Here is a 144,179-nt window from a genome sequence, read left to right as displayed (position 1 = left end):
CATTCAAGGTGCAGTAATGAGAGCACTGCCGCTTTCTAGTTCATCAGAAGCGGATCGTGATGGATATTTGGTTCCCAGTAACACTTGAGGACAAAGGTGTAGGTCAACACTTTTTCAAAATTTGTTTACTAGTTGCCTAACTAACATTAACTTATTATTATTATTTATTTATCATGGACCAGGACCCCATTGTGTTGGGTGCTGTACAAACACAGAACAAAAAGACAGTCCCTGCCCCAAGGGACTTAGAATCCAGGTATAAGGCATGAGACAACAGATGGATATAGGGCTTGCCTACATGTACCTTTAAGGTACCTTTTAGTTTGCACTAGCAGGATCTACATGGGATAGTTACAGTGGGACACTTTAGTGCCCACAGCAATTCACACTGTGGGGCCGTGCATCTTTTTAATTAGAGGGAGTGCTTTGCCCATCCCAGTCCACATGCAGGCTGTATGTGTCTGTGCTAGCACTGGGCCTCAGAGAAAGAGGGGGATAAGCATGTGCATGAACACATATCACCTGCAACTCCTATTCCTCCAGGACCCAGAGACAGCCAATCATTGATCAATGCTAGCTGGGGAAAGGACATGGCCAGGCCATCCAAAGAATGCAGTATTTCAGGTAGATCTCCCCTCTTCTGGCAGTACCCCCAGGGAAGGCACCAGTGAAGGTGAATTCCTTCTCCCCTCTTGCAAAGGGAATTGCAATTTGCACCCCTTGCACTGATGGGGTTGTGCTGAGGCCAGTTAGTCCATTCAAGTTTAGGAAGTTGATGATTAAGCAAGTCAACAATTATAGTGTTGTTCAGGCAACCTGAAGAGGTGGATATGTTTTCCTATTGAAGGTGAAGTGCTACAGGTAAAAGTAAGAGTATACATTTACCCAGAATAGCTTTGCCTTGTATAATCATTATCCTCCATAAGTTGTGCATTATAGGACTTGCATGCTGGTCCTACCCTGGGAGTTAGGTATCTTGCTTTAATCCAAGAGAAGGGCAGTCACCAGCTGACTCTAGGGCCCAGGGGATTGGAGACTCAGTTATTCTTATATTTATGTTAGAGCTATGCCCAGTGGCTTCAATCAGAAGTAGCATCTCATTTTATGAGGTACTATACAAACCTATGTTCGCAATTAGGGTGGTCAATCCAGCCTTCTTTTTTAAAACTGAATTTAAAAATCCCAGCCTCCCTTTAGCCAATGCTGGAGGGAGCAGGAGCCAGTTGGGTTGAAACAAAGCCAATTGTGGGAGCAAAATCCAGTTGCAAGGGGATAGAGGATACTATTAACACTAGACAGTTTGGTCTCTGGATTGGGTGCACTGCTCTCTTGTGCTTGGATGCAGTTTGGGGCTTCCACTCAGGAGCATCTGCTACTGGGGCCATTAGCAAAGAGATAAGGAGCGTGCATTGTATTGATTGTGATGCTAGTGCTGAAAGCTAACATCGCAATTGTATTATACAACAGAGGCACCTATAGATTGATGAGGGCTCTGAAAAACTGAAGATGACATTCCTTTCATAGTTGGTATTTTGAACTGTCTGTTGCATATGATGCAACAGCAAGTCACTTGTGAAGTGGAAAAGACAGGACCACAGAGCTGTGTGTGCCTGTTAAACCCATTTTCAACACAACAATAGCGTCCCCATTTAAATTCAATAATGCAGTCTTCAGGACAATGTTATCTCTGGATTGCAGGGATCTGTGCGGTTGCAGTTTAGGCTGTGCGAGGAATTTTAGCAGAGAAGTTTATTGTGGAAAGGCTGTCAATTTGCCAATTAATAAAGTTGTCAAAGACAATAGGCAAAGAAAGCTAAATGGGGAATACAGAACTTTTGGTTGGAGTTAATAGCTCTTGTGATAGCAATATCAGGAGAGTAGTTTTGCAGCTGAGAAATCCTACAAGATGAATTCAGCGCAAAAAGCCTTGGGGACTGATGAAGCGTAAAATCAGACAAGGTGCAGTTTGTGGGAAAGAAAGTTGAGGAATTGGGGCTAGTAGAACTGTGTGTACTTCATGTTGGAATAGCATGATGTGTTCTGCTGTCGCCTAATACCTTTAAGTTCAGTTTAAAATAGATATAGCTACAGCTGACTGGCTGAATAATATTAAACAGAACAGGTTTGCCCTTTAGCTCTCACCGAGCCCAGCATACTTAATGACACTAAGTCTAAACAGAAAAGTGATTTCCAGATCAAAAGAAAAGTTGAACTATAAATGGCCATAATCACTTAATACAAGCCAAGCCAAATCCCCAGGGGGCCTGTCATCCCTTCTACTTCCATGAGTGCAGTGAGGCAAGAAGGAAGGATTGTTGTGTGACTAAGGTGCTGGCCTGAGGCTTAGGGGTTCTAGGTTTACTTCCTGGCTTGGCAATAAATTTCTTCAGTAAGTCTGTGCCTCGATTCCCAATCTGTAAAATGGGGAGAACAATGCCACTGTGAAGTGCTGAGACTTTACAGTGAAGGAGGCCATGGCTAGACAGAGAGAAGAATCACAGGCCCAGATCTACAAAGGCACTAAGGCATTGCAATGCTGAGTGTTGCAGCATTGTGATGGGGTGTGCACCCCACAGAAGGCCTGAAGGAGTTAAGGAGCCAGGTGGGCCAATTAACTGCCTAGGCTGCACCTTGAGGAGGACACAGGAATCAAGGACTAATTAGAGATGAGGCTCAGCTGCATGGGGACAGGAGGAGCCTGTATAAAGCCCAGTAGCTGAAAATGGTAGGGGGCTGGAGAGAGAAAGTGCATTCCCTCTCAGGTGCAAGCAAGCAGCCAGCCAGCCGATATAGAAGTAAGATTTGGGACTATGCTTGTTATAGGATCCCTGGGCTGGAACCCAGGGTAGAGGATGGGGCTGGTTTCCTCTATCAGCCACTGGAAGGATGCCTGAGACATTGGGTCTTGGGAGATTTTAATACCTTGGAAGGGGAGGACCAAGCCATGAAGCAGGAGCAATTGAGTCCCAAGTGAGTGAGGCAGGGAGAGTGATGGAGTGAGCAATTGCAGGAGGGAGTCAGATTAGCAGAGCTAATCCCCAGACATGGCCAGAAGGAGGTGCTCTGATGGTGAATAGAGCACCCTGTAACAGGCACTTACAGAATCACAGGAACAACACTGTAGTCCACAAAAGCCTGAGTTAGGCACTGAGGCTCACTATACAATGAATAGGGGGAAATAGGCACCAAAGGATGCAATCCACAAAAGCCATCAGGCAAGGTGGGGAGCCTTCTAAGATAGCCAATGGGAGATGCTGATTACAGGGATGTGTGCTAAGTGCTCCTGGAGATAGAGACCTTCCTCTGCCTGACTCTCCACAAACAGCTGGAGGAGATGGTGATGTTCACCTTTTCACCTAGGGGCTGGAGCATTCACCCAGGATGTGGGAGGCCTTGGATCAATTCCCCTCTCTGCCAGAGGGGAGAGAGGATTTGAACAGGGATCTCTTACTGCTTAGATCGGGGTGGACAAACTTTTTGGCTCAAGGGCCACATCTGGTTATGGAAATTGTATGGCGGGCCATGAATGCTCACTAAATTGGGGGTTGGGGTGTAGGAGGGCGTGAGGGCTTGGGCTCTGGGGTGGGGTTGGGGGTGTAGGAGGGTGCTCCAGGCTGGGACTGAGGGATTAGGAGGGGGATCAGGGCTGGGGCAGGGGGTTAGGGAGCGGAAGGGGGTCATGGGGAGGCTCTGGGGGTGCTTACCACAAGCAGCTCCCAGAAATAGAGGCATGTCCCTCCTCTGACTCCTATGCGGAGGTGCGGTCAGGTGGCTCTGCGTGCTGCCCTGTCTGCAGGCACCACCCCTGCAGCTCCCATTGGCTGCAATTCCCAGCCAATGGGAGTTGTGGGGGCAGCGCTTGGGGCAGGGGCAGGGTGCAGGAACTCTAGGGCCAGCTTAAAACATCTGGAGGGCCAGATGTGGCCCCCGGGCCATCGTTTGCCCATCCCGGCTTAGACAGATTCTCTAAAACCATGGACTATGACTGGGGGGACTGGGTGGATCCCCCACTTGGCCGGCATATGGGGACCTTCCCCCCCCCCACACCACCCCTAAGACCTCCAGTGTGTACTTCAGGAGGAGAGGGCAGCCTTATTGCCCACCTCCTGGACTTTCCTTAAGCAGGCCCTGTGGGACAGTGCTCCCCACCTAGCCCTAACCCCTGGCCTTCCAGACCTTGTCATCAGGCCCTTGACTTGCAAGCTCCCCTGGCTGCCCCCTCCACATACCCCAAGCCAGCTGCATGATCTGCAGCCAGTCCATTTCCGAACCATGCCCAGAAAACAGCTGTACACACTCGTGTGCCACACCTTTCATTTCCTCACCCTCTTGTCTTGCCCCAACACCAATCAGTGGGATCTCTTATCTGTGGAGGGTGAGGAACCCCGGTGGGCCAGTCTGTATTCCACCCTAGTCCCATGGACCCTGGAGATATTAGTTGGTGGCTCCTTCATGGAACCATGAGCACAGGCATGTACCTGGCACTGTTCACTCCCCTTCCTGACACCTGCCCCTTCTGCAGGGTGAGGGAGACTCTTTTCTAGTTCTTTCAGAGCCTTCTTCTTAGATTCTGGCTTCATTTCCCCCCATATCTCCTGATTTATGCACATCCCATCCGTGGCCCCATGAAGTCATGAGACCTCCTCATCAGCCTCCTCCTGGTGTTGGCCAATGTGGCCATCCTCCATACCAGGAGGAGATTGCTGGATGGGGAGATGCTCTGTGACTGTAAGACCTATTTCTGTTCCTCCCTTTGATCATACATCCATGCAGAGTTCCTCTGGGCTGGATCCACTAGCTGTCTACCTAGACACTTTCAAGGAGCAGTGGGCACTGTCCGGGGTTCTCTGCTCAGTGTTGTCCTCTGGTTCCCTACTTCGACCCTCTAACTCTCACTCCTGTCCTTGTTTTATCATTAGTTGTTCCCCCGGAATTGCTTGGGATCTGGGTCTGGTAACTCCTCCCTTTAGGCTGAGGGGAGTGGCCTTTAGCTGTGGGCGGATGCATTCCCAATAGGTATATTCTCTAACCACTGAGTTATGGGATATTCTGATGTGGGGCACCCTTAAGCCCTTCTGTTAAAGCTATTCCACTGTGGATAAATAATACAAGGGTGACTGTAACAGGGGGACTGAACCTCTGGACTACAGTGTCATTCACTCACTCCCATTCTCTCCCAATGACTTTCTAAGTATTTATACCTAGTGGAACAGTCATTGGGTCAGTTATTGGCACATCCCAGCAGAGTGCTCTAACCACTGGGCTAAAAGTTATAAGGTAGGTGGCACCACCACCACCTCCTTCTCTGTTGGCAGCTGGATTTTGAATGGGACCTAATCCAGTCAGCAGCCTCTGAGTACATCTACTGGATCAGGCCCCCCCATGTAATTTATGTGGACAAACATCTATCTGTCTCCTTGGTTTGTGAATTGCTCTGGGGCTTGGGAAGGAAATGGGCATTTGGAAGTCTTGAGTGAGGCAGCAGTGTACATGACCAGAGGCAGAAATCTAGGTGCTGAGGGAAATTTTAGCCTGAAAACTTAAGAGCCAAGCAAGTTTAGATGGCCACTGGGTTCAGCAAGAGATTTGTGGATTGCCGGGGAGTCAAAACTGAGCCTGAATCCTGGACTTAGGTAGCGAAGTATTTTTGTGGATCTGGGTCTAGATGCGTAGAACTGGAGTAGGGCACAAATGGGAAAGGCTAGGTCTGTAGCATTGTTCTCCTGACCCTGAGGGAAGCCCTGGGAGCATGTCTGGAAGGGTGAGGATGGCTTCTGTCCATGGAATCATCCCTCCCTTCAAATCCACATGCATTTGCTGAGTAAGATAATGCTGGATCCTTTAATGGACAAAATAACTCTGGAGAAGCCATGCTGGCATTACAAGGAGGCTGGCAGTGCACAAGTAAGAGGACTCTCATAAGTGTCCTGAGACTGTTACAGCTTTGATTTGGTAAGTAAAATCTCTGGGCACATCAATAGTAGAAAGTAAAAGATAAGAGATATCAAAGCTATTGTAGTTCACTGAGACTCAGTCAGACCATGATTACTATCATCAGGGCCAGGTTATACTAATTAAACTGAAATTGGGGTGCTCCCCTCCAAACATTAGTTGTTAGCCAGCCTAAGTGAAATAGGTGTGTTTTGGGGGAGCTTTGATTCACCATTGCCAACCCCAACTGTTCAAAAATCACCAGTCAGGCCACAAGCAACTGAGATTTAAAATTAAATAAATATTGGAGGTATTATTTACCTTTTGGTTTTTGAGCCTGTAGGGTACACTTGGGTAACCTTTCCCATGCGAGGACTAGAAATTACTTTAATTAAAGCTGAGACTGAGAGCTGGGGCTTTAAGAAAAATACTAAATATTGTGGCTGGCAATAAAATTATGAGAGTTGGCAACAGTGTTTATTGTATCTGACTACAACTCCCGCAGCTATATGAATTCACCAGGAATCTCTTAAAACACTTTATTTTCAAGGACATTATTTTACTTAGTTTATTTAAAAAGAGTTCTAAGAAATTGTTCATATAAATTCAGACTTGAAATTATTCTGAAAAACAAATTGTGACATTCATAGGCAGACATTCATATGCAGACGTTCATATGCTGATCAAGCCGAAAAAGGCTACACATGAGGTATTGTTGTTGCTGTGCAATTCTGATTATTAGATTATATCTCTTGGCATTGTCGTCCTATTTTAGTGAGTACACAGCAATTTGAAGGAGTGGATTTTTATCCCTCTTAACGCACAAAGTCCTTTTAAATGGTGTAAATTGATCACTTTCAAGATAGCTTATGCATCAGATTAAATGTGTGTCGCATTACTTTATCTTTAGAATTCAGTGCAGTTGTTAATGCATCAAGCATGAAAAGCCATCAAGCTCCCATTTCTGGTTCCTTTCAGACAGCACAAGTGGGTAATCTTTGTAAAAATATTTACCAGTGACATGTACTCTTATTTCCTGTATACAGACCTATTATTGTGCAGTGCTATGCTACCATTGTAAATTACAGTTACATCCTCATTCCCTCCTCCCCTCACAGCTATGTTCAGAGTTCTGTGTTGAAGGCCATGTTCAGCTGCCAAGGATTGGCTTAAACTTCTAGTGACAAATTATGGCAAATTAATTAAAAATATAATCACATAGCTCAAGTGCCCCAAGCTAATATTTAGTTTCTATCTGTTCACTTAGAATAGCATAGTTTGTAAGTAACTTTCTTTTCATTATGAAAATCCCAGAGCAGGTGATAGATCTTTTTTCAAATTCTTGATAAGAGATGCATGTTGCTATGACTCTTTCATGCTTTCTGTGGCATCGTGTAGGCCTTAATTGCATTCAATTACAACAGTTAATTGCATAAAAGAGGAAGGAATGAAACATAGCTTGCATTATGTAATTTTCTAATAAAGTTAGAGAGGGGAGAATCTAATATCCATCCACTCAAATGACTTAATATCCTTTGCCTCATCCTTCTTGTTTCAGCAAAGTGCTTTGGTATGCAGGGATCTTCTAGGCTGGCCATACAAGAGCAACCAGCTGTCACCTTGTGGAGCACATCTGCTTTACAATACAATATACTATCATCATGGAGGTAGTAAGACTTTGTCTGCCCATCCAGTCTAATAAAACTCAGGTTCAGTTCAGCAGGTTCAAAAGCACCTCTTTGGGAATATTCACCCATTCCTTAAATAATAAGAGTGTCCCAGATTTACTGTGGTATTCAATGTCCCCACCCATTATACAGTCTCTTTGGGAGTACCCCTATTATTTGCCAGGCTTAGCTTTTCTACAAGGGCGTGCCCTGTGGCTTTGCAACTCCAAGACTGAGCCTTTGGCTTCAGCACGCCTCACCCACTTCTCACCCTGACTCTACAGCAAGTCCAAATGAGTTGGACACCTGTTGGAGACTTTTCCCTTTCAAGAAGCAGTGCGGCCAGTAATCCTCTGCAGCAACACAGGGCAATCTTTTCAAAACAAGCCACCATTTATGAGTCAACTAGAATCCAATATTTAAGAGTCCAGGTTAGAACAATAGCCAGAAAACTGAAGTCAGAGTCCGTGGTAACAGAATTATCCACTTTCCTAGAGCCCCTTGGGATTTAACTATCTCCCTGCAGCTCTGTCAGAACCTGAGAGTACGTCTATCCTGCAGCTCCAGCTCAGAAAGACACACTCATACCAGTGCACTCAAAATAGCTGAGTGAATGTTGTGGCACCAGCAGAGGCTTGGGCTAGCCACCCAAGCCTAGTCCCTAACCACTGGGTCCAAGCTCAGGTGACTAGCCTGTTCCACCCCACTGCTGAACATCAACACATTTTTACCACATTGACACTAGCCTGTCTACTTGGGCAGGAGAGGCTTACCCTGTGTGTCTCTGTCCTGGCCTGCATCAAACTTAAAACTCAGCATGTTCACATCTGCTCTCTTTGTCCCAAGTTGCAATCCTGCTGTGTCCTCATGTTCTCCATTCTTGGGTGCCAATTGCTGGGGTTTCCATTGACTCTCCAGAGCCCTCCATTCATCTGTGCCCATTGCAATCCATTCTAGACAGGTCCAGGTGGAATACAGCCAGGCTTTGCATCTCTGTCCTCAGGGAGCAATTAACCCCTTCTCACCCAGTGGGTAGCAATATAAATTGAATGGGTAAACGGAGTCACACATGCATTAAAAATATTGCAAAACTTACCATAATGGGCAGTAGAGATAGCAATATATTTTGCATTGCAGTGTGTTTGATAGAAAATAGCCTTTTCAATTAGACAATTTTTTGCAAAAAGTTTTGCGTTTTCATAAAAAAAATGCTTTTTTCAAGTTTTGGAAATCAAATTATGTGGTGTGTTTTTGTTGTTGTTTTGTTCTGTTTAAAGACAAAAAACTTTTTAAAGTTTTAAACCACAATAACTTAGCATTTGGGTACTGAAAACCAACAGATTTTTGGTTTTCATGTTTTTAACTAAAACCTAAAACATTCTTTCAATTTTAACAAATATGAAAAAAAATTCTTAATTTCAGGAGAGGTTGGAGAAAAATATTAATGGACAAACAGTTTGGACAAGACATTGAACCAAACCATTCAGTGAGCATCTGGGATTATTTGTTAATTTCTATTTTGTTTCTATGCTGCCTGTGATCCAAAGGATTGTTTCTTTTAAAGGATTGCCTTTTTTTTTTTCAATCCTACAAACAACAGGCTCATGTTGCTAGTTTAATTTAAAGATTTATGTCCACTAGCATCATAGTATCTTAATGTCACCCAAACATAAATGTATTTATCCTCACAACCCCTCTGGGAAATAGAGAAGTATTATGCTAGTATTATATGTTAACTGAGGCACAGAATCGTAGAATCATAGAAGATTATGGTTGGAAGAGATCTCAGGAGGTCATAGAGTCCAACCCCCTGCTCAAAGCAGGACCAACACCAACTTAATCCTCCCAGCCAGGACTTCGTCAAGCCAGGCCTTAACCTCTAAGGATGGAGATTCCACTACCTCCCTAGGTAACCCATTCCAGTGCTTCACCACCCTCCTAGTGAAATAGTGTTTCCTAATATCCAGCCTAGACCTCCCCCACTGCAAAGGTCAACCATTGCTCCTTGTTCTGTCATCTGCCACCACTGAGAACAGCTGAGCTCCATCCTCTTTGGAACCCCCCTTCAGGTAGTTGAAGGCTGCTATCAAATCCCCTCTCACTCTTCTCTTCTGCAAACTAAATAAGCCCAGTTCCCTCAGCCTCTCCTTGTAAGTCATGGGCCCCCTGATCATTTTTGTTGCCCTCCACTGGACTCTCTCCAATTTTTCCACATCCTTTCTGTAGTGGGGCACAAAACTGGACACAATACTCCAGATGTGGCCTCCCCAGTGCCGAATAGAGGGGCATAATCACTTCCCTCAATCTGCTGGCAATGCTCCTACTAATGCAGCCCAATATGCTGTTAGCCTTCTTGGCAACAAGGACCCATTGCTGACTCATATCCAGCTTCTCATCCACTGTAATCCCCAGGTACTTTTCTGCAAAACTGCTGCTTAGCCACTTGGTCCCCAGCCTGTAGCAGTGCATGGGATTATTTTGTCCTAAGTGCAGGACTCTGCACTTGTCCTTGTTGAATCTCATCAGATTTCTTTTGGCCCAATCCTCCAATTTGTCTAGGTCACTTTGGACCCTATCCCTACCCTCCAATGTATCTACTTCTCCCCACAGCTTAGTGTCATCTGTGAAGTTGCTGAGGGTGCAATCCATCCCATCATCCAGATCATTAATAAAGATATTGAACAAAACCGGCCCCAGGACCAGCCCCTGGGGTACTCTGCTTGATACCGGTTGCCAACTAGATTTCGAGCCGTTGATCACTACCTGTTGAGCCTGACAATCTAGCCACCTTATAGTCTGTTCATCCAATCCATACTCTTTTAACTTGTTGGCAAAAATACTGTGGGAGACCATATCAAAAGCTTTGCTAAAGTCAAGATATAGCATGTCCACTGCTTTCCCCATATCCACAGAGCCAGTTATCTCATCATAGAAGGCTATCAGGTTGGTCAGGAATGACTTGCCCTTGGTGAATCCATTCTGACAGTTCCTGATCGCCTTCCTCTCCTCCAAGTGCTTCAAAATGGTTTCCTTGAGGACCTGCTCCATGATTTTTCCAGGGACTGAGGTGAGGCTAACCAGGTTCCCCAGGTTCTCCTTCTTCCCTTTTTGCACTATATTTGCATTTTTCCAATTGTCTAGGACCTCCCCGGATCACCACAAGTTTTCAAAGATAATGACCAATGGATCTGCAATCACATCAGCCAATTCACTCAGCACCCTTGGATGCATTAGATCTGAACCCATGGACTTGTGCATGTCCAGCTTTTCTAAATAGTCCTTAACCTGTTCTTTCATCACTGAGGGCTGCTCAACTCCTCCCCACACAGTGATGCCCAGGACAGCAGTGTGGGGGCTGACCTTGTCTGTGAAGACTGAGGCAAAAAAAGCATTGAGTACTTCAGCTTTTTCCACATCTGTCACTAGGTTGACTCCCCATTCATTAAGGGTCCTACACTTTCCCTGACCTTTCTTGTTACACTTCACATCCCTTGCTAGCTGCAACTCCAGTTGTGTTTTGGCCTTCCTGATTACACCCCTGCATGCTCAAGCAATATTTTATACTCCTCCCTAGTCATCTGTCCAAGTTTCCACTTCTTGTAAGCTTCCTTTTGTATTTAAGCTCACCGAATATTTCACTGTCATATTTGCTACTCTTTCTGCACATCGGGATGGTTTGTTCCTGTGCTCTCAATAAGACTTCTTTAAAATACAGCCAGTTTTTCTGGACTCCATCAGTTCCCTAAGGGAGTCAAAGTCTGCTTTTCTGAAGCCCAGGGTATTTTGCTACTCTCCTTTCTTCCTTTTGTGAGGATCCTGAACTCAACCATCTTATGATCACTGCTGGCCAGGTTGCCACCCACTTCTACTTCCCCAACCAATTCTTCCCTGTTTGTAAGCAGCAGGTCAAGAGGAGAACGGCCCCTGGTTGGTTCCGCCAGTAGTTGCACCAGGAAGTTGTCCCCAACACTCTCCAAAAACTTCCTGGATTGTCTGTGCACTGCTGTACTGCCATCCCAGCAGATGTCACGGTGATTGAAGTCCCCCATTAGAACCAGGGCTTGTGTTCTGGAAACTTCAGTTAATTGTCCGAAAAAAGCCTCGTCTACCTCATCCTCCTGTTCTGGTGATCCACAGCACACGCCCACCATGACATCACCCTTGTTGTTCTCACTTCTAAACTTAACCCAAAGACTCTCAACAGGCTTTTCTCCAGTTTCAGAGAGACTAAATAATTTGCCAAAGGTCTCACAGGAAGCCAAGAACTGACCCTAGATCTTCTGTGTTCCAGGCCAGTGCCTTGAGCACAATCCCAACCTTCCTCCATAAGACCAGCTTTTAAGTCCCTGTGGACATACCTATTCCAGGGTATATTTCCAGATCTATTTTCCCAGTTGGGGACGTGGGGGATGTGCTTCTTAACTCAGTTCCTTTCATTAGTTATCAACTGTCAAGTCCTTGAGAGAACCTCAGATGCTGCTATGAAACTCCAAAAATAGTACTGTGATTACTCCATACCTTTTCTATCCTGCTTTGAAAATGTACCCCACAATGACCAAATATTTCAAGATACATAAAACCAGCCAACATCATTAAATCATTAAATTGCTAAGAAGAACAGGAACTGGAAATTCCCATGGACCACACATGAGCCTTTCGGGAATATTTGTATTAGCATGGTAGGCTACCTCTTGCAAAGATACTAGACTTCCCTTTAAGTGAGTTGGAGACAGGCCATCTCTTTGGTGTAATCAGTTATATTTTTTAAGGGGTGACTGACTTTTAGAGTCTTTTCTTAAATCTACATTTTAAATCTTACCTCGTGCCTACTCTTTAGTTGTAGTCTCCATCTGTGCCGATCACTGCAACTGTGGTCTTTGTTCATTACCAACAGTCATGGCAAGAGGAAATTAAAAATGTAAATGCTTCCAATTTAATACTAATTATTGTTGTAGAAAGGTGGAAGATTTGACATGCATGGCAACATTTTTGCTGCACAATTACTTTGTTGCTACAGTACATATATAGTCATAATTCTGTGGTTACCATACATGAGAAATACTGACAGCTATGCAAGTGCACAAGTGAATCAAAGCATAGCTTACAGGCTGCATCCCTTTTGCTAACCGTGATTGGCCAGATGTTCACAATGGGATTGCTCATGTTACATTAAATGCAAGGCATTGGCTTCATTTCCATGACAGCAGCAAAACACAGGCAGAAAATATATCAGCACTTTGCTTTCAGGTGTCCTGTGCAACTGTTTCTTTTTCATGTGATAAGTCACCTGCCTTTTCTTCAAGGACATGTTGAAAGATGGAATAATGGACCCAGTATATCTCTGATGTAATACCATTGAATTCAGAGGCATGATACCAAGGATACTTGCTCCAGTTTGTTTTGAGAGAAGCAAAGTTGTCACAAAGTGACAAGTGTTTTGTACATTAGACTTTAAGATACCCTGTAGTAGAGCCAAAGTTCTCAATCTGTGTTCATGAGGACTTTCTCTCACAAATGAGCTTTGTATCTCAGTGGCTGCATGATTCTACAATGTGGTGTTTCTATGGGAAATGTTCAGGGTTTTTTATAACTCAACATTAACATTCACAGAAAAATTCATATAAAATCCACATAACTGACTGATCGTTAGCTAAGGCAAAGCTTTCCTGCGGTTTCCTCCATGGACTTGATTTCTTTTATTTGGGAGGGAGAGTGGATGGACAATGGGCTGACCTGAGTTCTGTTTCCGGTTCTGTCACTGACCTGCTGGAGGGTTTCAGACAAATTTTTGGTGTGACAATTTCTCCTTCTGTAAAATAGGAGTAGTGAGACTTGCCTCCTTTGTAAAGCATGTTGAGAACTATGAATGAAAAGTACCAAAAAACCTAGATATTTATTTCAAGTTTTAGAATATAGGTGTGTTTGTTTGTTTTGTTTTGTTTTGTTTTTAAAGGCACATGTCTTTTGCTGCTTCTCCTCCTCCACTTTGTGTGTGAAACATCTGGAGTGCTTAAAAACATGAATTTTACTCAAATTCTGCCCCATCTGCTGAAGAGTTCTGGGAACACCTGCACAAAGGCTATAAATACTTATAGAAACTGGGCTCTCCCATTTTCCTTTTGCCATTCAGTAAGCCAGATGGCTTTCATTTGTGTAAGGTTATGGTGTTTGTTTCTGGAGTGGGGTGAAGAAACAAGCCCAGACCTTGGATTGCCTATAGGATTTCTGTTTCCACCAGTTAAATGTGACAATTGCTGCAAAAACCAATGGACTGCAATAGTTCTTGCAGTCTGCCCCATACTTACATGTGCTGATGTACAAACTACAAAAATCAAGCTAACAAAATCAAGTAACCAACAGTTACCATACCAGACTATCTAAAGGAGCATGGTTACCTCCTACTCTCAAAATGGGGCAATACTTCAGTATCTGGATACCAGTGTTTGGTAAATGTGGACTCAGGTAATCACTGTAGGCTAGTCACCTGGGCTGCAGCTATGTGTTGATTGGGCCGCAAGCGCCCGCAGGTTGAGAACCACTGATCTAGTCTGTTGTAAAAGTGACTACCAGAAAGGAGTGCAGCTATCATTCCAGAGATTTAAAAGCACAAGAACATGGAAAAAAGAACAAACTATTGAAGAGGAGGAAAAAAGGCTAGGTACATTGCTTTTCTTTTCTGTCTCTTGTGTGTTTTTTGTTTTGTTTTTTTTTAATCAGCAAATCTCCTTTAGAGCATAAAGCAATGGACTAGTGTTGCTTGTTGAGATCCCATGAAAATGAAGTCCCAAGATTAATTGCAGTATGTTTTTAATTAACTTTAAAAATGATTGCAAAACAAAATTTTCAAAAATTCTGCTTCCACAGAACTGTGCATGCAATCCCTATATCTGGGCTTGCATGTCAGACATGTGCATCTGTCTACCTAACTTGCATTCACAGGTATAGGTTTTCTATGGGCAAATAAGTTTACAAACAATGAAGGGTTTTTTTTGGGGTGGGGATAGATGGAGTTGCAGGCTTTGGAGGTCTTTTATGACTATTGACTGAAGTAGTTTAATACTGTGAATATTCAGACTTAATTTTCAAAATTATACATGCATTATCACAACTATCCCTTTTTCCACTTCCACACTGTACATGAGAATTAGGTTCAGAGTTATTGGTTCACTTCAAAAAATATGACCATATACAGTGCAGAGTTGTTCAGTTAGAACTAACTGAAATGCCATTTACAATGGCCAAAGATGGACATTATCTTTGTAAATATAGGAGTAAAATTATTCATCCAATCTGCCCAGAGGATCTCACTGTTGATATTCTCTTAAATGCATAGATCTTAATGGAAGTTTTTCATGTGTACACTGGGGACAGAAGAATATCAGAATCAATGTCCACCATGTATATGAGAGGATAAGTTTGCCTAAAGCCTGTACTTTTAATATGACATAAGCCAATTAACAATGCATGTATCCAACCAAGAAGCAAAGAGTTTAGCAATTTGTCTAATAAATAATATGGATATATAAATGCTTTTAATAAATTAAGCAAAGATTAGCTTATTTTTAGAAAGTACTTTCGTAGAAGTTAATGATATTCTGTCTAACAGTTGACTCTCTTGGTGTAAATCTACATGGTGGGAAACAGAATATTAATTATGAATTAACCTTTCACATAATGAGTAAATACAGATCAGAGACCTAGGTCACTAAATTAGAATTTTTTAAATTCTGCTGTTCAGTAACTTAATAAACTATCTGTTTCTATAGGATAGGGACTTGATATGATAGAGAAGAATATGGAATGATAGGAATAGACTGACTAGCCATTTTTAAATATACAAGATCAGATCCCATAAGGGCTACTTTAATCAACATATTTAGTTTATGCTCTCAAATTTAAGCCTGTTCCTCCTGCTTAAAGAAATGCAACACTTTGTAAAACAGAGTTGGAGCCCTTTTTCAGGTCCAAGAAAGAAAACATGACAAGAACACTGTTTTTGTATTGTCTGAAATCTGTAGCTGTTTGCTGGTAGAGTTTTGGGTTCACATAATAGTGGTCACAAGCAGCCCCTCGAAACTGTCAAGAAATCTCACCAGGGAGCCAAAAACCTATGAGCTAGTCCTGACCAAACTAGCCAGATCCTTTTACTCATATACCCACCCTGTTGCTTGCCCTCATCACTTCCGTGTTCACCACTTGTGACTGTCACAGCCACTGTCCACAAGTTCATTGCTGTGGAGCAAGGAGGAGTGACAAAACACTCGCTTTCCTAGTTGCATCCTGGGAGGAAAATGGGCTAGATATAGTAGAGGTAGCTTCTCCCCAGGGTTTGATTTCATTCTTTACTAGACCAAAGAAAACACAGCCTGGACAAGGCGGGATCTCTTCTCCAGTCCTGGCACAAGAGCTAGGAAGCCATGGCTGTCTCTGAAACTTTCATTCTACTGCCGAGTTAAACTGTGAAATTCCCACGATGAGCTATTTTAGAGCAGCAGTACCTTTGCTGTAGGGGAAAAAAAAAAAAAACACTTGCTCCTCTGAACAAACGTTCTTGCCCCAGGCCTGTGGATAAATAGAACTGCTAAAGCTAGTCAGAAGGATACTGGATTTTTATCTGCAATATCTATAGGTGGTGATCACCAAATGACCATCAAAGGGTTGGAGATGCCACTCTGAATGCCTTCTTCAGCCTCTTTGAATCTTAGCCCACTAACACAACAGATAGGGAGCATTTCTGCTGTTTTGGCCATATGCAGTAGAGAAGGATGCACCACTTTACTGGACTGTATAGTCAGTGATGTAAAAACAAGCAGGAACCTTTAACGGGGGCGGGGGGAAAGCAGGCAGTTTATCTGGATGGTTTCAACTTCATTTATGGCTGTAATATTGTAGAAAGCCTCAAGACAGTTGAAAAGACCCCGGATATGAACTGTAGGATGAATACATGTATTGTAAAACTTGATTTTTACCTGTCCAAATGTAACATCTGAAGTTTTGAAAGCTCCCACCATTAAAATCTCAGAGGAATATTAAGACAGAGTCATGACACAAATTGATATTTATTACATTCAAGGAGGGATCTCTTTGGCGATAATAGTTTAGCCAATTCACAAATAAACAAAGTCAAGAGTGCCTTGTAAATATTACTACCATGACTTCTAAGGTGCTTTGGTTTTAATATTGTATGCCACATGCTACATTCTCAATATTTATTTTTCTTGTTCTGATACATGCAAATCTATATTTCCAGAGTATGAGAATTCAAAAACTGGATATTTGATTTAAATTGCTGCAGAGAAAGTAGACCCAAAGTAAGGTCTTGTAGAGAAAGTAAGGCCTTGGCTACACTGGCAATTCACAGCGCTGCTCTTGCTGCGCTCAGGGGTGTGAAAAAACACCCCCCTCCCCTGAGCACAGTGTAATCAGCGCCTGCAGTGCTGCACACTCGCTTGCAGCGCTGCAAGCTATTCCCCTCAGAGAGGTGGAGTACTTGCAGTGCTGTGAGAGAGCTCTCACAGCGCTGGCGGCGCGACTACACTCGCGCTTCACAGTGCTGCCAAGGCAGCGCTGTGAATCCGCGAGTGTAGCCAAGGCCTAAGTTCAGCCAAGGCCTAAGTGTAGCCAAGGCCTAAGCTGTGGGAAAACACAGCTACAGTTGTACATTACATGTTAAAGCAATCTGTGTTCCCCTATGTAAGTGCATCATGTTGCTGAAGAGAAGAAACATGTAGACACAATGCTAGTGAGGGAAAGAGATCTTAACTGTGGTGCAGATTCACTGTTGTAACTCAATTGATCTCTTAGTGCAATTATGGCTGTTTAATTCAAACTGAAGTGGCATTTGGCGCATGCTTTCTCTCTCTAATCACCGGGTCTATAACAGTATGAAATGGTCTACAGACAAGGGAAGCAGTTGGCTACACCCAAAAGCCTGTCAAAAATGTTCCAGCTGGAGGAGACCTAGGAAAAAAGGGAGGATGCAGGCTTCCAAGAGCTGGCTGACCTGTTAGCCTTCAAAAAATGTCTGAGAGAACTTTGACAGTGCTTAGATAATGAACTCAGCATACCAGCTGCCTGTCATGCTGACCAATATTGTACCATTGTTTCCTTGTGCTTCCCCATTTCTCTGTATTCCCCTCTTGTCTGTTACTTAAATTGTAAGATTTCTGGGGCAGAGACTATTGTTCTGTCCTGTATTTGAAAAGCATCTACCACAATAGGGTCCTGATCCTTAACTGGGGCTACTGGGCACTACTGACATATAAACAATGCTTGAGGAATATTATGCCTAAGGAAAGTGGCTCCCGAAAGCCTGAGAATTATCACCTGATTGGTAGAGAGAAAGAGAGCTAGCACAATAAAAACAGCAGAGAGGATGTTTGTGGCTCAGGTGGCCACCAGGCTTTCAATGTCACAACCAGGCCACGAGTGGTCATGCATAATGGCTACAGGCAGGAACTGGAGTCAAGGGTTGGAGTCATGAACCTAGAGTCAAGCCAGGTCTGGAGCTGGGGAGGAATAAGGCAGGCACAAGAGTAATCACAGCTACAGGCATAAACATTCACCAGCCAATGACCTGCTGATTTCCTTCAGCCAATCAGGTGGTCCAGCCAACCAGGTGGTCCTACTACAACCCAACTGAGCTCATTAATCGGCCTGGAGGCTGGGCTGACTAATCTTCAGACTCAGCTGAAGAAGCTCAATCCTGCTATTCTATCCCACTTGACCCCCTGGATCTGAGCTTACGTAGCTATCCCAAGTCTCTGCTGGAGCCTCAGTGTCCACACTGATATTTTTAGCCTGCTAGCTTAAGCCAAGCTAGTGTGAGTCTGTCTACCTGAGTTGGGAGGCTTGCTCCCAGCTGCAATGTAGATATGCCCTAGAATGCTTCAGGTGCTCTCTGAATATCAAAAGGCATAGTGTGAAAAACAATGTAATACATGTTGGGGTTGGGAAAAGCAGCTTTCTCCTCCCATACTTGAATTCTTATCTGCAGCCAGGATGTTGGAGTACTGTATTCTGATAATCACATAAGTAAATCGTTGCTTTTCAGTTAATATTAGTGTGCTATAAATAAAAATATTTATAGCTCCTATGCTCTAGAGATTTGGAGTTTCACACCAAGTAAACTTTCAGTTCTCCACTCCAGTATATACACAATCTACAGGCATACATGTTGAAGGTCTGTGCTCGATGGTCGCTGTCCTGGAGGGGAAGGACCCAGGCATTCGGCAACCTGCCCAGTTGTCCAAGCAGCCCTATTTAGGGGTGGCCTGTTTGCCCCAATTTGGGGAAGGCCCCTGAAAAGGTGGGCTAAAACAGCTCCCTTCCAACTTCTTTTTTCCTGGCTGTAAACTAATCATTACTTGTTGGAATGTTCACACTGTATTGAACTGAAAGATCATGAACTTTGAAAAACAGTCATAACTGACAGAGAACTACATCAAATGGGTGTCGATGTTGCAGCCCTCCATGAGATGACTTTCAGAAACTGGATCACTAGATGAAGTAAACCACTAGTTTACTTTTGCTGGCCTGGGAAACCTGAAAATGAACCAGGCGCTGGACCAAACACCAACACTTGAAGATGTAGAGAAAGCTATCAAAGAGATTGTGCCTGGGAAAGCAGCAGGTAAATTAAATATCCTAAAGACAGGGGGAAAAGAGTTGGCAAGTGACATCCACACGCTTCTCTGCACCTGATGGGAAGAAAGCCAGGATCTGATAGACTTAAACATAATTACTTTATACAAAAATAAAGGGGACAGAGCAGACTGCAACAACTACCGAGGGATATCTCTGCTCAGCATGGTTGGCAAGGTGCTGGCAAAGTGCTTGCAAGGTTCCTGCTGAAAGGACTCCAAGTCCTTGCTGAGAGAATTTATTCTGAGAGCCAGTGTGGGTTCAGAGCTGGATACTACATTATTGATGACCTTCATAATGTGCTTATTGCAAGAAAAAAGCCATGAACAACAGGCACCTCTCTATGTAGCATTCATTGACCTACAAAAGGTTTTTGATACAGTTAGCAGGAATGGCATATACAAGATCATGTCAAAAATTGGCTGTCCACAAAAAGTGCTCTCCCTATTTAAGGAGTTCCATGAAGGAATAAAGGCAACTATCTGGTATGAAAATGAAATATCATCTGAGTTTAGCATTGACACTGGTATGAAGCAAGGCTATATCTTGCTGGGGGGAGGGATAGCTCAGTGGTTTGAGCATTGGCCTGCTAAACCCAGGGTTGTGAGTTCAATCCTTGAGGGGGCCACTTGGGAATCTGGGGCAAAATCAGTACTTGGTCCTGCTAGTGAAGGCAGGGGGCTGGACTTGATGACCTTTCAAGGTCCCTTCCAGTTCTAGGAGATGGGATATCTCCATTATTTATTTATTTAAGCACCTACTAGCTTTGGCATCTTCTTAAGTATGCTTTTGGAAACTATCAATCTGGCGTATTAACTGAATCGAGGACAGACGGCAGCTTGTTCAACATCAGCCAATTTCAAGCAAAAGGCATGTCACCAGCTCACTATTCGGGATCTGCTCTTTACATGATACTGCATTTGTCTCTAACCTGATAAATTGCAGATCAGGATGAATAAGTTTCCCTGATCCATGTATTAAGTTTGGCATGATAATTAGTATCAAGAAAACAGGTGTCAAGTCACAGGGCACCAACATCCCACCTGAAATCTACGTCAACGAAGCACTGGACAATATGGATTGCTTCTGCTATCTTGGCTCAATTCTAACCAGTCCACTTAGCCTTGTTAAAGAACTTGATATGAGAATTGCCAAAGCCTCTGTCACTTTTGGTAAACTTACATCACATTTCTGGAACAAGATGCTAACCCTGAACACAAAGGTGTCAATTTTTCAGGCTTGTGTCCTAAGTACCCTCTTTTATGGCTGTGAAAGATGGGTCAGTACAAGATGGGTTAGTACTCCAAGTAGGAGCGGAGATTGAACAACTTCCACTTTGGCTGTCTCCGAAAAAACCTTGGAGTCACTTGGCACTAACAGCTCACTAACAACAAGGTTCTTCAGAGAACCAGCCTTACAGTCTATGCAGACTATGTTGGATACTCACAAGCTTTGCTGGCTAGGGCACATGGAGTGTATGTGTAACACCAACAGACACCGGTTGTCGGCAGGCAGGATCAAACCGGGGACTTCTGGAGCTTAGTGCATGAGTCTCTACTGCATGAACTAAAAGCCAACTGGCTGTTAGCTAAGGCTGTAGAGCAGACTAATTTGATCTCTCTCTCTATGTTGTCTTAGTGCCACTAGATGGGACACAACATCACACCTAGAAGGTGTGTGGGTTACATATGCATCGAGATCGTCTGCCAAAGGCTGTGCTCTATGGCCAACTTAAGAACTGTCTGCAACACAGAGGAAGGCCAGAGCTCTGATACAGCAACAAGGTCAAGCAAGGTCTCAAGAAATTCAGCCTTCGTACTGACAACTGGGAGAACCCTGCCCACAATTGCTCAGTCTGGAGAAGCCCGGTCAAGGTTGGTGCAGTCATTGTAAGTATGCTTCAACCTCCATCTGGCGAGTGGACCTGTAGCCACTGTGGAAAGGTCTGCCACTCGCACATCAGGGTCTTCTCCCATACTGCTGTCAATCACCATTGACAGACTGACTTTGCTGTGTTTCTTTTATCTGTCAACATGTTGGATGGCCATATTAGCTAGTGATGGGTGTTGGGGGGGAAGCATTGAATTAGTCTGGTTCTACCTGCAAGCTGCAAGTAGGCTGAAGTATCCATTGTAATAGATTGGTAGACCTTATTGCCAGAAGAAAGGAAATTTCCAGGTAAATACAGATAGGAAAATGTATTGTGCTCTATGAATGGCTTTCCCGGGTTGATAAGCCTGAATAAAACATCTGTTCTTTCAGGATGTTTTTTGGCAGACTGGAGAAGAGCTGGTAGTATAATACCACTTGGCCTCTGATTTGGCTGGTGGACCAGAAGAGCTTGAAGTGAAAACCTGTTGAGTGAGACTAGTTCTATGTGACTGTAGTTAGGGTACAGTAACTTGCTGTGATGCATTGTGGCTCATTGTAATGGGTGTATATTTAATTAAAACATTGAAATTTCATTTTCCTATTTAGGTTGTGTTAAAGAGGCAGCTGTTGCTGTCAAAGGTGTGCTCTGATGATGTGCTATTGTAATTACATCTGTACAGCAGCTACAGTGTGCTCAGTATACCTAATATCTAAAATTAGAACAAAAATAGCCTTCTTTTTATGCCTTGTATGGAAATATATTGAGTTTGTGGAATCACAATGGGAAAACATGAAGTTACCATCTCACTGGCTGGCTTGCAGTGTGAACACAGATTATGCCATGTATAGTGCTGTAGATGCAGCCAAGATGGAAAACATCTTCTAGTCTAATCCCTTTCTGATAAATACCCAGGTCTTTCCCAATCTGCTAAATCAAAGGTGATGGGAGCTGGAAAATGTGCACACACAGAGTGGCATTTTCCAGACGCCCCTGTCAAGAGTAGGTGCTACAGGTGTTGACCAAAAACATAAGAAAGATCTCAGAGTTTTTAAGATGACGAGTGAGGGAAGAGAGGAAAATAATAAAATAAATGCTTTTTTTAACATCTGCATTTTTGTTAGTCAACATGTACTATATGTATAATATCCTGTCACCTAGCTAGCATTAATTTACATGCACATTAGCAGATTTCCAGGATAAATTCAATATACTGTACTTCTGTTCTTTTCACCCAGCTCTTCTCAACTTTTTCCCCCTACAGAATTTTGTTTGAAAGCACTTCTTCAAGACAGAGTGGGTCATTTTAGGTAAACTTATTAAAAGAGTGAAACACCAGCATGTTTCCTTGTGGGAGTCCTCATTTCTGAGAACACTTTACACATTGTAATTCCCAAGCCAAGGAGACAACACTTTGATGGAGGGAAGGAGATGTCACCAACTGCTGAAACTCTAACGGCCCACCCCGAAGGCCAATCTTTGATATCTGCTTTTATTTTTCCTCTATGCTGAAAAAGGGAACGATAAAAAATGGAAACATTATAAATAAAACTAAGAATAGGAATTCTACCACTGTGTCTAGGGATTATAGTCAATTTATCACACTGACATTAGAACCACTGCACGCAGCTGTGAAAGTACACTGCAACTGCAACTGTTGTTGATGGGAGAACTCCCATTGTATTTTGGGAGAACTCCATTGCCCTTCCAAGAACTTCCTTTAAACAAGATGATGTGATTATTTTAGAGAAAAACTCTAATAAAACAGCCAATTCTCTCTCCAGTACTTTCATTGAAGAGGGAGAAAAATTGAATACGGCTGATGACATAGAATGGAAAGATGAAATACACAACTCAAACAAGACTCCCTGAAATAGTTACATACTAAGAAATCCATAACCAATGGTGCAGGTGCCTGAGCTCTAACTTTTTTCAGCTGCCTTCTTGATGAAGGATAATATTTTCTTTGTTAATCTATTAGTAGATACTGAACTTCAGCAAAGTTCTTGTAAAAGGGTGGCTTGCATGTAGGCTGGAGCTCCTGGGGCTAAGCCAGCCCTGATTACAGCAGCATTGAATCACGTAGTCCCAGGATTAAAGAGGAAGCCCAGGAAACTGCAGCTATGGTTGTAGATATTGCAGGGAGCAAGAAGACTCCTGCAGGGCCTGAAAAGCCAGGGGGAGACAGAGCTCTCCAGGCAAGGGGTCCTGGAGGGATGCTGCCCAAACAGGAGAGAGACTGGAAAGGCCTGTGGAGAAGGCCAAACGCCCAGCAGAAGGTACAGGGAAGCACAGACCCTCAGGATGGAGGAGCTGTGCCCAGCTAAAACCGGGATAATGATTAAGAACTTGTTTTATTTTCAAAGACTGTTTTTGACTACAGGGCAAGTGGCACTGAACCAGGGTTGGGGCCTGGAGCGTCTGGGTGAACCTAGTGGATTAAATAAATGGAACCCCTTGTGGGGATTGTTTCAATTGACTTCTTAAAGGGCCCTGAAGATTTGTGCGGGAGGGGATGCTATGGAACAACCTCTAGTCACAAGAGGGAGTGTGGGTGGTGGCCACACTGTGCTACTGTTTTCTACCCTGCAGTAATTTGTTAATCCAATACACTTTTATGTCAAACGTGGTAGCTCTTGTGAGGTTTTTTATTTTTACATTAATTGTATCCGTGATTATAAAACTTGTTTTTTCAGCACTATCTTAAAGTCCGGCTCAAATAAGAAGTGTGTTTGCATAAAACATTTACATAAGTACCTCAAAATCTGATAACTGAACAGTAATGGACCAGGATAGGACAAATACCAAAAAACTATTTGCTGCCTTTCAGGCACTTCATGCCAAACTAGAAAGTAGTTTAAAGTGTAAAAATGGCTTCTACCAGTCACTGCAGGTGTACCAGAATGGTGGAAAGCTCAGCAGTGCAACTTGATGAACCAGCAGGTTCTCTCCTCAACATCCTCTGGAACAGCTTTTTAAAGCCAAGCTCATTTGGCCCTGCTGATCGGAAACCAAAACTGGTGACAAAACTTTGAACTTCTATAATGCCTAGAAGCAAAGAATCTCACACGCTTCACAAATGTTTAATGAATTAAACCTAATACCTCTTTGAAGTGGAGAACTCTTATCCTCTTAAAGATGATGAAACCTTATCTGCACTAGAACTATGGCCATGAAGCTTACATCACTAGGGCGAGGAGGACTCTGGAGACATGGTGGAGGCAATATGGGTAAGAAAAAGGAAATGTAATTTATTTATGGCAGTGGCCCAATCAGACTGCATCCCTAGTCAGCTCCCTTGTTGTAGGGGTCTGCAACAGGTGTCCTCGGTCATTCCTGGATCCAAGTAGCAGGGGTAAAGGTTGTAAATAGAAACTGAGATAAAGGATCTAATAATAAAATGGTAGTTCATCACTCACCCACATGTAAGTGCAGCACACAGGTCAGGCAGCAACAAGCAGAGTGAAGAAAGAAAAGAAGGGAGGGACCGCTGGCCAGAAGAAATGGGGAGCTTATACATGCACATGTCACAGTCACCACCTAAAAAGTAAGAAAAAGTAAAGAGCAAAACTTTCTCCTAGGGAGTAGCTAACTCTTTTGCTCCGTACTCTGCTCTGGGGAAGGGCTTTGCTGTAGAAGCCCCAGAAATGGACCCAACCAGTGAAGTTCAGCTACTGTGGGATTTGGATTCTTATTTCCAGTGTAGGCCCCTCTCTAGCAGTGCTGCTTCCAGTTACCACTTCTGTTTCTTTCTCTACCTCCCGTCTTTCTCTGACAGGCAATATGAGAGAACTTGGCCTGCTCTAGTGATACTACAATGGTGTGACAGATTACTATCCATTATGAGGTGGAGAATAGTTACTAGGGCAACAAGATTTGCTCTAATTCTACTATAAATGGCAGCTGTCTATTACTAGATAAATTACCTCACATTTCTAATGCCCTCTTGATAATTGGTTGGAGTATTTTGTCAAGAAGTCCTGTAGCATGGTGTTGCTAGGCAGTGCTCAATTGGTGATTGACCTTCAGTATTCTTATTCTCCAACAACATTTAAAGACTACTTGTTATGAGTTTCATATTGAACTGGCACCATTGTACCACTCATCTATTGGCTATAACTATGCAATGGTACATGAATAAAAATCCCTGAAATGTAAGTTAAGCAACAATGTATGGTGGTGGGTCACATGGACCTGAAATTGGAGCATTGACTCTCATTCAGAAAAATGAAAAAAATCAAAATATACTTAATTGAATTTAATTTCTATTTGAAATTTGCCTGTTTATGTATCCAATGATCATGTTACCTCTTTCGGCCACAGCATTGCATTTGGAGCTCATATTCAGCTGATTATTGAGCATGACCCCCTAAGGTTTGGTTTTTATCAGCCATTGCTTCCCATGATAGAATATCCCATCCTGCAAGTATCCTGTATCCTTTGTTTCTAGATGTATGACTTAGTATTTGGACATATGGAAACATCTATTGCTTGTACCTAGTTTACTGAGCAATCCAGATCACTCTGTATTATTTACCATCAGCCTCAATTTTTGTGTCATCTGTAAACTTGATCAGTGATTTTCTTCCAAATTATCGATAAAAATGTTAAGTAGTGTTGGACCAAGAACTGATCTGTGTGCAATGCCACTAAAAACACAGCTGCTTGATGAAGATTCCCTACTTAGTATTACATTTTGAGACAAATCTGTTAGCCAGTTTTTAATCGATTTGTGTGTGTGTGTGTGTGTGTGTGTGTGTGTGTGTGTGTGTGTGTGTGTGTGTGTGTGTGTGTGTGTGTGTGTGTGTGATGTTGGTTTTGTATCATTCTAGTTCCTAATGAAAATGTGGTGCAGTACTGTCTTACACAAGTCTAAGTATATTACATAAACAAACTTGTAATCTCATCAAAAAATGTCTAACTTGATAAGATCTATTTTTCATAAATATATGTTGAGTGGCATTAATTACACTACTCTTCCTTAATTCTTTATTAATCAAAGTCTCATATCAGCCATTCAATTATTTTGCCTGGCATCAATTTCAGGCTGACAGGCCTAGAATTATCTGGGTCAAGCTGTTTATCCTCTTAAAATATTTTCATATTAGCTCTCTTCCAGTCCTCTGGAACTTCTTCAGTGTTCCAATACTTATTCAAAATCAACACTAATGGTCCTGAGTGCTCTTTGGCCATCACATTTAAAACTCTTGGGTGCAAGTTATCCGAACCTCCTGACTTAAGAATATCTACCTTCAGAAGTTGCTGTTTAACGTTTTCCTGGGTTACTGTTGGAATGGAAAGTATTTTATCTCATGATATCCTCTCCCTTTTTCCCAAATAAAGAACAAATGTATTTATTGAACACTTCTGCCTTTTCTGCATTATTGACAGTTATACCATTTCTTTCTAGTAATGGATCAATCTCATTGTTAGGACTCATTTTGTTCCGTATATACTATTTTAAAATCTCCTTACTGGCCTTAATTCTGCTGTCCATAGATTTCTCCTTGTGTGCTTTTGCTATCTTTATCAATTTTTGTACAGTTGTTAGTTTCCAATTTATATTTGTAAGTATCAACTTCCCCTTTTTCCCACTTTCCATTTGCTATCCTTGATTTATTATTTTATAGCTGCTTTCACTTCCCCTCTCTGCAAGGCAGTTTTTTTTGAACCAGTGTAGCTGTCTTTCTCAATTGTGGAATTGTGACTTTTGAACATATAGTAAAAGGTTCTTAAGCATTTCCAAATTGCTCACTTTGTCATGTTAAAATTCTCTTCCCCCAGCTTTGGCTCAAAGCTCAGCTGTGTGAAACTGACCCTCTTTAAAAAAGAACAGGAGTACTTGTGGCACCTTAGAGACTAACAAATTTATCATCCGAAGAAGTGGGCTGTAGTCCACGAAAGCTTATGCTCTAATAAATTTGTTAGTCTCTAAGGTGCCACAAGTACTCCTGTTCTTCTTTTTGCGGATACAGACTAACACGGCTGTTACTCTGAAACTTGACCCTCTTTAAAAGCACTATATATATTACTAGTTTGGACTTGATTACATTTGTTGTATGCATACAAAATAATAATCATGGCCACTTGTACTAAAGCAACCACAAAATTTTAGTTCTGTATACAATTTCTTTTGAGATCCACATCAAATTCTCCCAGGTTAACACTTTTTGAGTTAGAAAATTGTCATCTCTATCTTTAGAAATTCCAAGCACATTTTAGTATTGCAGCATAACACCTCCAACATGTATTACTCAGACTGATAACGTAGCTTTTTTCCCTACATGTTATAGATAGTTGCCTAAGGAGCTGGTCATCCTATCTGCTAGTGTCATTTAATGGTCTGTAACAGACACCAACTTTTACTCCATCTTTTGCTTTATCTGTTAGAATATTGACCTAGAAGCATTCAAGATCATGTTACTGTTATTTGTCAGAAGCTCAGAAGCAGGTTGTCATTTTTGACATATAGTGTTAGTTCCCCTTCCTTTTTGCCTACCCAATCCTTCCTAAATAGGTTGTAACCATTTATTAGATTTTTTTTTTAACATTCCAGTCATACAAACCTTTTCTCCAGGTTTCAGTAAAACCAACTAGTTTGAATTTTTGCTCACATGTAGAACAGGAAAAATATTTGACATCTTGAAAAGTTTTGTGAGATGTGAAGATTGTTTCTGTCCAGCTCTTCTCCTGGGTAATTTAGCCAGTCCGACCCAGAGAAACTTTGTTGTTCTTCTACTGAGATGGAGCATTCCAAACTGTACAGCTCCCTCTCCAGAGACAGTGGACCACTTTTTCACAAAACCACCTACCTTACACTAGCAGTTCACATCCAGAATTTTCTGCCTTCTGTCCTTGCTTGCAGGGCAGGAACAATCTCTAACAAAAGATCACTTGGACATATTTCTCCCTCATCCTGCTGAGTTCCCTGAAATTGTCTGTAAGTTGTGAGATGTCATATGATGTAGTGTCATTAGTATGTACCTCACCAGTGTATCCTTGGCTATCCAGTCCTACAGTTACATCTTGTACCTTCATTTCAGAAAGACAGAATGCAGATCTATCGTCCATCTGTCCCTTGCAGAAAGTTCTTTCTGTTCTTCTTAGTATAGAATCTGTGGCAGTGATTGTCCTCCTTAGATTGCTGGAGATCCTTTTGTGGGCACACTTGATTGTCTTGTAGGTTGGGCTGAGCAGCCATCCACAGGTATGTCCCATACAGTTCTCCATTCCATTTGACCAGCTGGCTCTTCAGAGATTTGTCTGCAGTTTCCATGCTGAGGACCTGGTATCTATTGGAAACTTCTAGCTGTGTGAATTCTTCCTAATCCTCTACTCTCTGGGTCATAACCAGCCCATGCTCATCTGCTTCTCTTCATGTAGAATGCCACCTCAACCTCTTGCTTCTGAACAAACAATCCTTGTCTGGTTTCCATTCACTCTGTTTCCTTTGTCTCTAGTTCCTTTATTTCTTGAATTGGGGTTGGAAATTCTTCCCAAATCTGGTTGTTCAAAAACTCTTCAGCCTCTCTGATGTTCGGTAGTATAAGTACTTGTCCTTCCAAATCACAAATCTTTTCTTCCAGCACAATTACTGACTTGAACTTCAGAAAGAAGAAGTCTCAGGCAGGAAAGAAAACATGGCACATTGGGTGCAGGTCATAATTGCTATTCCATTGCTGGCCATCGGGGTATCGACTATAGATCTGAGAACCTCAGACCCTCTCTTCTTTTCCCTCCCTCTGAAACTCTCCTGGTGGTTGCTCTTGTTGGTGGGTCCAAGGCCTTGGTCCTTCAGATAACAGATTCATGAGTGGTAGCTTCAGTCTCTGACTGTTCAGGTTGATTTCTAGTAGGGGGTGTCAAAAAAGAGCAGCAGGATTCTACCGAGGGCACCTGAAAATCATTGAAGAACACAGAAGCTGTAGCACATCACTTAGTGGCACTCCCCAGTGACCTTGTCATAAGATGTATATGAGTAACCTCCCAACAGCTGAGCAGGGTTATAGTGCAGCAGTAGTGCCACTTAAAACTGTGTGGCTTCGAGCCATCAACACCAGTTAGAGGAATTTGCCTTGGTACTTAATGTTCTAAATTAAATCAACAGGGCAGGGTCTGTAACTCACAGTGGAATTTGTCTCATTAATGTTAATTTTTTGTATTGCCACAGCGCCCCAAAGCCCAAGCAAGGAGTGGGGGTCCCATGTCCAAACACATTGTTCACATATTATCTCTTCACCAAAGCTATCTGTGCTTAAACAAGGGCTTTCTTCCACACAGCCCTCCTATTTGAAGTGGCAGCTGTACTTAGAGCATTGTCCTGTGAGGTGTTTATAATCCCCATTTCCCCTTGGCTTAAGCGAAGTTCAGTGATGCAGAGCCCCCCTCATTTCATGTCAGGAAAGGAACAATCATGTATTGTTATAAGATATGCAAGGCTATTTCTTGCCTTATTCACAGGAAAGACTGTCGCTTTCTGAATGATCATCATTACTATTCTCGGCACCACCCTGAAGTATTCCCTGGAAGTCTCCCCTCCAGCTACTGGCAAAGTAGGACCCTACTTAGCTTGTGAGATCACACAAGTGGTATGCATAACACTGAAATAAACACAAGGGGACCTGATTCACCACTACCTTAACCTAAAAAGAAGAACAGGAGTACTTGTGGCACCTTAGAGACTAACAGATTTATTAGAGCATAAGCTTTCGTGGACTACAGCCCACTTCTGTAGTCCATGAAAGCTTATGCTCTAATAAATCGGTTAGTCTCTAAGGTGCCACAAGTACTCCTGTTCTTCTTTTTGTGGATACAGACTAACACGGCTGCTACTCTGAAACCTACCTTAACCTAGTTTTACACGTGTGTAATTCCATTGAGTCAGTTTGCCAAATCCAATAAACCCTGGTAATCAATCAAAACCTTCATTGTTATTTTTTCTTTAAAAATGAAGACATTAAGTGGAAACACCACATTAATGCGACACTATGGTTAAAGTTTTAAATGCACAAATAGTTCAGGTAGTTCAAGGTTAATGTTCTCCCAAGAACTACTTTTGGCTACATTCACCTATATATTAAGGCATAAAAGTTATCACATACAGCAATAGAAAGTACTTTACTAGGTACATGCAGAGGAGTAGAAATATTGTTACCATGGCTTCCATAATTCTGAATTTCCTGATTTTCGTGCATATAAAATCTTGACAACGTAGATTAAAAGAGAAAAAACTTTTAATATACAGTATATATGAGAGAATTTTATTTTATTTTTTAATCTGCACTTTATCAAGCTCAGTAAATTAATATGTGCTCACATTTTCCCTAGCTATAACCACGAAATTGAATATGGTTCTTTAAATCAGTCTTGGCTCAGATTTGTTTTACATGATTATTTCATGAAACAGCTTTTTTTAGTAATTGCTTTTCCCTTAAACATCTACGCCAAGGAAAAACTGGATTGTCAAAAACTAACTGATTTAACAATTTCTTAGTCTCCTACATTACTTCACATATCTCTCAAATCCCCAATGTTCAAAAAATAGATGTTTTGAAGCAGCCTCTTTGAATCACTCAACTTTACATTAGTGTGCTCAGTAACTACTTCTCTAGATAAATGAATCTAAAGGAAAATGCTCCAATGCTAATAAAATATCTGCCGGTAGCTTATTAGCCACAGCAATTTTTGCTTTCTGTACATGTCTAATAAAGTAGAAAATAAATGCTTTCATGAATGACAGCTAAAGGTCCATTTCACAGCTCTGTGATACACCGATGGAAGCTCACTTAGGAAGAGTATCTTTTCTTCTCCACCCTATGGGTCATTTAACACCATGAATGTGCATTTTATATTATTTAAGAGACCCAGGCACAAAACTACCATGGACATCAACAGGAGTTCTGTATGCCACCGGCCAAATGACTTTAACAATTACTAGTGTGCTGCTAAGGGAGTGATTAACCCCAAACAGGCTAGTGTGTGTCTGTATAACTAGAGTGTGTTATTAGAATTTCCTGAGGAGTCACGTGAATGAGACCACTCACAAGAATTAGGACTACTTTGCAGGAACAGGAATGAGCCAAGATTGGGCTCAAGTGAGTTTAAGTTTATTAGAAGCATAATTTATTAGAGCATAAGCTTTCGTGGGCTACAGCCCACTTCATCAGATGCATAAAATGGAACATATAGTAAGAAAATATGTATACACATACAGAGAACATGAAAAGGTGGAAGTTGCCATACCAACTCTAAGAGGCTAATTAATTAAGATGAGCTATTATCAGCAGGAGAAAAGAATAACAACAATGCTTAAAACGATGTTTAAAACTAAACAGCAATATGATCTGTCAAAATGATAAAAAAGTAAAAAAGGAATTCTGCCAGGCCTGAGTATATCCTGGCCTTGTAAAGACAGCTCCATCCCTAAAGAACTTACAGGCTAAATAGACAAGACAGACTGCCCCCATTTCACAGATAGAAGAACTGAGGCACAGATCCTCAAAGCTATTAAGTTCCTAAAACTGCCATCAAATGACATTTCTACTGCTCTGATCCTTCAGTGAACACTGTAAAAATGCAGAGGTCCACCAATGCAGAGCTCATTTTAGGATCAGGGCCAAAATGAAGTAGCCCGCTGTCATAGATGATGGGCCAACTGTAACTCTGACCCATCTTTATATCTCTGAAAGTACCCCCTCTAGGTCCCAGGCCTGTAGCTGTCACCTGGCTCCAGGCAGTATCATATAATTCACCCACTCTCAGACCAAGCTCTGGGTTGTAGTCCCTGGTACTAACTGAATACTTCAGCAGGTCTGATTTAAGCTCAGAGCTTGCAGTTCTGCTCCTCCAGGAGCAATGACATGGTTAATACTGTAACCAATCATACTTTGTTTTTAGAAGGCTCATTTATTATTTAGAACAAAAGCATTTCAGAGAAAGCAGATCTTAAGAGGTGTTGACTATCTTCCACCTGGGGGCCCTAGTAGGACCATCTCCTGATAGACTCTTCTGCAGTTCCCCTCTCTCTGTCAGCTTGTCTCCCTGTCAGAGTTCACTGACAACAACCTGGACATTCTCTGCTTATTCACACCCTCCCTCCCCCTTTGTAGGGATCAAGACACTTTTTAAACTGTTTATATCCCTTTTGATCTCTAGCCTATCAGCCTGGAAAAACAATTGTCACTTTACCTTGAGCCTGGAAGGATACCATTGTCTTTCAAGTGTGTCCTTGGGTGTTTTTTATCTGGGAAGCCACTGTGTCACTTTCCCAGTACAGACCCTATTGAATTTGAGCATTATAATAAACCTTTTACTATCCCCAATATAAGTTAGATCAATACAGGAAATTCTAATAACCCACTCTAATTATACAGGTTTCAGTAACTTTACCCAGGTCACATACAATGTTCACAAAATGGTTACATCTCAGTATTCACATTGTTACATAATCAGAGGATGTCTGTGGTGTTGAAGGAGAGGTAGCATCCCTTTTTTATATGGGTGTGAAACACGGACAGTTTACTGCAGACATATTAAGCAACTTGAAAAATTTCACATGTGACCAACAGCCATACATGTCTGTCATACCCACACCACCTGAAATCCATCTCACCACTGACTTATGTTTCTTTGGCCAAGTCACTTAAATTATCTGTATTCTCATTTGTAAAATGGGACTGATTATTCTGACCTCATAGGGGTAGCATTTGGACTGTCAATTTAAAAATTCCTGAATTTAAAAAAAATAGCTCAAAGTAATTTCAAGTACTTCCCTTGCCCTTGATTCCCCTAGCTGATTTCTATTTAAAACCATATTTCCAAATATTAAAAATTGTTTTAAAGACCCACACAAGCATCAGGGGAAACTAAGAAACTGATAATACAGGGTAAATTATGCAGTAAAAAGTTATTGTTTTTGTCTCTAATATTTCACCTACAGTAATCTTAACAGTTACCTATAGCAATAGTAGATAAAAGAACTTCTGACAGAAGTCCATTGTGAGGGTTTTGTTTATTTATAGTGATGGTGTCCCTCAAAGCAGAGCTAGATAAATTCATGGAGGATAGGTCCATCAATGGCTATTAGCCAGGATGGGCAGGAATGGTGTCCCTAGCCTCTGTTTGCCAGAAGCTAGGAATGAGTGACAGGGGATGGATCACTTGATGATTGCCTGTTCTGTTCATTCCCTCTGGGGCAACCTGGCACTGGCCTTTGTCAGAAGACAGGATACTGGGCTAGATGGACCTTTGGTCTGACCTAGTAGGGCCATTCTTATGTTCATTGTCTATGGTATGCCTAGATGTAAAGCATACATACATGCCAAGTATTACAGATGAGATGGGGACGGGCAGATTCTCTTCTAAGTTATATACCAGGGTGACTACACTGTGCTAAATAAGGAGAAATTGTCCTCAACAGATAAAAGTAGAAATCCATCTATCTAGATAGATATTTATATGGCCCTCATCACCATAGAATCAGAGCACTGCACAATCACAAAAGGATTAAGAAAAGTATTATCCCCATTTTACAGATGGGGAACTGAGGTACAATGTCAGTTAAGTGATTTGTCCAAAGTCACATGGGAAGCTTGTGGCTATGGTAGGAACTGAATGCAGGTTCCCCATATCCCAGTCCAGTGACTTAGCCACCAGATACTCTTCCTTCTAGAAGCAGTCTTTATACTGAAACATTTTGAGATAATCATTTATTGGAATTAATGAAACATCACTAAAAATAATTTAAAATGAAAACGTCAGTGAGACTGGGAGAAATTTCTTTCCCATTCGATTGTTGGTCTAGTTTAGTATTTAGTGAAAAATTATAACCAGCATTTTTTTCCTGGTAGAAATTGTTTTGACTGATGGCACAGTTACAGCAGGCATGAGTAGAGTACCACAGATTTTGTTTTTATACAGCTCCTTTCATACTTAAAATAGTCCCAAATTGATGAGTCTCAGCAATTGCTGGGTATGGTGACTGTAAAGGGCAATCTGGTAGTCGTTATCAATTACATTAATCTATGATTCAAGAAAGCACTGGTTTCCTACTTTATGGGACACACAAATAAAATCTTCTCGGGTAAGAGTTCATGTCAGATATTTTATTAGCAATATAGAATTTGCACTAAGATTAATCTAGCCACAACAGAAGTTATTATGTACATTAATAAGATCAGTGATTCTAAGCTGCAGTAAGAAACCTTATTTGTTTTTTTTTTAAACTGTGGATATTACTTAATGTTACCTTATATACAGAACCATGAACAGAAGAATTAGAGATGGGCCTATACCACCTCCATAGTGCACTTTTGATATTATATATGTCAGGGCCATTGGACATGATTAGATGAATGGAGCCAATCAGTAAACAACCTGCAAGCCACACAACAGAACATCACTTAGAGTGACCAGACAGCAAATGTGAAAAATCGGGACAGAGGGTGGGGGGTAATAGGAGCCTATATAAGAAAAAGACCCCAAAATTGGGACTGTCCCTATAAAATCGGAACATCTGGTCACCCTAAGTCATCACTGAATAAATGGGAAAAGGTCAGGACAAGTGCAAACCATTTTAATTAACAATAATATAATTTACCTCTGTAAATTCACCCTTATTTCAAGTCTGAATTTACAGAGGTAAATTACTGCTGCATCTACCCTGCAGGTACCAAATAGGATGTATTAGTCTGTTAAACTGCAAGACTACAGTTTTCCTCTGAGCTTTCTCTTACAAGGTAACAAACCTTGTGGAAAGGAGGAAAGTGGTAGATGTGGTATATCTTGACTTTAGTAAGGCTTTTGATACAGTCTTGCATGACCTTCTCATAAACAAACTAGGAAAATATAGCCTGGATGGAGCTACTAGTAGGTGGGTGCATAACTGGTTGGAAAAATGTTTCCAGCGAGTAATTATCAGTGGTTCACAATCAAGCTGGAAGGGCATATCGCATGGGATCCTGCAGAGATCAGTCCTGACCCTGGTTGTGTTCAGTACCTTCATAAATGATTTAGATAATAGCATAAAGAGTACACTTATATAGTTTGTGGATGATACCAAGCTGAGGGGAGGGGGGGGTTGCAAGTGCTTTGGAGGATAGGATTATAATTTAAAATGATCTGGAGAAACTGGAGAAATGTTCTCAAGTAAATAGGATGAAATTCAATGACAAATGCAAAGTACACCACTTAGGAAGGAACTACTACTGCACGCATACAAAATGGAAAATGACTGCCTAAGAAGGAGTATTGCGGAAAGGGATATGGGGGTTATTGGGTATCACAAGCTAAATATGAGTCAACAGTGTAATAGTGTTGCAAAAAAGGTAAACATCATTCTGGGATGGATCAGCAGGAGTGTTGTAAACAAAACATGAGAACCACAAGTTCCTCTGTAGTTGGCAGGATTTGAACCTGCAGAAGGAGACCTTAATGGATTTTTAGTCTAGCACCTTAACCACTCAGTCCCAACTACATGACTTCAAATATCATTCTTCCAGTCTACTCCTCACTGATAAGGCCTCATCTGGCGTATTGTGTCCAATTCTCGGTGCTACATTTCAGACATAATGTGGCCAAATTGGAGAAAATCCTGACGAGAGCAACAAAAATGATTAAAGGTCTAAAAATATGATGAAAGATTGGGAAAAAAATGGGTTTGTTTAGTCTGGACAAGAGAAATCTGAGAGAAAACATGGTAACAGTTTTCAGGTACATGAAAGGTTGATACAAGGAGGAGGGTGAAAATTTGTTCTTTTTCATCTCTGAGGATAGGGCAAGAAGCAAGAGGCTTAAATTGCAGCAAGGTAGGTTTAGGTTGGACATTAGAAAAAATTCCTAGCTGCCAGGGTAGTCAAGCACTGGAACAAAGTGCCTAGGGAGGCTGTGGAATCTCCGTCATTGGCTTATACACTCTGAGGTTTGGGGTCCCCAATTTGTTAATAATCGGACGGCTCCCTGGTGCGGGATCCGCGTGTTTTGGTGCTGTCCAGCCAGGAGAACGGGTTCATTGGGTGGAATCTGGGTGATTGATTGCTGCCAAAATGTAGCAAACCCGGACAGGCTCCAGCGGCTGGATGCGGCTGCTGTGCAGCGCTGCACGGGGAGGGGAGGTTGGGTTTCTGGGACAGCACAAGCGGCTGCCCGGTGCGGTGCTCCATTGAGGTGGCTGAATAGGGGGGAGCTGAGCCCTGCCTGGCTCCGGGGTAGCGCTGTGGGTGGGTTGGGGAGGCAGAAGCGGGCCCCGCTGTTGTTCAATCTGACGGCATGAAGTGGGCGCTCGGGCTCCGCAATGGGCTGGAGCCGCCGCGCTCCGCCGCTCAGCGACTCCCTTCCGCGGCGGAACCAAAGTGCCTCAGGCGCTGGGGCAGCCCGGACGGCTGGGGAACGGGATCGGCAGCGCACTGCTCTGCGGCGCTTCCTGTTCCGGCGCCGGGCTGAGGTTTCCCCGCTACTGCGGAGAACCCGGCCATCCCCTTCCCATCCCCCCGCAGAGCCAGGGGCCACCGCCCGGGTCCAGTGCGCCGCTGCCGGGCTCCCCCTGCACAGCATGTTGCCCTACACGGTGAACATCAGGCTGTCGTCCCGGACCCTCACCGGAGCCCTGAGCGCGCAGAACAAGGGGGCGGTGGACTGGTGAGTGCGGGGCGGGGCAGGGGAGCCCTCGCCTGCTGGGGGGCGTGAAGCACCCAGGATCGGGGCGTGAGAGAGAGAGTGAAGGCCCCTGGGTGGGAATGGAGGGCGGGGGGGCCCTGGCGGACCTGGTGGGTGGGTGGCGGCTTATGGTTTAGAAGTGGTTGCTGAATCAATAGGCAAGGAGGCCTTGGAGCCCCAGAGGAGGAAGGGGAGGGTGGTGGGGAAGTGAGGCTCTTCTGCCCTTACTTGGAGGAGGAAGCCCTGCCCTACTGGTGCAGGGGGAGAGGCCTTTCAGGGAGAGGCTGGGCACTAGAGAGTTACAGGACCAAAGTCTTTGGAGTGGGGAGCGAACTATGCCCTCCCTCCTCCTCCAGCCTCTCAGAGACAGCTGTCAACGAGAGACTGCGCCTCACCCACTTTCTCTGTGACTGGGAAGGTTGTTACTCACTTTTCTAAGAGTACAGCATAGGCAGCCTCAAACACTGAAAACAGGAGTTTTAAATATGTTTTAAAAAATCAGGTGTTCTCTTATTTGCCTTCTGATTTATGTTTAGGTTTCTGAGACTTTGCTTGGTATAGGGTACACTGAAGTCATGTTTTCAGTTTCTTTCCACAACTGGAAGGTCTAGGAAAAAATAAAGTTGAGATTCCCACGTAATCACTTGTCTGCAGAAGCTGAAACATTAAATCAGACACCAAATATCGTGGGGCTTGCTATATAATTGTGAAAATTGTCAGCACTGAGTTTGGAGGATCTGATCAGTTTCACTTCCTCAAATGAAAAGTTATCATAAACATGCTCCTGACAAATTCAGTTACGTTAAATTTCTGTGCATCGATGACTGTTTCTGTTTTTGTCTGTTAAATGTTTATATTGGTGTAGGGTCAAAAGGAGTGGTTCTCAACCTTTTTTGGCCCAGGACCCATTTGTAAATGTTTATGGTCTGTTGTGACCCAGTAAATAATCTGGGGGTGGAGGTTCTGGGGTAGTTTTCATTGGATTCTACCCAGCACTCATTTATTTATTTTAGCAGAGGCAGCACCTGAGCTGCGGGACTGGGTAGGCTTGGCTCTCTGCAGCCTCCTCTATTGGTGTGACAAGCCACATATGGTACAAACATAAATGGTAGAAACCGTCTGCAATCTGTTGTAGATATGATACATCTATCTATCTATGATATGTCAGATAAAAAGCAATATTATATATATACATAAAATGTGTGTGTATTTATGTTCAATGCCCTGTATGCCCTCCAACTAATCCAAACAACTGCTCTGTCAGCGAGGTTAAAATTATGCCTGTTTTGCAGCTGCTGAAACTGAACAGACTGCCTGATTTTCAGTCCCATGCTTAAATAACTGAACCAACCCTCTGTCTGAGGACTTGTGCTTCCAGATCTGTCAAGTCAAGACAGCACCTTCCCCTCCACTGATTCCCTTGATATTTTCTCAGAGCAGTGGACATTATCTGGGGTTCTGTGCTTGGTTTCCTTTTGGATTCCTTGCTTTGACTCTTTGACTCCAATCCTATTCTTGTTTGTCCCCAACCATTTAACTGAACCCCATTTTTTTTTTGGTCCTCCTCTGTGGCAATGTCAATCTCTTCTTTGAGGTCAAATAGATTGAAACTTTTGACTACTATTAAACTCACTTAAAATATGCCCCTTTTCTTCTTCAGTTCTCCCCTTCTCTGCAAAAACCAACCAACCAACCCACCCATCTCCCAACAATGTGAATTATCTCATATCTTATAAAAGAACATGCCATTTACTGATGCAGGTGGTTTAAACTATGTAAGATTTTAGTTTTCCCTTTTAGCATTTAAACAGCCTCTGACATAAATTAGCCTTGCATTGAAAAATTGCTCCCTGTAGAGTGCTGGAATTGAGTTTTCTATGTTTTCAGGTTTTATTTTGTTGGGTAGATATTACTATTTTTTTTGTTTCCAGTAGCATGCACACAACATGCTTGATGTTGTACAAACAAGTGGCACACTTCTTGCCCCCAAATGATTTTAATTTTAAAAATGATCAAACAGAGAGGCAGAGTGTAGGGGAGAGGGAGATGACAAACAGTTAACATTGGCCCTCTCTTCATAATAAATGCAATGTTTTAATGATATAATATAGAAGCAATCACAAATAAATCAACCATGCTGCTGTAGTTGCAGTTCAGCTTTATTTTATTAATTATTATGCACAATATCAGTTTTGTTGATAATCCAGCTACAGAAACTCTAATGAAGTATAGATCATTGCTAATCCAGTTTGACTTTACAGCTAAAAAATCTCATGAAATCCAAGTACACCTACTGATGGTCTGGACATTTATTCCTTTCCCTGTTTGATAGTAACATTGCTATTTTTCCAGGGGCTGGCAAGGTTTGATTGCATACGGGTGTCAGTCCCTGGTGCTAGTTATTGATTCCAACACTGCCCAGACTGTACAAGTTTTGGAAAGACACAAAACTACTGTTGTCAAGGTGAGTTTATCTGTTTCAGATTGTTTCGTGTGATTCTTTTGTGTGTGTTGTTTTTTCTAAATTTCAGTGTAAAGAACTACCATTTTATCTAATTTGACTTTCACATCAAATCTGATATATGACATTAATCTTTAAGGAATAAAATGACCTCTCTGATGGCCAAGATCCAATCATTTGTTGAAATTGAACAGGCATCTATGGTATCATTATATTTTCAGATGTATGGAGAAACATCTGTATGTGTGTTAACGATATAGATATGGCCAAAACAGAAACGCTGCTTAAAAAAACAATTATTATACTCCTAATACACATTGAAGTCCTGCTTTGCTTTTGGCTTAACTGATCTTTCCTTATTAGAAAAAGGCCAATGTTGTAAACAAGAGGTATGCATGGCAACATGCAGTTCTACTAACTTTACAATCCATAAAAATATTTTTGCTGTTTTCCTATTATTTTTGAATCTTAGAAATATTTTTATGGCTTAATGTAATAGCAGTAATGACTCACTGGGAAGGCTTTTCCTGATAGTTAGATAGCTGAGTTCAAAATCATGGCACATGCCAAAGAGACGCAGCCTCCTTGCAGATCAAGCACCACCCGATTGTTTTTGAGCTAAGTCTGGCTCAGTGTTCAGTCTGCGTCTGTCATTGGTGTTCTTATAGTGCTACTTTTGGCGACGATGTGATAGCTGGTTGTGCAGCAGCATTCCTTAGTTAACGCACTAACTGGCTGAGTTAAGTGCCCTCAATTTCATTTTGCAACATTTATCTTCTAGGAAATACTGCTTGTGCGTATTTGATTCCTTAGTATTTTCTTGTTGGATTCCTATTTTTCTGAGAAAATGAAACTGTGCTGACGTTCTTAAGTCATCAGTTCATCATGATTATCAATAATTATGACAACCGTAAAAAGATGAAAAATTCTGAGCTCTTTTTAGCGATAATCTGCCTATCTATGGATTCTCTAGTATTGGGGAAGGGATGAAGCATGTTTTCTGTGGAGATTCCTCAGCTCAGAACTCCATCAAATAGTTTGTCAGGGTTTGACCTTGCCAACCTTCAGAGCATGGTACAAGCTATTCAGATTTGCTTCTAAATCAGGACAAGAATCCCTATAGTCACATTTTAATGATTGAATTTAGTCTCCAGATTTGGAGTCATAACATGCCAGAGAGCAACTGAATTTTCTACATAATTTTAGATCTATCATTTTTCAGATACTGCCAGGCTGTATCTCTGACTTGCCTATTGATTAATATAGAGAGATTTTTGTTTCTACTGATAAGAGTATTTTTCAAATGTAAACATCTGGAACAGCTATATAAGTTGTGTGCCATGTCGTATCTCCATATACGACAACACGTTTCTATGCCACAAACATTTTGATTAAAGCCTTTCTGTTTTATTACATGCGTGGAGATTGTCAAAGTAATATGTGGCCAAAATTTGAACAATAAATTATATTATCCTAGATAGTGGATGGAGCAATAAGTGATATGGACACATGCAAGAGGTTGGCAAATAACCATACAAATAGTCAGTCAGCATCATAACTGTTCTAAATTGAACATAATATTTAGGTATTACTTCTATTGGTTAGAGATGGTCCTGCAGTTGGTCACAAAATGAAAATGAAGACTGAAGAGAAAGGAAACACAATTATACCTACACCTCTACCCCGATATAACGCGACCCGATATAACACGAATTTGGATATAATGCGGTAAAGCAGTGCTCCAGGGGGGTGGGGCTGCGCACTCCGGTGGATCAAAGCAAGTTCGATATAACGCGGTTTCACCTATAACACGGTAAGATTTTTTGGCTCCCGAGGACAGCGTTATATCGAGGTAGAGGTGTATTGGCCAATCCACATGGATATTTTGGGGACCTGTATATTATGAAGTATATTAAAACACTTTTCAATGCCTTTACTCTCTTAAGGCAAGATACTGTAAAAGAAAATGTATCAAATCATTCTTTACAGCATGTTTGAAAATTATATACTCTGTCATTACAATGAATGACACCCACTCTGTACGAGCAGATTGTCGTCTTAGCCTCCTCCACCCCGACGTGCTGGGCTGTCCTCAGAACTGGTCATGAGATATAGGTAAATACCAGTACCTAAAATAGGGTCCAAACAGCAAATTAAACACACAGTGGAACAGGACAGCATCAATATTAATAGCTTAGTTTAAAAGTTGCACATAGGTTAGTTAATAAATTATAACAGATTCAACTCTGTTGCCTTATAATGATAGCATTGTAACTGCATCAGGATAGCTATATTTTCCAGCTAATTTTGTGACGCTATACTATTTCAACAGTCAGCTAAATGTTAAGGTCCCTACAGTCTTTATATAATTTATTAGATCATTTTTCAAAACCACCGTCTCATTTATTAACTGGAGCAGACCCAGGAAAATGACTAATTTATGAGGAAAGAGAGTGGAATTCTTTTCTTTTCTGCTTTAAAGATCAGTAGACATCATATAAGAAATTATTATACTGGCCAAGATCTTTCCACACTCCTCTAGATGTAATCATAAATAATTTTCTTTAGTTCCTGAGCTTAATATTTAAGAAGTCTGCTTACCACATTCCTTTTAAAAAGAACTATTACAGTTGCAAGTGACATAAGAAACATAGTCTGAGTCCATTATTACAAAGAAAATAACATGGACAGGTTCCATTTACAAGGAATTTTCACCTAAAAAACTTGTTTACATTATGTTACTGGACTGCATACCTCAGCAGTTAACACTGTTAAAAGCCAAGAAATAAGCAATTAAGTATTTCAACACACTGTCTGCAATCTATTAAACATATCCTCTTTTTAACCTTAAAAACCTTATATCTTTTGCACACATTTCTACCTTCATGTTGAACTATAAATGGTTATTCTGAAAGTCCAGCCATGTTTACTTTATATATTTACTCCCTTTGTCCTAATGAATAATATAGATTTTCTGTGGCTTTAATAATATTATCTATATTATATCTGGATTTAGGGTATTTTTTTATTGGTGTGTAATGTCATATTGCAAATAGTGATTGCCAGATGTTTGTCTGTAATATGACAGTTGTGTATGGGTGACAGTTCTGAAGTTCATGTGGCTTTTTTATATAGTAATTACAGGTTTGAAATCTACATTTGTGTATGCATTCACATATTATATTATTGGTCACACTCAAGCTTGCCCTTTAGTTGTTAAGGTGAGGGTGATATGTGTGGGCTGTGGATGGTGGAAAGAAGTAACTGATGTTGCAAAGATCTTTCACCTCCCTTTCCCCGTTCAGCTCAGTGTTCTGGCAGAACTGACAAAAGGCGAGCAGGGATGTAGGGGCAAAGTTACAGGGAATGATTGAGGAAGTGGTAAGAGGGTTTTGGTTTGAGGTACACAGGGATGTGGCTGGGAACTTGCGGTGGTGGAGCCTAAGGTCTGCTGTTTTGATGCACCCCAGGAGTTGAAGCCAGAATGCTAAGGAGCCCTTGATGTTCCAATGCCTTTGTGCAAAGCACTGGACTCGCTCACACATACATTTTCTTCTTGGCCATCCAGACACCTCATGACTGCTTAAACTAGGTTAGGAGAGTGATTTGTGTGTATAGCGTGGCGGTTCTTTGGGTGAAAAGAGAGGTTCTAGATGACTGTAGCATAGTTGAAGAAGCAGCACCTGATATATTTTTTTGAATAAAGTGTATGTAGGAACTGAAGAGAAACAGTCAAACAAAAGTTACATCACATGAAGGCAGACAACTAAATACTGACAAATTTTAAAAGTGCTTGTATACAAATTCAAGAAGTCTAAATACAAACATGGGCGAACTTGAGTTCCTGGTATTAAATGTGGATATTGATACAATAGGCATCCCAGAAACTTGCTGGAATGATGATAATCAATGGGACATGGTAATACCAGGGTACAAAATATGTAGGAATGATAAAATATGTCACACTGGTTGAGAAGTGAAACTATATGTAAAAGCAAACATAATCCCACGTAGTAAAAATTTTAAGTGACTCAAACAGTACCATAAAATCTCGATGGATAGAAATTGCATTCTTGAATGATAAGAGTATAGCAGTAGTAGTATACCATCAGCCACCTGACCAGGATGGTGACAGTGATTGTGAAATGTTCAGGGATGTTAGAGAGGCTACATAAACAGAAAATGCAATAATAAGGGGGGATTATGACTGTCCCCATACTGACTGGGTACATGTCACCTCAGGACAGGATGCAGAGATAAAATTTCTAGACATCATTAATGACTGCTTCTTGGAGCAGCTAGTCCTGGAACCCACAAGGGGAGAGGCAATTCTTGATTTTGTCCTAAGTGGGGCACAGGATCTGGTTCAAAAGTTAAATATAGCTGAACTACTTGGTAATAGTGACCACAGTGTAATTAAATTTAACATCCTTGTAATGGGAAAATACTAAAGAAACCCACCACAGTAGCATTTACTTCAGAAAGGGGAACTACACAAAAATGAGGAAGCTAGTTACACAGAAATTAAAAGGATCAGTCATGAGAGTGAAATGCCTGCAAGGTGCTTGAAAACTTAAAAAAACCCACCATAGTAGAGGCTCAAACTAAGGGCAGGTCTACACTATGGATCTAAATCGACCTAAGTTATGCAGCTCCAGCTACGTACCTTAGGTTGACTTACTGCGGTGTCTACACTGCGCTGGGTCGACGTGAGAAACTCTCCTGTTTGACTTACCTTATGCTTTTCATTCCGGTGGAGTACCAGAGCTGATGGGAGAGCGATCGGCGGTCGATTTAGCGGGTCTTCACTAGATCTGTTAAATCAATCCCTGGTCGATCGATCACCACATGTTGATCCCCCGGTAAGAGGAGACAAGCCCTAAATGTAAACCCTCATATAAAAACCAAACAAACAGTAAGAGGGCCAAAAGAAAATGCCACCATGGCTAAACAACAGAGTAAAATAGGTGATTAGGCGAAAAAGACATTGTTTCAAAATTGGAAGTCAAATCCTAGTGAGGAAAATAGAAAGCAGCATAAAGTCTGGCAAGTCAAGTGTAAAAGTATAATTAGGCAGTCAAAAAAAAAAAAAAATTGAAGAGCAACTAGCAAAAGAAACACAAACTAACAGCAATTTTTTTAAAGTACATCAGAAGCAGGGAGCCTGCCCGTCACAGGGCCACTGAACAAACGAGGTGCTAAAGGAGCACTCAAGGAAGACAAGACTGTTGTGGAGAAGCTAAATGAATTCTTTGCTTTGGTCTTCACTGCAAAGTATGTGAGAGAGATTCTCAAACCTGAGCCATTCTTTTTAGGTGACAAATCTGAGGAACTGTCCTAGATGGAGGTGTCACTAGAGGAGGTTTTGGACCAAATTGATAAACAGTAATAACTTAACAGGACCAGCTGCTATTCACCCAAGTGTTCTCAAATATGAAATTGCACAGCTACTAACTGTGCTATGTAATCTATCAATTAAATCAGCCTCTGTACTAGATGACTGGAGGATCGCTAAAGTGGTGCCGATTTTTATTAAGAAGGCTCCTGAGGTTATCGTGGCAATTACAGGCTGGTAATACATTTAGGATAAACTTAAATAATTAAACTGGCAACTGCTGTGCAAGTTTAAGTCTCTATTTATTAAACTGTAGTCATTTCACGTGCATGTCACTAACTGTTGCATAATCTTCTGGTGTCTGTGTTTCATATAGTTTGTATCCCATTTAGTGGTGTCAAACTAAAAACTATTTAATACTTGTCTTTATTATACATAACTATCTATTTTAACTGGTTTCATTCATACCTTCAGGTTAAATGGGCTAAAGAAAACTACCATCACAATATTGGTTCTCCCTATTCTTTGCGCTTAGCTTCTGCTGATGCTACTGGAAAGATAATTGTTTGGGATGTGGCAACGGGAACAGTTCGCTGTGAAATACAGGAGCATACAAAACCAATCCAAGGTAAGGAAGGTGTATGCTGTTTTTATAAATAAGTTGTATTGTAAGAGGCAGTATTATCTACTAGTTATATTGGAGGCCAGGACTCATAAATTCTGTTCACAGGCCTGCCATTGACTTACTCTCTGACCTTGGGTACATCACTCTGAGTGCCCGTTTACCCACCTTTAACATAGGCATAATGGTTATCCCCCAGCAGAGCTGCTATGGGGTTTGTTTAATGCCTATAAAATGTTCTGAGATCTTCTGATGAAAAGTGCTATTAGTTAAAAAGTATTTTATTATTGATAAATGTTCACACAAAACACTAAATAAACCTCCTTGTTTTTGAGTTGGGGATTTAATGCAGCTTGCAGTCCACATTGTAATAATACTTGTACAGCATTACAGTGCTGTTAATCATGGATTTGACTGTATTTTTATTTACAGTGCATTTTATATAGCCACTACAGTGCAAGCATGCTAATATGACAAGTTAAAATTGGATTGTGTATTCCTAAGGAATAAAAGTTTCTTTGTTATTTTAAACCATTATGCCCCAGATTCCTTTGAATACCTATATCTGTCTTCCTTGGCATGCAATAACAGGAAGCCTATTTCATGGATAGGAGCTGGTATAGAAAAAGCAATAAAATGGATTGGAAAAGGAAACAAAGGAAGCATTAAGGAGCAGGCAAATGGCAGCAAATGACTGGGCTGTAAGATGAAACTAGAGCTGATATGTGCTTGGGTTTAACTGGGTAGTGTCTTGAAGTTGAGACTGCAGTGTTTGAATTTGATGTAGAAGGAGTCAATGGAGAGACTGATGGGAGAGGGCTTGACATGTTAGAACATGCAGGAGAGGAAGGAATTTTTGGATGTTCATTGATTTTTGGTTACAGTTGACGAGATATGTTGGGAAGGCATTTGCTTTTTACGTTATCATATCTGTATACATCTCCATGTTGCAACACTTCAACAGAAAGCTATAGAAAATACTCACAAAGCCATACATAAATAATAGTTCTTGTTTAGAATGCTTGGAATGTTCTTTGTTGTGCTCCTATTAAAAAAATTAAAAAGGAGCATAGATTAATACAATGGTTCTCAATCTTTTTCCACCCACAACCTAGAAACCCTCCAGTTTCTTAATGCAAAGTACCTACATTTCACAGGCCTTTCTGGTCACAAAAATTTGTGGGCTATAATGAGTACGAAGCTGTAGGTATGTTTGATGCTGGGACTTGTGGAGGGTCTATGCTTGATCATGCTGGATAGCAGGCTCCTGATGCTATTCGGGCTGGGTGTAGTGGCAATTACTGGTGATGTCTGGTGGGATGCTTTACCTCATCCCAGCTTCCCTCAGCAGACTACTTAGCTCTGGAGATTGTGGAAGCCAGCCTGATAGTCTCTGGAAGTGCTGCTTGCCCCAGAGCTCATTGTCATACTAGTAGGTTTGGTGGATAGGTGGGAGGACCGAAGAGCTGCTCTAGGACTTAGTGGTGGAGTGGAACAAAGAGCAGCAGGAGAGAGAGCACGATAAGCAACCTTCCTTTTACGTGGCTTCTGTTTGTTTTGTTGTCAGTCAGCAGGTTACCATCCAGCAAATGCCTCCGGTGAAGAAGTCTTAGTCTGATGGTTAGAACAGGGGCTTAAACATTATACTGTTCTGCTTCCACCACAGATTCGCTGAATGACCTTAGGCACATGTCACTTAATCTCTCTCTCTCTCTGCATGTTTCCCCAGCTGTAAAATGGGAATACTACTACTTTCCCACGATTGAGGATCTTGGATAAGAACTACTTTATTATTATTGGTAGTAGGGACTTACAAGATCTCCTCTTGTGTGTGAGATTCTGGTTGCTAAAAGAAACATGTAGTTTTATTTTCTTGGGAATTTTTGAGTAAACAAGTTTCTGTGCAAACACATTTTGGCATCCTTTAAGCTCTCCTGTGATTTTTAAAATCAAACCAAATCGTGAGTAAATCTTTGTTTTACAGCTACCCACATCCTTATTAGCATCACTTTATAGGTTGTTTTATTTCTGAAGTAAAACTCAGAAATGAAGTTTTGTTATGCAATGAAATTTTCATAGTACGTTTCCGAGAATAGTTAATAGTTCATTTGGGCTCCAAGCCTTTTTTTTTTTCCTTCCCTCTTTCAAACTCTCTCTGTGACACCAGCCTGACTCCTGTTTTTATCTTTAACTGTATTATCTGAAAAGCCACTTAACAAATTAGACTTTTGTTTCTTTAGCAAGGTTTATAAAACAGAAGCATAAAATAAAGTGGATAAAATACAGCAGCCAGCTTTTGTTTGGCTTCAGTTAATTCAATTAGCTTTGTTTTTTTCTCTAGTGTTACAGGTTTTTTCTAAGATGATGATACTGAGTTACTGAATGATTAGTGTGGCTTTTTACATGTTGCTTAAAGCCATTTTCTGATTGTATAGCCATCGACTCCCAATAGTGTATAACTTGTACCTTCTCACCCACAGAAATCATTATCCCTTGTTCTGATAAATGGCAGAAAAGTTAATGGGGGGCAAAATCAAAAAAATTTCATTCCTTTCCTCACCTTAAATTCATATTTAAATGTATTTTTAGAACATCGTCCTGCTTTACATTGCTATGTTTGTAAGCAAGGTTATCCATTGTTTTTCTGTTTACGGTGTGAAACTGGTGGAGTTATTTTTAAGATTTGATTTTTTTTTTATCCATTTTTTTAAGTGTTTTGCAATACAAGCACCTCCCATCAGCACTCTTGAATATAGTCTCCATTGTAATAAAAAACATCTCCAAGCTACCATCTAGAACAGGGTACTCACAAAGTTTTCATAGTCTGAACCACATCTTAATAAAGAGATTATCTCACAGATCACCTCCCCTCCTATCATCACATAACATTCCTTTGGCAGTTACGTCAATTACTTACATAGAAAAATAATATTGAGAACGTTTATTGTAATTTTCAGTCTTTTAGTGTAACGAGTATTATCCTTTTTTTTTAAATCAGTCTTCTGTTGATGCTCTTTTCTCTCATGTGTTCTGTTCCTTTCTTCCCATACTCCTTGTATGTACTTTTCTGTTTCTGGTGCTATATAGCCATTCGGTTCTCTTTTCCCTCTGGACTTTCTCTCCTGCTGGTAGGTGTCAATTTCAGTCCTACTGGTTGTTCTGGTCCCTAAAAGGTGCTCCTTTTTTCTTCCCTTCTCATCTTGTTTAGCAGTATCCCATAAGAGAGACAGGTAGTTGGGAATGTTGTGAAGGCCAAAACTAACGGGGTTCAAAAAAACCCCAGATACGTTCCTGGAGGATAGATTCATTAATGGCTATTAGCCAAGATGGTCAGGGATGCAACCTCATGCTCTCAGTGTCCCTAGCCTCTGATTGCCAGAAGCTGAGAGTGGATAACAGGGGATGGAGCACTTGATGATTACCTGTCCTGTTCAGCATTTGTCATTGGCTACTGTGAAAAGACAGAATACTGGGTTATATGGACCATTGGTCTGACTCAGTATGGCTGTTCTTATGTTCTTTTGTTCTTTAGTTGGCTCCTTCTTTTCATCTGCTTCTACAGACCTCCAGGGTCTTGTTTGCAATAATTGGAAATTAGCAACAGTGTGACCTGCCAGTTCTCTATGCACCATTAGCAAGTGCTTCACAGATGACAATTTGGGAGTTGCTGATATAAAATGTACAAAATGTCCTTTTATATTTTATTTTATATATTTTGTCCAGAGTCCAATATAACCAATGCAGCAGTTTGCACTGGGCTGTTTTTAACATAGCATGTCACTGTTACTGTGCAAACTGCACCTTAGACCTCTCTTTGTCCTCTTTGAGGGCACCTCTTCGACAGGTTTTGCTATATTGCCCATCTCTGGATGAAACCAGGTGGTTCTAGCACTTTTGGACTGGGATCTCTGGGCTGCAGTCCCCCTTTTTACCTACCCTGTTAAGCCAACAGACCAAACTGGGGTTGGCACCTGTAAGCTCTTTCCCCCCCGGAATCTGTGACAGCAGCTCATTAAAGTAACTGAAAAACAGTATCTTCAAACAAAGTGGCATTTGTTAGCCAAAAGAAACATAGCGTCTATAAAATGGGTTAATAAAACTGCTGAGTTCTGTATGCGTATTTCCTTAAAGCTTAGCCTCTCTATACAGAGGTCAGGTAGACCCAGCGTATTCACATCTCTTGTTGGGAAATGCAGCCTACTTATTGCAGCTCCTATGTCTGTCTGACAGAGACCCATCTTTTGCCACTGCTGCTGACAGCCCATTCAGCCTATCTTCTTTAAGGTTTAGGATTTTCTTTGGTCCTAGGCTTTCGGCCTGGGGAAGAGTAAAACCATGTCAGCTTGATGGGAGCCGGGCACGGCTTTCTCCAGTTAATAACCCTTCTTCCCTGAAGAACTTGAATAGGCAAAACACAAAGGAAGGGGAGTAGGAAGTATTAGCCCCATTTTACGAATAGGGAACTGAGGTAGAGAGAAATTGTGACTTGCCAGGGTCACGCCCATCTGTGGCAAAGTGAGGTATTAAGTCCAGATCTCCTGAGTCTCAATCCAGTCACGTGACCTTCCTCCCCATGTTAACCTTAATTTTCTTCCCGTGTGGGTGTGTATATACACCTCTACCTCAATAGAACGCTGTCCTTGGGAGCCAAAAAATCTTACCTCGTTATAGGTGAAACCGCATTATTTCGAACTTGCTTTGATCCACCGGAGTGCGCAGCCCCGGTCCCCCTGGAGCACTGCTTTCCAATGTTATATCCAAATTCATGTTATATCGGATTGCGTTAGATCGAGGTAGAGGTATATATACACAATATTTTTCATTTCATGATCTCTCTGTGTACTTCCAGTGCACTTGTTTAAAAAAGCACTATGAGTTGGCTTTAACTACATTATTACTGAGGTCAGTGAAGTCTTACCATTGACTTCAGTGCGAAAACAGAGTTAGGACAGTGCTGAGTGTTTTTGAATATTCAAGTGCATTATTTTTTTATATATATATATATATATATACACATACATTACATTATTTTAGCAGTCTGTATATTGGTACTTGGCTTTTTTAAAGTGTCCTTCTTGCTCAACTGAGTAGATAATGACACACTGCATTCTCCAGCAGGATAGATTCAAAGTATATTCTCAATGTCATTGGAAGTGATCCATCTTTTTTTTTTGAAGAAAATAGGGAAATTATATATTGAAAACCATCTTTTGAAAAGAGTTGGATAATGAGCTCTTCTTGCCAGCTTAGAAACACATCAAAGTAATTTGATATTTCACACGAATGATTTGTGCACATTCTTACAGCATTTTTGTATTAACTTTTGTGTTGGATCTGGCACATAAAAAAGTGTCATTTGTTAAAGTGAGCTATCAAATTAAAAATTAATGGAAAGAAAAATTGAGAGCCCAGAACTTTTTGTTATTTTCATCCTACATTTGATATTAGAGACATTGCATTTGTGTTCTGAAGGATTTAGGTACTAACTTATAGAACTTCAGAGTAGTCTGCAGATTCCATTTTGGTTTGGCAGTGCAGATTACCCCCCACCCCCACTATTTTTAGTTTGGATTAAAATGTTTTTTTTCCAAGGGTGATTGAGCAATAGGATTTTATTTAGATCTGAAAAGGAAATTTGGATGGAAATGGGTGAAAGAGAGTGGGTGAAAACAAACAAATACAGCTTCTACCGAAGGGAGATTTGCATTTTATAGTCATGTATAAACATTTGCCTACTCCATTGTTCTGTGACCCATCTTCTTCTCCCATCCCTGCTAGCTAACTTCGCTTACTGTTACAAGACCGCATACCTTGAATAATTTGTTACGTTATGTCAAAGAATAATATGGTTGGCATCCTCTCTCTTGTGACTAGTCATATCACTTTGGCAGTATAGTTATTCTTTTGGCTACGTAGTATAGAATGATAATTTGAAGTTATTCCTGAGCTCAGGACTCTATCCCAAAGGGGAATTTGAAACACAGAAGTCCTTTGTTTTATTTTAAGATATGCCACTATTTTAGTTTTTTTAATAGCAGTGCGTGCATTAGTAAATGGTTTTATGCATTTCTTGGTTCTTTGAACTCATTCATTATCAAATCAATGTCTAGGGTATGTTGTTGTAAACTAAAATAAATAGTTTCAAATATATTTCAGTTGATCAGGACTAAGAGAATGTGTCAGCAGTGTATACTGTAAATAAAAACTTGAGGTAATAAAAGGAATTTTTTTGAAATCGTGAAATATTTAGTGTGGTGCTTCTAATAAGTCACTTTTCCAGCCTAATAAGGCCAAGTACTTAGAAGCAGAGTAGGTTTAAAGTGAAATGAATATTTTTAACACTAACTTCAAATTTGGCTACTTGTTGCTTCTTTCTTTTGACAGACATGCAGTGGCTGTGGAATCAAGATGCTTCTCGAGATTTATTACTTGCAGTTCATCCACCAAACTACATTGTACTCTGGAATGCAGATACAGGCACTAAACTTTGGAAGAAGAGTTATGCAGAAAACATCCTTTCTTTTTCATTTGACCCCTTTGATCCTTCACATTTAACTTGTAAGCTTATTATAGAAAAGGAATTTCTTATTTTTATGATGTTTGTTTCGTGCTGACAGTATACTTGGGATAGTACAAAATACAGGTAAAGAGTCCCTGCCCCGAGAAGTTTAGAATCAACGTGTCCCTCATTTGGAAGGCCGGATACACTGAGAAATTCAGAGGGGATAATACCGTAGACATTTGTCTAGTATCATTACTTACTAACTCACGAGCATTGTGGAAATGAATCTTAAATGGATTTGATTGTGTGGGTGGTGACTTGGCATACTGGGAGGTCATTCCATATGTAAATCACATAACTGTATGAGAAAGGGAACCAGTGTCGAGGTTGCCCGCTGTTGGTAGGGTGAGATGAAGGATCCAGCATTGTTCCTGAATTTGCAGAGAACCTGAAACAATAGCCTTAAGCAGTAATTGAATTTACATCAAGAAAGGCTGAAGAGGAAGAGCAAAAGTGATCTAACGTCAGAGCCTTGTGAGAGCCTCTCTGAAAGTGAGGTGGGGGGGGGGGGGAAGAAAGCCCACTAAAAGAGCTGCTGAGGGAATGACTAGAGAAGTAGAAGGAAACCAGGAATGAATGGGACCTTGGAAAGGAGGGTTTTCAAGAAGGGGAGCATCTGATCAACAGTGTCAAAAGCAGCCAAAATGTCAAAGGAGATAAAGAACAGATTTGTGCACAATTTAGTTGAAATAGCAAAAGAAGAATAATGAAATTACCATTTCCATTTCTGAATTTAGCTCCATCACTACTCTTTTCTCCCTAATGAGATTGGGTACAGTTTCTGTATTTTTCTTGCTTCCCTCCATGCAAATCAAACTGAAGGAAGGAGCTTTTGGGTGTATATATGTATACATACATAATATCAAATTATGGAGATGTCCATCATGGCTCCACAGTTAAGGTTGAATTGGGTTATGCAATCATGTAAATGTTATACTTGCGTGAGAATGGCAATGGGGACTTATTCTTGTGGGTAACCCTGCTTTCCTTTTGCATTGTAAAACTTAATGAGGAATAGTTGATGACTGAAAATCAGTGTATGGAACTAATGTGAAAGGACAAACAAGAACTTTCTGCCAATAATCTGTACAGTATTTTGTAATATACAGACTTAATTTTGAAAAACTGAGTTTTGTGGCCTCTAATGAATTGTAATGGACCATTTCCTGCTCTTTGACTAGAAGATTTCTGTTAGCTTGAATTATGAATTTCCCAGCCTGTTCAATATCATTAAAACTATTACTATTTTTCCACCCAAAAGCTACATTAAAAATAAAACACCATAATAAAATTGCACATAATAGTTTGCTATAATAAAAAAATGTTTTTCTTGGTACAGTGCTCACCAGTGAGGGCATAGTGTTCATCTCAGACTTCTCTCCTTCCAAGGCTCCTGCCAGCTCGGGAAAAAAAGTTTATATCTCCAGTCCACATTCCAGTCCTTCACATAACAAGCTGGTTGCTGCTACAGGGGCCAAAAAAGCCCTTGATAAAGTCAAAATTTTAATCACTAACGAAAAACCAAGGTAAGTTGCAAGTGTTTCTCCTGTCCTCACAGAACTTTTTTTCTCTGTGTGTGTGACATATTTTATAAATCCTGTAAATACTAGTTGGATTGATTTATGATATAATATTTGCTAAAAAATCTTTGACGGACAGGGAAATAAAGGGAAGTTGTAGAATTATTTTTTTCTCCATGTCCTAGCATCTCTAATCTTCTCCACTGTAACAGTGAAATTAAAGAGCATCTGGCCCTGTGATTATGAAATGTGAAGAACCTGATGTCAGGCATCTACTTTTATTAAATCCTGCATGCATCGGTTTCCTTTTAATTTTGATTCCCTGGATAAGGTTTAATTGAACCCCTTTTTAGTAATTCCTTCTGATGCTTGATTGTTGAAGAGAAGAGAGGGAATTCTTAAGCAATGGATACATTCTAAAAAGTTTGTGAACAAAGAGCACTTTCCCATTCAACAAATCTGCTCTCTGTGTGTTTTTTGGAGTCATGTGCTTACATTATGGACAAATAAATTTTGCTAACTCCGACCCTATCCTTACAGAGCCAATAGTCCTGAAAGACGGAGTTGGGTTTTATTCCTTCTCCTGCATCATCAGCTGAATTGTTAAATACATCCCAACTGAAGGGCCCAATTTTGTCCTAATTTACAACTGTAGAAATCTGTTGTCTTCAGTGGCATCAAATGGTGTAGGTAAAGGTCTGCATTCTGATGAATAGTGATGTTGAAGAAACAGAAAAGAACACAGCTTGACTTTCAGATCTCAGCTGAGTTTGTAAGCCTGGTAGATAGGAACAAATCTTTTTATTTCTAAAGTGAACAAATGAGCAAAATGATAGAGAAAACATTGAGACAATGAATACTGAACCGCAATGCCATTTTTAGAATAACTTTTCCTTAATAAATTGCACTTTGTTTCAGCATTTAAGCAAAAATTACTTAAATCAGTATCAGAATTTACCACATAGTAAACAGATTGCACTTTATTAGTGATCTGCTAACCCTAATAAGTACAACTGCCTGGCTTTATCTGCATTCCTTCATGGAACTTGCTCAGAGGGTGCACATAATGCATGATTATTTTTCAAATAGCTAATAATTTTTAGTTTGTTATTGCCAATATCTTCTGAAATGAGGTAGTCTCCATTTTTAAATGTATTTCTTCAAACTTTGGAAGATGATGTGTACCTAGTTATGGGCATTTCTTAATTTTGGGTTGTAAACTCTGATTAGGATTGCATTGTACTCATTCTAAGACTGAAGTATAACGCATTTAAGAAAATACCAATTATTCATACCTTTTCCTGTCTCCAGTTTGCCAGGAGACTGTACCTAGTCCTCTTTAATGATTCTGTTACCTCCAACTTAATGTGAGGTTCAACTTTCCAAGTTAAAGCCACATTGACTCACCTGCTTTCTGAGTCAGAAAAAAACGTGGCAAGCATATCATACCCATTTTCCCTATTTGATTTGAGGATCTAGTCCCAGTCTGTAAAACCTTAAAGATTATTCTTGAAATCTGTAAAGACTATCAGAGATTACCTCTCCAATTCCACCCAGAGTCATTGTCTACACAGGCACTGGCATATAGAGTACACGTAGCTACATGCCGCAGTGAAAAGCTGGCTGCGTCCAAACTGCAGTGAGTAGTGGTGATGAAAAGCTTTCCTCCATCTTTCCTTGCTTCTGGAGTCTTTCACTGAGGCTGGGAAAGGCTCCAGCAGCAGGATACTACACTGCTAGGAATAGCAGTGTAGATGGAACAGGTACTGCTTGGGTGTGTAGGGAGCTGTGCACAGCACATGGTGTGTCACCTAAGCAATGCCTCACCATCCACACTGCTCTTTATAATCAGGCTAGCGCGGGCATGCAGTGTCTGTATTCTACATGCCACCATAGTGTGGATAGAACCTTAGAATCTCTGTGTCAAGTATATTATGGCGGGATAGATGGCATAGTGTGCTTAGTGGGCAATCTATGACAGTTGTACAATTTATTAAAGGAGATTAGCGTAAGTCCAAGTCTGACTATTTTCAAACAAACCCCCACTTTTTTGGAAAAGCCTTCCTTTAATAATGAAGGCTGAGAAGGGCCTGATATAATTTCCCATGGAATGTGGGGTTGGGAGGGCAAGTAATAAAGGAAAATCAGAAATCCCTAAATAATAGCAGCAGTAAAGAGAGACATTAATTTTGTGTTTAAGAGTAACTCTTAATTTCTTTTTATCCTGCATCTAGCAATTAACAATAGATGATTTATAAATAAATAACATAAATAAAATCAGAGTTTAAACCTGTAAGTTAAACTTCAGTATTTTAAAAGCTAAAATTGCTGCATTTTAAGTTATTCTAGAAATCAGCCAACTTCCATTTTTATATGTTGTGATTTTTTTTCTTTTTTGTACTTTTTTACATATTAAAAATACCTTCCAATCTGACAGTGATTGTGTGAACAAACTAATCAGACTGTATTGTCAATCAGCACTTAACGCCAAATTTTAGTGCAGATTAAAAATTTGGACTTCATTTTAATAAGCTGTTTAAATTGCAAATAGAACAGAAGACTTAATGGCATCTCATTTTGTAATCATTTAAGTAACTGTGATCTTTATACTTTTAAGTTAGTGTGTGACATTGTCTTTTTATATTATTCTATCATGATCTGCTTGTGCTGTATCAGATAGAATACTTGACTTAAAAAAATGTCAAGGAGAGCGAGTGTGCTGCTGCAACGTGTATGTGTGTATATCTATCAATCTGTAGATATACACACATAGGTATAGTAACAATACATTAACAAAGGTGGAATTTTTTTCTCTGTTCTTCTGAATGCATTCTTAAACTTCACATGTTTGCTAGTTACCTTCACCCCAAAACAGTATAAATAGTCAAAGGGAATGAAAGCAAGTGAAACAACGATGATTGGTTTGGATTTATTTTAGTTGTCCGTTAGTTATGAAGGGGGGGTTAGTTGTGTGGGTTGGGCAAAACAAGTAAGAAAGGGAGAGCAAAAAGAAGTGATCTGGGAGATAGATGCTAAATTGCTCAAAGCTTTCAATAGTATGAAGAGTTTACATGTGATACAGATGCCCTTCACGACTCTATGGACAAACTTACAGACTAATTATTAGATTTAATGTATATTCTCAAGAATGTCCTTTGTTTTACAGCCTCTCTCTTGTTTAGATGCATTGCATTTGACTGTTAATAGTGTTTGTGCATTCTCAACTTCTTTCTTTCTTTCAACTTTAACATACTTTCTGGCTGTGAGGCTAGTTTTAGTTAATTACAAAATTAAAAATTATGCACAGCGATATGCAAATTGCAATGAGCCCCATGAGTCAGGCTGATTTCTCATGAATACCGATAGATGCTTCAACTGCTAACACTATTCACAGTTGGACTGCCTTTCTCTTGAAATGTGAAGCCATTACATTATATTTATTTCCCTAGCATCATAAACTTATTCATTTTCCAAGGCTTTTCAGTTTGATTTTAATTTCCAGAGGTGTATTTTGAATTGTGATGGATCAAATGGGGTATCTATAACTATCTTAGCTGTTGAAGTGGGCAGTCCTTGGAAATTGGCCTTTGTGGCTGCATGCAAAGTATTTCCATGCAGCTATTAATTGTATTATGAGTTTGAAATATGCTAATATCAAAACCTCTTTAAAGCTGCTCCTGCTTACTGAACTATGTAAAAACTGCTTAATAGATGTGTATTTGGTGTATTTCAGTGCTGAATCTGTAACACTGAATGAGTGTCTTCAGTTGTCATATCTACCTTCCAAAAGAAACTACATGTTATTACTCTATCCCAGAGAAATTTTGATTCTTGACCTTGAAGTGAACCAGACAGTAGGTGTAATAGCTATTGAAAGAACAGGCATACCTTTTCTACAGGTAACATATCCAGTTTGTTTCTGCCTATGCTTATTTCATTTAACATTCTTTGCAATTAAAACCAGTCCTTACTGAATTCTATTTTCAAACATTTATTGAATTTTATAAATATCAAATATATGATTCTTTCTTTCTAAAGTTATGTTTGCTGTGTGGCTGTCAGCAAAGAGATGTTTAGGTTTTTAGTCTATAAAATCCAAGGAAAACTTTAACTTACAGTGTGAAGAGCAAAGGTTCTTAATGTGCTCTAATATCTGAGAAATACCACTGAGCTACCATATATTCTGTACTGCATAACACTGTATGCATGTGAATTATTTTACTATGTGCTATGAGAAAAAGCTACTTTTACATCTATAAAGGAATCTTGAATTTAGAACTAGGGTCCCATGACACATGGAATGGTTTGTTCAAACCATGGCATGATCACAAAATTGCCCCCTCCATCTCAGCAAGAACAGGTGTTGATCAGACTGGTAGGGGATAGACTGGGTGGAGTAGGCTTGAGTGCTCCACAGCCTTTCTCTTCCACCCCAACCCCATTGCAAGTAAAGATTTTTCCTGGGCAGGGGTAGAGAAGAGGTGCCTCTACCTCCCCTGGCACGCATTGGTCCTTGGAAGAGAGAGAGATGATTAGCTCTCCCATCCCTCCCATCTCCTTGCTGTATATAAAGCTTCACTGGCATGCCTGCATAAGCCATTCTGGCGTGATTACTACTGTGCTGTTCCTATTGGAAAAATGGAGGTATAATTTGAACTGCATTTCCAAGATTCTGTGCATCTGACCAGATCACCTGTTTTGGAATCAAGAAGGAATTTTTCCCTCAAGGGAAGATTCATGTAGTGTCTGGGGGAGTTTACTTTCCCATAGCATCCTGGAGACCTGGTTAGAGGCTAATAAGGAAAGGTATTTAAAAGCTGTACGTTTAATAAGTGAAGTTGGTAACTTCATCACATCCTGTGGCCAGTACAGATGAGAGGCTGAAAGAAATCAACTCCCAAATGTAAACATGAATAAGCAAGCTGGGAAATGAAAGTAGCTTTAGGAAGGAGGGGAGAACATGTCTTCACAGACTGAGGTACCTCTCCCCATTAAAATTAATAAAGTTGCAGTCTGCCAATTTAAAATCTATCTCTGTGTCTGTTTCATTCTCCTGCATGCCCTGCTCAGTTTTTTTTTTTTTTTCAAAATGATGTAGCTTGGTTGCTGGAGATAAGTGTGGAAACTGATTTTGTTTATATTATTTCTAACAAATGATTCTGAAAAATCATGAAGTTATGGTATCTCAATTGCAATGGTTAAGTTTTGTTCTCGCTTACACCAGTGTAACTTGGAGTAGGCCCTAGGTCAGTAGCTTTAGGCAAGGTAAACTGGCTTCTTTTCATAAACTATCTCCACATTAATCTTTCCTATTTTTTGTGAGTCATTTAGTTTGTCTGATCAAGATTCCATTTGGAATACTGACATGCTGTTGAGATATTCATGCAGGAGGGTGTAATCATTCAACATAATAGTTGCATTTTCCAAATAGTTTATATTTGTGTGGGTGGGGAAAAAAATGAAAAGATTGAAAACTGTGAATTGTGTTCATTCTAAACTCATGTCAGTGTGAAAATATTTGCAAGTTCCATTTTTAAATGAATTTTTAAGTGCTTCCTGGTGAAGGGTGGGGAGCCTAGTTGGGCAGGCTAGTTGGGCAAGAGTGGGAGAAGTGCATGGCCGTTAGAAGCAATATGGCATCCATAAGTTCCTCACCCACTGACAGTTTCTTTTGATGAGTAACAGACAGTGAAAAGAAATAAACTAGATAGGGGAAAAGCTAGCCCCTGATGCAGCAGGCTTTGTTTAATGAAGCTCACAGAGGCCTACTGCAAATCCAGCCTTTTTGTGGTGGTATAAAAGCTACCAGTGTGGAAACAATTCTGTGGAGAAAGGAAATTTCATTTTCTGTGTGTTTAGCTTTTTACACACAAGAGGACATACACTTTTCTGAGCATCTGGCTTTGCTTGATTAGGTAGCTAAATCAAGTCTATGGTCTTATCGAAATCTGTTTGTTCTTATGGAATCATGAATTCCTGGGACTAGAGAAAAAGTAGAGCAAAAATATCACAGCTACAACAAATGTGAGTGCAATTGTGTATTTACATGTGTAAAGAATGTCCTCCTCCCATCCCCCAAAAAAGGAAAACATCAAGTTCCTCATAAGCCGACTGATTTCACCTGTACCAGTATCATTTGAACCATTAATTGATTTTCCCAGTTTAGTTCCAAAGATATTGATGATGCTATAAAAGAGAGTTCTCAAACTGTGGTCTAAGCAGAGCAGATTGTTCACATGATGACTCCTTGTTTTCAACTGCTAAATTTATATTAAAAGGCATTCCAATTACTCCATTTGGATGATAGTTCTTGGTGCTTAAACTCTTGAAATTCTTAGGCATTGCAGACATTTCTGTGAATACCCAGCAGTTGTCTGACTACTCATGAATAATATGTAATCCTGAATTACAAGGAACTGAGGCTTTATTCACAAATATTTTTATAATATAACTATTAAGATAGCTCTAAAATAAAGTTCCTATGCTGAATAATTTTATAACATGGTTTAAAAGAAAACCTATGCTGAAAATCTCATTGTTAATATGTGATACCCACTTTTTTAAAACTAAAGACTGCCACTGAGTTTGCTCAAACGAGTTCCTGGGCTTTTTGCATTACAATGCTTTTTTTACAGATAATATTTACTAGATACATTGGTTTAAGTAGTTCCTTAGTGGTATATTCTTTAGTAACTCCTTCAGTGTAAATGAGCATGCACCTTCTGATGCATATTAACATAAATTGCACACTATGTAATCTTGTGTTTAATTCAATGCTTTTTGACATCTGTTTATATAGGTAATTCCATGCTTTCAGCGTGATGCTTTGTTTTGCCTACACGAGAATGGTTGTATAACTTTAAGAGTTCGCAGATCTAACATTAGTATAACCGGTACACCAAATGAGGACCCAGGTGAGTTTGGTGCCAACAAATGATCAAAACTGAGTATGATGTCAGAATCCGCTCCTCTAGCCTAAATTTTAATTTATTTTTTTCAAATGCACACACTTTTTCTGCAAAACATTAAAACCTGGTCTTACAATAAATTGTATTTGCCTCTTTTTTGTGATGGTTGGTCATGAGTTTTCTTGTCTTTTTCTTCACTAAATTAATTGAATTTCCACTGTTTTCTCCAACTTAATTCTAATTTCCCTTGGCTTTTAATGCAAGATAAGAGCCCGAATATCCTGAAAATCCTTTAATTGCTGAATAAATAATCTTTTTAAACTATGAATCATCTTAATCAAATCTGTAGGGAAAATCCCAATAAATGGTATTTAATTTGTTCTGTTGTGTCTTTGGACAAAGCAAAAAATGCTTATGTTTCTAAATACATTATTATGTCTATACAAAAGTTTTTGGAAACAATTTGCTCTGAAGAGTTTATTACAGTTCAATGTAAATTGGGGTCAACTAATATAGTACTGTAATTCCAGTTCTAAGTTACTAAACTTCTATCATTGGTTGTGTAACAGAATATTACTCAGTTAAATGTTTTAATTAAATTAAACAGGGAATAAAGGACATAAGCTAACTTTATATAAATGCTTAACAATATAAATTTTAAAATCCGCTGGGAATAAGTGGTGGTTCTGAAAAGGTCTTTCAGTTGCTATAGGCATCATGTGCCCTTGTTCCAATTTTACAAGCATGTCAGAAATGTATTTTAGATTAGGCAGAGAAGAGGATGTCTCAAGGCAAATTGGTTTTTAAGTTAGCATATTTTGAAGATCTTATTTCACTATCTGCTTACTGATCTAGAGGACACCTTTCTTTCACTTATTTCGAAGAGAAGTTTTGGAAATAGAGAAGTCATGTTTATAACATTTGAAAAATTTTAATGGAATTACCCATTTTCAAGGTAAAAGGATACCCACAGTAGAACTTAAGGCCACCTGTTGTATATGTTAAAAGTTAAAATGTGTTTAATTTCTCATTTTCTTTCATAAAAACTTGTTTTCCTATGAACATTCTCTGAATCTTAACAAAAAAGTAAATTGTTCTTCCCACTTAACCATATTACCCTCCAAGACTAGTATCCTGTTTTGGGGTCTGAATGTTTGTATCTTATACTTGGTACATTGATATTACAGATCCAGATCCAGTTCAGGAGCTGATTTATGACTTACGAAGTCAGTCTGATGCAATCAGGGTAACAAAGACGGTTCGCCCGTTCAGTATGGTCTGCTGCCCAGTGAATGAGAACTCTGCTGCTCTCATAGTCAGTGATGGTAGGGTAATGATATGGGAACTGAAGTCTACCATTTCTGGCAGAAATTTACGTAACAGGTAATTTTATTATGTTTCCGTTACATTGGTGTTTAACTGTATTTACACAAAGCACTTAATCACATTATGTGATATCATAAAGGTAACAGTGTGAGTCATGCTCCTTGAAAATACGGCAAATTTATGTGCAGTAGGAGGATTAAAATAGTTATAATTAACTAAAGGGGTTTAGATTTCATTTGTGTTTTGGGGGAAGGGATTTTATTCCCTCCTCCCTTCCACTTTAAAAAAAAAAAAAAAAAAAAGAATTGTCTTGCAAATGGGAAGGTATCCAAAAATACAGTAGAGACCAACATTTACATTTTTTTTCAAGGAAAATTTTCCTTCAGCTTTATCCCTCCCTACCTTGAACATGGCCATTCAGCTTTCTTCAGACAAAACCATTCTCCTGAAGAAAAGACCTATGTGTTTTGATTGGATGTGTTTTGATTTGATTGATGGACTGCCAAAATAGTTTGGAAATTAGAATACTTTTTAGTAGATGTCAGTGAACGTCCTCCTCCCGGGACCTCCCCATGGCCTGGGGGCAGCCCTACAAGCACCCCTCACCATAGTTTCCCTTCTTGGTTCCTCATTAAACTCAAAAAAGAGGCATTTAAAAGTCCAGTAACAACAGCCCTCCTTAGATCTGGTTTATTAATCTACTTGGCTAGTGGTAGATTCAAGCTCCAGCTTGTTTCAAACTAAATGTTTGCATAGACAAGCCCTTAGATGGCTTAAGGAGGGTGATTTTTACACCTCTGTGTATCTACTTTGCTGAATTCGATCCATTACTATAAGGCATTTGAGTATTGAGTCAGTTAAAAAGGGGTTGGGACAGGGAATGTTCTGATATAACTATGTTCTAAAATAATGTTGCTACAATGTTCTAAACTGTATATTAATACTTTTTCTAGGTATGAGGTCTGTGGCTACTGCACTGATTAACTTGGTGTTAAAATAGGAATAGTAAAGGAAAAATACACGTATAAAATTTTGGATGTCCGTTCAGAACAAGGTTTCAGAGTATCAGCCGTGTTGTTTATGCTCTCTCTGTGTGTGTATATATATCTCCTCAATATTTATTCCACTCTATATGCATCCGAAGAAGTGGGCTGTAGTCCACGAAAGCTTATGCTCTAATAAATTTGTTAGTCTCTAAGGTGCCACAAGTACTCCTGTTCTTTTTAGTTCAGAACAAGAACTACATTGGGGTAACTTGTCACAATTGCGAAGCAAAAAGGATTGCTTAGAAAATGTGTATAGGGAAGATGAGAATTGCTTTGAGTTAGCACGTATCTCTTGATAATTGCCTTATATTGGTGAGATTGTATATGGAAACTCACCAAAATAATGTTGCAGATAATAAGAAGCAGGGGGTTTAAGTGACATTGGAAAGAACAGTTCAGGAAAAAACAGAACCGAGTGCATCAAGCAAGCAGCCATGCCATTTTACATTCACAACTTATTTTTTCTTCCTTTAAAGCAATTCAAGTGCATCACCTTTGTATTCACCTGTTGCTTTCTGTGGAATTCCTGTAGGATCATTCCAAAATAAACTTCCAGATCTTTCATTGGATAACATGATAGGTAAGAATTACAAATAATAATTTTACAGCTAGACTTTTAAAACTAAAGAGAAAATCTTATGGTTTATGGATTATATGTAAGTACTGAAGCTAGATTCAGAGTTTGAGTTGTAATGTTGCAAACCTGAACAGCATTTCTGCTTTTTAAAGAAAATATTCAATTAATATTTCTACGACATGAAGACAATATATCTTGTGTTTGTTCCTCTTAAAAATGTAATGTTGGGAAAATAAATGTTGGGAGAACCTCTGTAAATATGGGGATAAAGGTAACAGTTCCTATGAACCACCTGTGTGAGAATTTGGGTTCACTGCATTTGTGTAAGGATCTTTTCTGCACTAGCCTGTTCAAATCCAATGCAGAGATACCCTGACTGTGAGATGTGACCTATGCTTACCTATTCCCGACATGGTGTAAAGATATACTGCCCTTGAATGAATTTTCACCCTCAGCAGACCACTGTTCAAAAAACCCTTCTTTTCGATAAGTTGGTATGATTTGGAGCATTAAGGAGGGACGCTTAGGACCTGATTCTCCATTACCTGAACATTGTGTCGTCATTTACACCAGTGCCATTCTGATTTGGTACCTTTCTTACAGCTGCTTTGCATTGGTGTAAATGGCTGTGCAAAGCATAGGGCAACAGAGAATCAGGCTCTATTTTTCTTCTATCTTTAATATAGCTGCTGTGCAAGTGCACTTAATGTCTAGAAGTGGAGTTTATACAATATTAACTTTCCAGAATTGTCCCTTCTTTTTCCCTCCAAATGGACTACAAAACACCTTTGAACTGTAAAAGATAAAAATGAAGCCACTTCTGAGTTTATGGAAATAAATCAAAATCTACAATATATACATATTTGTATTCCTAAAGATAAAAATGGAGGCAGGTGGAGGCAAGGAGTTTGAGACTTAAGAAATTATCAGCTGAAATGTAAGTCTCCTGAAGATAGTTCTGCCTGTATCTATTGCAACAATGTTGAATGCCCCTTTAAATAAAAGTTACTACTGCATATATTTATTGGTAATTAATTGCCTTATTTTATAAGGCCTTGCAGCTGGTAAGTATGTATCTACTGTCAGATTAAAATGCAATGCTTACAGAAGCTTCATTTTTTTTAATATAAAGCAGGACAAGGTGCAGTTACTGGTGAAGAACAGTTAAAAAATTCTTTCTTTCAAGAAGTGCACCTCAAATTCCTGCTGACGGGGCTTCTCTCAGGACTTCCTTTACCTCCATTTGCTATCCGTATGTGTCCACCTCTAACCACAAAAAACATAAAACAGTATCAGCCTCTCTTAGCTGTTGGTAAGTACTCTGAACGTTGTACTTGTATATGAAGGTTGTACAAAATCAAGGATAATTTCAGTCTATTTTTAATACTGTGTATCAGTCCAAAGCAGTGGCCATTTTAGTAACTTTCATTAGAAATATTTTTTGTGTAGTTTTGCTGCCAGCAGCTTTGGGCATATGTGGTGCAGCTTGTAACTGTAGGTGGTTTTGGCTGTCTTGTGCTTAGAAACAGGTATTTTGTTGGTATTTCTGTCTTCCATGTTGCACTCTGTCCACGGAATACTTTACCAAAACCTGTTCTGTAAGGCAGTGATCGCTCCTCATTCCAAACCCTCCTAGAAATTCACTTCTGTATGCCACTTGCCCAAAATGAATTAATGATCTTAAGACATGCCTTAAAGCCCCGATTCAACTGAGTAACTAAGCATATACTTAATTTTAACCACGTGATTAATTTTAACCGTGCATTAATTTTTCCTTGCCATATTTGATTCTGACCTAAAGCATCTTGATACTACTGTGATTGGCATCGAGGGCCTGATCTTGCAAATCCTTGCTATTTAGACTCTGATCCTGCAACTGGCTCCATGTTGGCAAGACCCCGGGTGCAAGTGCTTAGAACCAGTGACTTCACTGGGATTCCAGCCAGGCTCAGGCATGTACCTGAGTGGAGACAGTTGCAGGATTGGGGCCTGAGACATACTGTAATGTTTGCAAGACTGGATCCTGATTCTTGACTTCTCCTGGGGCTGAAGTGACTCACCTCACTTTAGAAAGCCCTTGGAGCCTGGCTAAATTACAGCAATCTCCCCGGACTGCCCTATGGGCTTCAGCACTGTCTGGAATCTCTGCAACATGGCATGATGGAGTCTAGCCCCCAACATCCCCATTCTACTCCCTTTACCAGGGATTGCAAAGGGACCTTCAGAAGGCATCTTATAGTTGTCTATCACAATGTCTGTGCTGGGGAATCCTCCTGTGGCCACAACTGGGTGTTTTGGGGGCCATTTACACATTCCAGTTCTCGTACACCGGATTTCACTCTGGGAATTTGTAAATCCTTCTCCTAATAAATCCTGTTTTAGTCAGTCAGTACTATTGCAGATGATGATGTCCATAATTATTTAATGACAGTAGACTTTTTGAGATTAAAAAAGTTAAAGCTTTATTACGATTAAAACACAAATTATCAACATCATATGTCAAAAATATACATTGTAAATATCCTTACATCAAACTCTGAGTTCTCAAGCAGAATTTTTTTCTTTTCCTATCTGTAAATTTCTAGTATATAGCAAAATCAACGTTTACTGACAAATATCTAATCCTTCCAATATAGCTGTTGCCTTAGTATTTGTTCCAAGGGTGAAATATGAAGATTAAGAAACCAATATGTAGCTATAAAATGCTTTCAGCACTATAGGATATTTGCTGTACACCGAGAATGTGTTCTTTAAGCACCAGTCTTTCATCCTGTTCTTTAGACCAATGGTTCTCAACCTTTCCAGACTACTGTACCCCTTTCAGGAATCTGATTTGTCTCACGTACCTCAAATTTCACCTCACTTAAAAACTACTTACTTACAAAATCAGACATCAAAAAATTAAAAAATGTCACTATTGCTGAAAAATTGCTTACTTTCTCATTTTTACCATATTATTATAAATCAATTGGAATATAAATATTGAACTTATATTTCAGTGTGATACTTGAGCCTGTTTTTCACTTTTGAGCCTTCTCTGAAGCCTGAGCCCAAGCGATGGGGCTGAAGCATGTAACTTAGCTTCTTGGGAGCCCCTGTGGCATGGGGCCTTAGACAGTTCCCTGTACTTGCAACCCCTCTAAGCCAGTGGTGGGCACCCTGTGGCCCGCGGGCCACATGCAGCCCGTCAGGGTAATCTGCTGGCAGACTGCGAAACAATTTGTTTACATTGATGGGACGCATACAGATTACCAGTGGATTACCCTGATGGGCTGCGTGTGGCCCGCAGGCCATAGGTTGCCCACCATTGCCCTAAACCCATCTTGTGAGCCTGATGGGGCCTGCAACCTCCAGGTTGGGAAATACTGATCTAAATAAGAAGACATGCCCCCTGGAAGACCTTTGCATATCCCCTGGGGTACATGTTGAGAACCATGGCTTTAGACGGTCATTTCCATATATATACCCATAGCAACCTGTTAGAGGGGGAAAGTGCACTATTTCTACTGGGTTTACTATTAAGTAAAAAAAAACAGCGAGTCTGTCCACTACACCAAGTAGAAAATTATAAACTTCAGTATCCATGAGGTTTTATGATCTAATTGGTTTAAGCTAGAAGCTCTTAATACATTTATTGGTTTGTAGTTTAAAACAGAATTTTTTTTTCCCAAAGAAGAGAAAGCAGAATTGTAAATATTGATTTATGAAAATTTGCCATGTTGCTCCTTCTGGATTATTGAGGAAACCAATTTATCGTCGTATATGATTCAGGAACTCTACTTGTGTAATAAAAGTAAAACTACCTGGTACTTTAGTATCTAATGAACATGCTTTTATGTAATTTAAAAAAAAACAAAAAACACCTTTGTTCCCAAATCTTCAGCAAATTCTACAAGTTGGAAGCCCTAACAGGTATATGATTGTTTCCTGGCATAAACTGAACCTTACAATCTTTGAAGTAGGATATAAACTTTAACCCCTTAGAAATCAAAGTGCCCACTTCGTGCTGGAAATGTGAATTATTTATAGATTAAATCATTTTGAGTAGCTGTGACTCTTGTGTTTTCATTTTTAAAAATTACTTCAAAAGCTGCTCTGCATATATATTTTTTTATAAAATACAAATGACTTTCTATAGGTACAAGCAATGGCTCAGTCTTAGTGTATAATCTTACCAGTGGACTTTTACACAAGGAGTTAAGCATCCATTCCTGTGAAGTCAAGTGAGTTTGTTTTTAATTCTTGCTAATTGTTTGGGGGGATGAGAATTATAGTATTTAGTATTCCACAAGCAATGCAGTCATTTTGACACACAAGAAAATTACCCTGTTGAATTTTCTGCCCTAGTATCTTTGCTCTGCAAAACCAATACCTCTTTGTGAAAATTAGATTGAAATTGCATTGAACTATAAATATCTGAACTGATAACTAATGTGCCTGTTGATCTAGGATGAACGTTAGCTGTTGGCATATTCACTAGAACATTGGAGGACAGAGAATTCTTTCTAACATGATAAACTTTATTCAATGTCTGATTTATATAGCTCTTACTATTCATGTTCCTTTTCTCATTGGCACTAATTCTACTCCATTTGTTAAGGGTTATTTTATTTGTTTTTTCATTCGTATTAAGCTGAAACTGCTGATGATAGAATTTTACTACAAACTGAATTAAAAGCAGTTGATCTTAAAAAATTGTAAGACACAACGCATGTAATATTTAGATATTTTTAATAAGGAGCATACATAAATCTAAAGAGCTGACATCATTTATTTATAGATATATAGTGCCATATAGTTATATGGCACATGGAGAAGAGTATCATAGAATCATAGAAGATTAGAATCGGAAGAGACCTCCGGAGGTCATCTGGTCCAACCCCCTGCTCTAAGCAGGACCCAACCCTAACTAAATCATTCCAGCCAGGGTTTTGTCAAGCCATGCCTTAAAAACCTCTAAGGATGGAGATTCCACCACCTCCCTAGGTAACCCATTCCAGTGCTTCACCACCCTCCTAATGAAATAGTTTTTCCTAATATCCAACCAAGACCTCCCGCACTTCAATTTGAGAACATAATCAGGGAGGTGTTTCTGAATACCAAAATCAGGATCCATATTAGTGGAGGGAATAAAATATTTATTATTACTATGGATTATTTAGCTCACATTTGAGAACCCCTACAATTTTTCAAATGGAGTTGCGGACCCACGGGGGAAATCTTAGTCTACGGACCCCAGATTGAAAACCACTGATTTAGATTGCAGTAGTGCCTGGAGGCCCTAATCAGGATTGGCCCCTTCATTGTACAAACAAGAAAAATATGAGTAACAGAATGAATACTAGCTGCTGTTCAATAACCCTGCTTTGGCTCTTCCACCAATGAACTTGTGGTGTGATTAATAGACATTACAGGGACATCATATCTGTTTTAATCTTCATTTGATTTTTCTTCTTTTCCTACTATTATCTGGTTTTGAAATTATTCTCATTTTATATTTGTTATGCAACCCAAGAGGTGACTGAATTCTGCTTTTTTATTTTTCATTAACGTGATTATAGCATTTTAAACTAAAAAACATTGCTAACATATCACAGTTATGGTTTTAAAAAACATTTTAAAAGGCTTCTCATTAAAGCTAAACCAAAGTATTATACAATTTTGTATGCATGTTGAAAGCATAACTTTCAGAAAAGTTATTTTCATCTTTTCTTCCATTAATAATTGATACTATTGCTGGGGTTTTCTTAATCCTTAGTGCTTTTGTATCATAAATAGAAAAAAATCAATTTATCCATCTAATATGAAATTTTATACTACCACTTGAACTTTAGCTGTATTTGTTTGAATGACACTTCAATAAAATGGGGAGCTACAAAAATATTCTTAAAAGGGTTAGAAGCTTTAGAAAATTGGAAGTGCTTCTGTTATAGTTATAAAAGATTCAGACGTAGGTATCATTAATATTGCATCTTCTGAAAATATATTTATAAATATGATTAAAGTAAACAACATAATGAGAGATGCCTAATTGGGAAAATTTAATGTAAAAGATAAAGAAACCATGAATCCACATTGGACTACTGAAGATATGGCGATGGATGGTAGGGGAATTACACTTTTTTTTTTAGAATTCTTTTTTATATATTACATCAATGTGTATTTTATTTTGATTTAAATTGTTTTAATTTTATGGAGACTTAAATGATCACTGGGAAGGGCTTTTAACTCTGCAAACTTCTTGTACCCATTTTAGAAGTTTGATAACATATTTTTCTGTTGACTTTTTTTTGCTCAGTGTGTTTTTGAACTGAACTAAAACTATCATAAATGTTACTTAATGGTGATCGGCATCATTTATTGTGTAGGCAGAGCTCTAAGAGACTAGCTTCAATTTCTTGATTTAATTCTTAATAATCTAGGAAATGTTTCCTATCCAATTCTAACAACTTCAAGGGAATGATTAAGCAATGTAGGTTATTGCACATTAATCTTTGCAGTTAATTAAAATGCCTGGAATACAGCAAATTTTCCTTTAGTATGCACTCTTACTTCATCTCTAAAATATAGGTAAAGGTTTCTGATTTTTTTATTTTAACTGAAAATATACAATTTAGAGAAATACATCTCATGCACTCCGCTTATAATAGATAGCATATTAGCATGCAGCTAAGTGACAACTAAGCTCACAGTGCCATCTAGAACAATAGCTGAATTAAAGTCAGCATTTTGGGGTAGGAACTGTCTTTCTTTTACATCGGTACTGTGCTAACACGATCGGGGGCCTCATGCCATCTCTGTTCTCTAGTGCTACTGCAATACAAATAATAATGATTAAATTCTCTGGAGAACAGAAGTGTTCTTGTAGAAGATATGCATGTAATACCCTTTGGGTTTTAATTTTGCAAATATATATGTTTTTTGTGGAAAGACTGCCAGCTAAAATCTCTGAGTGTATTTTATTCAAGGCATGTAATTAAACTCATCTGTATTGAACAATAATTTATTATTCACATTACTAATACATTGAGGTCTTGACTGCCATTTGGGCCCCACTGTTTAATGAAACTGGTTCATTCCAGATTCCTTTTACTCTTAGTTCTCTCTCAAGTGAAAAGATTGATAGAGAGAATCTGAATTCACTAGAGCCATGGTTTAAGAATGAGTCTAATGTAGGCTGATTGCTCCTTTAGAGAGCTGTTTCACAAATGTGCACCAACTGCCAGAAAATTTCCTTATACTGAGACAAATGTACCTACTAGAGATCTATCATGATGATTTTGAGAACATTATTGATGCAATAAATGAAATGTCTTATACATGGGGATCTGGCAAAAGTGGTTCTTTTACTTTTGTAGACAAAATGCATGGTTAACAGATACATGAAATCATGATGGGCCTTGAGTTTGAGTTCTGCAGTGCTGTTCCAACTGCGTTTTCTTACAACTGCTTCAGAAAGTTTTACATAAATGTGCCCAAAACATTAGGATATTTATATCTGCAGTGACTTAGCAAACTGTATGAGGAAATCGTGAGGACCTAAATAATGCAAAAAAGTCTTTGTGGCCTGAGTGACCCTTGGCTCATGCTGGAGAGTGTTTTTAAACCTGTACTGAAATCATCTCCAGTTTTTCAAAATGTGCTCTGTTTCACTACTCATTCTGGTGTACTTTAGGGACGCACGTGAGTTTAAATTCAAATCTATCTACCAGGAATTTGCACATAATACTGTGCTCCCTGCCATGTGGCAAGGAACAAAGGGAAAAAAAAGCATACCAGCAATGACAATAAGCTATGTGGGAAACTATTTTCTGAGGGGTTTTTTATGTGAGCATGCCATAGGAAAGAAATGTGAAGACTTGCAGCCTGTGAAAACCTTCACCAGTCAGACGAAGCAAAAAGGTGATACTGCTTCCTCAAACATGACACTATTGTATACTGGGTTTTTAATGTTGGTTTAGAGAATAAACTGGAAGGCAGCTTATATTGGTGTGGGCAAACATCTTGTATAGTAATGGCCTGCTTGTCATTTGAGAAGCAGTGGCTCTTTGAGGATGATATTTTACTCCTCTCTCTACACCTAGCTTACATTGCATGAAAATTGGCAAGCAGTGGTGCATAGAAACATACTGTGTTCTTCCCTGGTTCCTGATGGCATTGAACCCTAACTAGTATTCTATTCAGGTATTTGATACCTTTCAGAAGGAAGAATTCTGTCACAGTTATGAAAATTATATATTTCTACTTGGACATTTTAATTTCCAACAGCTTGTCCACGGATTTCTAGAAATATTTTGCTGAGCTGCTGTTGGACAATGTCAAACTGCTAGTTTCATGTTGGACAGTTATGCTCCCAGTGACCAGAATTGGCATATTATGTATTGGTTTCAAGTACCAATGTGGAGCTTTCACTTTGCCATATTTGAATTTAGAAGAGCAAGAGCCATCCTTTCCAACGACTCACTTATGTGTAATATATGATATACTATAATAAATTTTGAGTTAATCCATTAGCATTTTATTACTCTGGGTAACAATACTAATTCTGAACTCATAAATGTTGAATTTTAGTGAAGAATTTATTTTTAAACGATATAAAATTGATTAAATGCTTTAATTATGTTCTGATGCAAAATTGATAACTTAATTTTAGATACCGATTTTAAAAAAACCACATTGGGTCCATTCTCTCTCATAATGGTCAAATACCTGTGAAAAAAGGCAGGAATATGCCTTGTTTATATACAAGGTACTGGACACAGTTCTGCTGAAAGTGTTTTCTGGGACATATCAAATTCAGCACCATTTCAGCTTCTCTTTATTAACCTTCCTCAAAATATTTTGTTACCATTACTGAGATTCTTACATTTTGGCACCTTAAATGCGCAAACTGATTTTTCTTTAAATACAACTAAAGTACTTTTGAATTGAAATCAAAGTGAGTGGAAAGAATACAAATTTGGGGTTGAAAATCACATTAATTTTGCCTTTTTTTCCTCTTTGTCATAGTTAATTTTCTGTGCTTTCTTCCATAAGTCTATTGTAAAGTGACGAGATTCCTTCCCTGGCTAGATTCAGTTTGTTATCCACCTAAGGATTTTAAAACTGTAATGGAGTTATAAGTTCTTAATCTAAATCTTCATTTCCCTGAAAAGTGCGCATTGATCAGAGCTACGGACTTTAATGGTAAAATAGCTTCTAAAAAGTGCTACGTATATAAAATCCATGAACCTTACATTTTAACAAATAGATGTCGTCTACAAAACCAGCTTAGTGTAACTCTTAATTGCATCAGATAAATGGATAGTAGTTTTATGACAGTTTTGTAGAAAGGAAATATTCCAGCAAAAGAGAAGTCATTACTGATTTGCTGTATTAAAACTAGAACAGTTGTCTTAATTAGTGCAATGAATTATTAGTTTCTTCCAGATTGGTTAATATATGCATATGACAATAACAAATAATTATATTGCTTCAACAGTGAAAGCATTTATAATGGGAGGGAAATTCTTAGTTAATCTGGGTGTCCTGGGATGCAATAGATCATTATTAGCATGGACAGATGGACAAATGGCATCAAAGGGAACAGCGGTATAACTAATCCTTATTTGATAAGTCTGAGCTGATGACTAAAAATCTAGAACATGCTTCTGTTCTTCTAAAGAGGACTGAAAATGGCTACTGGGAATAATAATGAATTATAATTACTCTGTGGTGTTTCTATAATGTACAACAACTTTGCAGAAATAATACAATTAAATTAAATCATAGAATAGAATCTGGCAATGACAAAGATTTGTTGGGCCTCCTAATCCATCTCCCAGCCATTTCAGGATATTCCCTATAATATACTAACTGCTGATATACAAACATAAAATGTTACATGTTTACATGAGACTGGAGTTCCATTGTCGTATAATGTCAGGTCATCAGGTACCCTGTTGTATGGGGCATTTTTCAAATCTGTTTGGTTATTCACGCTTTCCTCCCTCTTTGTCCTTGATGTTGATAGGAAGGGAATGTGTCTTCTCATTACCACCTCTACTAATTCCTGGCTGCTTAGAAGCATGCAAATGCACCCTGTTTGCTCTGGACTGATCTGTTTGCCCCACAACTCTGTGTGCCAGGTCGAACAGGGTGCTCTCATATCAAACCTCTGACTTTCATATGGCCTACATTTATGGCCCACTTCTACACTGTGGTGAACATGTTCTGTTCCCTGTAAGCTATGTCTGTCCCTGAGATTTTGGGCAAAACTTTCTTACTGTTCCTCAATCAAAACTTCTTCTTGACCCAACAAGAGACTGTGTCAATGTGTCTAATGTAGTTTGAAAATAAAGATCTTGCATTAATATCACTTGATAACTACATCTTTCTTATTTTTATCATACATGTAAATGCACATGTATTCTGCTTTTCACATTTTGTTTAAATAAAGAAAATGTTTCTATAAAATATAGAAAATTAGCTATGTATTTGTTTCGAAGTGTAGAATAAGCTATAGAGTAATTCTGCACTAATCTAGAACATTTTCTAGGCTCTCAAAAATTTCTGCTAATATGCTCCATGTATTCTATTCTGATGACAGGGGCATTGAGTGGACAAGCTTGACTGGTTTTCTTTCCTTTGCCACATCAATGCCCAACAATTTGGGTTTGGTAAGGAATGAACTGCAGCTGGTTGATCTTCCAACAGGTTAGTGTCTTTTGTGACATCTGTATAGATTACGCTTGGGAAAGTGGCCGTGACAGAACTGCTTGTTGGGCCATACCCAGATTCGTATCTGACTTCAGTGACAAAATAAATTATGCTTTATCCTGTTGTCATGGCAGAAATAACATAACTAAAAGGAATTGAGCTGATTCTGTTCTTCCTTGTCCAACCATAGGGGTAAGTGCCTAGAGTAGCTGTTATGGACTTCCCAATTTACTTGTAAGCGCTAGAAAAAGAGTCTGCATGTAGGATTGAAAAAATTTAGCCCAGTTGTGCCTTTTGCTAAAGTTGCCATTATACCTTTAGTATATAAATAATGACTGTTAAGAGACCCTGAAGGTATTTTCTCAGTTATGAAGAAAACAAACTTTAATTTTCCACACAGTCAGACTTTTTGCTCTAGTGCTGATGATTCACTGCTGACTTCATGCTGGGCTATTTTAACTAAGCAGGAAGTCTGCAGCCATAGGAAAAGTACTCTTGGGGGAATTCTGTGCCAAATAATTAAAAATTCTGTGCACAATATTTTAAAATTCCACATATTTTATTTGTCAAAATGAAACCAGCATGATTATATTGTGTTAATTATTTTGGAAATTTATTTAAAAATACCTGTCAGCAAGTATGTCTGTAACAATACAGACAACAAAAAAGAATCAGGAAATGTTTTTTGACAGATTCTTTACTAGGCTTATTAATATGGAACTTTGAGTAATAATTCATTTAAACTACAATACAGAACATATTTTCCACACCCTTCAGTGCAAAGGGTTGGGGGAGTCAGGTGTAAGAGAGGAGCTGATAGAGAGGGAAGCAATTGCTGGGTAGGAGCCTGGGAGTGAACCTGGAGGGTTGTTGGGTGTGAGTAGGAGAAGTATGGAACAAGTGTTTATTTCAGGGTGAGGGATTGTTAGAGAGTTGGGGAGCCTCCCCCATGCAGACCCTGGCTGACCCCTAGCCTCTCCCATTCAGTCGGGCACATCTGCCCCTGTGTGTCCCTGCACCCCCACTCCGCCTGTCTCCATGTGACCCTGCAACCCCACTCCCATTTAGGCCCTGGCTCAATGTTGTCACACAAGCTCCTGTGCCTCTGCCCCAATGTGTCCCCCACACTAGCCCTTCTGAATCCCAGTCTGTGTGATCCGCAGCAGCCCCATGTGCCCTGCTCTGTCCATCCCATGCCCTGCCCTGCCCTCCCCTCCCCCCCACTCCCATATCCCATGCCTCCTCATCTGGCCCTGCAGGTATGGCACTGTGAGTTGGCTGGGCCACTTTTGTTTAAAACACCTTTAAGTCTATGACACGTAACAGTTGTATAGGTAATATAAAGCTTCACTCAGAAAGGACAGTAAGTTTCATTATTGGTATTCAACAGTGATCACTTCCGTTTTGAAAGTTACAAGTTACAAGTACAGGAATGCAGTGATTCACTGAGTGCAGCATGAGTTAATACTTCATTTAAGAAATACTTATACATTTCTTATATTCAAAAGGAGTTAAAAAAATATGAGGGCAGAATATGTTTCTGGTATGAAAATTGAAATCCATTCAAGGTTTCCTTCTGGAGCAGTCAATAAGTAGATATGAAATATTGTCTATGAGCCACAACTCAAATAACTCGCTTAGATGTCAGTATTTGCGTAATGCCAATCATGCATTAATTTCAGTAGTTCCACTTCAGAAGTGAGATTGTTATGGGGTATTTTCTCAGGCAGTAGAGACCATATTATGTTTTAGTGTCTAGAAAGCAAATAAAAGTTGAATAACTGTGTGAGCAGAGAAGCGGGAATGTGACAGGTCAATTACAGGGGTTTTACTTTTGTGGGGTTACTATTTTTTATTCCCTCTTTTTTCGCCCCATGTAACTTCTGTATTCTAGGCAGGAGCATTGCATTTCGTGGGGAACGAGGCAATGATGAACCAGCCATTGAAATGATAAAGGTGTCTCATTTGAAGTAAGTAGATTAGCCTTGTAAAGCTTGTGTTATCTAGTATTGAATTTTCAGGAGATACTTGTAACAGACAGAAGTAAATTGGTATTGAGAAAAGACTCTGCACAAGGAGAAGGTGGAAAAGAATATACAAATTAATCAAAGAAATAATCTTTTAATATTTAAATCTTTTAAAATTAAAAATAATTTTTACATATGTTTGTTACTATAGGCTTTTATTAAAATGTGAATGTTTACGTAATGGACGTTTTCACAAACTTCAAAATTTCACGGGGTGGTTGGAATAATTAAGGAGAATGTTAGTCTAATAGTTGTATTTTGATGTCCAGGGCCACTAGAGAATGGTTGTTACGAATTTTTTTTTTTTTTTGCAGGGTTGGGTTTCTCCATGAGTTTCAAGGTCTTTTTAGAATCTAAACTTTAAATAAAATCAGAAGGTCAGGATTGCACATCAATGTCTTCCTGTGTTTTGCACAGCACTTAACACAGTTGCCACAGGTGCAATTGCCACCACAGTTACAAATTAGTAGGTTCAGTCTGCACAGAGAGACGATTATTAGGTGAGAACAAGAAAGGAACAGTTTGATTGGCAAGAGATTAAGATGGGTTAGGAAAGAGGCTATTTTGGCTTCAGTTTTAGGGAGAAGGTAGAGTTGATAGCTTACACAATATTAAAGTGTGAATTTTACTTTTAAAACGTACAGTGTGGTGAAACAAGGAAACAGTTTGTATCCAAGTCATAAAAAGTTACTTTGCAAAAGTCCATTGCAAACTGTGGTGTGACAGAAAACTGCCCAGAAAACAGGGAGTTAACTCTAGAAGGGATTCTCTGCACTTGCACAGATCCTGGACTAGAGACTGCAGGGTAGTAATTCTCCATAGGATGAAGGCAGGAAATTCCTTAAGAATAAAATTTTGGAAGGCAAAAGTGGCAAATGAATTAGTAGTAAAAGGATTCCATATCCATTCACTACAGGACTATGGTGTGAAGTCTTCTGATTTTTTTTGTTTCTTTGTAAATATAATTTAAACAATATTGGATTCAATATAATTCTATAAAAGGTTTTATTGTAGTTTTTTTGTTCAATATAGCAGACAGCTTTTGTTATACAATAATAAGCATTCAAATATGGAGAGCTTACAATCTAGCTTTGTTCTCAGCAGGATATTATCTTCAATAGAGAGAGAGAGCATAAATTCTATAGCTAGGCAATCGTGAGATCAGATTATCCTCATTTTATTATGCTAGAACAAAATCAGAATAGCATAATAAGTATTTTTTAAAAGCCCATTGAAATAGCTAATCTGTAAACAGTTATGTTTTCTTGTATTAATATTTGTACAATGAGAGTCTGCTAAACATTTATCTCAGGTAAATGAGTTTTTGTCAAATCAGTATATACTACTATCAGCTCTTCTTTGCTTTGCTTCTTTAGCAGACAGATTTAGAAATGAAAAGTTTTTCATTTAAATCTAAAAAAAAACCACAATATTTACTGTGTAGTATAGATCCTAAATTGGCTGGGTAAGAGATTGTTGCAACAGCATCAAGTTTAACAAATTCACATTTTAATTCAAATTTTCTTCTTCTCGTTAGTCTCCATATCTGTCAGGAACCTTAGGATAACAATGTTTTTTTTAATTAATTGTGGCTTATGGATGTATATATATCAGAAAATATGGTAATAAGAGTTTACGTATCAATTTTTGCAACAGTTTTCAAAAGTAATTCCACACGTACCATGCACTACTAAACTATGATAGTGACCAGAAGTTTTGGATCATTTAGTTCCTAATTTTGCAATGAACTCTAGATGTTTGTTCCCATGAGGAAAGTCAGGGGCATTCTGAATGGGTGCAGCAGTCCAGTTCCACAAAACTTTTTGCAAGATCGCTGCCAGACTAAATTTGTTCAGTGTCTCTTCGCCCTCTACTTAAAACAAACAAAAAACACCATCACACAGACTCAGACCACCACCACCGTGATGCCAGTAAGAAAAGGTATAAAATAAAATACTTAATAAACAACTGGATTGTAGTAAAGGTCTCATTTATTTCAGGCAGTATTTAGCTGTAGTATTTAAAGACAAGCCTCTGGAACTCTGGGATGTCAGGACGTGTACTCTTCTTAGAGAAATGTCAAAAAACTTCCCTACCGTGACTGCTTTGGTAAGGAATCCAATCTGTTGATTCTCATTTGAAATGTAAATAGTTGTTAAATTTGTATATCGTGAAATAATAGATTTTTTTTAAATTTCTCTAGTCTACAAACACAGTCTGACCTGTCTCCCCTACTCTTCTTTCACAAAATAGCCTATTAAAACATAGGGTTTGGGGTTTTTTTCCCTAAAAGTAAATCTGTAGTGGGCATCATCATTATTAATCAATAAAACTAGGAAGTAAAAAGGGACATATTTTCCATTTTCCTAATTAAAATTTCTCACAGGAATGGTCATCTACTCATAATTTGAAGAGCTTGAGAAAGAAACAGCTTGCAGCCCGTGAAGCCATGGCCCGACAGACGGTCGCATCTGATACAGAACTTAGCAGTGTAGAATCTTCTGTGATCAGGTATTGCCCATCACTGTCTCATATGATATGGTAATGCATCAGTTATTCTTCAGACGAGTTTTCTTACTCGAGATTGTCGCTCGTTAATAGTGCTGTTTGGTACATGCCATCCAGATGCTCTCCCATGATGGAGGTCCCCTCAGCTGTCCTGTTAAAGCAACTTTGCAGGCTCCTTTATGCCATTTGAACAGCACAAAGGAGCCAAAGAATGGGCCAGAGTCTAGCACTTGAACATGGTCCCTTAATTTGACTGCTGAGCAAGAAACAGACTTTAACAGCAAAGAAACAGAGCAAGAAACAGACTTTAGTGGCCTACTCCTTGAAGTAAAATTTTAATTTGCCACTCATGCACTGTCATAAGTGTATAAACCAATTTGTTATTTCAGGACTTATGCAGACCGTTCTCAGGGGAAACACTCACTTCCGATCTACTATCTATTTTTATGTATTTGTTGATTGGGGTCATGACCTCTTATATCCATTTCAAGGGGAAAAAAGGCCACCTTTGTCTAATTATCTTTCTCTTAAAGCTTATTACAGGAGGCCGAAAGTAAATCTGAGCTGAGTCAGAACATTTCTGCCAGAGAGCACTTTGTGTTTACAGATACCGATGGGCAGGTTTATCATCTCTCAGTGGAGGGAAATTTGGTAAAAGACGGTGCAAGAATTCCGCCTGATGTGAGTTTAATATTTTTGTCTCATCAATGCTGTAATTTGTTTTCATAGCTACTGCTGCAGAAAATAGCATGCCATTAATATTAATATAGACATGCATTTTAATGGCAAATAGTTACCAGAAATCAATAATTGGAAACATGAAACCAAAAATATAAGCTGTAAAACTTAAACTAAAATTACTGTTTTTAAAAAAAGGACACTTAAAATTTTGTAGGAATATATAATTTTATGTAAATATTCAAACAGTGCTCTTATTTACAAGAGCACATTAGTTTGTTATATGTGTGATCACTATATTTACTTGGAAAGAACAATGGAGGATTTTTGTTCATTGTGTCTCTATTTTGCATAATAATACGTAAATGAGGGAAGCTGTATGCAGATGTTGAAGGTGTCTTAATCCTCATGGAAATAGTAAATACACGTCTACCTCGATAGAACGCTGTCCTCGGGAGCCAAAAAATCTTACCGCATTATAGGTGAAACCGCGTTATATCGAACTTGCTTTGATCCACCAGAGTGCGCAGTCCCGCCCCCCCGGAGCACTGGTTTACCGCGTTATATCCGAATTTGTGTTCTATCGGGTCATGTCATATTGAGGTAGCGGTGTACAGCATTTGAAAAAAGGAAAACCCTCCATTTATGCTAGCTGTAGAATGTTTTTTGTGTCTGTCTTTATCTCAGATTTCTGTACAGGTATACACTATCCTATTTGGTTTAAGAAAACAGTAGTTTCACCTATGTATGTTGAGACCAGACATTAACCAAGTTGATCATATAGTAGGCATCTGGTAGCAACTACTATACCTAGCAAAACTATTTCCATAGTTTCCCCAATTAACATATTTTGATTTTGCAGATACTTTATCCCACTGTTTTGTGGGGAAATGGGGGTCAGGCAAGACAACAGAAACAGCTGAAATTAAATTTCAAATGTGGTGTAACCATGGTCCTCAGTGAGCACTAGCGCCTTTGCTTCGTTTGGGGGTGGAGACACTTCTAAAATAGTTTGTATTTATAAAGTATTTCTGGGAATATTTGTGTTTTTTGGATAGAGTGGGATGTACGTAGGGGGTGTTAGGCATCTTGGGTCATCTGGATTTTTTTAAATTGAGCCTAATAAAGCCCTGCCCATTTTGTGATATAATTGCACACTTTCCCCTGACCTGACCAGGGTGATGATCTGTCAACTTTGAAATGTTGACTCTTAAGCATGAGAAATCTTTCTATGACTTTTAAAAATCACAAGGAAAATAAAGGTTTTTAAAAAAATTATGCAGCATTAAAGGTTGCATAGTTATTTTTTACACTTCCTGACTGTGATTCTGTATTCCAACAGCAAAGTTAACTTAGACACGTAGTATTCCTGTTTTTTTGTTTCAATGTGTTATTTGTCATAAGATGCATGCCGGTAAATATACAAGATGTTCAAAATGAACAGGTTGATATTTCTGTCGGAGCCTTAGTTTGTGCACCGTGTGACTTGTGATTTAACCATTCATCCTTAATGTTTCACTAAATGGTTAATTACATTTAATATGAACATAGTTAGGCTTGTTTCTGCAAACACACATATGAATAACTTTACGTGTATTAACAGCCCTATTTTGCTCAGCGGAACTATTCACATATGTACAAATTTAAGCACCTGTGTAAGTGTTTGTGGGATTGGGGTCTAAGTCTGTTTTCTCATTTTCAGTGGGGACCGGTACATAGCCCTGGAATACAAGATTTGCAACACTAGATCAGATTACTCATCGATCAGTTCTGGTAGTGTGCCTCTGGTAGTGGCCAGTAACTATTCCTTCACAAGAAAGTGAAGTCAACCTTTTGCCCAAAACACTATCACAAACTGCTAAACAATTGTGCAATGCTGCATGTTAAATGCATGTGATGGGATCTAGGATAGGGGAAATGTTTGAGCTATAACTTGTACTTTGAAGCAAGACTTGATTGAATTTAGCTTATAGTGGCATGCCTAAGTACAAAATGTTGTTACTGGTCATAGTTATGTATTTGAATCAGAGATCTGTAGTGGCAGTGAATTTCCATTTATTTTTATTTTCATTCTTAAGATATTTTAAGCTGCAGATGTTCTGTTTGGTTGCTCTTTTTGCTAATAGCATGTGCAGTTCTACTTACTTAAGGGCCTATTACTGAAGTGAATGCAAATTTGCCTTAGTAAGGAGTACAGAATAATATCCTACAGTTCAATAGCCAAGTCTTAATTTTTTTCTTAAATAATAATAAAAAAATATATGGAGATATAGCTATCTCATAGAACTGGAAGGGACCCCGAAAGGTCATTGAGTCCAGCCCCTTGCCTTCACTAGCAGGACCAAGTACTGATTTTTGCCCCAGATCCCTAAGTGGCCACCTCAAGGATTGAACTCACAACCCTGGGTTTAGCAGGCCAGTGCTCAAACCACTGAGCTATCCCTCCTCTCCCCCCTTATTTCTTCATGGGACAGAAAAAATAAAGTTCACGTACAATCGTTATGCAGTGAGTTAGTGGCTCAACCAATGATCCCTATAACCCCTCATAACTATAAGTGACATGTGACATTCTCAGGTTATCCCCCAGTGGCTAGTAGTCAGTCTTACTAGAAACTTTTATGGTATAGTTGGTAATATATACTCTGAAAGGGATTGAAACCCAAGATCACACTCTCCTGTGATCCCTAAAGTAATCAGTTTGCTCTTGAAAGATGAAGTCTTCCTTGTTAACAGTTAATGGAGCTTGCCCTGCAGGAACTTATACTCCTATCTATTTAAAAAAGCTGTTTGTCTTCAAACTGCTTCTTAAAAATACACATGTTGCAACATTAGAAACCCGAATATTTCTCCATTTAAAAACATTTAAGTAACCTCCTTAAATGTTACTCATTTTATTATCATTCTCCTTGTTTAGGCCAGCAGTCAAAATATTGCAAAAATCCTTCTGTTTCATGTGACAGGTTGTCTGTTTTCAGAGACAGTGGCAGCTTTCACACTGAGAGACCAGGTATTAAGGATCCAGTCTCTGATGGCGTTAGTAAATAATTTAGAGCAGACTTGGGCACAGGGGAGAGAAAAAAACAAGTAATGGAAAAATTGCTGTTTTATTGTGTGATTTTTTTTTCCCCCCTTGGGATTTAATGAAAAATTATGTATTTCCAAGAGTACATTTGCAGAATTTAGGAAAAAGGTAGTGAGTGTTTACCTGCTGTTCATAACCAAAGCTTTTTTAAAGACAGAGGTCTACTGAAATACGTTTTTAATTTATATATACTGTGTGCATATAGCTTTAACAATACAAAAGTTACCCATATAACCATACAGATATTGTATGATATTTATATCTGGTAGCTTAAACAACAATTTTAAAATATATCTGAGCATTACAAGTTGACTAGGACAGAACAATTTTGTAGATGTTCTTCATATACTTTGAGTTTTAGCTTAAGAGAAAAATAGTTCACTAGAAAGTCTATAAAGTTTGTTCAGCATAATCCAGTAACATAAAAGTATTCCAGACCAGATGTCTCTTGAGGATTATTTTTCTTTTAATTAATACCTCTCAACAGATTAAATGTTTAGGAGTAAAACAAATACTAAATATTGGGATAAAGGTACACACAAATACACACAAATCCCTGACTTATTTCTAGAGGTGTGCAAAAGCCACAAAATTTGGGTTTCAGACAGTCCAAAGTTCTGATGCACGGTCTTGGTTTTGGCCAGCTCTTCGTCATTTTTGAATAGTGACCCTAAGCAATGGTTCATGACAGACAGTGGTAAATGGAACCCTTGCAGAGTTGGCTGGATGTATGGTGCTGAATCTCCTTGTTTTCAGCTTCTACATTTTATTAAAAGAAGCTATAACTATTTTAAATATTTTTCTAAAATTACTTTTCCATATAATTGTCAGAGGAAAGAATGTGGGCCCATAACACAGTTTAAGATGCAGTCCAAATTATGAAAATGCTTGACAACCCCTATTTTAGAAGATTAAATGACTGTTAGTACTCACTTTCACTTTACAAAGGTTATAACAATCAAATTAGAATGTAGGTTCCCTGACTCTATTATGGTTGTAGTGAAAAAGGCTCATTGGAGACTATAACACACTACGCATAGCTCTGTGTGTCTCTCGCTTATGGCTGCTACCCACAGTGAGGCAGGAATCTTTAAGCATTGGCTCGGTCTGTGCCAGACAATGGATTTAGTGACCCAAGATCTTGGATTTTTTTGTAGGTTTCTATCTTCAGAGACAGTTTTACAGGTAAATAATACATTATAACCTGTCAAACAAGGAAAAAAGTGTTTGCAGACACTTTTTAGTCATAAGTTTGGAGGATGTCACTTTTCATGTTGATATGATGGATTGTTTTTATATCAGTAAATTTGTGGAAAACATAACTATTTATCTAGGTACTAACATGGACCACATGACCAAAGAATCTGAGCACCTCACAGTCACTAATGAATTTTGTCTTCACATTACCCCTGCGATTCCCAGCTGAGACATAGGCAGATTAAGTGATTTGCCCAAGAAGCCTTTACTGAGCTAGGAATTGAACTGAGGTCTCCTGAGTTCAAGTCTGGTGGCCTGTCTACTGGATCATCATTTTTCCTTCTTCTGGGGCACAACAGAATTATTGGTTGGAAAATGCATTATCTGAGCTACACATAACACTTTGTTTCAATCACCGTTTTTATATTGTGACCTGAAAAAAAAAAAAAAAAAAAAAAAAGCTTGAGACTAATTTGTAGAACAAGAAATATTAATATCTAGGTGCAGACTAATTATAGCTTTTGTCATTTTAGATTAAAATTTCATGTTTTATTTCAGTGTTCAAAAACTGAATGTTGCATTCTAATAATTAACCTTGGTGTGAGTTTCTCTTAAGTTAGTCATTTGTTCAGCTGTAATTTCTTTTGTAATGGCATCAAATCATGAATTGAACAGAAAGGGCATGGGTTGTGTACAGATTTGTAATGGGTCAGAGCTTTCTTTTTGTGACCTTTTTAACAATTTTTTGCTTCTTTGAAGTGCAGCCACTTTCCTGCATCAAACATGAAGGCTCAGATAAATTTATCTATCAATTTGGAATCCTCTTATTTCTGTATCCTAGTATAGTTTGTTGGTCCTGTGAATGTTTGATAATTGAGTCCTGTCACTTGGGGTTTACATACATTTAGGGACACAAAAGCTTTTCATGCTTTAAAACCCCAAAGGTGATAATACAAAACACTTCATTCAGGACAAAAAGTCTTCAAAAATATGATGTGGCAGATTCTGTCCTCTGACCCAGAACAACTCCATTAAATTCAACTGCATTGCTTTGTTGTAACAGAGAAGAATATGGCCCATTAGATTTACCTATTGTGGAAAATGAGGAAATATCAGTACTGATATGTTTATGCCAATGTATGCTACTATTAATTACACAGTTTCATTCTTCTTCTTAAATACTTGCAGGGAAGCATGGGTAGCATTACTTGTATTGCGTGGAAAGGCGATACGATGGTTCTCGGAGATGTTGATGGAAACTTAAACTTCTGGGATTTGAAAGCAAGAGTATCCAGGTATGTGTGTGAATAAAATCTTACTAATTCATATAAAATGAAGGAAAGGTAAAACATTTTTAATTCTTTATTTTTCTCTGCAGTAGATGATTGTGTGTTGTCTGAGAGAACTCTTCAAGATTGTATTTTTAAAAAGAAAATTCTCAGTCATGTCCTACCAGAGAGTGATTAACCAGAGAGATATTGGGCCCTGTTAATAAATTTATAACTCCTGTGCCAGAAGGTACCATTGTGATTATCTAGTCTGTCTGTATAACACGGTCCATAAAACTTCCCCCAAAATAATTCCTAGAGCAGTGGTTCTCAAACTAGGGCCGCACTTGTTCAGGGAAAGCCCCTGGTGGGCCGGGCTGGTTTGTTTACGTGCCGCGTCTGCAGGTTCAGCTGATCGCGGCTCCCACTGGCTGTGGCTTGCCGCTCCAGGCCAATGGGGGCTGCAGGAAGTGGCACGGGCCGAGGGACATGCTGGCCGCCCTTCCTGCAGCTCCCATTGGCCTGGAGCGGCAAACTGCGGCCAGTGGGAGCCGCGATTGGCCAAACCTGCGGACGCAGCCGGTAAACAAACTGGCCCAGCCTGCCAGGGACTTTTGCTGAACAAGCAGCGTCCCTAGTTTGAGATCCACTGTCCTAGAGCATATCTTTTAGAAAAACATTCAATCTTGATTTTAAAATGGCCAATGATGGAGAATCCACCGTGACCCTTGGTAAATTGCTCCTATGTTTATTTACCCTCACTCTTTAAAATTTATACCTTATTTCTAGTCTGTATTTGTGTCGCTTCAATATCTAGCTATTGGATCTTCCTCAGTGTGAGATTGTGGCTTTTTGAGCATCTAGTAAAGTTTCCTTAGACAATTCCCAATTATCATTCACATTTTTCTGATTAAATTCTCTTCCCAGCTGATCTGGCTCATAATTGGTTTCAGCATCACTGCTCTGGACATTATAAGTGTGATCAAGTCATGAGCACTTGTACCAAATTCACCATTAATTTCTGGTTCTGTGATATAGAATGTTCCCACTGGTGTAAATTGGTATAGTTCCACTGACTTAAATGAAACTGATGATGATTCACACCGACCAGAGATCTTGCCCATTATGTTTAATCCAAGCAAGATTATTTCATAATAAATTTTGATAACTAACAGTATTAAATGTTCTGATATTTTCCCCCTCCCACAACCACTTTTTTTATAGCGCTGTCAATTTTTGATATTTTGTGGGTTTTTTGCTAATCTAATTATATAGCTTTGGATGATTAGTTCTACAAATTTATACAGGATCAAAGTGTAAATGCTTAAGGGAGAATTTATATTAACAATTTATGACATATCTGTTCCTGAGAATGAAATTGAACCTGTTGCCCTTTTGTCCCCAGGGGGATCCCCACGCACCGAAGCTGGGTGAGAAAAATACGCTTTGCCCCTGGGAAAGGAAATCAAAAAGTGATAACAATGTACAATGATGGAGCTGAAGTTTGGGACACAAAAGAGGTACACATCTATTTCTTATCAGTATTCACTCATGTGCAAAATATGCTGCTTTGAATTAGAGAAGGTCAGGTGCCCAAGCAATCTGATTAAAATAATACTTAATCTGTTGCTGACATCTGTATAATAGTTACCCAGCTTTTCACAAAGGACTTTTAGTTTTTAATTTTTTCAATCTGTTTTCAGTTGAGAAGTGCCTTTCACTATGAAAGCTGACGCTCTATTGAAATATACAATTTTACCACCCTTCCAGTGAGTTTGGGTTGTATATGTTGTTTTGAACTCAGACTTAGAAAGAGAAAAATCTCCCTTCCAAAAACTTTATCAAAGTTTAATGAACATCTACATTTATGGAATTGTAAAGTTGTCTTATCTTCAGAGCTTGGTTTTAACTTATTAGAGGATATGAGAAGGCCAGACACTTGATATTAACATTGGCCCTGCTTCTCCTCTCCTGCAAGAAAAACCTGTATTAGGGAAAATTGCTCTTAAAAATTCTGGGATTCATCTTATGTAGTTGGAGTTGTATTCCTCCCTCCAGAGGTCCATAGACACTTGAACTCCATTGATTCCACAGTCAGAGCAGGCTATGAATCTGTAATCTTTTCCTCCAGGAATGATGTCCGTGCTACTGGTTATTTCTCCCTGCAGCTGTTCACTCCCTCCTTTTGTGAATGAAAGAAGGTTTTTTAGGTAGAAGCCTTAAAATGCTCATTGACTTCCAATTGAAAATCTGTCAAAGTCTCCAGGAAAACAACTTACAAGAGCCACATCTCCTTAGATCTGTCTCTAGAATTTGTTCCTTATCTATGATGCTCCAACTCTGTTTTATGTCTGTAGTGGAGCATCATTGTCTTCAGTGTCATGCCACAGAGCTGCTGCTTCACTGCAAGCCACTCTAGTATACTGGAACAGTGTAAAGGGTGTCTGAAAAGCACTATATCTGATGCAGGTACTGCAGAATTAAGCTGCTCTCTAAAGACCCTTTCCCAAGCGGGGACAGGGTGCATGTATCAGAAAAGGGCCTCAGAATGCAGCACTGCAGAGAGTGCCGTGGCCCATAGGGCAGCCTACTCTAACCTGGGCTGGCCCTCAGAGCTCTCTAAATTATACCGCGGCCCTTCCAGCCCCCAGAGCATTCCAGGATCAGGAGGGTGCAAAGATGCCACCTTAGCCCTTCCAGCTCCACCTATCTTGCGAGTTCTGTGAAACGCCTCTGGGAGACACAACACACAATTTTGACTAGTGTGATTAACAGCATTACTAAAAGCAAAAATGTCTTAATATTTCAAGGTGCAGATGGTAAGCAGTTTAAGAAGTGGAAGAAATGTCAACTTCCGAATACTGGATGTGGATTGCTGTACCTCAGACAAAGTGATCTTGGCATCAGATGATGGGTGCATCAGAGTTCTAGAGACAACTCTGAAGTCAACATGTTTTAGAATGGATGAACAAGTATTAACAGGTCTGAGAGATCTCAACAGCACCTAATGCTCATGTGCTTTGAATTGTTTCCCTTTTGCTACAGACCATAGTATATTTCATTTCAAAAGGTGTGCAAAATAGTCTTTACTGTTTAAAACTGACATCAGTCTAAGCCAGTGGTCTCCAAACTTTTTTGATCGCGCACCCCTATCAGTAAAAAATTTTTGAGCATGCACCCACTGCTGCGCCGAAGCAAAAAATAAAAATAAAAAGCCGCTCGGACTCCTGCCCGGATTGCTGAAGCGCCAAAAAAAAAAAAAAAAAACCGCTGCTCGGACTCACGCCCGAACTGCTGAAGCGCCCCCCTCCCCCCAAAAAAGAGAGCTCCTCCTGCCGCGCACCCCCAAGGATCCTCTGGCGCACCCCCTAGGGTGCGCAAACCCCACTTTGGAGACCACTGGTTTAAGCCAGAGGATGAAGTAGCTCACAAACACCAGAAACTTTGGGAAAATGGATCAGTTTTATAATAGGTTATACAGCTTTTGATATTTCTAAATAACTCATGTTTTGCTTTTTTTAGTTTTATCTGCATAAATATGCATAAATTCTTTGCATCAGAACAGTCATTCACATACACAGCATGAGTTTTAGTCATGTTTGTGATACATGAAAAATTGCTTTTGTTATACTGCTGTATATTTCCAGAATTTGAATCCTAGTTATTGACAATGGCCAAAGTGGATGTTTCCATGAAATTGTAGAAGCGCGTCAATTTGTGACAGCCTTATCTGACTTTTTACAATGTTTTTAGCTAGCATAAGTTCTTACAAAACATTGCTTTTACATTCTTTCATCTTTGGGGTAAACTGTGCAGCTAAAATGGTTAATACATTAAATCGTGAGTTGAAGATGATCCAGATTTTTCAAATTGTGGGTCAGTCCCATTAAAATCATTGGGACTATTTGTGAGCGTAAAGGTATCATCATTTGATGCTGTGTTTGATACATATTCTGATTTAATATACAGTACTTTGCTAACTTTGTCTACAATAAAAATGGATTGTTTTTTCCTATTATGAAGGCTATAGTTTTGACGAAAGACAAGTAACAGTGCGATCAGCATCATTGAAGGATAGTTTAGTTACCATAAATTATCTTTTGAGACCTGAAAATTAAACTGTGTAAATGCATATTTATGTCATTAACCTGTGGTGCTTAAAGGACAAGGTATCACTGAGTCCAAGAATTTACTGTGATTCAAAAAAGGATTAGACATTTATAGCAATAATGAAAATACTCACAGGTTACATGAGATAAGATAGAAAATATAAGAAATAAAAGTCATCATAGTTTTGTGTTTAAGCCAACCACTAACAGGTGGAGGTTAGAAGGAAACTTCCCGTAGGAGCAGATAATTCAATAATTTTCTAGGACAGGGAATCTAACCCCTTCCTCTGGAGCATCTTATTGGTGTCAGAGACTAGATATCATACTAGATGGACCACCAATCTGATTCATTATGACAATAGTTAGGCACAAGTATCTCTACTGACCAGAGTTTTGAGGCATTCAGTATCGATATACGTTTAGTTTAATTCCCTCCCTATAAAACCATATTGATGCTTCCTGTTTTCACTGCAGATATTCCTGAATGCTGTGACAAAGACTCAGTTTCACTGGAGTCCATAGTAATTGTGATGTGTAAGGATGAGGCATTCTGGCATTTCTTGCGTGAATTTTTTTCACATCTGCTTTATAGAATCATTCCGCCACATACATCTCTGCTTAACTCAAATTTCACTTTTACTTTGCAAATTCATCTGCAACCAGATTTTAACTAAACTAAAAGCCAAAGACAGAGGAGACCAGGTTCTGATTGTAAATGTATAGTGATTAACTGTATGTCCTAGAAAATCTTTTTGCTCATGTGTAATGGCAGACTTTCATGTGCAATGATCCATGCTGTACATCTGGGATTACAATCTGGCCCAACATCTAATATTTTATCTTCTGGCACAGGCAGCTACCAATACATTTTATAGTTTTTAAATGCTATGTCATTAGAGGTTAGCTACTCACAGATCTTGACTATGACTCATTTCCCTCCTCTCTGCCTTTCTTCTATTTCAGAGCCTGTGTGGTGCCCTTATCTCCTAGTACCAAGGGCCTCATTAGCTTTAAAAGCCTTCTTGCTGCATCAGCCATGGAATGATAAATGTACTCTAGATATTTTACACATGTAAGGCTTTGTTTTCATTTTCTGTTCAAACTTTTAACTATTATCACATGCAGATCTCCTATGTATTATTTGGGAGAAGGTTGTTAAATGGGTGAACTTCAGCACTTGAGGAGCAGTCGGAATGGAGGGGCAGTACTTCGCTCTCATCAACCAAGAGGGATGTGAGGTCATAGATTTGTTTTATTTCAAGTGGCACCACCTACCTTCATCTTTGAAAACAGACCCTAAGTTTTTAAGACGATAGCAACTGTCTGTAGTCAGAATTAGAAACTCATGCAACATATTGTATCAAAAACCAGAAATATGTTTTCATTCTAAAAGCTGGTGATTTCAAAGTTAGAGGTGGCCACTAGAGAGTAATTCCAAGTGTCCCTTCACCTATACTAATGATCATGTTTCCTCTTTAGTGGTGCAGATTCCTATCAGAATGGAGCACCTTATCAGGATGTGACATTTATTATTTATAGTTCAATAGCTTAGACCCCATGAGGATTGTTCAGGGCAACGTACAGACCATAGGAAGATTCACTCCTTGCCCTAAAGAGTTTACAATCTAAGAAGATAATCAATGTGCAAAATGATATGGTCAGTATAGGCAATCTTATTTGCATGATATATATTATTAATATGGCCTTAATGCAAATGAAATGTAAAGTACATAAGTCAATGAGATGGTAAGGAGGTGGAAGGTAAAGGGGCTATGCAGGACACCATCGTGAAAGTTGAACTCCCCAAAGAGAAGCATGACGGTTTGTGATGAGATGGAGAGCAGTGAGTCCGTTGGGGAGCAGATTTCAGCTTTGAAAGGAAGGGAATAGGGAGTTGAATGGGGTATTGATCAAAAATGGAAATGGAGTGAGAAAGAGGAAGGGGCTGCAAACAGCAAGAGAAGAGAAGATAGACACTTCCACTGCAACCTTTGGGAGCCATCTCAGGGCTTGTCTACATGGACACTTAGTTCATGGCTAGCTGGAGTGTGACTGTACCTTTCACTAGCATGCCGTGCTCTAAGTGTCCATGTGGACTGTGCTGCCGTGCTCTAAAAATTCCATGTATGCTTTGATGTAGGCTACTTTGAAACAGAGTACATTAAAGCTCACTTGGGAATTTTTAGTGCACAGCAGCAGGGTCAACACAGACATTTATTGTACAGCAGGCCAGTATGGGGTAGAGTCACACACCAGCTTGCTGCCAACTAAGTGTTTGTGTGGGCAAGCCCTCAGTTTGCAGGATGTGAGAGAAGGAAAGACTGCCATAAGAAAGAACAGCTGCAAACATGTTGGCCTACAGTTTCCAAAGTGGGTAGTGATTTTGAGGGCCTCTATTTTTGGGTGCCTAACTGGAGACTCCTTAAAGGGGAGTGGTTTTCAGAAGTACTGAGCACCCACTCTCTGAAAGCTAGGCCACTTTCGGGTTTCTCAAGTTGGGCACCTAAAAAGTAGGGCACCCAATATCATGAACCACTTTTGAAAATTAAGGCTACTGTGTTGTAAGGGGAAATCTGGGTTTCTGTGAGTTCAAGGAGATGGAAGGGAGTGAGAGATGAAGAGATTGTGGATGGTTTTTTTTATGAAAGCTGGCATTCTAGAATACAGTAGAACCTCAGAGTTCTGAACACCTCTGGAATGGAGGTTGTTCAGAGTTATTAACAAAACATGGTGGTTCTTTCAGAAATTTACAACTGAACATTGACTTAATACAACTTTGAAACTTTACTATGCAGAGAAAAATGCTGCTTTTAACCATCCTAATTTAAATTAAACAAGCACAGAAACAATTTCCTTACCTTGTCAAGTCTTTTTTTAACTTGCCCTTTATATTTTTTGTAGTTTACATTTAACACTGTACTGTACGGCATTTGCTTTTTCCCCCCCTGTGTCTGCTGCCTGATTGCGTACTTCCGATTCCAAATGAGGTGTGTGATTGACTGGTCAGTTTGTCTCTCTGGTGTTCGTAACTCTGAGGTTCTACTGTAGTTGAAATGGGGATGAGATTGATGAGTGAGGGACCAGTGTAGGAAAGCCATGGTGACATTTGGGCATAAAGGGTAAGATTAAGAGGATGGTCAAGATTGGATTTATTATTGCTGAAAATAAGCAGGAGTAAGCAATAGAGAAAAAAAGTGGAGATAAGAAAAGAACTTGTGAGACAAGTGGGATTGAGGATTAGGAATGGGCCGGCAACATGAAAAAGGGGGAGACCTAAAGGTGAGTGGATAAGAAGGAAATGCGAAGAGAAGGGAGACAGTAACAAAGCTGTGGGAGTAATGAGAGTGAGCAGGAGTGAAGATTAGCCATGATTAGTACTTGGGAACTGGTAAATGCTGTCCAATGATTTTCTGTCTAAACTGTTTTTTTATTAAGGACATGAGAACATTAAGTTTGTTTCCTCCATGCTTTGTGTTGTACATAGCCATCACTCTTCTGCCACTTCAGATAATATTGCCAATTTAGTTATGAGGAAATATAAAATTCTTAGAATATATATTCCTGTTAAATCAAATGTTTTCTTTGCAGTGATTATCCAGAGCATGACAATATTAAAAATCTGCTTCAAAAACAGCTGAATTCATTGTCCAAGTAAGAACCATTTTATTAATGTTTTAACAAAATACTGCTTTGACTGAGATTGCAGCAGAAAAAGTTGTAAGGATTGGTTTTTCATTTAGCAGCCAGTCTGGAATAACTTTATTTTTATATTAAAACATTTTACTGTGTTTAAAGATAAGTACTTGTTACAATAAATGAAATTTAACTTACTTCATGACCTGCTTTGTCTAATGAAAAGCGAACGGTAGCATTCTTCCCAAATCGGAAATCTTTCTTAAAATAAATTGTTTAATATTGACTTCACAGAATAATTTACTGTATTAAACATTAAAGTGGGATGAAACTCATGTCTAATTTGAGACATTTGGGTTGTCACATGGTTGATGCCACAGACGATGGTGGCTGCCAGCAGGAGGCCCAGGAATATTCAGCATTTAAATTCAAATGGCATTCACAGTTTATTGGCAAATGTTTCTCAACATGTCTGCTCCTCAGAGTGCTGCCTGGACCAAGTGGGTGCAGCCTATTTAAAAATATATATATATAATTCGAAACATTATTCAGAATTTTAAACCCTGACCAGAAAAATATCGCATTGGCACTTTTGAAAATCCTACCCTTTCAAGATAAGTTACTCTTCATGGGTGAAGTTCATACTTCTGGTGATATTTCATCAGTCTCCCTGGTTGCATAGCCAACAGATGGCAGTACGTTCATTTAAACTATTAAGGCAGTCTTTGCAGTGAAGAAACTGGAAGCACTTCCCCTTTCCTCCCCTACACGCAAAAAAAAAGCGAATTTTCTTCTGTATGTAGAAAAATGCATGCAAAACCCGAATTCATAGATTTATAATACATATATTTGTTGTCCAGTGACACCATTCAGATTATATTTACATAATTATGACGTGATTGTTAATTTAATTTTTTAATATATAGAACTGCAAGCTAAAAGAATTTTTCACTTGACCAGAGCTCAAAGAGACGGCTTCAGGTGTACTCTTCTGGTAGTTCACATGTATTACAATACATGCAAGTCAGAAGGCATTCTTGACAGACTGATTTTAACTATTAAAACTCATAAACAGAGAATTGCTCCTGTAAAGGTTTAGGCATACTTAAACTTGTATAGTTTCTATTGCCGTGATTAAATATTATTTGATAGAGGCCTTTGGTCAGGCCAGCATGAAATAAACTTCTACTTTCCTTGTCTGACAAGAAGATATAAAAGGCTTCTTTTCGTTTTTAAACTTTAATTCCTAGATGTAATGTATAGTACTTGTTTTTTAAAAATCTTACCCAGCATATTATAGATCAGATATGACTTTCTGTTTTTGCAGTGACATCAAGAAACTTGTTCTTGATCCTGAATTTACTCTATTGCAGAGATGTTTACTGGTTGCAAGGTAACAGAGATTCAGATAAAGTCAAAAGGTTTTTTCTAAATAATCCTGACCCTGTCAGCACTTACAAATGTGCTTAACTTTAAGCATGTATGTAGTATTATTAAAATTAATGACACTAATGATATACATAAAGTTAAGAATGTGTATGTATTTCAAGGATGGGGTCTAAGTTACTATCTTAGTGAATTATTTGTATTTGCACTGAGTTTTATATTACAATGAAAAGACTCCTTTAATGTGGTTGAACAGAATTGCATTTTAGAAAGGTGTAAGAAACTACCATGCCTACATTGAAATAGTAGTAGTTACTCGTACAATGCCCAAAAGTGTATTCAGTACTTTACTAGAATATAGAGTCCAATCTCTCTCCCAAAGAGCTTATAACCTAAGATGTAGGCCCATATGTAAAGCAAAGAAAAAGAGAAAGTGGGGCTCTTTTTTAATTCCGTGACCGTTGTCATGTTATTACTCTGCCCAAATCATAACAATTTTTAACATGTTCTGCATTTTTTAGTCACTTCCAAGCTTTTATGATTGATTTTTTCCCCCTAAAGTTGAAAAGGTGTCTTAATGGTGAAGCATAAAGCAATCCAGAAAATTAAGTTAAGGATAGATTATGCAGATAGATTTGCTAAACTAGTTTGTGGAGAGATTGACTGAGCCTTAGCTAACCTTGTAAAAGTCGTTCCTCCAACTTGCTACTTCCTAGTTTGTCAAACATATTTCAAAAGAGATCATTGTGATGTCATATATAAGAAGTCTTATTGGTAACCCACAATATTTGTGATTCCAAAAAGCATGTACCTTATTCTCTGAATAAAGAAATTATTTTAAAATACAGAACAATTGCTAGTAGTATGTTGGGGCCGGGGGAGGGGGAATCTACAATGAATCAGTATTATGGCTACAAGTGATTGTATTGGGGGTTTGGGAATTTAAACTAGTCTCATGTTGTAGCTACAATGTATAATGGTAGGGTTTGCTTCATTTTGATTTTTGACTTCTCAGACTCTATGGGGATGAATCAGAACTGCATTTTTGGAGTGTTGCTTCCCATTATTTGCACAGTTTCTCTCAGGAAAAAGCACTAACTGCAAAAACTACAGATAGTCTGCAAGAAAAATTAATCAACCCATTGGATATATGCTATGACATACTGTGTGAAAATTCCTACTTCCAGGTATTGAAAACTGTTTATAAATAGTATTTAGTAGGTATGTGACTAAATCAACAAAATGAAGAGCATTTCTTCCCTTTTGATTTTAAAGCTCCTACATATAAGTGCCTCACTTTTATTTCAAAGTAAAAGGTGCATGACTGTGTTTTAATAATGGAGTTTTACCCTTAACTCAGTGTGTTTGTTATTGTGAATTTAAAGCATTCAGTACTATTTAAAGGCTGGGCTTTTTATCATAGTCTTATAAGATCATTCATATGTACTTCACATTTATATATATTTTTAAGCTCACGTAATTTTGCAGGTGTTTCCAATTTATATTATGGAAAAAGTTCATTTTCATATATTAGTTAGTTTATTCTCAGATTTGTAATCATTTTAATTTTTCTCTGCAGAAATTTCAGCTTGAAAGAGTACATCTACAGGAGGTTAAAAGATCAACCTATGACCACACCAGGAAATGTGCTGACCAACTTCTTCTCTTGGGGCAGGTTTGTGAGTGGCTTGTTTGTTTGGAATGTCCTTACCTGTTTCTGTGGGTTTTGTGTGTTTTTTTTCAATACTTCCTCTATCCATACAACATTATATCTGTCTTATCTGGGCCGAGTTTCTTCAAGCTAGCCTACAGCCAAGACCCAGTCTCGGCTAGACAGTTGGGTATGTTGTTCGACTGGAAACAGAGTTAAGTGTCAACTAAATATGAAAAAAGAACAGGAGTACTTGTGGCACCTTGGAGACTAACAACTTTATTAGAGCATAAGCTTTCGTGGACTACAGCCCACTTCTTCGGATGCATACAGAGTGGAATAAATATTGAGGAGATATATATTGTTGTCAACTCCCACCTGTTTATGCTCTCTGTATGTGTGTATATATATCTCCTCAATATTTATTCCACTCTGTATGCATCCGAAGAAGTGGGCTGTAGTCCACGAAAGCTTATGCTCTAATAAAGTTGTTAGTCTCTAAGGTGCCACAAGTACTCCTGTTCTTTTTGCAGATACAGACTAACACGGCTGCTACTCTGAAACCTAAATATGAAAAGCACCTCAACAGACATCCTTCTTTTGGAACTCCACATGGGTCTTTCTTCAGTCAGATGACCAAACAGATACTACCTTTGAGTTCTCTGAAAGAAAATAATCAAGCTGCTCAGATAGCTTAGTATTTGCAGGGAAAAACTGCTAGTATTGGTATGCAAGTTTCCAAGACGACATAGTGGCATCAGTGACTCCTGTCAGATCTAAAAGATTTGACATGAATAAAGAGATAATATACCAACACAACCAGTGCAGCCTAAAATCAGATTTTACTAAGTATATATAATGCCTTTCATATTTCTCCATAATTCGTTAACTTATCAACTTTAAATATAGTGATTTTTTTAAAAAATTATGCTAGGTTATTGCAGGTACCATCCTCTGAACAGTTTCTTTGCTTATACAATCTTATTTCACTCCTACTTTTTAAGTTGCTTTTCTTTCCTCTCTTGCTGTGAAAGACTACACAAACAGGGAAAATTGCATACTCAATTTACTGATTCCGCTATGTAGGCCCTCTTTCTGGAAAGCACTTAAGCATGTGCTTTAACCGTATCCCTATTCAGATCATGTGTGCTTAAGTGGTGTCCTGAATAAAATAAGGTGCATTCTTGAATTGGGACCGTAGTCAGTTAGTAAACAAACTTGAAAAAATAGATTTTTTTTCCTCTTATCTCTGTTACTATAACTGTTAGTAGTTGTTTGTTTGTTTGTTTGTTTGTTTGTTTTTAAAAGGTTAAAACATCCAAACAAAAGTGTGGGATTTTTAAGATGATGTAATTTTATTTTTTCTCACCAGACTGACAGAGCAGTACAACTATTATTAGAGACAAGTGCAGAAAACCCGCATTACTACTGTGATTCACTCAAGGCATGTTTGGTCACTACCGTCACTTCATCAGGTCCTTCTCAAAGCACCATTAAACTGGTAGCAACCAATATGATAGCAAATGGAAAGCTAGCAGGTAAAATATGTGTTTTCCTTTTGTTTGTAAGCAATTAATACTGATAATTATTATGGAAATTAATACAGGTAGACAAAAAGCCTCTTTTTACAGTAAACCATATATAGGATGCTTGTTTTATAGGGTTTGCAGATGTACAAAAAGCATTAGACATAATTGTAAGTACTTGATAAGAAGGCTGAACAAGTCGGTCTATTTTTTATTACAAACCATGGAAATGAGCCTGTTTGCAATTTATTGCTAATACCAAAGAAGGCTGCTGCATTCCTAATGAAAACAGCATATTTATTGGATAAAATTAAAACACACAGGTTGGAAATGAAAGTCCTTTTATATTTCAGTTTGTTTCAAACCCATTAATATATAAATAGGCTCTTAGAACTATATCTTCATGTTTTTTCTACCTAATGTAATAAATGCTTGTTGTAAGGTGACTGACTGGAATTTCTGAAGTCATGTGGTGGAACTACTTATGTTTATAGATGATTAGATATTTCTTAAGCGTATTACTCTATTTTGTTAATATTTTTTTTAGGGCCTAGGCTACTTTTTGAAAAAAAAAGTTAAAGGATGATTTGCAGAAATCGGGCTTGTTGTTTGGTATAATTCTGTGACACTGATTAAGTCTACGTGGTCCAATAATCTCCTTAGCATGTCTGTTTGAGGCAAAGAGAAGCAGAGGAGAGGTTAGGACCTTGTGGAGCATTTCTAAGCTCTGCAGATGTCATGTAAGGCAAAGGGAGATGGTGTCCTGGATAACTTTCAGAGCTCCAAAGCTCTAGAATGCATGAAGAGGTGGATGTTAGAACTAGGGACTTTGTGGAGCTCCTGTATTCCAAAAGGCAGCAAGGGATCCTTTCTAGGAGGATCTGTTGCATTTAAATAGCAACTATTTTTTTTTACCTTAGCTGAGAGTCAAGTTTTAGGTAATCTACTTTTATTTTCCAGAGGGAGTGCAGTTGCTCAGTCTAATAGATAAAGCTGCTGATGCGTGTCGTTATTTGCAAACCTACGGAGAATGGAACCGTGCAGCATGGCTTGCAAAAGTATGTAATTGCTCAATCCAGATTATTACCCAGATAGTACAAAGAAGCCCTGCATCAATTTGTGGCTTATTTTAAACTGCAGTGGCATTTGGTTTTGTTTATATACTGTCAATGATTCAGTTAGCTTGCAACAAAAATACACTGATGACTTTGTTTCATTGATATTCTATTAATTGGTTACGGTCTACATTTTTTCCCCATGACCCAGTCAAAAATGCCACCTGTAACTAAAAATGCAAAAGATATCCTATGTCTTTCATTTAGTCGTAAAAGACATTTTCTTTACCTTAACAGTTTGCAGAACATTGGAAATAAAATAAGTATAAATTAAACTTTGAACATAAAAAGCCTTCCTCAAAACGTATATTTATAGAGATTAGTGTGGATTTCGAGGTCCTTCAGACTTGAAGAATTTACAGTATCAATTCAGAAACATATCAATGAGAAAAGTTCTTTCCAATGCATTAAGCTATAATGTCCCAACCCTGCAACTGGATCATTGCAGGCAGACACCTTCTCCCATAGGGAGTCACAGAGGCCCACCTGCATGGATCAGATTATAGGATTGGGGACTAACAATGGTCAAAATTCCCTTTTTTCTAGTTTGTGACCAAAGATTTGTCAAAGACATTTTAATAATCTGCTCTGATTGTTATCTACATTTTTCTTTTGTAAAAATGTATATCCCTTATGTGATTTATTTTAATGTCTGGAAAAAAATTAAAATAATAAAAAGATGCTATATTTCACTTTCACGGGTGTCTATCCTAAAGTAATAAAAATTTCAATCTGTTTAGCTATTTCACTGGAAGAGGTAAGGGAGAGGGGCAATATAGATTTTTCCAAAGATTTGAGTCCCATTTTTATTTGCCTGTTTTGGTTTTTTAGATCTTTAGGAGAAGTTGAGATTTCTCCCATTGTATTTAATTCCTTGACACTTTTGATTGCAGCAAAGCTTGTTAGTGCAGTGGGTCTCAGCCTTTCTGGACTACTGTACCCCTTTCAGGAGGGTGATTTATCTTGCGTACCCCCAAGATTCAGCTCACTGAAAAACTACTTGCTTACAAAATTAGATATAAAAATACAAAAGTGTCACAGCACACTATTACTGAAAAATTGCTTACTTTGTTAGTTTTACCATGTAATTATAAAATAAATCGATTGGAATATAAATATTGTACTTACATTTCAGTGTACAGTATTTAGAGCGTATAAACAAGTCATATGAAATTTTAGTTGGTACTGACTTTGCTAGTGCTCTTTATGTAGCCTATTGTAAAACTAGGCAAATATCTAGATGAGTTGATGTACCCCCTGGAAGACTTCTGCATACCGTCAGGAGTACGTGTAGTGGAATGCATAGCAAGCAAGCAAGCCTGATTTCCTATGTCAAGGTTTAAGTGATCTGAGAACTTTTTTGTGTTTCTCATTTTCCTCATCATCATTCTAGGGACCAGTGCATTTGGGACTTTGGAAGTGGTAACTTGAGATAAACTCTGAGTAAGAATCTGCTGAGTTGTAATGAAGTTATAATCAAATAAAATCTTGAAGTAAACTTGTACGTGGCTTGTCACAGAAATGTTTTCTTTAGTTATATAGCAATTTGTGCCTTCAGACTTGAGTCTTCTTTATCTCCCAAAGGTTCGTTTGAATTCAGAGGAGTGTGGTGATGTCTTGAAACGTTGGGTTGATCACCTTTGCTCTCCCCAAGTCAACCAGAAATCCAAGGCCATCCTTGTCCTCTTATCACTAGGATGTTTTACAAGAGTTGCAGAGATGCTGCACAGGTAGGGCTGAATGAGCACATTCTCTACACTGCTTTGTCCAAAATTGTCAGCTGAACGTATGATCAAGAAATATGTTTTTTTCTGTGAACTTCTTATGTTTAATTCAGTTTTTGAACAATTCATTCTGTTTTCTTTAGTTGACAATTACCTCAACAGCATGTCATCCTTGTCTATGTGCTTGTACTGATGCTTTTTCTGTAATTTCAAGGGGAAATGCTGGCATTTTAAATTTTTCAGCAGCTTTTAAAGGTGCCAGCATCTAAATGAGTGCTAACATTTTATAATAGCTGTTACTCAGAGCTAGTAAATTGAATCTTGTCCTTTCAAAACTTCAGCCTCAAAGATCAACTCATTGAATACTCTTGAATTACAGAGTTATGTAAGCCAGATCAAAATGGTATGAAGAACTTTTACATCTTCCTGTCCTAACAAGTTTGTTTGTTTTTTCTTTTCAACAGCATGAGGTATTTTGATAGAGCTGCCTTATTTGTTGAGGTGTGTTTGAAGTATGGCACAATTGAAGTTAATGAAGATACAAATATCCTTTTCCTAAAGACATATGGTGTGTATATATATAAAATTACCTAGTCTGTACAGGAAAAGAAACTCCTAGTAATTATTTCCCCCAGGGTGTGTACTGCACTTCTTGAAGGAACAACAGAATAAGGAAATGAGTGGAGAGAAAATATACGCCCAAATCACAATACCAGCCTCTTCATGTAGTCTGTTAAATCAGTGGCATTGGGAAACAAACAAGGGAGCAAGAATAAGAGCAAACCTGTGCATGCTACTACCTAAATTCACACCTTTAAATTTGGGAGTGGAGAAGGGAGCAGATGGCAGAATGTTGATGCTGATGGAACTTGGGCTAAATTGCTGGTTACTGCTGGGCACATAGCTAGGTTAATGAGGCAGTTATCTTTTTAAAAATTGTACACCGCGATGTACGTTAAATTTCAGGTCTTTTGGCACACTCCCCTGCAGTGTGTGCTAGCAAGAATATATTTTTTTCTTTACTAAAAAGATCATCAGTTTTGATCTTGTAAGAATTATATAAGTTAAAGATCGAAGTGTAGTGTGAGATGAAAGCTTAACAATAAAAAAGCCACCCGAGAACTTGTTTCGTCCAGTGTGCACTTCTACTAATGTGTTGAATCTTGAAAATTGTAACCATTATAAAGATTTTTATTTACATGAATTTTGGGATGACCTGGGTGCTCCCACCTGACAAAGTCACAAGTGAGTCCTATAGATCATCCCAGCTTATTTTATTGCCAATATCTTGCAGTCTGTTTGCTAAAAATGGGATCTTTGTACCATTAGAAAACTAATATATGTCAAGATAAGATATTAAATTTGTATTGTTGTATCTGGGTGTTCAAATTAATTTCCATAGACCCTCATCAAAATTTTGCTGTATTTAATTTGTTGCTGCCATTAGATGATCTGAAATAATGGTGCCGAGCAGCTATTTGTAAAATCATTTGCATTAGGATTTTTGCCATAATTTGTGCTTAAGAGGTTGCTTTTAGATGACACTTGATATCTTGTTCCAGAAGCGAACAAGTGATTAACAGTAGTGTTCAGCATTTTCTGCTTAGACATGGGTGGGTATAAGAGAAGCCTGGTTCTGAGCCTTCTCCATTATCTCTCACTTCTGTTTTCCTTAACCACCATTTACATAAACTAATCCACGTGGTATTTGCGGATTATGCCAGAAGCTTGAAGACATTGGGTTTTAAGCAGGGTGCTATTCTGTTTGCTTCAAAAGCAGGAGCAGCTGGTAAAGATTTATTGAATGAGCTTAAACAACCTAAAGAGGAAGTGACTGAAGAGTGACAACTTCATTTGTCATAAAAATATAAGATTTCCATCAGATGGGGTATTTGTTAGTCACATTTCCAAGGTTAATGAGATTGATTCCATTGTATGAAAATATCCTCTCTCTTGGACCATTACATTAGGGATCATATAGATATAGGATGTTTCATTTGGACAAGACTTTTAAAAAGAGATATATGTGGAGACAATGATAATAACTAGTTAAGACAGAGCTTAGTTTTAAGTTATCTCAGATTTTTTTTTAAATTATCCTCACTTCTGAGAAGAGGCATAGAAACATCTGAAAAATCATACAACTGGAAATGCTTTTAACTTTTTGATCCTAGGCATAGAGATCAAGGTTCCAAAATTTGCTAAAAGATTTGTTAAGTTTGAGGGAGGGCTACTTTTACTTTTTTAAGAGACCTTTATAGACATTTGGAATTCATCATAGGTGAGTTTATATGCATATATTATGGATTCTGTACATTAATAAGAAAAATTAGTTAAGGAATAAATGTAGATCACAAAAACATGCATGTCACCATGAAAGCCATATGTTTTGCTCAAGCCCCATAATTATTTTGGCTAAGTCCAGCGTGTTTTGACATTCTTGAAGTTAGCTGTGACTATTACCTTTGAAAGCTTTAAGTACAAGAAATCCTTAAAAAGTACTTTCAAATTTCTCCTTTTTAACTTTTCAAAACCCATCAAAAAGTGTTTTCTTCAGCGTATTAGTGTGGTTATAATTTTAAAGACATTCCATTCCATATTATTTTAAATGTGAACCTCCTCCATGCCTTAACGACTAAATGCTGCGCTGCGCTGCACTGTACTGTTCACTTCTTAAGATCAAAAGATCCTACCACACAAGCTGTAGGGCAGGATCTTTCCACAGCATTCAAGATCACTAGGTGAAAGGGCTGCTAACACGTTTGCTCTTGCACCCCCTCCCCGGTTCAGGAGCTATTGTGGCATAGTTAGCTGTTGAATGTGCTGCCATCATCAGTTGGTAGAGAAAGCATTTTACAAAATAACAAAGTATAGACTTCAGTATGTCATTCCCTACCTTACTGTGAGGAGGGCTGGCCTGGTTGACAGGACTTATGTAACAGATGATGCCTCTGGAAGCATCTCTGCTCCTGATTGCTGTGCCGGCCATACAATTAATAAGTATTTATAAGTACTTCAAGTACTAAAAGTATTTGAGCCTAAGCATTGGGTAGTTTCCATAGCATCCTAGCTGCTTGTTTGATCGTGTTCTTTGCATTACTGTTGCTTGTGGCAGACGCATCTATTTTATGATTGCATTGATTAAGAAACATTTTACAAGAAAGGAATGTCTGCTGAAATATGATTTGCCTGAATTGTGACATTGCACTCACAAAATGAAGGTAAAGGATACTGAAACTATGTCAGCTAAGGAACCGCTACTTTTAAAAATCACTTAAAATTAAGTTACTGTCGCTAACTAATTTAATATATACGATATTGTAAAGAAGCATATCACTTAAATCTTCAAAGTGGTAGCTCAGCTGTTGTTTTGACTTGTTTTGACTTGCGTTACACACTAAAAGTAACAGAACATAAAATTTCTCCATATATCTCCATATTTGTTTACATCTCTAACTCCAGAAATGTTTTTAACCGTAAGCCTAAGTGGCATTTATGATAAAATTTCAATACATCGTGGGTTTTATACAAATAGAAAATCTGAGTTTCATTTCTATAAACAGGAAACTGAATGTTTTAACTATAATGTATCTGATTTCTTCCTGCCACATGTTCCACATACCATAATGTACATTCCTTTAGTGTATTATAAACAAAGTACATATAATTATGTTAGCTTCGAAAAATATATACAACAAAATTTGCCTTAAGCATTTATTTTGCCTAACTTGTAGTTGAATAAAAGTTAATGTAACTACTAAGGACTAAATTCTGGCACATTTACTTACACTGAGTATATCCAAAATTACTCATGTTCTTTTCAGTGTTAGTAAGCGTAGCAGAATCTGTCCTTAGACAAATCCCCATAGGCCTTTCTCAGTAAGTCTGAAAAAATTCTGCATATGCTTTAGTGTACAGTTTTAAATCTGTGATTTCATGTTATAAAGAAAAAAACTTATTGAAAAGGCCTTCCTCCTGCTGGATGTGTTTCTACGTGCTTCATTTTTAAGTCTGAAGGTTGTACATCTTGCACAATGTTATCTGTTTTCTGTTATCTTTATGCACAAATTATGGACAGTGTAAAAATCATTCCTAAAATCCATTTGGATACGAACACAGTCACAGAATGTAATTAAAAAATACTCTGAAAACCACTGTGTTGTGTTTGATTTAATTCAAAAATATTGCAATCACTATACTTGGCCAAATGCCGACTGTCTCTCCTTTTTCATTTTCTTTTTCCTTATTATTATTTTATTTTATTTTTATTTTATTATAAAGCCATCCAAGGTGGATTACTGATCAGGACTAGTTTTGGTGAGGGAAAATAAAGTTCAGCTTCATGCATATTAGTCACATTATGGCTGAAAATTTTACTTTTGATTGGTTATTCATAAACTTACTCTTTTATTAGCAAAAAGAAAAAAAAAAAAGCCTAAATTTATTGTCAGTTAAAATTACAGTCGGACACAGCCCCATTCACTCAAAACCTTAAAAGCATGGAAAGAAGTTAGGGGAAAGACGTGTATTCCTTTACGCTTTTCTGTTGTCTACACTCAAACACTCCATAAGGCTTTCACTTCCATCTCCAACCGATATCAGAAAGCATTATGTACCTCAGCTTCCTCAAAATTTGCACTCTAACATGAAAGCTTAATGATGATGATGTGCCTTGATATCAATTATATCAACACATCAGCACATCTGACTGTCATACATTTCATGCATTTGGGAAGTTATCTTGCCATAACATGTTGAGGTCTCTGTCGCTAAGCCCCCAGTCTCTTCTTTCCCAGCTCAGAGAACTTCTTTCTAGGCTGCAGGGGTATTGAGTGAGGGACTCTCGCTCTGGTGTGCGGTGTGTCTCCCTCATGAGTGAGTGACAGCATTCAGAACACAGCAGATTCTTTATCAAACTAAAAATCTGTGAGTTCATTTTGGTGAACAAACTTGCCATTATGGCTAAAATACCGTAAAATATGTTGTAGACAGATATTCCTGATGTATAACTGAGATTCTACAAATCAGCACGAGCAAAATGTGGCCAAAGGACAGGTCCTAGAGTGTGTGAGATTTCTTGTAAAATGGTACAAATAAAAGTGAGATTGTCCAATGAAATAATTGCCAAAATGGGTGATTTTTAAACGTATTTCTTGTATCTTGTTTCTTGTATTTCTTTTATCATCAAACCTCCATGAAGAATTTCAAATGATGTTTGCTATCTATATTCTGCGTTTGGGGGTTTTGTCCTTTCAATGAAATTTTTACAAAATAAAGATTTAAAGCACCCATCAAAACTGAACTCTCCAACACAACCTTAAGTAGGATGCTGCTGCACCATAGTGACAGTGAAGAAACCATATAGGAATTAAGTGTGCAAACAAATATGCTCCATAATTCTTTGAATATCTATATAACTAGCAGCTTTTTTATATCAAATCAAGGTTGCTGTTGGTTTTCTGAACATGCCATTTGCCAGTTTTGAAATTTACCTCAGAAGGACCACAACCCCTGCCTCTAATTAAGGTGACGCTGACCAAGGTGTTTGGGGAGCCTGCAAAATACACTTTTTAGAACACAAGTAGGCTTACAGTAGTGATCCCTTCTTTCTCACCTATTGAAGACAGCCTTTAGTCTCATAGGATGAAGAACTGTCTATTTTTTTTTTAGCTCGTTGAATTACTTGTGTATGACTCTACATAACTACATAAGCTTTTTTCCATCCCTGGGATGCATTTTTAAATTTGTGCAGCTGTTATATGAAGCTCATTCAATACCAGCTACCATTCTTGGAATCAGAGAAAGGTTTGCATAAATGTTGTGGGATTGCTGTAGTAAGATTTTAATTTGAAACTGTTTTGTCTGATCTCCTGATCCTGTGATAAAACAAATGAAGTTCAAACTATTTAAAAAATGACTCCTACATTAATGATAATAAATGATCTTGTTTTAAGATTAAATGAAAAGTCCAGAGCGTACTCTTAACAACTGTTTCAATATAAGCAAGCCTTTAGAGTTGAATTATAAAATATTATGTTGCAATAGAGGTGGTCTGTGTGAATTAACAATTAATTACATGAATTAAGTGTCTAAAATTGGGTAGGCATCTGAAATACTTTGATGTGCATATATCTATGGAAAATGACAAACTGTTAGGATTAATAGCAGTACAAAAATGATTAGTACTATATTGCAAATGAATCATTTATTACATTTATTGAAATTCAAAATGTCTTTGAGAGTGTGCCAATCTAGAGTCTTTGCAACCAGATAAAGACATATATTATTATACATCCAGAAAATCCAATCCAGGATGATGATGTGATCAATGCCTGAGTAACTAGTCTAGGATCTTAATTGTTTTGCAGGAGTTGACCCTGGGGATAGGGAGAAGAGAACATTCATGACCCTTGAACAATGAATGTGTTTAGTTTGGATGATCACTAGCTAGAATAATTACAATCTGGCAAAGATTTAATATTTTTGGGTTTTTTTGCAAATGCTTATCTTTAGATTAGAATTCAGGAAAATACTGTTACTAGAATGAGTCCTGCTGGAGAATGGAATCCTTTAAGGAGTCTGGAATGGGAGGTAATCAGTGGCACCCGTGTATCAAGGAGCACCTATGAACTCATATCAAGGCACTAAATGCTTTTTAGTCATGGTGATATTGACCTGTTAATGTGTTTATTGGGATTGCTGGTACAAAGGGGTTAAGTAGAAACTGTTGCCAAAGTCTGATATGAACAACAGTTATTCCATTTTTAGCTCAGCGAGTATTGCTGGAAGGCAGAGTGCCACCTATTTAAGCAGAGTCAAAAAAGAAAGAACTAAGGCACAGAAGAAAACTGTTTGCATGCCAGCACTTTTAAATGTGGTCTAGCTTGCTATTCGATGTCTTGGTACTGCTGTATGCATACATTAATTTTTTTATCCAAAACACTTTCCATATTTTTATTATGTAATAATGTGTGAGGAAGACATGTCTGTATCTAATGAAACCTCCAAACCTCGGTTATCATACACAAACACTAAATCTATTAAATTTAGCCGCATTGGAGCTCATCTGTAGCTGTCATATATTAACAATTTAATTTCTGAAGTGGATAATTTCCGTTAATATATCTCATAACATAAAAATATATTTCTATTTTGTTTTAAAGACATAGAGCAATCTTAAACTTTGGGATACTCCACCACGTTATAACTGGTGAAAGCCCTGTTTACTGGAACACTTCATAAGAGACTGAACAAAATTCTGACAAACAGTACTATAGGGAGCAATCCAGCACTGGTAGAAGGATGACAGATGAGCTAAAAGCTCTTTTTCTATCTCTACGATTCAATCTATGTTCACTCATACATCACACCCAATACACAATGTAAACATTGATCGCAGAGCAAGTGCAAAATATACAGTGGAGATTCACAGTGCAGATCAGGAAGAATTTTGCCTTCATTTGTCTACTGGATCAGAGTAACAAAGCAAGGAGCTTACTTAATCAAAACATTGCTTATTTGCATGCATGATCAAGTTGACCAAATAAAACAATGATATTGAGAAACTTAACATCCGAGACTAAGGTTGTTGGTTTTTTTAAATGTCTGTCTTTTATGAGTATGCATACTTAGTTTTGAATAGATTCTTTTATCAGTTATGAAAATGAAAGAGCTCTTCCAATTTATTTGTATATGATCTCTAAAAACAAGTGTATCTTAGTCTAAGTATTTAAGAAAGTTCATTTGCTTTTAGGGTGGGTTCTATGAGCTGCTACAGCCGTGATTTGTAAGTGGCTCTAGGTGGGAGATGTGAGAGAGAGAGATTCTTCAAGTGATTGCTCACGTCCATCCCAATAGGTGATTCCCAATTAGGTGTGCACGTGCCTAATTGGGATGGACATGAGCAACGCATCTCGAAGAACAACAGTTACGAGAAGGTGAGTAACCGTTTTGTTGATTGAGTGATTGTCTTTAAGTTTTCCTGGATGTTTTTCTCCTTTCCTTCTCCTCCCAAGTTTGATTTTTGTTTATATAGGTCACAAGTGACACTATACTATGAGAAGATGGAAAGCACTGATGTACTTGACTGATGTGTTTGACATCTTCTGCCCTTAACGTCTCATGTCTTTTCAACTATAGTTTTCTCTAAGGGTATGTCTATACTTACGCGCTGGTTCGGCGGCAGGCAATCGAACTTCTGGGTTCGATTTATCACGTCTTGTCTGGAAGTGCTCGCCATTGACTCCGGTAATCCTGCTCGGGGAGAGGAGTACGCGGAGTCGACGGAGGAGTCTGCCTGCCGCGTGTGGACCACGGTAAGTTCGAAATAAGGTACGTTGACTTCAGCTACGTTATTCACGTAGCTGACATTGCGTACCTTAGTTCGAATTGGGGGGTTAGTGTAGACCAGACCTAAGCAATGTAACTTAGTTCACATATGCAGGGCCATCCCTAGGTGGGTGCGGGGCCCTGGACAAATCAGCCCCCACCAGCTTGAGGGCCCCATTGCATCGGTGGCTGGGATGGCGGGACGGATCCAGCTGGCAGTTGCGGCGGCTGGGGCCCCGGCAGGTGGGGTGGCAGCACCCCCCGAACCTTTAGTTCCCAGACCTATGTCTTCTGGGACCAACCGCACCAGCTAATTGCACAGGCCCAAGGGGCCCGGAGCAGTTGCCCCGATTTGCCCTACCCAAGGGATGGCTGTGCACATATGGGTAGAGATGGGACCCAATGTCTGTATCCAGAAACAAATTTCCCCAAATTTAAGGAGGTGATTGAATCCAGGGTTTTGGTTCAAGCTCTCATCCTTCATGAGGATTAACTTCTTATTCCAGTAGTATTAACATTGCATCTCCAAATGCAATGGATAGAAAACTATTTTTGCTTTGCTTTGCATCAGATGGCTTCTACAGTTCAGTGAAATCCACTTAAAATGAACTTGGATATAGCAAAACTCCAGTTATTAGTGAAGTAGGATGATTCTCTTCAATGCATTTAATAGGACTTTCTACTTAAATTTAAATTTCCCTGCATTGCATTATAAATGGCTTCCACTGGGCTAATCCCTTTGGAATATATTTACATTTTGTCTTTATGGAAAAAAAATATCCAATAACTAGGACTAATTTATGCTTTGGGGGATCAATTTAATTACAGCTGGGAAACCTCTTAGCATTCTACTGTTCTTCAAGCTTTGGACCAGATTGTGAAACTTTTGCTCACAATAAGTAATACCTTTCTCCACAGTAGTTTCTTTTACATCAGCATAAGTTATTCAGTAGGAGGAAGCTGGTCATATGTTCTGTGTCAATACAGGTGAAGAAGGAACTGTGAAACATAAGCAGAGGTAAGGAAAGTTCATTTACGAGACTTATAATCAAGTTGGCTTTGTTAAGGTCCCAATCCTGCAAAGACTTTCATGTATTTAACTTTATTCACTGGGACTACTAATGCTTTTAATTAAATATGTCTTTGCATGATCATGGCCTAATGAGATCATTGGTAAAGTAAAAGTGACCCTAGTTAAGACATTATGGAAAGGGGAAACCATTACATAGTTAAGGAGACCAAAAGGCTGTAAAAGATGCAACAGGTAATTTGTTGGCAAAAGAGAGACATGATGTTACAAATGAAAATTAACTTTTGCCTGTCTGTTCAGAAAGGACAGTTGGGAACAGATGCCAAATACCAGAATGAATTTCCCACTAGAAGAAGTAGTGAAGCAAATCAGTTAAAGGATCAGAATGTACAGTGGTTAATTAAACTGGGGGGGAAACAGAAAATCCTTTTGATGCTCTTATGTACTGTCAGAAAAAAAGGGGAAATATTTTAAAAGGCTCATACTAAAACAACAAACAAAAAGAACATGGTAAGTGAACGCTAATGAATAGACTCTGAAGGGGTACTTGCATGTACTTAAGGCCAAAAGCTTAGCTTTTGGTTTTTTGTTTTAAATCATAAATTTAAAATAAAATTCTGTGGAACGGGGTAGTTAAACAGTCCTCTTTGAAATGTGCTAAAGCCTGGGAACCAAAAAGACAACTGACTAAAAGCGGTCAAACCTAATCTGTCTTTTTTCATTGTCCAAAAAGAAGCAACAAAAATAGTGAAAAGTAAAATATATTCTTTAAAAAATTATTTCAGATCTAGTCCACAATCCTGCAATTGTCTGCATGTGGGTACGTGGCAGGGCCAGAGGAGAGCCCTGTTGAAGTCAATGGGGCACCCTGCAGGCAAAACGGTACATCCACACGCACAGAGTTAGAGCCCGTTAATTACAGTATCTACTGTATCTACGATGGTATGAGAACCACAGGAAAGGCCTTAAAAATGTGAAGTTGAAAGGAAACTTCTGTTTGGGGAAACTTAAAAATGCACATTTGAAAAAATGTTCTTTTGTTTGAAAAGCACCTAGTGTATTTCGCAACAGAAATAGTAATAGTAGAAATACACATGCTCATTTATAGTGTTTCCCTTCATGATCCTGGGCCCTTTCTTTTTTATTTTCCAGTATGTGCCTTATGTATAAAAATAAAAGTTTGTTCTTTATCTGAATGATGCCAGGATCTTGTGCTTGTCCTACGTTGTTAACATGCTAAAATGTTGAAAGGTACAAGGATTTAAATACCTACCTTCTAATGTGTCTACTTGATACTAGAAAAGGGTATTCTAGACTCTAAAGCCTAAGCAAGGACTGCAATGCTTTTAATATCCTAGGATGAGATTTTCTAAGTGATTTAAGGGCGTTAGATACGCAACTTCCTTTAATTTTAAGGGGAGATGTGTCTAAATTGATCTGAAATCTCATCCCTAAATTCTCTAATGGACAACCCAGCTACTGCAAATGCAGGGTATGTTTGACGTGTCTGTCTTGCCATCCCTCTGCAAAATATTTTCCTCCTATGGTGTCTTCCTCTAAAGCATTAAACAGTGCCTGATTCAAGATGCAGAACTTGATAGGTTTAGCCAGACTGGATAGAGTCCATCTTCTTATTTCGGAAGGGTGATCAAAAGACAGATTCTGCCTGTTTTATTATGCCTGGCTTTTGACAAGAACTTAGTATGTCTGCTTCATTTCAAGAGAGTCTACAAAAGTACATTCTGACAATTGAAAGGGCAATTATTAATTTCTATATTCTAAATCTTGACAAAAGCAAAGAATATGAGGGGAGGTTGGTGCAGAATGGATACAATCTGTTTTTTAAAGAAATAAGTATCAGAATGTGAATGGTCCCTGTATTCTATAATAGAGAACCCTGATTTTTCCAGTGTGATATATTACAGTGCTGTTCCTTCCTTCCATAGCAGTGAATTAAGCTGTAATCAAATGAAATGAAATGACCAGATAATTAAAATGTAAATACTGAAAAGGGCCAAATATAGCATATTACTGTAGGTCATAGGACAGTGTGTATTATGAGGCATTAGAATTGATACCACATTCTTCTGGTTACCATCCGATACAGAACAGAAAAGGGTACAATCTTTTATCCCATCACTTCTCTGGCATTGTATTCGGAATGTCATGAGCTTATCCTAATGGAAGCTTTCAGAATGTATCTTTGTTGAATTTAATTCTGATTTTTATAATGGATTTGTTTAAACACTTCCAATGGCTTGCTGGCTTAGGCAATACCAATTGGAGAAAAGGAAAAAATAAATATTGAAGGGGGAAAACAACTGTTGTATCCAATAGGCCAGGGGTGGCCAATCTGAGCTTGAGAAGGAGCCAGAATTTACCAATGTACATTTCCAAAGAGCCACAGTAATACGTCAGTAGCCCCGCCATCAGCTCCCACTCTCCACTCCCAGTGCTTCCCGCCACTCCCTGCCCCGCCGATCAGCACCTCCCCCTCCCCACACCTCCCTATCAGCTGTTTCGTGGCATGCAGGAGGCTCTGGGGTGGGCAGGAATGAGGGCACGGCAGGCTCAGGGGAGGGGGTGGGAAGAGGTGGAGTGGGGGTAGGGCCTGTGGCAGAGCCAGGGGCTGAGCCGTGAGCACCCCCTGGCACATTGGAAAGTTTGTACCTGTAGCTCCAGCCCCGGAGTCGGTGCCTATACAAAGAGCCACATATTAGCTTCTGAAGAGCCGCATGTCGCTCCGGAGCCACAGGCTGGCCACTCCTGCAATAGGCAATAACCAATATCAACTTGTAGGTGGTAAATAGAGCCACTGGGCTAAATGTAGGGAATGTAAAGGTCAATTCCAATAGCTATGTCCAAAGGTCTTGGGTCAATTGGAGTTGTGATGTTAGTGAGTGAATTTTCATAGCTTTCAATGGGATATTTGGTCCTATTTTTTTCACTTAGTGGAACAAAGGATCAATATCTGGCCTTGGAGAAAAAGTTGGGGGGACAGGAGAGATTGTAAAGTGTCCATAATTGGCAGGTAGGTGGAAATGCCTTGAGATTACAGGGTCTAATGCTAGAAATACAGTGGGTGTTGGCTGTAAAAGTTTCAAAACTAATGTTACCCAGAGTTTTTAGAACCCAAAGCAAAGGTAATTTACCTGTTTCTTTTTAAGCATTGTTAGGAATAAATTAATGGGGGCACAGCTTATTTGTTTGATAAATTATTGGCACAAGCAAGAGGCTTTTATTTAAAACTATTTTATTAGGTTTTAATAATTTTATATATATATATATATATATATAAACACACACACATGCTGTAGCTGTAGGGTTTTAGAGCATTTTAATATTTATAATTATTTGAAATGGTTTTGAGGATTAGAAGCCAGGCTTTGGGGGAGGAGGGGCCTTAGCTACTGGGGAATTTAGGTGTTAAATTTTTGATCAGAGGAAAGGTTTTTTTTTTATTTTTATTTTATTTTATTTTATTGGTCTGCTTTAAAGCAAATTGCTTTGCCTAATTTTTTATAACTAATTTTAAACAAACACATAAGGTATAGTGACTCCTAGTGGGTGACCATAGTAACCCCTAATAGGTTACCAACTTTTTTACTTTCAGCAAATAATAATATTATTATTATTAAAGCATTTCTAGTCATAACAATAATAAAACTTACATTAGGATGACCAGACAGCAAATATGAAAAATCGGGACAGAGTGTGGGGGGTAATAGGTGCCCATATAAGAAAAAGCCCCAAATATCAGGACTGTCCCTATAAAATCGGGACATTTGGTCACCTTACCTTACATATCAAAGGTGTCAGAGGTGCTCAAGACCAAGGTCGGCGTCCAAACATTCCTTTCATTCTTACAATACGTTCACTTTTTGTTTTATTCTCCCATTCTGATAGCAAAACTGCAAACATGCAGTTATTTGGCCTTTTCTCTCAGGGCCTAAGATTTTCCTAGCTATGTGATGTTTGGTTTTCAGCTGGAAGTGGCTGAACACGCAAGATGGCTGACTGCAGCACTATCAAATTCCAGGGTACACGCAGGAATGTCAAATTCTGGGGTAACAGTAGCACAGTGACAATGGCAATGATATTTTGAATAATTTAATTTTTCAAGTGGTTTAATCAGCCTCAGTTAAAGGTTTTGTTTTAATGAGTAAAATACCATAAGATGAAGGTGTTTTTATTCTATTTCATAGGTGCCTTTGCTTCATTTGGCAAATAACTTTTTCTTATTTCAATGTAATTTCCCTGTAAGTTTGATGTACCCCATTTCCATAACGGTTTTACAGAGAGTTATTCAGAGTATTAGCATCCTGTATTGTTGAAACCAGATGCCAAAACGGAGCTTTTAAAGAAAAAAGAGATCTTGTTGACATTTTATTTTCTCTGTACAACAACAGGAGATGATGTAATGCTATATTAGATAGTCTAGCTTCTGGTTCCCTTACAAGAGCTAATAAAAAGCCACAAACAACATATTTTAGTTAAAAGTAATACTGTTGATCATTTGTTTTTCCAGAGCAATCATTGTCTCAAATGCCTTTTCCATAGTCTAGAGGTAGGATGCAAATAATATACATTATTATTCATTTTTATTATACACTGGACTTGAGGGGAATGTTTCATATTCATAATTATCACATGAGCATTAAGCTCCTTATCTGAATCTGAAATAAAAGGCAGCCCACTTTCTACATGTCTGTCTCCCATGAGTAAACTTTTCCATTGCCCAGACCATGCCATACTAATGGGTAATTGTTGAGAGGTCATTTTGTTTTCATCATGGCAAGACCAATCTTGTTGCTATTAATACTACAGGTGTAAGATCACTTGACTGCAGCCTAGAAGTAGGATTATTTCCTCTTCTAATATAGCTATTGGGCCATCTGGGAGATTAGAGGAAGTTATCAAACACACTTGCTCTCTTAACAGCAGCCCGATACTTACAAATGTTTGGATATGCCCATTAAATACACACAGAATCTCCACACGATCTAGCACTTCCCCAAGCCAGTTTTATAGACGCATCAGAATCTAGTGGAGTGTACCACCACAACAGAATTTTATAACAGTTTTCCCTAGTTGTTCTCCATATTGAGGAGGATGATCCTGTATTTGCGTGCTTTCTCTGTAATTTCCTTACCCACATCTGTCTGCCATTTGGACACCTCTAGTTTTTTACCTTTTAGTTTCTGTCACTCGCAGTGTTGTTGTATACAAGCAGGAAATTAATCCTGTGTTGTGTGACTTAGCCTCCACTGTTGTATGTAGTGTTGTTGTAGCCATGTTGGTCCCAGGATATTAGAGAGACAAGGTGGATGAGGTAATATCTTTTATAGGACCAACTTCGTTTCCCCAGCTGCGAGCAGGAATCTGCTTCTGGGTGGGGAGGGGGAGCGGATTCCTGTCTGCAGCTGGGGAAACAAAGTTGGTCCAATAAAAGATATTACTTCACCCACCTTAGTCTCTTTAATTTCCACTAACATTTCAGATGGCTCTGTTACTATGTTCCTGATTATGCAGTTGTGTCTCATAATATCTTACTTGTGGGTATTGATAAAAATGTAGTGCTCGATGTCTAAATTGAAATTGAATCTCCTGGAAGAGTATAAAATGGTTCTCTTTAAACAATTGTTTTATTCAAATTCTTGCCTCCCTCCCTCCCCATACTCCAAAATATGTTGGATTTTGGTTCAAGTATATGTTTGTGTTAAGTAGGGTCACAACTGAAGAAAAATGATATTTGGGGATGCTTTATCCTTTTAACATGGAACTAATGTGCCAACTGTATAGAAAAACTGGTCTGAATTCTTTTGGAGTGAACAAGACCACTAATTAATTTAATGCCTGTTCTAATAGAAGTCAAAGTGTATCAGAGTTTTGATTTAACCTATTTATTATACTTTTTAATAGCAATACAGACTTTCAATGAAGAGATTTGCCGGTAACATTTCCTGAACTACCACAATTCACCAGAGTGAAGCTCAAATCCCAAGGCTTAACTGTGAAGAGTTGGTCTGCTTCAGACTGTCTCCACTCTTGAGGACATATTCATATTAATAGGCATTTCACAGAGACACATTTTGCAGAGAATACACTCTGCAACTGAACAGTTCTGTCACTATGGGGTTTGCAACAAGGTACTCTAGATCTCAATTATGAATAATGTTGTCATGGTGATAATGTAGTGGTTTGGGTTAGAGATGAGAAGCCAGATTTTCTTTGCTGAAGTAAGTGGACCATATTATATAACTTCCTTGGTTTTTCATCTTTGGCAGCAAGTCCACTTGAGTGAATTTTGGTGCTTGGCGAACTGACCTGAGCCCTGTTGTTCTTTCCAAAGGGAAAGTAATTCCTTTCTATGGGTCAAGCTTGTGGGCCAGTCATCAAATTATACACACCACTTCAGTCAGGCATATATTTTTAGCCAATTTAATAATGTGATATCTCAACTGAACATAAATTAGGATGTTATTGCCTTGGCCATTTTTGACTCACTGGCTAATTTCATTTGCTAAGTGTGGTCCAGCTACAGCTTTATTTGGAAGTTAGAACTCTCTTACCTATTCCATTTATTAAAATGGTCACCAATTAAAAAGTTAATACTGATACTTAAAGTGTCATTGTTAACTCTAGAGTTCACACCCTAATTATCTTAACATCCTTTATACATAAGCAAGGAAATAGAAGAGCTTGGTCCAAAATATTCCAGAGCTGCCTTATGTTATTGATTTCAATGTTAAAAATGTACTGCTTTTTTTAGGCTTGATCAGCCCAAACTATGTTTATCTTCCACAAAGCAGAAGCCCTAGAACCTTTGTTTTTTAACGGGGAAGGGAAAGTGTGTATTTCAGGGAGGACAGGAAGTTCTATAGGGAGGTATACACACCCCAGTAAGAGTTGTTTTATAATCTGGCACTTCATGTTCTAAAATTACTCCAGGTCAAATCTGTGCTTTCTGTACAAAACACACCCCAACTATATTTATGGAAGTGCAAATCCTAGAGACCCTAGAGACAGGCAAATGACTGAGTTACTGAAAGATGCCGCTGCAGTAGAAGGGTTTTTGATTTATGTTTTTGCCAAGGAATTGGCAGCCTCCATCAGGGCAGGGCTGAATAAGTTCTTGGACGGCTCATTTGTGCATTCCTAACACTTAAGCAAATTATTGCAATCGCTGACGCCAGTTTTTCAGAATACACTTTTTTAAAAATTCCGAATATTGTGTGAATTAAAAACAACTTCTCAATTACAAAATGTCATGTACCTAGGTATTCAAAGCCTCCACAAAAACCTATAAAAATGACTACTAATTGTATTTTGTTCCAGTTAATTCTGATGTTCATTTTCTTTTGTGCTCTTTGGTTTTGTGTTTACTTTGCTCCTTAAAGGAAAAAAGCATAAAATAGAAAATGTCTTATTTGGATGGGGACTTAAACTTTTATCCTGAACTCTCCAGGTGTGAGTTAAACATTCCAAGACACTTTTCAGAAACAGCAGCTGACCCTGGTCCTTTGACTAGTACTCCAGCTCTCAGTCAATTCCAAAGTGCACAGTTATGAACTGTTGCTGAATTTATAATAGCTGCCATATTTATCTACATGGTCATTGCTCTAATAGTATCCAACACATCGGATCAAATTTATCCTCAGTGTAAATCTGTCAGTCTAATGACCAGGGATTAATTTGGCCCATTCTTTTTAAAGCACCTGTGGAACATTTTGAGCATGAATGCAGGTGCTGGCTTGTATTCTAAACTTCAGTTATCAAATGCATAGACTTCCCAGAAACACAGGTAGATTTATTCCTCCATCTTTCCAAGGCAGAGGTGTGCCATACAATTTACTGCATCTAGGTTTTTCAGATGAGACTTTTCAGTCTCAGTCTCTTATTTGCTCTGTGCTACTTTACAAGTCCCTTTGGCGCTTTTGTTAAAAATAGAGATTAGCTCACTATCCCTGCCTCCACAGCCCCCAGAAATATTCTTGTTCTGTATTCTAGGTTTTTGGGTACTTTCTGTCTCAGAAGGAGCTATGGCCGGAGTGCCAAATGGGAGTTTCATGAAGATACCAGGGAAGAAATATATCCATGGTTTATAAAGCTGTTTGGGAGCTTTGGAGATAGAAAGCGCAGTTTAAATGTAAAATATTAAAAGTAGTATAAAACTCAGTTGTCTTAGATAAAACTTTGCAAACAGGCCATCATAACAAACATTTGAACCTTTCCCCCAGATTTCAGACACCGGGCATCTGTGATTTAGAAAAGCATACTGGGTAATGTTATGCAAATATGAATACAGCAACCCTATTCCCCTTTACTTTAAGATTTCTACATTCAGTACTGCCAAAAGTAGCTTTGTAACTGGAGAAGGGCTCCGAATATTTGTAAGTGAACATAAGTTCAAGTTGACTTTTCAAGGATGAGAGAATCTTTTCTATTAATCATAAACATATTTTATGGCTTCTGGATTATTTTTGGCATTCACTAACGGACGAGATTCAGGAGCTTTTTTTTTTTTTTTAAGCCTAATACTGCTGTAAGTCAGTGTTTTCTGATTAGTGTTCAGCAGTTCCTAGCACCTCTCCCTACTATTGCATCCAGAGTGCTTGGTTCCCCGGTGTGAAATTGATGGGAATCAGCACAAATAATCTAGCCTACTCCCATTTTTTTTCATGCCACTCCCAATTTCTGCTCCCTGGCCTGAAGGGGAATTTGTCTTGACAGGACCTTGTGTCTAGCCATCAAGACTGTAGAATTGTATGATCAAGACTGATCACAGTAGTGGTCTGATTCCCCCAAAACAGAACTGTGTGCAGAAAGAGAGTTTCGACGTACATTGTCTAATCCCAATCAGGCCTAGAGTTCTTGTCGTCATTAGGTTGTAGTTTCTGGATCAGTAACTGGTTAAATGACTGGAAACAAAGGATAAGAATAAATTGTCTGTGTTCAGCATTGGGATCAGTGCTTTCAACATATTCATAAATTATCTTGAAAAAAGGGATCAACAGTGAGGTGGCAAAGTTTGCAGATGGTACAAAATTACTCAAGCTATATTAAATTCAAAGCTGACTACAAAGAGTTACAAAGGGATCTCACTAAACTGGGTCATTGGGTAATGAATTGGCAGATGAATTTCAATGTTCATAAATGCAAAGTTGTGCACACTGGAAAACATAACCCAATTATACATACAAAATGACGGGGCCTAAATTAGCTGTTACCACTCAAGAAAGAGATTTTGGAGTCATTGCGGAAAATGTCTGCTCATTGTGCAGTGCCAGTCAAAAAAGCTAACTGTTAGGAACCATTAGGAAAAGGCTAGATAAGACAGAAAATATCATAATGCCACTATACAAACCCATAGTATGCCCACATCTTGAATACTCTGTGCAGTTCTGTTCACCCCCATCTCAAAAAATATATATTAGAATTGGAACATATACAGCGAAGGGAAACAAAAATTATTATTATAAACCGCTTCTATATGAGGAGAGATTAAAAAGACTGGGCCTGTTCAGCTCGGAAAAGAGATGACTAAAGGCAGATATGATAGAGGTCTATAAAATCATGAATGGTGTGAAGAAAGTGAATAAGAAAGTATTATTTACTCTTTCACGTAACCCAAGAACCAGGGGTCACCCAATGAAATTAATAAGCATCAGGTTTTAAAAACACAAAAGGAAGTACCTCATAGTGCATAGTCACCTGTGGAATGAATTGCCAGGGGATGTAGTGAAGGCCAAAAAGTATAACTTTTCAGAAAAGAATTAGATAAGTTCATGGAGGATAGACTATTAGCCAAGATAGTCTGGGATTCAACCCCATGCTCTGGGTATCCCTAAGCCTCTGACTGCCAGAAGGTTGGACTAGTCAACAAGGGATGGATCATATGATAATCGCCCTGTTCTGTTCATTCCCTCTGAAGCATCAGGCGTTGGCCATTGTTGGAAGACAGGATACTGAGCTATATGGACCATTGCTCTGACCCAGTATGGTCATTCATATGTTCTCTTGTATGTGTTAGCTTTGCCTAGAAAGTCAGTCAGTACTCATTCAATGAAACTTGCTAGGCCTGTTTTAAACATACCAATGGTAATGATGATGATAAACCACCAGCCAATAGCAATCCATTCCTTTTGGCTAGTTCTCTCAACATTCTGAATACATTTTCACATCACTTATGGAAGTACCTGGTGGTTTATGGCCTCTGCTTTTAAAATTAAAACCTATAGTCGCAGGATCAATGAAAAGAGGGGGTATTATAGAATAGGCTCATCTATTTCAACTGGTTTATTCAAGTATCTGAGGATAAAAGAGAACTAACTCTTCTCATGTATATAAGTGGTTAATCTGAAGTTTATTTATTTAAAGATTCAGATAAATTGAATTTTCATAATGATTTGGATACACTAGCCAAACCATTTGGAATGCATATGATATGGATTTCGTGCACGGTCAACAGCAGCTATACAACAGCATTATGCAATGTTTTACTGTGGTAATGAAGCTTTCAACATCCTTTATACAATTATTTCACCTTCTCCGAGAGTTTCACTGCTAATTTTCTCAACAGGAAGTTCTATATTGCATCCGCCAGTTGCTTACATAATATCGCTTCTGAATATCCAGAAAAATAACTTAGTACCATTTTACTCTTCACTTGAACAACAGCATCTATTAGTTATAATGGATTTTTTTCCTCGTATTTCAGTAACTAGTTCTGTTGTTTGTATTACTATAATAGAAGAGGCTGCAGCATGCTTGGCAATGTACAAACACATAGTAGGTGACAGTCTCAAGCTCTCAGATTTTATTAGACATGGTAAGAGAGTATTATCCACATTTCACAGATGGGGAACTGAGGCACAGAGCAACTTCGTGGCAAGGTCACAGAGTCTGTGGCAGCACTCGAAATTGACTGAAGATTTCCTGAGTCCCAGTCCAGGTCTTTCACCACGAGACCATCCTTCCTGCCTAAATGGGTGTGGTATAGAATAGAGTGGAATATTTTTCTTTACCCTCTATCTTTTTAGAAAAATAACCATTCCTAAATAGTATTTAACAAATCAAAACTACTTTCTATTTTGACTCTTGCTCCTTGCTCTATTCTGCGGTTTACCACTGGTCTGGTTGCTTTTCCCATGCTGTAAAGTAAGCCTGTTTTCAATTAAAAGCAAACTGAAAGACACATGAGTTCATTGCAGGAAGAAAAACCCAGCACTTGTTATATGAAGAGAAAGCAGGAAGGTAATTTGTCATTGAAAGCTTTGTCCTGTGTGTGGTGTTTTCTGGTACCAGTTTTAATCCCAGTAGTGCCTTTCACTATTTTGTTACTGTCAGCCCAATAATAAGACTTTTGCATGTTGTTGTTTTTACCACAAAATATCTTGCTTAAAGTGGAATCTAAGCCATTCATCAAAAAGTCAACACATATTTTAACTAAACCTCCTTGACTCATTTGTCCTGTCTAGCTATTTCTATGTCATCCCCCACAGACTCTAAGGCAATTACTTGTAAAGAATATTGTTTTCCCTTCTGGTATGTGTGCCTGATGCACTTCAAGTGGCTTATGACATTTCCCCATGTGATGCTGAACCTAGGGGAAAATTTTAATCTCCATTATACTCACAAATTCATAATCTCAGGATGGCCTGGTAACTGAAGTAAAGTATGTAGCTCTTATTCTCCCTCTCCTCCATGTTAGGGAGTCAAGACATTGTGGACAGATGGGAGGCTAGAAAACCAGCACTCTGTAGTGGGGGGAGCCAGAAAAGAGAGGAGAGCTAGTAGACCTCAAGGGAGGTGGACAGATACTGGGAGGGAGTCACAGTGAAGAGAATTTTAGGAGGGGGAGAGACAATGAAAAGAACCTAAGAACAAAAGAGGCCCTGGGTCTCCCCTTCCCCAGAGAATCAGGAAGGAGCTGCCTTTTAGGAGACCACAGGGGATGAGGGGTCTGTCACATACACACTGAAGGAGCTGTGGAAACAAGGTGAAGGTCATCCCACTCCCCCACAGAAGAGGTCACAGGGAAAAAAGGGCCCATCACCCACTCTCTGGAGCAGTGGTGGTAATTTTTTTTGGGGGGGGGGAGGAAAAGATCTGTGTTGCAAAGTTACCCCCTCTTCACCAAGGTTTTTGCACTTGCTCAGTGTTCCATAGGCCAGGTATTGGAGGGACATGGCCTGACCATTTTTAAGCAGTGGTCTGGTACTACATCAGTATGGCAGCTGCTGGTGTGGTCTGGAGTATCATGCCTGCTGCATGGCTGCAATGCCACTGAAATTTAACCCAGCCGCCTCTCCGTATAGATGGAGGGGGGCTGTGCCAAAGGACATCATGACCTGGCACACAAGGAGTCTGTTCCTGTAGAGAGAAGTGCAGAGGAGTCCACCGAGAACTCGACTCCTGGCAGCACCAGCTCATGCACTGTGTGGGTTGGAGAGAGGGGAGACTCCTCAGCTGAGGGAGAGGGGAGAACTACTAGAATTTTCTCCTTCCCCCAAGAAATATCTGCATTGGTCCCACTGCTCTGAAGAGATGTAACTTTAAATGGTCTATTTTTCATCAAAAATAGTGAGTCACTTTTACAAATTTCTGCAAGTATCAATAGCCCCATGTCATGTCAGGTGAAGCCCCACCAACTTGTCAAATCACTCCCACAAATGCTCCCTTTAGAGGTGTGGTGCATGCCACACCAACGCGATCTTCATTAGTGGAGGCCACCGTTGAAAGGTAACACAGCATATTTTACCTTACCTGCAGGCTTCCAGAGGCACAAAACTGTGTGGCCCACATAATATGAATAAAGAACCTAAATCCAGAAACAAAATTATCCACTTTATTTCACCATGACTAAGTGTGGGCCTTTTGCCTTGTGGAATTTCCAAATATGTATGCCCTAAATTGGGCCCTTTCCCTTTATACATTCTTACAAGAGGCATCTAATATGATTAATATTGCCTCTCGGTACCTAAACCTTTAAAGAGCTATGGAATCATAGCAATGTAGGTCTGGAAAGGACCTTGAGAGGTCTAGTCCAGCCCCACCACACCAAGGCAGGGCCAAGTATACCTAGATTATCCCTGACAGGCATGTGTCTAACCAGTTTTTAAAAATGTCCAACGATGGGGATTCCACAACTTCCTTGGAAAGCCTATTCCAGTGCTTAACTACCCTTATAGTTGGAAAGTTTTTCCTAATATCTAATGTAAATCTCCCTTGCTGCAGATTAAGACAATTGCTTCTTGTCCTACCTTCAGTGGACATGGAAAACAATTGATCACTGTCCTCTTTATAACAGTCCTTACTTTATTTGAGGTATATTATCAGGTCCCCCTCAGTCTTCTTCTCTTGAGATTAAACATGGACAGGTTTTTTTTTTTTTTTTTTTAGCCTTTCCTCATAGGTCAGGTTTTCTAAACCTATTATCATTTTTGTTGCTCTTCTCTGGACTCTTTTCCTTTTGTCCACATCTTTCTTTCAAAGATTCTACACACAACTCCAGTTGAGGCTTCATCAATGCTGAATAGAATGGACAGTTACCTCTCGTGTCTTACATACAACAATCCTGTTAATATACGCAAGATTGATATTAACCATTTTCAAAATGGGATCACATTATTGGCTCATATTCAATTTATGATCCACTATAGCGCCAGATTTTTCTGCAGTATTGCTTTTTAGGCAGTTATTCCCTCTTTGTAGTTGTGCATTTGATTTTTCATTCCTAAATGCAATACTTCACATTTATCTTTACTGAATTTGATCTTGATGATTTTATATCAAATCTCCAATTTATTAAGGTCCAAAGCACTAACAACTCTCCCACACTGGTGTCAGCCTCAAATTTTGTAAGCATACTCTCCACTCCATTAGCCAGATCACTAATGAAAATATTGAATAGTGCTGGATCCAAGACAGACCCTTTTGGAACCCCACTAGACAGAACCATTGATAACTACTTTCTGAGTATGGTCTTTCAAACAGTTGTGCACCCACTTTATAGTAATTTCATCTAGACCATGTTTCCCTAGTTTGCTTATGAGAATGTCATGTGGAACTGTGTCAAAAGCCTTATTAAAATCAAGCTATATCATATCTACGGCATCCCCAACACCTCCTAGGCCAGTAACCCTGTCAAAAAAAGAAATTAGCTTGGTTTGGCATGATTTGTTCTGGACAATCCATATTGACTACTACTTAGTGCCCTCTTATCTCCTGGGTGCTAAAAGCTGATTATTAAATAGTTTGTTTCAGTATCTTTCCAGGTATTCAGGTTAGGATGACTGGTGTATAATTCCCTGAGTCTCCTTTGTTCCCCCTTTTAAAGGTAGGTACTATGTTTCCTCTTCTATTCTCTTGCACCTCACCCATCCTCCAGGAGTTCTCCAAAATAATTGCTAATGGTTCCAAGATTGTGTCAGCTGATTCTTCAAGTAACCTAGGGTGAATGTCATCAGGCCCTGATGACTTGAATACATCTAATTTGTCTAAATATACTTGAACCATTTCCCCCCCCCCCCTTCCTATTCTGGCTTGTGTTCCTTCCCCCTTGTTGTTAATTTTCTTACCCAACTAATATTAACTGTGTGTCATTTTTCATTAATAGCATCCAGAGAATGTTGCTTCATGCAGAAGAGGGCAGCAGAGATCAGGGAATAGAGCGGACTGGGAAGAGGAGACAAGCTAGCTACTGTACAGTGGAATATTATGAAATGAAGTTATTTTGACAATCCACCACCCACATGTATATACTCCCTAATCTACTTTAAATAATGTGGCAGCTCCAAGACAACAACTAGCCAAGCAGTAGCTATTTCCTTAATAATTATGAAATTCAGTTTAATTTATAACTGTCTGGGGAGGAAGGGAGGATATCATGTTGGTGTCTTACACTAACCCTCTCCATAAAAAGGAATTAGAAGTAGGGATTGACTGGTAAAGACTAGGCCGCACTTCAATTGGAATTTGTCTAGGCTGGTAAAATAAGTCAGAATTTTAAACACAACTTTGCACCTTATGCAGACAGAGCAAAGATTTGTTTTCAAATCTTTTAGCTTGTCATGGCCAACTCTAGCTCATTTTATCCCTCTGCTGAAAGATTCTCTTCAGTAGTCATTATTTATTATAAAAGTCAGATGTTTGTCTTCTATACATAAAGCATCATTCATAAAGGAAGGATATCTCTATTCATTATTGGTAGCATAGAAGGTTTTAGCTATGCTTAATTCTAAGTTACAGGGAGAGTTTCAGACAAATTATGCTGAATTAGAAATCGTGATTTTGTTTTTGTTTTATTTACAAAGAATTACCAGCAGAACAGAAAATAGAGATGACATATCCCTCTCATCTAAGCATGAATTGCAGCAAATATGTCTTGAATTGAAGCAAACCATTACATTATTTACGTGGACTGGAGTACACTGAGATCAGATAATGCATCTTAAAATGTCAGGACAACCTTCATGTGTACAAGCATAGATTACAGTAGCTAATTATATATGTGTAGGAGGAAGAAAGGGGCACTGAAAATTTATGACAGGAAGGACTTTCTGTGTCAGAGTTTTCAAAAATACATATCTCAGAGCTTGCTTGTATGTACATGTTTTACTGATGAGTAATGAATTGTTGTTTGGGTGACTGATTACAGTTTAAGAACTTTAAGTAAACTGTGAAAAGTTGGGAGTGTAACTGACCTCAGGTGAGAGGCACCAATAAGTGCTGGGCAATCTATTTGCCCAATTAATCTTCATTTCAAGTTCAGGTTTCTTAAACATGCTGACTCTTGCATCACATGGTAAACATACTGTGTTGGCTACACGGTTTACGGTTTCTTTTGAAGAGGAGCCCAGACCAAAACCCCCTCCTCATTGAAATGTCTATGGATGTTGTATTATTTAAAGCCCTGGGTGAAATTATTCGGAACCCCTAGGAGGATATAGAAAGAACAGCTTTAGCACATTATAGTAAATGATCCCCTGCACTTTCAACTGTAAAAGTCAACAAGGAAATAGACTTGGTTAACAAGGTGACAATTCATTTGAAGTTATTTTCTACAGTACTTCTCCCTGTTATACATGAGCACTTAATCTTAGCTAGTCGTGAACTGAGGCACTGGTGAAATTCTTCACCATTGTAGAGGCTCAGGCCCTGATCCAGCAAAGCACATAGTTCATTTTAAGCACATGAATAGTCCCAGCATTTAACTGAATGGTAGATAGTTGGCTGGGTAATAGGATTACTCATGTGCTTAAAGTGAAGCACGTGTTTAAGTGCTTTCCGGGATTGGGGCCTTAGTTATCCTGGGCAGTGGTACTATAGAAAGGCATTAGAACTAGTTCTGAACATTTGATATATAAATGATTCTCCTGTTCATTTGTAGGCACAGAACGGGCTAAGGGGAAATACCATGTAAAATCGTTTTACAACAAGGATTTGTGACAACTATCAAGGTAGGTATAATATAAGATTTTTTTTGAACATGAAAACAACAAGGAGTCCTTGTGGCACCTTAGAGACTAACACATTTGAACACAGTTACCCTTAATTTTATGAAACAAACAGTTATATTTTAAAACATAGACCTAATATTTCTCTCACCCTGAAGAACCTAAGGACTTAAGAAATGATTATCTAGACAATGCCTCTATTCCTTACTGAATACTGGTTGGCCACAGCTCTCTTTTTAAGTTACGATTTAATGTGTGACTGTTTTGTTTAGTTTTGTCTAAATTCCCACAAGGTGGCAGTGTCTCAGTACATGCTTCTTTATGTCCAAGTCAATAGCAGTTTATATTGAATTACTGCATTTGCAAGGGTTACAGGGGAGCGTGCTGCTCTCCTGGCAGAAGAGGGGTGGTAGCACCCTGCAGAATTGTTATGGATGATTGGATATGGTAATGTACCTCACTCCTCTGGAGTTGTCCTTGATTTGGACTTTCCAGCCATAACATTGATAACACATCTGAGGTTATGTTAGAAACTGTGTGAGCCTCAATAATTAATCTCTCACATCCAGGTCTTTATTACCTGGATGTGAGAGATCAATCATTACCATCTGGCTTTCTGAGGGGCCAACCTAAAACTATAGAGTAAACTTCCCGAGGGACTAAGGAGCATCACAAACCTCCCCATCTTCCTAAGTGCAAAGTGAATTTCTTTGACCTTACCTTCTTCAACATAAACATATAGCAATGTGTGTATATATTTAAACACATTCCAAAACAAAACACTCCACTGCACATATTTCTCCCCCTGGGAGAGGATGAGAGAATAAATGTGACAGATGTTAGACATGTTGCCTAATGCACGACTGAAAGGTGCTCAGACACTGTAGCTATGAACGCAGCATAAGAACCTTGTGTTGGTGAAGGGGTGCTATGTGACACAGGATCCTTGGCAAAAGGTCCTCCAGTTCTTTTCAAACCACTTTCACCTCGGATCTGCCAAACTCACTACACCAAAAACACATCTTGCATGATATTTATCCATAAAGACTAACACGTAAGGTATCTACAGAAAGCTCATAACTTGTCAAGATTCATAATCATTGTGAGATGTATGTACAGGTAATATTTAATGAATAATGTAATCATATTGGAAAGTATGCTTTATGGACTTGGAGTAAAAGTTATTCTCCAGGGATAATCTGTCTCATTGATGGCTTATTCAAACAGGAGGGAGTTGTCACCCCACCATGGTTAGCTGGTGATGTAATGCAAGGCTCAATTGTCTAGCCTTGCTCCATCCAAGACTTTGAATGGAAAATCATCAGAGATAACTGCAAACAATTGAAACCACTTGGAGATAAAATAGGAACATTACAACAGACAGAATAACCTTGTTTATTAATAAAGACAAAAGACTGTTTCAGTGTAATACCGGGTGGGGAAAGGCACTCTGTATTCTTTCACTGAGGAGACATCTTTGGGAGTGGGGATGTTCTCGTGCAAAATTGGATCCTGATTCCTATGAAGCCAACCAGCTCTGTAATAGACTGAACCTTATGTGTGTGGGGGGAGGGGGAGCAGACTGATTTATTAGATAGGAAAGCTAACTATTAATAAGTGTAGATTGTTTTGTGTCAAAGCCATTTGTTTTCATCACTCACTCTTGCTTCTAGTTAGCATTTGAAGATAGTTTGGTATCTTCCCAGGGTATTTATTTAATACTCTGAAATATCTTTGTGTTGGTATTGAGGACATTATAGCATTTATTAAATCAAAGTGAATACTTGATTGTAAATAATTCAGTGAATTTCTTCTCTTTTGCTGTTCACAAACTGTCCATGAGCAAATCATAATTTTGTTTCATATCTCTTCATTAGTTAAAATTATTTGCTAAATGCTTCCTATGAAGCACTCTTGATCTATAGATGTTTTGTAGGCAGATCATTGCAAGTGTTGGGGGGGAGGGATAGCTCAGTGGTTTGAGCATTGGCCTGCTAAACCCAGGGTTGTGAGTTCAATCCTTGAGGGGGCCACTTAGGGATCTGGGGCAAAATCAGTACTTAGTCCTGCTAGTGAAGTTAGGGGGCTGGACTCAATGACCTTTCAAGGTCCCTTCCAGTTCTAGGAGATGGGATATCTCCAAGTATCAACAATGAAAGGATGTGAAGTGTCAATTAGTTTGGACTGATCACATAGTATTGTTTGTGTCCTGTGATTGGATGAGTTTAACTCTTGGAATCAGATATCTGATGTGAATAGTCTGTCCCATTCACATTAGGTAAATATTTACCTAACAGTTCCTTAAAATTTGCTGAGATAGATCTTCAGCTGGTGTAAATTAGTGTAGCTCCTATAAAAACAATTAAACCAGCTGAGGATCTGTTCTATGGGTTTCCATGTATATTTTTGTCAAACTCATTGGCACTAGACTATTCACAGAAAGTGAATCAAAAAGAAATTTTTGGGGAAGAGGGGGTTAGAAAGACCAGCAAAGCAAATTCCTAATTTTTATTCAAGTGAATATTTGCTGAAAATGTTTAGAGGCGTTCATTCAACTTTGCAGGTGCTGATTCAGTGCAGAGGTGTATATTGTATCTCAGGGCAGGCCTACACTACCGCTTAAGTCAATCTAACTTACATAGCTCAGGACTGTGAAAAAGACACTCTCCCCCCTTCCCCCCACGAGCGATGCAAGTTACAACAACCTAAGCACAGTCCACACACTGGCACCATGTCAGTGGGAGATGCTCTCCTGCCAAGCTAGCTTCAGCCTCTTATAGAGGTGGAGTAACTATGCTGATAGGAGAGCAGTCTCTTGTTGGCATAGAGTGTCTTCACTAGATGAGCTACAGTGGTGTAGCTGTATTGGTGCAGCTGCACCGATGTAGCGCTGCTAGTTTAGACCTGTGCTCAGAGAGAGCAACCTCAGCTTCCTTGAGAGTCTTGACAGTCCTGTGTATCCTAAATAGATCTCTGACCTCTTTGGTATCGGGAAAGTAGAAAACAAATACAAATGAAGTTTGCCTTTAATATTCATCCATTTTAAGGCTAGAAGGAGCCATTATGATCAACTATTCTCATCTCCTGTATAGCACAGGTCACAGAATTTTACTAAGTGGTTACCTGCATCCTTGCTGTAACTTCTGGTAGCATGAGACCAGATCTTTTATGAAGAAGTCAAATCTTGATTTAAAGACTTCAAGTGATAGAGAATCCACCACATCCCTAGTTAAAGTGTTAAAATATTCTGCCTTATTTCTAGTCTGAATTTATTTAGCTTCAGCTTCCAGCCATTTAACATATTGATCAAATGGAGTTCGTACCACTTTCCATTCACCACCCCAAAAATTATGTTTAAAAATTGTGTTTAAAAGCCTACTTGCTATTGCTAGGAGAAGTATCCCTTGTCCGTACTAAGTCTGAATATCTTTGAGAAGAATACAATTTAAAGAAACACACTGAGTTCGGTCACACCTTTTCTCTCATCTTCTAATAACTGAATAAGTCACTGCTACAGAATTCTTCCTCAAAGGCGCTACCTGACTAAGTTAATGCTGTGACAAAGGACCATTTTCCAGTGGAAATTTACTGAAACTCATCATTCCTGGGGCATTTGTATAATAGAATGAATGCTCTTTCAACTTTGAAAACCTTATAGCAATATGCAAGAATTTTTTTTATCCTATATATGCTTTTTGCCAAATATTTCCCTGTCCTCATTCCTTTAAGCATTTATGACTAGGCACCATTGCATGTGTTTGCTATCTGAAAGCCACCTGAGAGGTCAGCTTTGATTTTTATCAGGCTCATATTTTAGTGGAGTCAAGGTTCCCAATAATTATCAGTGCCAAACCTCCTAGCAATAGGAATTCCGGCTGCTACCAAGCAATCATTTGGTGTCTTGGGACAATTACATACTGATGACAGAAAAATCCAAGCATGGATAAACTCAAAGTGCTCCCATGCTGCTGCTCAGTACATGGTGATCATTTTAATTTATCGGTTACTTATTCCTGAATTATGTTAGATTTTGTTTCTAGGCACAAAGTAGTTTGTCATTTGAATTTTTTTAATACATATTAGTAGTTATAGAAGAGCAGATTTTGACCTTTTCTTCATACTTTCCTAAGATGAAAGATATTAAAGCAAGGGGGGAAAACAGTGAAGCAGCAAATTAGTTTCATATTAAGCACTGGTGGTTACAGTCTAATCATAGAATAAAAACAAACATTGCAATGCTAGTTGTGACTAGCATCTTTAAGTTGAAGGATTTGCTTCACATATTGTTTACAGGACACTTAACAGAGGGTCCCAAACATGTTCAGCACAGTACAGTAAGAGGCATGCTTATTTTGCACCATATTCTCAGGTGAAATCTAGAAACTGGATTCAAAGTGAATGGAAATATTGTGAAATCACCAGCTATTTTTTTTAAATACTTTGTCATCTTCCCTTGCTAGTAAATCAGCATCTCTCATTAGCTATCATATTCTTACACTACGTACTCAGTAGAATCCTTTCTCCATGACCGTGTTCCAAATTAAACTTTAAGATTCCAGGAAAATTCTAACAAATGTTCAAATCAGTCAGAAGTTAACTAACGAAGCAGAAAAAAAAAAACTTTCCTCCCTTGTGCAGCAGTTGCATTTCATCTGCCTACAGCATAGGGTCACTTTCATCTCCAAGGGCTGGGATGACTTGTTAGATTTATATATGACAAAATCAGAGGTTAAGTAAGGGTAACTTGAATAAGTATCAGTAAAAAGTTTACCTTCGAGAGGGTACTGTATAAGATTGTTCACAAAGGCAATACTAAGAACTCTGGGCTGTAAGGGAGACAGCATGGTGAAGTGGACTGGAATTTGAGAGATCTGGATTCTGTTCCTGGGCAAGTCACTTTGCTTGTTTTTGTGCCTCAGTTTCTGCATCTGTAAAATAGGGACAACGTTATTTGCCTTCCTTTGTTCGAATGCTTTGCAATGTATAGATGAAAAGTGCTATATAAGAGATTACTATTATTTATTTATCCTGTAGGACTGTATAAGGAGACTCCAAACAGCATACTTTGAGCCTGTAAGGGGAAAGTCTATATTAAAAACAAATGGGTCATTATATAACTAATAGTCTACGACGTGATTTTTGTTTAAGTGGGAGGGGAAGAAGAGTTAGATAGTGACAGGAAGCTGTAATTTGTAATTCCAGAAAAGCAAACTTCTGTTGGGTTTTTGCCTTATTGTGCTGATTTCAACTGGAGTTTTGCCTGTGCTGACGACCCTGAAGCATTATTCAGATGATAGCACTCTAATAACTAAGTAGATTTTTGAAGCAGAATTACAAAAAGTTGAAATTTTTCTAAATGCTGAATGCCTCATGCAAAGAGGAAAGGTTGACTTTAGGGATCTCTTAATCAGGTTCAAATCCCACTGATCACCTCATGCCGCTGCAGATATATCAACTCCCACACACAGTTTATAGGGAAGAGCTCTTTTGCATGACAGCTTAAAAACTGATGGGGCCCCTGTCTACTTTTTGTAATTATTATGACTTTTGTCCTCTCAAGGGTTTTATGTTTCTGGCCAAAATTATCCTTCTTCCCAATCCTCCTTGTTGTGGAGTGTGGTGTGTGGCATCTGGTTGCCTCCCTCCATCTCAGAGCTGGCTGCATTTTGGTGCTGCTCAGACATGATGGTGAATGAAGGCCATGTAATCACCAGGATATCAGATAAAGTATAGTACTGTCTACAGGGCTGAGTCACTACTCCTTTGGCATATATGTTTTATATAATGGTCATAGTACCCTAAATAAAATATTATTGTCAAAGTATTTCATATTGGGCCCACAAGAGGACACCACACCAGCTTGCTGTTACTCTGAGAGATAACTCAAAATGTTTCTGATTCATCAGCAGCTTCCCAAGAATCTGAAGGCTGTGTCTGAATGGAGCAACCGGAAAGTGGCTTTTGAAAAGGGAATAATTTATTTATTTTTGTCCTTTTTTGCACAGCGTGTGGGTTGTGAGAAAGTGTTGGTAGCCAAATATTTTTGCAGGCCTGACGAGACAAAACACTAAAGCTAGCCCTGCGTGCTTGCTCTTGTTTTTGATTGAAATTAGTCTGCAAGGAGTGCCAGAGTTTCTTGCTACTTGAGTTTTAAAAATACAGGCCCTGGTATTGCAATGCAGTGTGGTAGTGTAGACACCTGAGATCTAGGGAATACGATCTCTTACCATTGCCAATAGGAAAAGTAGGCCTTATTTTATATTATATTTAATGTTTAAAGACAACTGCAAAAGCTAATTATGCCCTTGTGATGAATTTCACTGAATGAATAGAATTAATTTCCAGGCCAAGACACTTAAAAGCAAGAAAGCACGGCATGGCAGACAATCTCTTTCTCCTCCCTCCCACAAAAAATTACCACAGATGTTCTGCCCAATTCTGGGCAGTTGAGAAACCTGATTCTAATTAATACCACCTATAGGAGGTAGCATTTCCTGGAAAGGTGATAGAACCTCCCTCATTCTTTATTTCTGATTTTGCAATATTATCCCATGAGTTCTAAGTTCAGGAATAACAACAAAAATTAGACACGTGGAAGGAGAATTAGAGTGACAGGAGCCTTGCGTAGGGTGGATTCAAAATCATCACTATAGCAGTATACAAAAAATCCAAGTAATAGACTGGAAGATCTTTAGGGCAGGGACTCTCTTTTATGTGTGCATCGAGTGGCTAACACAGTGGGGTCCAGCCTTGGTTAAGGCCCCTAGGTGCCACTGCAGTGTAAATGTTTTTTATTAATAGGGCAAGAGGAAAGAAATACCCAAATCCTTATTTGCTTAAATCCACAGTGTGCAGTTCTCATAAGCATGTGTGTCCCAGCTGATTTTCATCCTGTGAATCATCTAAGAGGACAATTAAGATACAAAATTTCTTATAACCTCCTATTTGAATTTCTTCTCCTTTGTACAATTAAAATTGACCATGATTTTCCACTAACACAATTACCCATGTTACTGGGCTCACTACAAGAATGCATGGATGAAATTCTAGAGCCTGTTTTATACAGGAGGTCAGATTAAGAACATAAGAACAGCTATACTGGGTCAGAACAATGGTCCTTCTAGACCAGGGTTTCTCAAACAGGGGTCGCCACTTGTGCAGGGAAAGCCCCTGGTGGGCCAGGCAGGTTTGTTTACCTGCCCCATCCGCAGGTCTGGCGGATCGCTGCTCCGGGCCAATGGGAGCTGCTGGAAGTGGTGGTCAGTAAGTCCCTCGGCCCGCGCCGCTTCCAGCAGCTCCCATTGGCCCAGAGCAGAAATCAGTGGGCGCTGCAATCAGCCGGTCCTGCGGACGGGGCAGGTAAACAAACCTGCCCGGCCCACCAGGGGCTTTCCCTGCACAAGCTGCGACCCCTGTTTGAGAAACCCTGGTCCAGACCAGTATCCTGTCATCTGATAGTGGCCGGTGCCAGATGCTTTAGAGGGAGTGAACAGATCAGGGCAATTCATCAAGTGATCTATCCCCTTTTGTCCAGTCCCAGCTTCCTGCAGTCAGAGGTTTAGGGGCACACAGAGCATGGGGCTGTGTCCCTGACCAGCTTGGCTAGTAACTATTGATGGACCTATCCTCCATGGATTATCTTGTGGTTTTTTTAACCCAATTATACTCTTGGCTTCACAACATCCCCTGGCAACAAGTTGACTGTGTGTGGTGAAATAGTACTTCCTTATGTTTGTTTTAAACATGCTGCCTATTAATTTCATTGGCTGACTCTTGGTTCTTGTGTTATGTGAAGGGGTAAATAACTGTTCCTTATTCAGTTTCTCCATACTATTCATGATTTTTGTTGACTAGATTATCTAATCCCTTCTTGCCTTAACATCTATGAATATGTCAATCCCCGCCTGATACTGAACTGAGACAAAGATGCAACATTTACACACATAACTCATATCTTTCAGCGTGAATGATGTTAAAAACAGTAATACTATATTAATTGGAGGGGGAAAATAAATAAACCATTCTCTACCTGTGTAACAAGCCTTCTGAATAGATTCAGGGAAGGGTGCCTGCCTTTATCACAGGTAAAGCAGCATGTCTGGTCTTTCTAAGGTAGCATAAGTAGGTCAGACAACTGGCTGTACTAACTGAGACAGTCATACAGTCGGTTGGCTGGCTGAAAGGTAAGGCTATTTTCCTAAAAATAAAGGATGGGATGACCTATGTGGGAGATACAAGTAAAGTATCTGGAGAAGTTTGTATGCAGGAAAAGTATCCTTGTTTTCAGAAAACCTGAATCCTCTAGTAACATTTACTTAATTCTAATGAAAAGAAAAATCTCCAAAGATGATGAAATATGCTAAATACAATGTTGCTCTATGGTCAGTATATAAATTCCTGGTGTTTGACTTTTATGAAATTTTTATCACGCTTTCTGGCTTTTGAGACCCCCCAACTGCTGACACCTAAACTATGTTTTGGAATAATATGGAACCAAATAATGATGAACAAAGCAGAATGAGTCATGTTCATTTTAGTAAAAAGAACAGGAGTACTTGTGGCACCTTAGAGACTAACAAATTTATTAGAGCATAAATTAATCTAATAAATTTGTTAGTCTCTAAGGTGCCACAAGTACTCCTGTTCTTTTTGCGGATACAGACTAACACGGCTGCTACTCTGAAACCGTTCATTTTAGTATTGATGGAAAGCAAAGATTGTATTTGTTAAAAACTTTACCCAACAGTACATGGTTTCCTACTTTTACTGTACTTTTCTGTATGTGTATATTGGATTCATATGAACAAATTGTGAAAGGAACATGTTACAGTTCTCAGGGATGATCTTAACAGATATAGGTTTATTGGGGGTTAGGGGGTTACAGTTACCATTTATAATTTTTCCTGTGAAGCATTGTTGGAGTCCAAATCTAAATTCCTTAACCACAAGTTAAAAACTACTAAAGTTGACAACATATTTGGATTCATTTTGATCCCTTTGAAGAGCAAATCCTAATTTACAGGTTCTGTTAATACATTTTGATTTCCCAAGCATGTTATGAATTTGAAATTAATTAAAATCAATCCTGAAAGACCTCCATCAACTTCCTAGTCAACCTGTTCCTCCTCCCTCCCCATAAAACTTCATTCAGAGTCACAGAAGTAATCATGGGATCAGAGTATAATTATGAAACTAGCAGGGCTGCACAGAATGATTTAGACCCCAGTTACGTGTTTTGTAATGTCAGTCAGTCTCCATTTTAAGGCATCTAAAGCCTGTGGAATTTTATTGTCTAGTAACAGGGTGAGAAAACAATGAGAGACGCTGCTTCCTGAATCTTAAACATAGGATTTCCACCCCCAACCACACAAGCAAACAGAATGAATCTATTCAATCAGGGATCTTTTTTAAGTATCATGGAAGACCTTATGCTTCTTATAATGGATGCTGTTAGAAGAGTCAATATTTTCCACCCATGGTCATTCAATTTACAGTGTTGTTTGTAGTATTTCCTATTCTAAGTTTAGGATCACAAACTGTGACCTGTGGACCATTGGTTGTCCATGGGGCATTTGGTCGTGGTCTATGGAAAGCTGGCTAGTCACAAGATGCTGGTTCCTCTCCTTGCACCCCTCCTTGCTAGAATCATAGAATATCAGGGTTGGAAGGAACCTCAGGAAGTCATCTAGTCCAACCCCCTGCTCAAAGCAGGACCAATCCCCAACTAAATCATCCCAGCTAGGGCTTTGTCAAGCCTGACCTTAAAAACCTCTAAGGAAGGAGATTCCACCACCTCCCTAGGTAACCCATTCCAGTGCTTCACCACCCTCCTAGTGAAAACGTTTTTTCTAATATCCAACCTAAACCTCCCCCACTGCAACTTGAGACTGTTACTCCTTCTTCTGTCATCTGCCACCACTGAGAACATTCTAGATCTATCCTCTGAAAGGGGGTTCCAAAGGTAGTTGAAAGCAACTATCAAATCCCCCCGTCATTCTTCTCTTCTGCAGACTAAACAATCCCAGTTCCCTCAGCCTCTCCTCATAAGTCATGTGCTTCAGCACCCTAATCATTTTTGTTGTCCTCCACTGGATTCTTTCCAATTTTCCTAGCCAGTCGGTCCCTAGTCTGTAGCATTGCATGGGATTCTTCTGTCCTAAGTGCAGGACTCTGCACTTGTGCTGGTTGAACCTCATCAGATTTCTTTTGGCCAAATCCTCTAATTTGTCTAGGTCCCTCTGTCCCTCTCCTATCCCTACCCTCCAGCATATCTACCACTCCTCCCAGTTTAGTGTCATCTGCAAACTTGCTGAGGGTGCAGTCCACACTATCCTCCAGATCATTAATGAAGATGTTGAACATAACCGGCCCCAGTACTAACCCTTGGGGCACTTCACTTGATACTGGCTGCCAACTAGACATGGAGCTATTGATCACTACCCCTTGAGCCCGACTATCCACCTTATAGTCCATTCATCCAGCCCATACTTATCAAAAGCTTTGCTAAAGTCAAAGACTAACACATCCACAGCTTTCCCCTTTCCACATAGCCAGTTATATCATCATAGAAGGCAATTAGGATAGTCAGGCATGACTTGCCCTTGGTGAATCCATGCTGACTGTTCCTGATCACTTTCCTCTCCTCTAAGTGCATCAGAATTGATTCCTTGAGGACCTGCTCCATGATTTTTCCAGGGACTGAGGTGAGGCTGACTGACCTGTAGTTCCCCGGATCCTCCTTCCTCCCTTTTTTAAAGATGGGCACTACATTAGCCTTTTTCCAGTCATCTGGGACCTCCCCCCAGTCACCATGAGTTTTCAAAGATAATGGCCAATGGCTCTGCAATCACATCCGCTAACTCCTTTAGCACCCTCAGATGCAGCGCATCTGGCCCCATGGATTTGTGCTTGTCCAGCTTTTCTAAGTAGTCCTGAACCATTTCTTTCTCCACAGAGGGCTGGTCACCTCCTCCCCATACTGTGCTGCCCAGTGCAGCAGTCTGGGAGCTGACCTTGTTCATGAAGACAGAGGCAAAAAAAAGCATTGAGTATATTAGCTTTTTCCACATCCTCTGTCACTAGGTTGCCTCCCTCATTCAGTAAGGGGCCCACACTTTCCTTAACTTTCCCCTTGTTGCTAACATACCTGAAGAAACCCTTCTTCTTACTCCTAACATTTCTTGCTAGCTGCAACTCCAAGTGTGATTTGGCCTTCCTGATTCCACTCCTGCATGCCTGAGCAATATTTTTATACTCCTCCCTGGTCATTTGTCCAATCTGCCACTTCTTGTAAGCTTCTTTTTTGTGTTTATGATCAGCAAGGATTTCACTATTAAGCCAAGCTGGTTGCCTACCATATTTACTATTCTTTCTGCACATCGGGATGGTTTGTTCCTGCAACCTCAATATGGATTCTTTAAAATACAGCCAGCTCTCCTGGACTCCTTTCCCCCTCATGTTATTCTCCCAAGGGATCCTGCCCATCAGTTCCCTGAGGGAATCAAAGTCTGCTTTTCTGAAGTCCAGGGTCCATATTTTGCTGCTCGCCTTTCTTCCTTGTGTCAGGATCCTGAACTCAACCATCTCATGGTCACTGCCTCCCAGGTTCCCATCCACTTTTGCTTCCCCTACTAATTCTTCCCTGGTTGTGAGCAGCAGGTCAAGAAGAGCTCTGCCCCAGTTGGTTCCTCCAGCACTTGCACCAGGAAATTGTTCCCTACACTTTCCAAAAACTTCCTGGGTTGTCTGTGCACTGCTGTATAGCTCTCCCAGCAGATATTGGGGTGATTGAAGTCTCCCATGAGAACGAGGGCCTGTGATCTAGAAACTTCTGTTAGTTGCCAGAAGAAAGCCTCATCCACCTCATCCCCTGGTCTGGTGGTCTATAGCAGATTCCCACCACGACATCTCCCTTGTTGCTCACACGTCTAAACTTAATTCAGAGACTCTCAGGTTTTTCTGCAGTTTCATACTGGAGCTCTGAGCAGTCATGCTGCTCTCTTACATACAATGCAACTCCTCCACCTTTTCTACCCTGCCTGTCCTTCCTTCCAGTTCTCCCTGCTTGTTTCCCAGGCTTCTTGCATTTGTGTATAGGCACTTAAGTTAACTTGCTGATCTTCCTGCTTTCTCAGTTTAAGACAGGAGTCCTCCCCTCTTGCGCTTTCCTGCTCGTGCTTCCTTCCGGCATCCCACTTCCTCACTTACCTCAGGGCTTTGGTCTCCTTCTCTCAGTGAATCTAGTTTAAAGCCCTCCTCACTAGGTTAACCAGCATGTTTGCGAAGATGCTCTTCCCTCTCTTCATTAAGTGGAGCCCGTCTCTGCATACAGGGCCGGCTCTGGCTTCTTTGCCAGTGGGGAGGGCTGTGAGCCCGGCCGCAGCCCCGCTCTCCCTGGCCGGCCGGAGCGCCGGGGGAGGGCGGCAAGCCCGCCGCAGCTCCGCTCTCCCCGGCGGCCGGAGCGCTGGGGGGAGGGCGGCGAGCCCGACCGGGGCCCCGCTCTCCCCGACCGGCCGGAGCACCGGGGGGAGGGCAGCCCCGCTCTTCCCGGCTGGCCGGAGTGCCAGGGGGGAGGGTGGTGAGCCCAGCCGCGGCCCCGCTCTCCCTGGCGGCCGGAGTGCCGGGGGGAGGGCGGCGAGCCCGACCGGGGCCCCGCTCTCCCCGACCGGCCGGAGCGCCGGGAGGAGGGCAGAGAGCCCAGCCGCGGTCCCACTCTCCCCGGCCAGCCAATCTGTCATGTCCAATCTCCAATTCTCATGCTAAAAATATTGTCCTCCCAACATGAAGTGTCACACTTTTCCTTCTGTAGGCTTACACTTTTCCCTACCATCTTCTGAGACTCTGAATTATCCCCTTCCTTAATTCTCTGGAAGGTATTTATAGAGTATGATCACTTGGCCCCACCCTGTCTTTTCTACACTAGGATCAGAAGGAAAAGGCATCTTTCCACTAAGTGAATCTCCACCATCATGCCACTGTATCTGGAGCTGGTAAGGAGACATTTTATTTAGTCTAAACTCTTCAACAGATTTGGTGACTCAATGCAATGACATAGGACCCTGGCACCAAGCTTTCTGGTGACATGATGATGATGATGATATGACCATCTTACCAAACTTGAAGTCAGCACTAGGACACAAAAGTCCTAGGTATTAAGAGAAAATCATCTAACTGCATCAAGAAGGGTTTTCTCTGAACTGGTTTGACCGGACTCCAAAGGGGAGTGAGCCAGAAAAGGAGCACTAGCTCTAAGGCATGTATTGTGTATATTTCATAAAAGAAAGCTTTCAAGAGAGGAATGTGCAAGTTATTGCAGTCCTAGGGCAACAGTCATTCATGCACCAGCAAGTTACGTGCATTTTACTGTTTTTGTCTAATGACTCGCCTCTACTTGTCAGTGCCTTTATCCACAATGATCTGAATGTTCAGGTCATAGTGTACAAGAGATGCAGTGACTGAAAAAGAACCATTTGATGGCAGCTAATGATAAAAGATTTTCCACCTCTATTGGTTGATTAGCAGGTATCCACACCTATCGAATATATATAAACTCCAGTTAAACAAAGGCATAACAAGATCCAACAAAGTCAGAAAAAAATCAAACAAGAAACAAAACAGTTTAACAACTGTGATGGTAAATAGCCTTTGGAACAGACTAGCAAGGGAGGTGATTAAAAGCTCGTGGAGGTTTGGAGGCCTATCTGAAAGAAATTCTTTGGTTCAGCCACAAGTTACTGGGCTCAGTGCAGGAGTTACTGTGTGTTAATTCTAGGCCTGTGTTAATGAGACGATCATACTGGTCCTTTCAAATGTGAAAATCTCCATAAATGAGTGTGGTTCTATTGAAGTCAATGAAAGTTACTCTAATTTACAGGATTAAGACAGGATGGAGGTTGGTTTACAATTTTAGGGCAAAATAAGAGTGATCCTACATTGATACAGGATCAAGTGCTTTAAAAGAGAGATGTGTCAGAACACATGATCTGCCACTGCAATGCCATAGTGGTTCCACAGCCTGGAGCAATATTCCACAACCATTCAGGCCAGGAAGTAAAGAATACCGACCTCAACTGTGAATTTGAAATGGGATGTAGTTACTCTATTTCAAATTGGGCAAGGAGGACACTAGGGCTAAGACCTCTACTCTTTCAAAGAGTAATATGGTATCTTTAACAACCACCTGAAGGCCAGACCCTAATTTTGGATGTCACCTGAAAGATGACACCTCTGATAACAGAACATCCACTAACAACATGCATTAGGTAGAGAGAGAGAGAGAGAGAGTGAACATAAGAACGGCCATATTAGGTCAGACCAATTGTCCATCTAGCCCAGTATCCTGTCTCTGACAATAGCCACTGTCAGATGTTTCAGAGGGAATAAACAGAACAGAGGAATTTCAAGTGACCCATCCCCTGTCATCCAGGTCCAGCTTCTGGCAGTTGGAGGTTTAGGGACACCTGGAGCATGGATTTGCATCCCTGGCCATCTTGACTAGCACTCATTGCGGGACCTGTCCTCCATGTCCCATCTAATTCTTTTCTGAATCCAGTTATACTGTTGGCCTTCACAACCTCTCATGGCAATGAGTTCCACAGATTGACTGTGCATTGTGTGAAAAAGTACTTCCTTTAGTTTTAAACCTGCTGCCTATTAATTTCATCAGGTGACCCTCTAGTTCTTGTGTTATGTGAAGAGGTAAATAACGCTTCCCTATTCACTTTCTTGACACTATGCATGATTTTATAAACCTCTATCATATTCCCCCCCCCCTCCCTTAATTGTCTTTTTTTCAAAGCTGACCAGTCCCAGTCTTTTTAATCTCTCCTCCTATGGAAGCTGTTCCATATCGCTATTAATTTTCATTGCCTCTCTTTGTACCTTTTCCAATTCTAATATATCTTTGAAATGGGGTGACCAGAACTGCATGCATCATTCAAAGTTTTGTCATACCATAGATTTATGTAATGGCATTATAATATTTTCAGTTTTATTATGTATTCCTTTCCTAATGATTCCTAACATTGTTAGCTTTTCTGACTGCACTTGCACAATGGGCGGATGTTTTCAGAGAACTATTCACAATGACTCCAAGATCTCTTTCTTGAGTGCTAACAGCTAATTTAGACCCCATCATTTCATATGTATAGTTGGGATTATTTTTCCAGTGTGCACTACTTTGCATTGATCAACATTGAATTTCATCTGCCATTTTGTTGCTCCATCACACAGTTTAGTGACCTCCCTTTTTAACTCTTCACAGTCAGCTTTGGAATTCAGTATCTTGAATAATTTTTTATCGTATGCAATGTTGCCACTGTTCACTGCCTTTTTCAGAACATCTATGAATATGTTGAACATCACAGATCCTAGTACAGATTCTTAGCCCCTCCCACTCCACTACTAACCTCTCTCCAGTCTTTGGGCACTTCCTTTAGCTGTGCTGTGTGCCAATATGCCCCATTTTTTAAATGTTGATAATACTTACCTCACATGGGGTATTGTAGGGATTAATTAAAAGTGAGTAGAGCTTTTAAAATATAAAGAGCTAGATGTGATGACCACTAGTTAGAAAATTAGAAAGTTCATGGCATGTTTTAATTCACTTCTCTCTGTGTGGTAGGCGTGATTTATTTTATGCAAGCTAATTTGCCTCACTTCCTGATATTTATAAAAAAATGTAAAAAAAAATCCTGAAATATTTCTCATTGAAACACAAAGAGGATGAAGGATCGCCTTGGGAAATTATTCTCTTAGCAGATGCAGCTTTGAGTGCTATGGTGATTAGCAATGTGTTACCAGACAAGTCTCCTTGTGCTGTTTCCAACAGTTGATCATGCAGGGATTGCATGTATGGGTGATGTTGACCTTACCAAGTTCATATTCAGTTTCCATTCACTGTGAGCTATTAATCAATGAAAAATCTTACCGATTCTGCCAAGTGTCAAGACACTCCCTATATTATATATGATTTAGGGAATTAATTGCTTGTACTCTTTATATGTTGGGTCAAAGAAATTGCCCAGGGAATGATTACTGTACATTTTTATTGTTAGACAGGGACTTGCTCTATAGATTAAGCAGCTGGGAAGTTGAGAACCACCAAATTATTGTTTGAAGGAAAGCTACCATATAACTACAAAATTATTATTTTAAAGTACTCAAGGGCAGAGGGCCCAGTCCTAAAAATCCTTTACTCAGACTAGTAGTCTTTACTGAAACAGAAAATTCCACTGCTGTTAACTCACATGACAGAGGGTTTCAAGACTCGGCCCACAGTAAATACTTGGTATAGAGAGTTAGTATTCTGGGTGCCTTCAAGTGTTATTCAGGATACACTAAAGCATATTGATAGTTCAATGTAAAATGTTTGCTGCTCTCATCTTATCTTTTTTTTTTCTGTATTGATACTACTCAGTGTACCTTTACCATTGCTTCAATTGGCTCAGCTTGTCACTCAGATATTTTCAGCTCATTTTGCAGGTTGAATAAACATAGTTTATGTATCCATAGGGTTTTTGTAACCATTCACAGTTTCTTTCACCAAATAAAGTCAACATCTAAACCTACAATATAATAAAAAACCTGACCTTTAGTCTGAGCTGTCAAGTGCATTCCAAGTCTGTTCAGATCTGAAAAGAAGTCTCCAGAACCATAGAATCCAGATCCTCAAAGGTGTTTAAGCACCTAACTTCTACTCAGGGGCGGCTCTATGTATTTCGCCGCCCCAAGCACGGCAGTGAGGCAGCCTTCGGTGGCATGCCTGCGGGAGGTCCGCTGGTAACGTGGATTCGGTGGCATGCCTGTGGGAGGTCTGCTGATCCCGTGCCTTCGGCGTACCCGCCACCAAATTGCCGCCGAAGCCGCGGGACCGGCGGACCTCCTGCAGGCATGCCACCAAAGGCTGCCTCGCTGCCAGTCTCACGGTGACCGGCAGGCCGCCCCACCGTGGCTTGCCGCCCCAGACATGTGCTTGGTACCATGGTGCCTGGAGCCGCCCCTGCTTCTACTGAATTCAACTGGGCTTAAGTCAGTTGCTTTTCAGGGGTCAGCAAGGATGTAATGAAGTTATAGCTTATGTATTAGCGTCATTAACAGAAACTGTTCTCTAGGACAGTATTTCAACAATGATCAACAACTCTGAACGAGTCAAAGATTTATTGGGATCAACCCCCAAAAGGTTGGTCCTTTCCCTACCTCCCTGCACAACCCAATCTCTTTGTCCTCACACACATGCACACTCTCTGATTCCCAACAGACTCCCTGATTTCTCCCAACATGCTCCCTCTCTGATTCTACACAGACCCCCCAGCCACTTATATCCTTCCCATAACCTCTCAATAAGCCCTTGTTTTGCATTAATCCACTACAGAGTTGGGGGGTATTTAGCTCTGGCACGCTCTTCTCTCGGCTCTCAAGTGCTTCATTAAATTCAGGTCAGAGGTGCCTTTGTAGCCCAGCGGCACAACATGTCCCCAGAAAAGTTAGTTGGATTTTAGACCATGTGGTCTCACCTCTTTCCTTTGGATATCACTGCTATTCCAATTTATATGTGGGTATGTATCAGTGAAATATATAAACATCAGTGAAATGCAGCCATCTCTGGAGTAGAGCACAGTCTCCAGCAAGTACATGGCATGCTGCACAACACTTATGATAAGAACATCAGGGCAGACCTCTATTACATTGCCTTGGGATCTTTTATGACCATGCAGTGCAGAAACTACCTAGATTTTTATGGCTTCAACCAAAAGACCTTCACATAGTAAAACTTCATAGAGATCAGTTTTACCTATGTTGGAAACATGTGAGTACTTATATGATTTTCATCACCATACCCTGTTTCCCCGAAAATAAGACATCCTCCGAAAATAAGGCCTACTTACAGTTTTGCCTCTCGTTGTAATATAAGGCATCCCCCCGATAATAAGACCTCCCCGATAATAAGGCATCCACCGATAATAAGGCATTTTTCATTTCTGAAAAATAAGACATCCCCTGAAAATAAGACCTAGCGCATCTTTGGGAGCAAAAATTAATATAAGACACTGTCTTATTTTCGGGGAAACAGGGTAGTACCTGAAAAATTGAGTCAATTTAGTTTGGACTCTTCCGTAGAATCTAGGTATTCCAAGTCTGGTTCTTGGCACCCTCACTAGCAAAGCCTTTGGTTTGGCAGAAGTTTCCATATTATATCAACTCATTAATGATTAATGTCCACTCTTGCAAACATTTATTTCTGAACATAATGCTTACTACCAGGAGTAGTGTCACCGAAAATACTTAGTACTGAGTGTGGTACTCATGTACCGTAGTGTTTGCAGGGCCAGGGCTGCAGTTTGGTTTTTTTTTCTTTCTATTATTTAATCTATTGTGATTATAATTCTAATGTGCAAAAAAGCTGAAAATATAGGGTTTTTCAAAACCTATACAATCATTATGGAAAATCATATTCTGTGAATCTATTTTAGAAGGCTTAATTTACTTTTAAAATAATATTGAAAATGATTAGACTGCAAAGAGAGCTACTTACCAAACTGCAAAAAGCTACTCTGCATGATTGCAACATTCATCAATTCCCAGCAAGATTTCTATATTTTGATTTATTTATTCTGGGCCACTCTTACTCATACTGAGCCGT

The 144,179-nt window shown here is 39.2% G+C and overlaps 1 protein-coding gene across 1 annotated transcript; it reads left to right on the top strand.

Annotated features, from left to right (window-relative positions):
- Positions 1-36,546: 36,546 nt before the first annotated feature.
- On the top strand, positions 36,547-103,876 carry WDR11 (WD repeat domain 11). The gene is made up of 29 exons (XM_054034314.1): positions 36,547-36,744; positions 39,115-39,226; positions 45,033-45,186; positions 51,565-51,738; positions 53,082-53,268; positions 56,996-57,161; positions 60,062-60,176; positions 61,358-61,553; positions 63,019-63,122; positions 64,252-64,431; positions 67,258-67,342; positions 73,708-73,814; positions 75,712-75,787; positions 77,845-77,953; positions 78,231-78,355; positions 78,886-79,033; positions 84,498-84,604; positions 85,983-86,097; positions 87,388-87,559; positions 89,650-89,758; positions 92,275-92,337; positions 93,647-93,712; positions 94,721-94,892; positions 95,285-95,380; positions 96,729-96,894; positions 97,843-97,940; positions 99,582-99,727; positions 100,186-100,268; positions 101,412-103,876. The coding sequence occupies exons 1-29, from the start codon at positions 36,659-36,661 to the stop codon at positions 101,564-101,566; spliced, it is 3,672 nt and encodes a 1,223-aa protein (XP_053890289.1). The 5' UTR covers positions 36,547-36,658; the 3' UTR covers positions 101,567-103,876.
- Positions 103,877-144,179: the final 40,303 nt, after the last annotated feature.

The sequence above is a fragment of the Malaclemys terrapin genome, chromosome 7 (genome assembly GCF_027887155.1).
Source record: "Malaclemys terrapin pileata isolate rMalTer1 chromosome 7, rMalTer1.hap1, whole genome shotgun sequence".
Lineage (NCBI taxonomy): Eukaryota > Metazoa > Chordata > Testudines > Emydidae > Malaclemys > Malaclemys terrapin.
This window is presented reverse-complemented; position numbering and strand designations above follow the sequence as displayed.

Excerpts from the sequence above, each read along its gene's own strand:
- WDR11 (XM_054034314.1), top strand. The coding sequence starts at position 36,659 with ATGTTGCCCTACACGGTGAACATCAGGCTGTCGTCCCGGACCCTCACC. Across the intron at positions 45,187-51,564 it reads GCATACAAAACCAATCCAAG|ACATGCAGTGGCTGTGGAAT; the intron begins GTAAGGAAGGTG and ends TTCTTTTGACAG. Across the intron at positions 53,269-56,995 it reads ATCACTAACGAAAAACCAAG|TGCTGAATCTGTAACACTGA; the intron begins GTAAGTTGCAAG and ends GGTGTATTTCAG.